This window comes from Microcaecilia unicolor, chromosome 1 (genome assembly GCF_901765095.1).
Source record: "Microcaecilia unicolor chromosome 1, aMicUni1.1, whole genome shotgun sequence".
NCBI lineage: Eukaryota > Metazoa > Chordata > Amphibia > Gymnophiona > Siphonopidae > Microcaecilia > Microcaecilia unicolor.
In genome coordinates, this window is record NC_044031.1 from 623,700,440 (window position 1) to 623,844,618 (window position 144,179).

At 46.5% G+C, this 144,179-nt stretch overlaps 2 protein-coding genes across 5 annotated transcripts in view; one reads left to right on the forward strand and one right to left on the reverse strand.

Annotated features, from left to right (window-relative positions):
- Positions 1-25,110: 25,110 nt before the first annotated feature.
- LOC115481363 (coiled-coil domain-containing protein 166-like) lies at positions 25,111-84,132 on the reverse strand. 4 transcript variants are annotated; one of them, XM_030220442.1, is made up of 2 exons: positions 83,459-83,533; positions 25,111-26,341 (listed from the first exon to the last, which is right to left on the reverse strand). In XM_030220442.1, the coding sequence occupies exon 2, from the start codon at positions 26,300-26,302 to the stop codon at positions 25,157-25,159; it is 1,146 nt and encodes a 381-aa protein (XP_030076302.1). In that variant the 5' UTR covers positions 26,303-26,341; positions 83,459-83,533; the 3' UTR covers positions 25,111-25,156. The 4 variants fall into 4 exon arrangements, 2 of the variants coding, with proteins under 2 accessions (XP_030076302.1, XP_030076310.1); XM_030220450.1 differs by lacking the exon at positions 83,459-83,533 and adding an exon at positions 38,412-38,445; XR_003943959.1 differs by lacking the exons at positions 25,111-26,341; positions 83,459-83,533 and adding exons at positions 76,089-77,698; positions 84,046-84,132.
- A 9,303-nt stretch (positions 84,133-93,435) lies between these two features.
- The window catches only part of MTO1 (mitochondrial tRNA translation optimization 1), an 89,368-nt gene continuing 38,624 nt past the window's right edge, over positions 93,436-144,179 (forward strand). The window contains exons 1-7 of the mRNA XM_030220430.1: positions 93,436-93,620; positions 100,178-100,377; positions 114,977-115,094; positions 115,312-115,601; positions 126,000-126,112; positions 140,833-141,023; positions 143,304-143,434. Coding sequence (XP_030076290.1) covers positions 100,183-100,377; positions 114,977-115,094; positions 115,312-115,601; positions 126,000-126,112; positions 140,833-141,023; positions 143,304-143,434 — 1,038 coding nt within the window. The 5' untranslated portion in view covers positions 93,436-93,620; positions 100,178-100,182. The remainder of the gene's footprint in view (positions 93,621-100,177; positions 100,378-114,976; positions 115,095-115,311; positions 115,602-125,999; positions 126,113-140,832; positions 141,024-143,303; positions 143,435-144,179) is intronic.

Genomic DNA, 144,179 nt, shown 5'->3' on the forward strand with positions numbered 1-144,179 from the left:
GCTGTATTGCAGTCTGCGGTGCACTCGCAGGTATCCCTACTACTTGTGGCATTAATCCTTGCTGCGTCTGCATTTGTACTTGGGGCATTCCTGCATTCTGATAACATTCTGAAGCATAGTGACCAAATTGATTACAGCCCCAACATTGTACATGCGTCCTTCTATTAGGTGATGGTCCTGATCCTTGCATCCCTCGACCTCTACCCCTTCCTCTAACCATGCCTCGTCCCCTTGGTTGGTATGGCCGGCTATATCCCGGTTGTACATAGTAAATGACCTGTGGAGGTACAATTGTTTCCTGTTTTTTGTTTCTATCCTGTTCCTTGCTTTCCAAATCTTTTAACTGCATAGTCATTAACTTAGAAGTTAATTTAGCCTGTTCTTTCTGTGGGGTCTCTATCATTTTACGATGCACATTACTAAAATGCATCAACGTCTCTCTCATTTCTGGCCACGGCCTTGAGGACAGGGCAACGACAGCGTCCAAATTCCCACGCATATTATCAGGCAGTGTGGACATGAATAGGTGTAAAAATACTGCTACACCATGGTCCACATCCGCATCTTGCCCTGTTTGAGCCCTATACAAATTCATACATTTTGTCAAATGTGCCGAAAAATCAGTTTTAGGGTCCCATTTATTTGCTGTTATGGCCGAAAAATCAATCGGGGTTGGATACATCACATGCAGAGCTGCAGAAAGAGCAGCCTTACTATTCCCTGCGTATACATCCCCATCCACAGTATGTGATGGCAGGCGCTGATATCCACACTGCACTGCCAGTTGAGACATACTAATACCCGACGCTGCACACAGGGCTTTAAAATCTCCAATAGTCAATTGAGACCCTGCAGTTGCCTGTTCTATCCCATCTAACCACATACGAGCTCCTTTCACTATACTGGGAATTTTTGCAACTAAAGTTGTAACATCTACGGGGGTGTATGGTTTGTAATGGCGTACTCGATTGCCAGCTGCGTCTAAGCGCGTCATAACTGGCATGTGTAAAGCACTACTATCTAAAGCGCCGCAAATCTCCTGTTTATATTCCTCTTCCACCTCTTCTTCAGCCTGTTTTATTTTGTAAAACCAATTGTCCCAGTACTCCAGCCCTGCTTTAATAAAGTCCAGGCTTCCCGCCTTGGGGCAATATTTATTTATTACTTTTGTCAAATTCTGTACGTCCTCATGTGAGGTAGGTCCTCCCTTGTCACAGGGGAAAAGGAGGTTTTTAACTTCCAACAGGTTCTTAGTAACTCCCCACCATTCTTCCCCATATTTAGTTTTATCCAATCTCACAAGTTCTGCAGCTACATGGGTTTCCCTAAAAATTGCCTTTGACGGTCTGGGTGTCAATTTGAACAGGATTACCTTTGGTTTTGTTGCGGTCTCGGGACTAACCCGTAACCGTCCCTCAGCCTCAAATTATGTTGACAAATCATATTGTTCAGAGGTTATTAGAGATTTTAAATCACCTCTTTCACCTATTAGCCCTACACACAAAACTAGCTAGGACTGTGACTAATTCAAACCAGATGATCTCTTAAAACTGCAGAAATCTCACTTAAAAAGAAAGTTGAATTGAAAAGATATTCTACATAGAGAAATAGAACCTATTAATTAAACAGAATAACACATATTTTAAAATAAGCAGAGATCAGAATTCCCTATAAGACAAAGAACTTATTTAATAAAACTAATCTAAACAATCTTTTAACACTGCTTGCTTGCTATCCAGTATACGACCTTCTAACCTGTAGCCTAGACACCCGAGAAATCAAAACCAGATGGCATTCCTCAACCCCCAGGCTGAACCAAAGGCTGCTTTTTATAATTCTCCTGTTCTTGCTGTATTTTTTCTACATCTGCATGAAAAAGATCTGCTGCTACAGAAAATAAATTCCAAATTGTAAGATGTTTCTCTAAACTTTTCTTATTTTTATTTTCTTGTATGTATTTCAGGAGAGATAATAATTTTGGACGATCAAACGATCCATACTGAGACCAGTTTGCATCATATTTGACCCATTTCTCATGTATTTTTTCAATCTGTTTTTTTTCTAATGGGAATAATTCTATGACATGCTGCAAAGGGGTGCATTTTTTTGAACTATCTAAATCTAAATACAAAGCATATACAGGAGGCTTTTCTTTCTTATCGGCCCCTTTCCCTTCCATTTTATTCTGACTATTACAATTTCTCCTATAGAGCCACAACCTACAAAAATATACTAATGCACTTAAACAAAGAAAATATACAAAAAAGAAAACTACAAAACTAAACAAATATACCACTAATAAGTCCACAATGTAAGCTTACTCACGCGTCTTCTTATTTCTCTTTAGCAAGCTCAGGAGTCGTCACCCGTATGTCCACTTCAGTAGGTTGATCACTCCTACCTCCGTGGTGCACAGAAATCAGGCTTAAACAACGCTTGCTCTCAAAATCCAATCCTGTAAAAAACTTCGTTAACAACAAACACTTAATTTGTCATTCGTCTCGCCTTCTCTTTTCCGTGTGCGGCATAAATCTTCTCTCCTGGCTGGCTCGCCACTTTGAAGAAAAGGCTAGACGAATTTCATATTCCATATAAAAAGTTTATTTACAATTGTACTGGATACCTTTAATGAGGTATTCAGGAAGCATGTTCAGACAAAGCAGTCAGAATGCTTACTACTTCTTTGTTCCACCCTCCTTATATACTGTTTTATGAATAATCTTCTCTTTACATTACGTGCAGCCTGTATGCAAGCTATACCATACCATAAATCCTTAATTTAAAGCAGAACATATGCTACATCTGTTTCCCATTATTGCTCTTTTTTCTTTTCTTACAGACAGTCAGGCACCTTGCCCATACTTCAGCACATTCTTTCTCTCTCAAAACATGGGGGAGGTTGCATTAATCACTGTCAGCACTTCCTGCTGCTGTGAACTTTTCAACTCGTTCCACTTTATATTTCTTACACAAGATATCATTTTTTCTTGCTTTTGAAGTTTCTCCACTTAAATCTTATCGCAAGCTGTGTTGCTCACCTTACAACATGCTTTAAGTACTAAACTTTTCATGGTAGCAGTTAGTATCTTTTTAAGTGTTATTTGAAATTGGGGTTGCTATAAGGTTGAAACTGCCAACCGTACAGTTACACACATCTTTATATGTATTTTTATACATATATATACAACCACTAGTGTGTGTCAGTCCATTATATAGGTTTTTAAAGCCGCCTTTCCAGCTTTGGGTCAAGCAGATTTTATCAAATAGATCATGCTACAGTTTGTTGTTAAACGGCAGCCTTTTAAGTACATTTTTTATCCAGTTGTATGGTATATTAATTATAGTTTATCGTATGGTTTTGGCTTTTTGAAAAATTCTGCTTTTGCTCTTCCACAAGTTGTGAAGTTAAAAGATTAGACCTTAAATGGTATGTTTGGCTTAATAATATTCCTTTTCATTTGGCACATGCACTTAACACATGCATTGCACACACCTATAAATACCTCTGCAAATACTCTGCTCTCTCCTTTTTGTATGTTTCATGTTTCACAGAAATTGATTTCAATTCTCCCCTTTAGCACATATTTGTACGTAATTTATATACAAATGTGCATATTTCTCTTTTTTACTATTTCTTCAATCATTTTTCCTCACCTACATGTTTAACTTCACCCCATATAAATCAATACATATTTAATACATACCAATGTTTTTATAACACATATGTTTCTCTTTCTTTTTTTCATTTTTTGTGGTGTTGCTAAGTTAATATATATCCTTTTATTGTGTTCTGTGTTCATTTTTGTTATAGACACCTGAAGAAGGTTTTATGCCGAAACTCGGTCTATGTAGGGTCATCTGGGTCATCTTTGCATCACCTTGTAGATTATTGCTTGTGAACTTTAGCAAATAAAATTCCTGGAAGCACTTACTCATGTTTGCCTGTGTCTTTTTGGAAGTATTTTTATCTTCCACTCTTGTTGGTTGCTTGTTCCTCTCCAAGTGTTCCTGCTTGGCTCAAGGCCCCAAGGCTGAGCCCAACCCCAAAGTTAATGTAATTAAAAAAAAAAATCCCTGAGCAGAGATGGAGAGTGCTGGCATCTCGAGAGTGAGGCAGCAGTAATGACGTCTGTAGCTAGTGCAGGCTTGCAGTCAATAGAAGAAGAGATGCAGAGAGTGGGAACCCACCGCTGTATGAGGACAACTTGTATTAGCATCAATGTGTCTGGGGCCGGAACAGTTTGCTGGCTGCTTGGCAGAATATATGAGTCCAGCAGGCAGCAGCCAGCATCTTAGCCTCCCACCTCCCGAAGGAGTCCCGATTGACAGCTCCTTCTCCCGCAGCTGCTCCAGACTGGCCCATGAAGAAGGAATGTGTAGTTTAGTTCTTGCTTGGGTCTGTATTTAATGGGAATTCCTGCATTGTTCCATGCATTATGGTGTAAGAGAGGAAAGAAGTGGGTGAATAGTGAGGCTTAGCTCCTCTGGGTTTATTTTTCTTGCAGAGGTGTTTTCTTCTTTTGGATAAGTTTTTCTTTTCTTGAACTGTCTCATTAAAAATAGATTTTAACAATTTATTGACAAGTATACTTCCCCTTTTGACTTTGCAATTTTTCTTTTGTTTCCCCTCCCCCCTTTTTAAGTAGAGAGGTGTGGTAGCCGTGTTAGTCCACTCTTAAAGGTTATCAATAGAAATCAAACAAAATAAAACATGGAAAAGAAAATAAGATGATACCTTTTTTATTGGACATAACTTAATACATTTCTTGATTAGCTTTCGAAGGTTGCCCTTCTTCATCAGATCGGAAATAAGCAAATGTAGTAGCAGATAGTATATATAAGAGAAACATCAAAGCATTACTTTGACAGTCTGACAGAGTGGGAGGGTGGGGGTATGCATGGGGACATCAAAGCATTTCATTGATATTCTAACAGGATGGGTGTTGGTAGGTGAGAGGAGGATGATAAACAGAGAAATAAACAGAGAAATACAACTTTATGGTTTATAATGGGCTAGAAAACCCAGATCCTTATTAAGTCCTGTCTGTTGGGTGTCAAAATATTCAATCATTCTTACTTCAAAGGTCTTACGTTCCTGTATTGTTTTAAAATTACCTTTCAGTATTCTTACTGTGAAATCACTGGTGCAGTGTACTGGTCTTGTAAAGTGTTGGCCCACAGGGGTGGGGGCCTGACTGGCACCGGCTATTTTCATGTGATGTCTGTGCAGATTGAATCTCGTCTTAAGCATCTGGTCTCATAGGCGCCCCATATAAGAGGCTTGGGGAGGCTAAGTCTCCCCAGCCCAGCTGTGTGACCTTCCCCGCCCATGGGCATTGCCCCCCCCGAAACGTAGCCACTTTCCCTCCAGGCCTGAGGCCCGCCTGCTCACCCAACACAGACCCAGACCTACCAAGTTGGGAGACTCCTGCTTTGGCGGGTCATCTCCGCCAAAGCGGGAAAGTCTCATCTTCTCCTCTTCAGCGCGAGTTGCGTGACAAAACAAAAAATGTAAAGAAGCAAGAGCGGTCCGTAGCAGCCTTCAAGCATGGGTTGTCTGTACTGCAGCCGCTCCTCTCTCTGCCCCTGGAGGAGCAGGAAGTTGACATCGACTTCCTGCTCTGCTCCGGGGACAGAGAGGAGCGGTTGCAGTGCAGACAGCCCATGCTTGAAGGAAAGCTGCTACTGAACAGCCCCGTGCTTGTTCCAGCTGTTGGTCTGTTGCAGTTCTCGTGTGCGGGCCGGCCCCTGTCAGGTGATTATCTCTCCTGTGCAGTTCCTGCCCAACGCTCCTGGGGGCTCCAATGCGGTTGCAGCTGCATGGTGTCTCCCAGCTGATTCCTGCTTTGGGGGCGTGTAACGCGTGTTACCTTTTTTTTTTTGTCGGGGCGCTGCTGCTGAAGAGGAGAAGCAGCAGTGGCCAACAAATTAATACCTGGTGGAAGGGGGAGCGGGAGGCACTAGGCAGGTATGATGGGGAGAGAAGGAGGGGACATGGAGAAGGGCTGGAGTCCTGGAGAAAGGGAAAAGCTGCTGAAAATGAGGAGAAAGTGGGGGGGGGGGTGAAAGAGAGAAGACGCTGGAAGGAAGGGTAGGGAGAGAAACTAACAGCAGGAGAAACATTGAAGGATGGGGGAGAGAGAGGGGGGGCATGATGAATGGAAAAGGGTAGAGAGAGAGACACTGGATGGAAGGAAGGGGATAGAGAGAGAGAGAGACACTGGATGGAAGGATCGGGAGAGCGGGGGTAGACGTTGGATGGCAGGATCGGGAGAGGGGGTAGACAAATGGAAGGATATGGAGAGAAAAAGGGAAGAGGAAGACAGAAGGGAGGGGAGATAAAGAGGGAAAATGGATGGAAGGATCGGGAGAGAGGGGGGTAGACATTGGAAGGCAGGATCGGGAGAGGGGGTAGATGAATGGAAGGATATGGAGAGAAAGAGGGAAGAGGAAGACAGAAGGATGGGGAGATAAAGAGGGAAAATGGATGGAAGGATGAGGAGAGAGGGGGGTAGACGGGACAGGGGAGAGAAGAGAAGAGAAATCACTGGACATGTAGGGGAGGGCAGGGGAGAGAGGAGAATTACTAGATATGGAAGGATGGAGGGATCAGGGGAGAGAGGAGATTTGCTAGATGGACGGATGGAAGGACCAGGGGAGAGAGGAGATTTGCTAGATATGGATGGAGGGCAGGGGAGGGAGGAGAGTTGCTGGACACGGATGGATGGATGAATGGAGGGGAGGGCAGGGGAGAGAGAAGAGTTGCTGGACATGGATGGATGAATGGAGGGGAGGGGAGTGAGGAGAAATGCTGAATATGGATGGAGGGGGAAACTGCTGAATTTAAGGACTGGATCGGAACGCTTTGAGGGCAGATGCTGCAACTGGAGGAAGGATAGGGACAGGGTGCCACAGATGCTAGACAGAACGCATAAGGACACAGGAGGATGGTGGACATGGTGAGTGAAAGAATATCAAATGGAAAGAAGACACTATAAAACAGAAGACACTGGGACCAAAGCGAATAGAAAAACTAAATGCTCAGAAAACAAAGGTAGAAAAAAGTATTTTATTCAGAATGTATTAATTGGAATATGTCAGCTTTTGGAAATGTGCATCTGTGATATTTTGCGCGTAAGTTTCAATTTCTCTAGTATTGCTGCATGCCGAGTCTGACTTCTTGAGGTAGTTTTCCAGTTCAATATTTTGCCTTCATATCTTTTGATTTCTAGTTCCTTTTGTCATATCTGTTGTCATGTGTTTTTCATGTGTGATCAAGGTGCAGAATTCTGCTAGTGTGTACTATTTGCAGCCTTTTTGGTTTTGATTTTTTCACTAGGTAGTGTATTGGTGTTTTAGAGCCTGGTGTAATTACAGTGCTGCCTTTCCATGCATAAGATTGTAGCTCGTCCTGTCCTTGGAATTAGTGCTGTTATGGTTTGGTAAGTTTCTGAGTGTGTTTTTGCACAAGTTTGTGTATAGTGTTTTGCAGAGGAGAGATTGTGTGTTGGCCATACTAAGGTGACATCAACACTTTAAATTAATTTTAGTTTGTTTGTCATAACATCAGACATGGTTTTATAATATTTTGGAGGATCTGATGTTGAATTGTTAAAGGTATTAATTGTGACTATTTTACTTTTATTTATTTATTTTTCCTGTGTGTTGCCAGACAATTATGGATGTAAGCCCCGACCCCGGCACCACCCATAACCCTGCCCCCTTTAGCCTCCCCAAACAGTTGGGCCACTGACCGCCTAAACGGGATTCCAATATGTATTTTGTTTCCTGCAGAATTTTCAACCTATTTGATTCAAGGCCTTCCTTAACATACAATGCTACCCCTCCACCAATTCAATCCACCTTATCACTATGCTTTAATTTGTACCCTGGTATGACAGTGTCCCACTGGTTATCCTCCTTCCACCAAGTCTCAGAGATGACTAATATATCTAATTTTTAATTTAGTGCAATATATTCTATCTCTCCCATCTTATTTCTTAGGCTTCTGGCCAGTTGCCTAGCTAGGGGTCCCAGGGGGTGCAGTCACTCCCCCAAAAAACGGCGCCTATGCACATGCTTTGTTGTCTTCCCGCTTGCTTGCACCTGGTGCCACAACAAACAGGATGCGCTGGATTAACTGAAGAAGTGAGCAGCCCGCTGCCCGAGCCACCTGCACACCCAATATTACCACCAGGAAAGAAGCTGACTGATCTGGAACTGGTCCTGGCGCTGCAAAGTGCGTGGACAATGACCTCTCTCTCAGAGAGCTCTCTCGATGTAGGTTCTCCACTTCTCCTTCAAGCAGTGCAGCACTGTGGGGGCAGGGCTGCCCCAGGGACCTCCTCAGTCATGGCCTGCCGCCCACGGTGTGGTGCAGGCTGCAGCCCAGCTGTTCGGCCCTCGGCCTCGGTGAGCTCTTCCTCTATGACTGCTGGGCTGGCTGTGATGGGTAAGGGTCAGGGACTGTTCCACGGCACGTGCTGTTTGCTCTGTGTGAACTGGCTGGTGTTTTATGGGCCGGGGATGGAATTGGAAGGGTTCTGCCCCCATGACACTGGCTGTTGGGGCTTTTAAAATATCTCATGGCTGGGGGAGGGGGTAACAGAAAGAATACGATTGATGGACAGTCTTTTTAGCCCGTGCAGCAGGAAAATGAGGGGGGGGGGGGGGTAGTCCAGGGGGGTAACAGAATGCAATCGATCATGGACAGTCTTCTTGGGTCCGAGGTGGGGAGGTAAAGAATGCAATTGATCGTGGACAGTCTTCTTAGCCGATGCAGTAGGAAAACAAGGGGGGGCCGGGTCCGGGTGGGGAGAGAGACACACACACATCCCTCTTCAGGCTATAAAATAAAATAAATAAAAAATGGAAGGGGTGGGGAGGCACACATACAGTCACAGCCTACTTTTGCAGCCCATAAAATAAAAAAGGGGAGGCAGTGGACTGGAGAGAGAAGCGCACACACTCACACTCACAGCCTTCTTTTTTCCAGCCCATAAATTAAAAATAAAAAGAAAGGGGAGAGAGGGGTTGGGGGACTAGGTAGTGGTACAGCCTTTTTTTCAGCCCATTAAAAAAAAAGGGGAGGGGGTACGGGAGGTACACACACAGCCTTTTTTTCAGCCCATAAAATAAAAAATAAAAAAAGAAAGGGATGGGGAGGGGGAGGCACTTTTTTCAGCCCAAAAAATAAATTTTAAAAAGGGGACATGCTGGAAATAAAATACGCTGTGTGGTTCGGGGGGGGGGGGGCGCAGAGCAAGATGGTCAAGAGGGGTCATCAAGGGAAGCAAGAGTGAGATTTCAGAGGGGGGAAGGGAAGAAGGGAGACCCAGAGAGGGTGGGGGGCAGGGAAACAAGGGACATGTCAGACAAGGAGGTTGAAGAAAACAGGAGATGGTAGAAACAGCAGTTATAATCTCTGTATTTTGTGCTCATTTTTCTATGCTGTTCTATACAATTCAGATGGTGATATTTCAATGAGAATATCCTGTTTCTTGGTCTTAATTATTCATCTTAACTGTTGCTGTAATCTGCCTTTAGGAAGCCTGGCTGGTGTTATAAAGATGGAACGTAGTGAAATTAAATGGAAATAAAATTAAACTCTAATTTCATTGGGGCACATGGAATCACATCTGCATCTGATGTCTGTTTTGGTAGCCCTTTACTAGGTGAAAACATCTTTGCACAAATACAGGGGGAGTCTCTATATCCAACCCCTCCAAATGACACAATGATTTAAAATGTAGAACAAATTAGTACTCTAAACCGATGAAACCAATACTTCCTCTGTGTACATCCGTATGCTACACAAGCCTGCATGAGATTAAATAAAAATGCTACCGACAATAAAGAACAACAAGGATGTAGCAGCTCATAGGTTTGCTTGCTTTGTTTTGAATGTAGTAGATGACGGCTGAGCGGGGAAGGGAAACATAGACCAACTTAATTGGTTTCAACTTTTTGACATCATCCCGTCTCCTGTTTTCTTCAATCTTCCTGATTTCGGACTTGATAGGATAGGAGGAGGCAAGGGAAACAAGGAGAAGATACCAGACCTTGGGGGGGGGGGGGGGGCAAGGGGAGGAATGAGGAGATGCCTGATCCAGGGGGGGGGGGGGGAATGAGGGAAATACTGGACACATGTTGAAACTGCACCACCTTTCAATGGTGCCAAGTGCCAACCACCTCAGCATTTCAGTGTCAGTCACAAAGGAAAGCAAGTTCTGCAGGATTCTCAGTGGACCTACCTATTTGAAACTGATATTCCTGCAGCATTCTTGTAGGGGTGAGGCATTCTGACCTAAAACAAACAAACAAACAAAAAACACCTGGGCTGATGAGAAGAATAACAGAGGAAAGTGGGTGTCGATAGGGGTGGAAAGTGCCACCCCCCAAAATGTCTTGATACACCCCTTTGCCACCCAGTTTCAGTACATTATATACTTTGGAAGTAGGGAGAAGCAAAACAAGGTGCATTATATTACTCCCTGTCCTGCTCCCCTCCACCCCGTGCCAGTATTTCTCCTTCTTTCCCCTGGCCCTCGAGGTCCAGTATCTCTCTCGGTCTTCCCTCCTCCCCCTCAGCGGTCCTCCACTGTTCCTGCAGCTGCCAGCTTAGCAAGAAAAGCAGGCCTGTCGATAGAGAGGTAGTTTGCTGAGGCAAGTGACTATAACACTGTGACTGATCATTTTTCCAGGATGAGGCCTAGGAACAAAAGACTTTGTTAAAGTTTTTTTTACCGCATCCATTATAGCACCCCAAAGTTATAGGCATAGCACAGAATAAAATGTAGCATTGAATCTTGAACAGTACTTGGTCTGTCCAAGGAGACCAAATATGACCACCAAGAAATGCTCCCTTATACCGTTATGCTATCAGTTTATCTGGTTGATCAGACTGGATGGCCTGTACAAGTCTTTATCTGTTGTCATCTACTATGTTACTATGTTAGGGCCTGTGTCAAGCCTCTTAAGACTTGTTAACTGTAAAGTCTCAATATCTTGAAGTATAACCTTGGCACACCAGCACACACCTGAAGTCTCTTTATTTTCTGAAGTTTCCTTTATTGAATAAACACAGATAATTTACTCACAGTCAGATGTTCAGAAGTGTTGCCCCAGGGCACAGAGACTCCGTAATTCTAAGAATTATATCAGTGGTTGGATAGAAATCTGAAGAGAGGCAGCTTTATTGAAGAGGTGAGAAAATAGTTGAACAGGTAGAAGTAGCTCAGAGCTGGATGACTGGATAATGCAATATCTCATTAGGAAGATATATTCAAGGTAAAAAACCAAGTTCATTCCAAGGAGTTTAGCAGGAATAGAAGTTGCTTACCTGTAACGGTAGTTCTCCTTGGACAGATGATCTTGCAGCCACACAAGTGAAGTGACTCTCCCGTGACATCACTGACCCGGACTCATAGAAAGCATAAAAACTATAAAGTCATTTACATATGTGCTTGTGCAGGCTCCCTCTCCCCGATACAGTATAAATACCTAGTGACACCGCCCCCTTAACAGTTCAATGTAATAGCTGGCGGCAACTTCAGGGAGGGTTGGGAGGGATTGTGTGGCTGCAAGATCATCTGTCCAAGGAGAACTACCGTTACAGGTAAGCAACTTCTATTTCTCCCTGGACAGATTATATCTTGCAGCCACACAAGTGAAGACTCCCAAGCTATACAGGTAACAGATAAAGCATAAATACATGTAATTGAAAGAAAACTGGTACCTTTGCCAGGAGGAGGTGGTAGTTGACGCCTCATAGAACAGAAGACAACACGGCCTGTCCAAAACTTGCTTCAGCAGAGGAACAAGTATCGATGCAGTAATGCTTGGTAAAAGTGTGCATCATTGACCATGTTGCTGCTCTGCAGATGTCCTGCAAGGAAGTTCTTTGTAAATTAGCCATTGTGGCCGCCATGGCCCTGAGATTGTGGGCTGTAACATGAGGGATGTCTGAAGGATGAGATGATTGTGCCAAGTGGTAGCACAAAGCAATACACTTTGCAATCCACTGCGCTAAAGTCCCCTTTGTCACCGGTTGTGGATGCAGAGTAGACCGAAGAGAAAGAAATAACTGAGACGGTCTATCTGTAAATTTGGTTCTTTGGAGATAGATGGTAAGAGCTCTTAGACAGTCTAGAGCAGGGGTAGGCAACTCCAGTCCTCGAGAGCCGAAGGCAGGTCAGGTTTTCAGGATATCCACAATGAATATGCAGGAGATAGATTTGCATACCATGGAGGCAGTGCTTGCAAATCTATCTCCTGCATATTCATTGTGGATATCCTGAAAACCTGACCTGCCTGCGGCTCTCGAGGACCGGAGTTGCCTACCCCTGGTTAGAGTATGTAATTTTTTGTGCTCTTCCAAATCATGCGGAGGAGGATGAAAAGTTGGTAGCATGATGACTTGGTTTAAGTGATAAGGTGAGACAATCTTAGGCAGAAACTTCGGGTGAGTGCGAAGGATGGCCTTATCATGGAGTAACTGTGTATAAGGAGGATAGTAGACTAGAGCCTGAATCTCACCAATACGTCGCACTTAAGTCAGCGTGATCAAAAACAAAGTCTTCCATGTAAGATATTTGAGATCCGTGTTGTGAAGTGGTTCAAATGGCGAATTCATAAGTGCATTAAGCACTAAATTTAGGTCCCATGCTGGTGCTGGCGGACGAATGGGAGGGTACAAATGCATGATGCTTTTAAGAAAACACTTTGACTCTCATGCAACATCCTCTGTCAAATTGTCCAGGGGATCATGGAAGACTGAGAGGGCTGCCAAATGAAGTCTGACTGACATATATGATAACCCAGATTTTGTCAGATGGAGAAGATAGTCAAAGACACGGGATATGGAGACAGTATCCAGGGAGAGAGCAGAATGAGAACACCAAGTGGAAAACCGACTCCATTTTGCTCCATAAGACTTCAAGGAGCTAGCATAACTTGTAGGACACCCTGGGAAAAAATCATGTCCGAGTTGGCCCCAGCAGCTAAGCCATGAGACGGAGAGATGCAAGGTCTGGATGAAGAAGGCTGCTCTGATGTTGCATGATCAGGTCCGGTTCTAGAGGTAGTGGAAGTGGAGGCCATCATGTTAGGTTTAGCAGAAACATGAACCATGCCTGCCTTGGCCAATGTGGAGCTATCAGCAAGAGAGACGCCCCCTCCAACTTGACCTTCTGAAGTACCTTGAAAATGAGTGGAATCGAGGGGAAGGCGTAAAGAAGGCCTTCTGTCCAAGGAATCTGAAATGCGTCTTCCGCTACTCTGTTCGGACTGGGAAACTCTGAACAGAATTTTGGATATTTGGTGTTGAGAGGGGACGTGAACAGGTCGATGAGAGCTTGACCCCACCTGCTGAATAGATCGCGCGTAACAGTGCTCTTGAGTGACCACTTGTGGGGCTGCAGTCTTCTGCTGAGGGAATCCGCCAAGACATTCTGCACGCCCGGCGGGTAGGATGCTGAGATTGTGGATTGGAAAGTTAGAACCAGATGCCAGATCTGAAGAGCTTCCCTGCATAACTGTCGGGAGCCTGTGCCCCCTTGCTTGTTGATGTAGTACATCATTACCTGATTGTCTGTGCGGACTTGGATATGTTGCTGATAGAGGTAATTGCAAAATGCTTGAAGAGCTAACCTGATAACATGTAGCTCTAGGAGGTTGATGCTGCACCTGGCCTCCGCAGGGGTCCAAAGTGTCTTGTAAGATCTCAAGTGAGCTCCCCAGCCCTGTTTGGATGCATCGGTAGTTATGTAAATTGAAGGCAGTGTTGGTCGAAACAGCATGCCCTGAAGAAGATGTGGGGTGTGGGTCCACCATCGTAGAGAAACCTTTAGATTCAGAGAAAGCTGTATCCATGCTGAGAGAGGGTGAAGAGCTTGAATCCATTGGTCCCTTAGATGCCACTGTAAGGTTCGCATGTGCAATCTGGCTAGGAATACTACCGGTATGGCAGCCGCCATATGTCCCAAGAGCACTAATAATGCCCGGGCTGTAGTGTGTGACCATGGGGTCAGTTGAGAGATGAGCAACCGAATTTGCAAGGCTCTGCTGAGAGGCAAGTACGCCAGCATTCAAGGCATATGTAATACTGCTCTGATGAACTGGATGTGTTGGACTGGACGAAATTGAGACTTTGTGGAATTGATGAGGAATCCCAGAAGTTTTAGCAGAGAAGTATTCCTCCGTAGTGCGTGGATAGCTTCTTGTGCCGTGGGGGAGGAGATAAGCCAATCGTCCAGATAAGGAAAGATCGCTATTCTCTGCTGACGGAGATATGATATGATTGTGATGACACATTTTGTGAAGACTCTCGGTGCTGAGGAGAGGCCAAAGGGTAGAACTCGAACTGGTAATGGTGGGAATCCACTTGGAAATGGAGATACCTTCTGAAGGAACTGTGAATAGGAATGTGCAAGTATGCGTCCTGAAGATCTAGAGATACCATCCAGGCATGTTGGTCTAGCAATGGGAGAATCATCTGGAGAGTTGTCATTCTGAACTTTTCTTTTTTGAGATATTTGTTTAGGGGTCTTAAATCCAGAATAGAGCGTAGACCTCCATTCTTCTTTGGAATAAGAAAACACCTGGAGTAAAACCCCGTGTTTAATTGAGCCTCCTGCACTGGTTCGATTGCCCTGATCTGTAAGAGATGGAAAATTTCCTCCTGAACAACCAGGTGGTGAGAGGGAGGAATGGGAGAGATGACAACATGTGTGTGCGGCGGATGAGTTGCAAAATGAAGACGGTAGCCATGCTGAACAATGGAGAGGACCCACTTATCGGACGTAACAAGGGACCACTGTGGGGCAAAATGCTGAAGCCGGCCCCCCACTGGAAAATCTTCTGGGGTCTGGTCAAAAGGAAGGTAGGGGTTTCGGTGCCATAGTGTTTGCTGGCTTAGAAGTTCTCCGCTCTCTGAAAGATCTTTTAGATTGCTGAGACCTATTCATCTTATTATTGTTTTTGTAGTTAGAACTGTACCTATTAAAGGAGTATGTTTTGCAAGAATTATATCTCCTCTTTGATGAATTAAATGATGAGCATTGGAAAGGAGATCTGGATTGATTGAGATTGTCATCCTCCAAAGTATCCAAGGTTGTGAAATCTTGTTTGATATTATCTATAATGTCCTTGACTTTATCACCAAAGAGATTGTCTCCTGTACAAGGGGCATCCACTACCCTGTTATGTACATCTTCTCGAAGACCAGAAGCCTTCAACCAAGCCAGCCGTCTCGCCGAAATGCCCACTGCTGCCCCTCTCACTGACGTGTCATAGGAATCATGAGCCACTCTTATTAGATTGGTTGCACACTCATCCAGATTGTGAAGGGCCGGTCGCAGCTGCGTTTGTGCCGCAGACGGCAGGGAATCCACTACCTTCGACAAAGCCTCTAGGATGGTGAACTGGTAGTCAGTGTAGTGAAAAATATGAAGTCCTATGCGGGCATTTAGCATCGCATTTTGATACATCCTCTTTCCCAATAGGTCCATGAGCTTCATATCCTTGTAGCGAAGCGCCTGAAGTTTCTTTGATCTGGGATCAGGTTGGGAAGTTGATTGAATATCTAAAGTTGATGCCAGCTTGAGAAGGAATTTGGGGTATGAGACATCCTCAGGTTGAGAGGACTTTGATGGCTGCGGAGGAGAGGGATCAGAAAGGAAACCCGGTGTGTCCGTACCCTGGTCAGAATGATAATCCAGAGAGGAAGGTCTGGATTGTGTCTGGGGATGCAGGGGAGAGGATTCATAATTTGAAAACATTTCTGCTGCCATGGATGCTGAGGTAGATACTGATGAAGAACGCTTGCTGTGAGCAGTGCGTGACAATGGAGCTGCCGCTTCGAGTGGCAGCTGAGAATCCAAGGGCTGCTGGCTTTGATTTTTTAATAAAAAAATCCCTAAGCAACTGGAGAATGTCTTGATTGGAGTGAGACACTTGAAAGGCATGAGAAGGATCATCTGGAGGCATATCAGGCAGCAAAACTGATGGGTACTTAGGAGAGCTGGCATGGTGCATTACCTCTGGCAATTCTTGTGGAGAGAGAGATGGAATCGCCTTTGGAACAGAGTGAGGCTGTGCAGGAGAAGTTAAAGCAGAAAAATGCTGAGAGGAGGAGGAGCTGGATCGGTTCCTATGAGAGTGGGAGGAGCCATGTCGATGATGATGATGATGAGAGTGGGAGGAGCCAGCTCTATGATGAGAATGGGAGGAGCTATGTCGGTACCGATGAAAGGGAGAAGAGCTCCTTCGGTGCTTTGAATGATGGTGCCGATGATGATGAGGTGAGAGTTCAGTGCCAATCCGTGGATCCATGAGTATCTTCGCTCTCTTAGGAGGAGATTTAGCCTGCCCTGATGATCCAGGGGGCGTATAAGGAAGCTGAGTCTCGGCACCGACAACTGCATCAGTGATCTGTGGTGGCAGAGACTGAGGAGAGATAAACAGCTGTGGTGCAGGCTGTTGATTTGGAAGAGAAAAGACACTCACTAAGTTTTTTCCCTCTTCGGAGTGTTTCCTTTTGCTGGCAGATTTCTTACCCAGCTGATGGGAGATCGAGGGCTGAGGTAAGTCAGGAACCGCTCTCATTTTTAGTTCTCTGATCTTTCAGGTGCGGGGTAGCATGCTGGCACAGCTCTCGCAGCTAATATTTAAGTGTGCCTTGCCCAAGCAAAGGACACACTGGTTGTGTGGATCGGAAATAGACATCTTCCCGTTTCAAGCCCCACAGCGTTTGAAACCCTGTTTCTTTGGTGGCATGACAGGGAAGAAAATCGCTGCTAAGTTGAATTCTGTAAGAATGATTGAAAATTATAAGTAAGGAAGGAAAATAAAAGTAATTTAGAGAAAAAACTGCACGAGTAGATATACGAGAAACGCGGGTCTTAACCGTCAAGCGGAAAGAAAAAAACTGTTAAGGGGGTGGTGTCACTAGGTATTTATACTGTATCGGGGAGCGGGAGCCTGCACAAGCACATATGTAAATGACTTTATAGTTTTTATGCTTTCTATGAGTCTGGGTCAGTGACGTCATGGGAGAGTTACGTCACTTGTGTGGCTGCAAGATATCTGTCCAGGGAGAACAAGTGCTGTCTGAAGCAAGATGGAGAATGCCTCATGGAGAGAGAGAGAGAGAGGCCAAGAAGGGCTCACACAGGCCCAGGGAGGAGGGGGTAAAGAGACCAATGGGGACAGAGCTTGCCATCAGGTGGCAAGGGTGGTCCTAGAGGACAGCCCTCGATTAGAGGCAAAGGTCATACCTGGCTGACCTCTCAGGACAGAGATAGTAAGAATGACCAGGAAATGATAGCAGGTAGGCAATGGAGTCAAGCTTGGCTGAGAAAGAGAGGAGGTCTGGGCAGCAGCACAAACTAATAGTAACAGTTTTTATACAGACAGGCAAGTGTGGCTGCATTGCCTGTGAACTACATTACACACAATGCATTGCTCACGTATCGCTGCAGTGAGAATTGCAGCAATGAAAATCCTTAGAAGTGAGAATAACAGTAAAAGCATTAAACACATTTTAGGGTCACATTATAAGCTAGTGCAAGGCTGTCAGAGGACAGAACTGCCTGATATTCAGAAAACAAGAAATACTCCCAAGGTTATATCATTATGCTATTAGTTTATCTGGTTGATCAGACTGGATGGACTGTACAAATCTTTATCTGCTATCATCTAGAATGTTACTATGAGGGTCTTTTACGTAGGCGCGCTGGTGTTTTTAGCGTGCATTAAAAATAGGCGCTCGCTAAATGCTAAAGATGCCATTGTATTCCTATGTGTTTAACTACTGTCCCAAACATCCAACATTTATGAGTTTACCAATCCAGAACTCACACAATCTTCATATCTTCCAATCGACTTCATACATTTTATAACATCTTATTTGAAGTGTTTTTTTATTTTTTGAAGACACCGGGGATCATCAGACTACTCAACAGCATTTCCCATTTGGGCACAGTGTCCCATAGAATTATGGCGCTGTGTACATCCACATAGATCTACCCGATTATTTTCAATTTTTTTTCCAAAACTATTTCTCATGCAATATCCAGCATTCATATTCCAAAATGCATCTAACTTATAGCTATTCTCAACTATAAGTAGTAGTACTTAACTTTGGCAGCAATTCTCGAGTCAAACCTCTGCCAACTGAATTTTATGGGGGTTTCTACTGCCTCATGGGTCCCCTCTGGTAGGCTGGTCTGGCACCCGCCTACCGGAGAGATTTTCTAGAAGGCTGATCATGACCATCTGACTCTGTATTAATGTGGGAAGATAAGAGCACTTTCTAATACCCATTCCAACCCAAGGGATTAGTTACACCTTCAGATATTATATAAGAAAGAGAGAAAAAATAGGTTGCAAAGATATATGTCTATTCTTACCAGAGCAATACAAGGCGATTAGGAACACAAACAGGAGTGGAGGTCCAACTGGCAGCATCTCTGCATGGCACCTGGGAGTTCTCCAACCCCACCCAAATTTGCTGTTACTTTTATACCCTTCTGGCTGCATTCAAATCAATGGGTTTCCATAGACTTCAATATTAAAGTTGTTTACTTCAAACTTGCCTGACCACAAGATGCTCACCGGAAAAAGCCTCCTCCTCTATCTCAACTGTTACTTCCCTATTTTCTTGCACCTGGTAATATCTCAGAAAAACAAGTTTTTTTCTAACTCAGATACAGAAATAAGGGAATCCATCTTATAGCTGACAGGTTCCATTTTGATTTCAGTTTCCTTGACTATTCAATTTTAGGTCATTTAGGCCTCAATCTGGGCTAAAAGCTATGTCCTGCTTTTCCAGCAAGCTTCCAGCCATACTAGCCATTACATTGTTCACTTGGCCAGGGTTTCTATGTGGCCTGAGCTCTAAGGCTTGGCCTTCTACCATTCCGGTGGGGGCCCCTGGTTGTACCATATTTCTACACAACATGGCCAGGCTTTGTGATTCTTCATCAGGGTAGAGGTTTGCAATTCAATCTGTGCTCTTGCAAATATACAAAATTTTGGATGTTTGGGACAGTAGTTAAACACAATTTGTAGTGAGTCCCCACACCAGTACTGTCAGGTCTTGTCAATTTGAATGTATTCCTATGGGCATCTTTAGCGTTTAGCACATGCCTATTTTTAACATGTGCTAAAAACGCCAGCGCGCGTAAGTAAAAGACCCCCTCTGTTAGAGCAATGCTCCTAAGTCAGTCTGTTAAATTTGTGCCCTATTTTCAACCATACTTAGGAGTATAACTTTTCAGCTGAAAATTCATCTTAATGAATGAGCTTGAAAGTTATGCTAATAAATTTAGGCCTACCATTTGTTTGCCTTGATCAGTGGTTCTCAAGAGGTGGGAGGGGTGTCGTCAAAATAATCTGGTGTAAAAAGCAAGCTTGTGTTTCCTTTACAACCATCAGTGTCTGCAAGCTGGGAAGACGAGCAATCTTCAGAGTCAGGTTCTTGAAATCCCCATAACTGGTCCCTATTTCTGCTTCCCCATTACCCTCCAATAATAACTGCTGCCTCCAGCCCCAACTGATAATGTTGCAGATCTGCTATCCATAGATTCCGTTTACTATATAGTTTGAGTAGCATTTTTGCAGGGTTTTGTGATGCTTCACAGTATCTGGCAGTGTAGGGATTTTGTGTTGCTGTTACCGAGGGAAAGGATATCCATGCATTCTATCACAATTGTACCAAGGATAGACTGGTGAAAAGAAAACTAGGCAAAAGGAAAAATGGGAGGGGAGAGCAAGGCAATTGAAATACCCAGAGATGGGCATAACTCTCCGTACAGAGCATAAATCCTTTGAATATTGAGCTCATAATTGGGGCTCATATTGAGCTTTATGCTGGGGTTTCTGCATTTATTCCAGTTCAACTTTGTTTATTCAACTTTGGTTTTTCTCTCTGTTTTAAGAGGCATAATACAAAACTTGTAAAGTAATTAAAGTGTCTTAAGTTACTTCAGTAAAAAGGTATCAGTGTATATATTTGCTTTGTATTTATTAACCTGTATTTCTGTGCATTCAGATTCAGTATTGTACCAGCACTGTTGTTAAATCCACCTTTGTTCACATAAAGTTTGTTGTTTTAATGACGTCACCAAAAGAAACTTCCGGTATGAAGCTTTAGTAGTCTATATAAGCTACAACAACACCTGTAAGAGGGGTCTCACAGTGTCTCCTTGTCACAGAAATCAAGAGCGAGTGAGAACAGCCTTAACCCTAGTCCCTGAAGAAAGCAGTTGAAACCCACGGAGTCGAGTGGTTTCAGGAGAAGGCGGTTGGATATTTACAGCTTTTACACTTATTCTCAGCAAGGCATTTCTAAGAAAGATAAGTGATTTGGGAATTGAATTACTTTGCCATTCTTGCAAGATAAGTGATTTGTCAATTGAACTACTTTACCATTCTTGCTTTACTTGATAACTTCAGGTGCAGGTTGAATCACTAAAACGTATCGTGGAAGATATCACACTAATAGCACTTGTGGGTTTTTTTTGAAAATTAAAAAATATTTAAAAAAAACCTTGAATGAGTAACCCTATGAAAGAAGTGCTATACCACCAGTTAGCAGTATTATGGTCTGCTTAAAAGAGTGGGTAATATCTGAGGGTACACTCTCTCTCTCTCTATATATATATATAAATAAACTATATATATGTTTATGAATGGCCATAATATTTGTGATACTGAAGTATTGTTTGGTATAAGTAGCAGCAGTCCTGGTTTTTGCAGTAATTAAATAAATCCACCTCAGCATTTTTCTAACTGCTGCCTATTGTATGACATTCCACTTCACAGTACCCAAATGCCAACATCTTGCCATGCTAATATAGGCTACAAGTGTAAAAAATATTTGTTCGGTCTATGTTTGTATTAGTGTTTGCACTTGGCTGACACTTGGCAGTACAGTGTAAAAGGTCAGAGAAGTTCCTGTTTGGTTGTTACCTTTATAGGAGAGTCAGAGCCTAGGTACATTCCCCTTGGAAGATGTGCTAATCCCAATGAGACTCCAAAGCAGCCACCAGTGTCCCCTAGGCTTGGGGTGCATTAGCAATGCCTTATCTTTTCCAAGAATGTCTAGTTGCACCTTCTCTGCTGTGGGATGCTATGGCCTGCCTACCCTTCTGGTGCCTATTTTACAAAAGTCTGCTCCCCCAGACGTCAAAACCTAGCCACGCCTCTGTTTCTGGCATTTGCATATAGACATTTCTGTTCTGGATTAGAAATTGGTTATTGGACAGAAAACAGAGGGTAGGGTTAAATGGCCATTTTTCTCAATGGAGCAGGGTGAATAGTGGAGTACCACAGGGATCTGTTCTGGGACCAGTGCTATTTAACATATTTATAAACGATCTGGAAATCGGAACAAGTGAGGTGATTAAATTTGCAGATGACACAAAACTATTTAAAGTTGTTAAAACACATACAGACTATGAAAAAATTGCAGGAAGACCTTAGGAAATTGGAAGACTGTGCATCCAAATGGCAGATTACATTTAATGCAGTGATGCACATTAGGAAGAATAATCCAAATCATAGTCACTGGACACCAGGGTCCACCTTTGGACTCAGCACTAGGTGTCATTGTAGACAATACCTTAAGTAGAGGAGTGTGGTAGCCATGTTAGTCCACTCAAGGTTATCAATAGAAATCAAACAAAATAAAACATGGAAAAGAAAATAAGATGATACCTTTTTTATTGGACACTAGTAAAAAAGGCCCGTTTCTGACACAAATGAAACGGGCGCTAGCAAGGTTTTCCTCGGAGTGTGTATGTTTGGGAGAGTGTATGTGAGAGTGACTGTTTGAGAGTCAGAGTGAAAGTGTGAGTGTGTGTGAGAGAGAGTGAGTCTGGGTGTGAGTATGTTTGTGAGAGAGTGTGTGTGTGAGAATGAGAGTGTGTGCAAGTGTGTATGTGAGAGACAGTGTGAGAGAGAGTGTGTGTGTGTGGGCGAGAGAGAGAGTGTGTGTGAGACACAGATTCTCTGTTTGAGTGAGTGTATGAGACCAAGCGAGTGTGTGAGTGACTGTGTGGCACATAGAGAGTGAATGTGATACAGTGTGAGACAGAGTGTGTGAGAGTGAGAGTCAGAAAGACATTGTATATCAGAGAGAGAGTGTGAGCCGTGCCCTCCCAATCCATGGCCATCTGTCCCCTGGTCCCTCCATTCATCCTTTTCCAGCAATTCCCCTCTCTCCCTGAGCCCTGCCCTCCCAATCAATGCCCATCCATGCTCCTCTGTCCCCTGCCCCCTCCATTCATCCCTTTCCAGCAATTCCCCTCTCTCCCTGAGCCCTGCCCTCCCAATCCATGGCCATCCATGTTTCTCTGTCACCTGCCCCCTCCATTCATCCCTATCCAGCATTTTCCCTCTCTGCCTGAGGCCTGCCCTGCAATCCATATCCATCCATGCCCATCTGTTCCCTCCATTCATCCCTATCCAGCATTTCCCCTCTCCCTGAGTCCTGCCCTTCCAATCTATGCCCATCCATGCTCCTTTGTCACCTGGCCCCTCCATTCATCCCTATCCAGCAATTGCCCTCTCTCCCTGAGGCCTGCCCTGCAATCCATATCCATCCATGCCCATCTGTCTCCTCTATTCATCCCTATCCAGCAATTTCCCTCTCTCCCTGAGTCCTGCCCTTCCAATCCATGCCCATCCATGCTCCTCTGTCCCCTGCCCCCTCCATTCATCCCTTTCCAGCAATTCCCCTCTCTCCCTGAGTCCTGCCCTCGCAATCCATGCCCATCCATGCTCCTCTGTCCCCTGCCGCCTCCATTCATCCTTTTCCAGCAAGTCCCCTCTCTCCCTTCCATGACCCCCCCCCTCGCATCCATGCTCCTCTCTATCCCATGTCCCAGCCTGGCCCGCCCTCTTCTCCTCCCCCCCTTCGCATCCATGCATCGTTTTGGGTTTTTTTTTCTTCTTTTTCAATTTACCTCCGTGGCGTTTCCGGCAGCGAAGCGTCATGGAAGGAGGCGGCGCTCCCGACGTGTAGCTTTCCCTTCGCTGTGTTCCCCCTTATTTTGAAGGCGGAACACAGCGAAGGGAAGGCTAGACGTCGGGAGCGCCGCCTCCTTCCCTGACGTTTCGCTTCCGGATTTGTTTGTTTTGTCGCGAGGGCGGGGCAGAGACGGCTGGCTGGCTGGCTTGAAGGGAGGCTTCACACCACGAATCCACGAACCCTACAGCTTCAGTGACGTCAGATGGCTTCAGGGCTTCAGGGCTTCACAGAACGTTGTCCTCATTAGAACGTTCACGGTGCGTTTTATTATATTAGATAACTTAATACATTTCTTGATTAGCTTTCGAAGGTCGCCCTTCTTCCTCAGATCGGAAATAAGCAAATGTGCTAGCTGACAGTGTATATAAGTGAAAACATTCAAGCATTACTATGACAGTCTGACAGGGTGGAAGGATGGGGGTAGGTAGGAGGTATGCATGGGGACATCAAAGCATATCATTGATATTCTAACAGGATGGGTGTGGATAGGTGAGGGGAGGGTGATCAACAGAGACATACAGCTTTATGGTTTATAATGGGCTAGGAACCCCAGATCCTTGTTAAGTCCTTTCTGCAGAAAGGACTTAACAAGGATCTGGGGTTCCTAGCCCATTATAAACCATAGTAACATAGTAACATAGTAGATGACGGCAGAAAAAGACCTGTGCGGTCCATCCAGTCTGCCCAACAAGATAAACTCACATGTGCTACTTTTTGTGTATACATTACCTTGATTTGTACCTGTCCTTTTCCGGGCACAGACCGTATAAGTCTGCCCAGTACTATCCCCGCCTCCCAACCACCAGCCCCGCCTCCCACCACCGGTTCTGGCACAGACCGTATAAGTCTGCCCAGCACCATCTCTGTCTCTCGCCACCGGCTTTGCCACCCAATCTCGTCTAAGCTCCTTAGGATCCATTCCTTCTGAGCAGAATTCCTTTATGTATGTCTCTGTTGATCACCCTCCCCTCACCTATCCACATCCATCCTGTTAGAATATCAATGATATGCTTTGATGTCCCCATGCATACCTCCTACCCACCCCCATCCTTCCACCCTGTCAGACTGTCATAGTAATGCTTGAATGTTTTCACTTATATACACTGTCAGCTAGCACATTTGCTTATTTCCGATCTGAGGAAGAAGGGCGACCTTCGAAAGCTAATCAAGAAATGTATTAAGTTATGTCCAATAAAAAAGGTATCATCTTATTTTCTTTTCCATGTTTTATTTTGTTTGATTTCTATTGATAGACAATACCTTGAAATCTTTTGCCCAGTATATGGTGGTGGCCAAAATTAGTAAACAGGATGCTAGGAACTATTAGGAAAGGGATGGTAAATATGCAAGTATATAAATCGCCAGAGGATGTGGTAACAGCGATTAGCATAACTGGGTTCGAAAAGGTTTGGACAAGTTCCTGGAGGAAAAGCCTATAGCCTTGTATTGAGATGACAGGGGAAGACAGTGCTTCTCTGGAATCAGTAGCATGGCATGTTGCTACTATCTGGGTTTTTGCCAGGTATTTGTGATCTGGTTTGGATACTTTTAGAAACAGGATACTGGGCTGGATGGATCATTGACTGACCCAGTATGGCTATTCTTATGCTAACTGGGCTGGATATTTATTATTATTGATCAAGGAATTCTTTCTTTCTGGATGCTTTCTTTGTTTTCCGATACAAAACATCTTCTTGCTTGTACTGCTAACTCAACAAGAATAATATAAAAGAAAGGATACCTGGTTGTAAGAATAAGTTTTCAGCCAATTGTAGGATCTCTCTGCATGCATATCCTAATAGATCAAGTATAAGCTTGAAAGCATTGTGGCAATCACTTAAGTATTTTATTATTGTGGTTCTAGATTATTTTTTCTTATTATGTTTCCATATTTTTCATTTTGTGATTGTCTATGACTGCTTCTGTAATTATTCTATTGGATTGTAAATCACTTTGAGTGTGCATGGAAAACCTTGAAATCAAGACTGAAAATTAAAACACACATGAGGGTGATGTCTCCTTTTAAAATTAAAATGTATTTAAATCTACAGCTACTTAACAAATTATCTCTAACAGGAAATCGTAAAAACAGAAGTCCTTTTGGCGATCTGCCCTTGAAATTCAGAGCGCAGACCTGCTGGAGTTTGCAGCTAATGCCAAGGATGCACTACAATCCTTCTTGTCATTCTGGTCTGGCATCATATTGATGTCATATGCTGTTGAGGATGACTTGTGTGGGGAAATATTGTCCAAGGATGTTTCAGTGATGAATGACTGCAGTAAGCTGGTTAGTATCTCATAATGTCGGTAGGGTTCAACTTGCCCTTCCCCTTTTGCTTTTTTGGCACGTTCTTCAAGAAGGAACTGCCAGAGCTTGGACAGATCTAGTCTGCGTTCCTTGCCCTGTTTTTCTATGTCTCGCTGGCCACGGGGTGGGCGTCGTATGCGAAGGATACGTACTAGATCCTGGTCATATTCCAACTCTTCTAGTAGTATGCGGTTTTGCTCCTGCAGCCGGAATCGGTGTACCTTAAGGATCTGTGCCTGACGAATGAGCCTCAGGATCTCACATCGAAGGCGGCAGTTCTCTTTCCTCACCTTCACAGTGTGCTTAGCTAAAGAGTAGCCAGCTTCCATAGCTGACTTCCTAGACAGTAGTTGGACCTTGTGGCGAGATTCCTTCTCATATGCAGCCTTGTCCTGCATGAACTTGCTCTTCACTTGCTGGACATTGTCTGCATGCATGACCCACATGGACAACACTTCCAGCTCCAGCTCCTTGATCCTGCTGTTTTGCTCAGCCTGCAACTCCTTGAAGGGCTGCAGCTCCTCCACCTCCTTGCTCATGGCAGAGAACTGCATCTGCTTTTCCAGAAGCTGACTCCTCAACTGATTCTCCTTCTCCTTGAACTTTGCCAGAAGCTCTGCCTTCTCGCTCCGGATCTCCTTTAACATGTGCCTGTTGTAGTCACTCAGCCTGATGATTGAGTCATCCATCTTCTGAGACCTTTTGGCCATGTAGGTGGCAAATATTTTGTTTTCTTCCTGTACCCTCTTGGCCTCCTGTTCCAGGAAATCATTATCTTGCTGGAAGTGCCTGACTCGTTTCCTCATCATGGCCAGGTGCTCAGTCAGGATCCTGTACTCATTTTCTAGGTACTCCTCTTTCTCAGTCACCTGGCTGCTCGCCTTCTTCTGGACTTTAGCTGTTGACTTTCTAGACCCTTTTTTGGGAACTTTGCCTCTTTTCGTTTTCTTCTGCGCCATTTTTCTTTGTGATCCACAAGTACGATTCCAGAATCAAAACTGTGCAAACATATAAAAAATAATACTTAAAAATAGGAGGCAAGGGGTAAATATAGAAGGATTAGTTTTCAAATGTTTTAGGTACTTAGCCCCAGTTGGTTTTGAAAGGGTCTTAGTACCTAAAATTTTTACTGTAAAGCTCTTAAGAACCTGGATAAATAAAGGCATACACTCAATTTAGGATCCTAAAAAGAAGGTAGCATTGTGCAGAATTAGGGGCAGGGATTAAAAGTTAAGCACTTAACAATGATTTTCAGCACTGGACACCTACATCTAAGCAAATGGAGACATTTTCAACTGAGTATCTATCTCCCTAAGCTTAGCCACTTAAGTGAATTGTTGATTTTTTTTTTTTTTTAAAGGACCACAAGAATCCTAAGGCAGTTGCAGGAAAGAAATGCCTTCCTACTTTCTCTGGGCCATATATCCTGTACATTTTTTTTCACAGACACAAATTTGGAGAAAAACATATAGTACATAGACTTCTAGTCCCCGAATCTAAGAGTCCTATTATTATGTTTCAGTTTGCTGTATTTATTGTACTTATGTTTATACTTGTTCATTTTACTGTTGTTATGCTGCTAACAAAATTGTAAGTTTGATGTTAAACTGTACCTACTGTACAGTGCCTTGGGTGAATCTCTTCTTAAAGGCGGTTAGTAAATCCAAATAAATAAAATAAATAAATCTTTATATTACACTACATTGGACTTATATACCGCTCTATACCAAAAGGATCTAAGCGGGTTTACAATAATTAAAAAAAAAAGTAAACTCTTGGGAATTTACGTAACTTCAAAGTTCATAAGCAATATTGCAATCCCCTACAGAAACTACCTTCATAAACTGTCTGAAAAACAAATATACATTAAAATGAATTAAGAAACATCCTAAACAGTAAAGTTTTCAGATTTTTTTTCCAAACAGTAAACCCCCCCCGCTAGCACTGCTTAGTAGACGGGGGGGGGGGGGGGGGTGTAAATAATTAATAAACTTGAGTAAAACTGGAAGATACCAGTTTCCAAATCTTAGTTGATTGTACAGTGAACAACTTACCATAGATAGAGAATCTTTTTATACCCTTTATAGAAGGAAGAGTAAAGTAAGAAAAATTGCAAACTCTTCATAGCTTGTTAAGGGGCCCTTTTACTATGCTGTGGTAAAAAGTGGCTTGCAATAGTGTAGGTGAGTATTTTTGGATGTATGCAGGGCCCACTTTCTATCGTGTCTAGAAAAAAGCCATTTTTTAATGGGCCAGAAAATAGCTGTGTGCTAGAATTAAAAGTAGCACGCGCCTATTTTTGGCCTGAGCCCTTACCGTATTACATACCATGTAAAATGAGTTTATCTTGTTGGGCAGACTGGATGGACCATTCAGGTCTTTACCTGCCATCATTTACTATGTTTGACTTAGTGGTAAGGGCTCAAGCGTTACCTATGTGGTAACTGGTCTGCTCGTGTCAATGGGGGCACGCTGCCAGTTACCTCCGGTAAGCCTCATGTGGTAAGATATATTTAATTATATCTTACCACCTGGTTTGGCGCACACCAAATCTGAGATTACTTCATGGGCCACTCACTACTCGGGTGGTAACCTGGATTTGTCGTGCACAACCCGCGCGTTAGCCCTTATGTGGCTTAGTAAAAGGGCCCATTAATGCACTAAATTCAGGAAGGAAAACCAGACATTCTGGACAGTCCCCCGATAGGATTTTAAACAACATACAACATAATTTGAAATGAATTCTAGCATCTATTGGCATCCAGCATAGCTTCAAATAATAGACTGAGATTCTATCAAATATCCCGAAGGAAAAACTTGATTCAAAAACTGCAAACTATTCAGAATACTGCAGTTAGACTAACTGCTTTGTGGCACCCAAGTAGATCAAATTACAGTAGTCTAAAAATCTAAATTGATCCAATTCAAAATATTTTCTAATTCTCTATAGTCTCCTCATCAACAAGAAAGAACTTTTAATTAAAGTGTTGACATGATGGTCTAGTGAGAGTGTCTGATCCAAATGAACTCCCAAAATTTTAATCGTAGAGCAAAGAAGGTATTTAGTTTGATTGATAAGAATATGATCTAAATTAGGAGCAGGACTATTTTCAAATAATATAAATTTAATTTTATCTGTATTAATAAAGAAAGATTGTTGGAGGCCCTTTTACTGAACTGTGGTAGGTTTTGAAGTTACTAGACATTAACATCAAAGATTAACGTGAGATAAAGTGCAAAGACTTTGCAGTAAATGTAGGGGGAGTGCCCTATATTTACCACTCATGGCACTGACTTACATGCCTGGGCCAATAATGCTGGGCTATGTTACGTGACTGGACTGTAACTGTCACAATGACAGCTGACAGGGGTGTACAACCTGTTCATTGAGTGGAACGGGTAGACGTGAAGCGTTTGTTTACTCTTTCCAAAAATACTAGGACTAGGGGGCATGCGATGAAGCTACAAAGTAGTAAATTTAAAACGAATTGGAGAAACCTTTCTTCACTTAACGTGTAATTGAACTGTGGAATTCGTTGCCAGAGAATGTGGTAAAGGTGGTTAGCTTAGTGGGGTTTAAAAAAAGGTTTGGGCGGCTTCCTAAAGGAAAAGTCCATAGACCATTGTTAAAATGACGGGGAAAATCCACTGCTTATTTCTGGGATAAGCAGCATAAAATGTAGTGAACTTTTTTGGGATCTTGCCAGGCATTTGTGACCTGGATTGGCCAGTGTTGGAAACAGGATGCTAGGCTTGATGGACCTTTGGTCTGTCCCATTGTGGCAATACTTATCAGGCAATGTCCTAATGTGGATTAAAAACTGGTTAAAAGATAGAAAACAGAGAGTAGGGTTAAATGGTCAGTATTCTCATTGGAGAAGGGTAGATAGTGGGGTTCCCTAGGGGTCTGTACTGAGATCGCTGCTTTTTAACATATTTATAAATGATCTAGAGATGGGAATAACTAGTGAGGTAAATTTGCTGATGACATAGAGTTATTCAAAGTTCTTAAAACACAAGAGGATTGTGAAAAATTGCAAGAGGACCTTACAAGACTGGGAGACTGGGCATCCAAATGGCAGATGACTTTTAATGTGAGCAAGTGCAATGTGATGCATGTGGGAAAGAGGAATCCAAACCATAGTTACATGATATAAGGTTCCACATTAGGAGTCACTGCCCAGGAAAAGGATCTGGGTGTCATAGTTGATGATACATTGAAACCCTCTGCTATCATTTATAAGGCTTCCTTCAAAGTAGAACTATTGTCTCAACTGAACTCTTCTGCTCTCAAGATTTTTGCTTGCAAATTAAGCGATCCTGCATTGCTGGAGCCCATATGCATTGTCCTCTTCTATCGCCCTCCAGGAAGATGGTCTGCCTCGGAAAGCTTATTTTACTGAATTACTCCCAAATATTTGTTGTAAATATGTTAATGTTTTTTTAGTATGTGAAGGGTGGAAGCTGGAGTTGTGGAGGTAGCTGCATTTGTCTGTGGGTTTCTTGTATATGGATGTTTGTATATATCCATCGCTGAATGAGACTGTGGTGTCCAAAAAATTGACTTTTTCTGGGGAGTAGTCAATTTTGAATCTGATTGTAGGATGGTATGTATTGAAGGAATTGTAAAATTGTTTCAGAGTTTCTTCCCCCTCAGTACAGCCACATCTAAAGAAACTCATACCAAACCAGCCTTCTGTGGGCACATTCTACATGCTACCCAAAATCCACAAACCTGGAAACCCTGGCAGACCAATCATATCGGGTATTGGCACACTCACGGAGGAAATATCTGGACTCATAGAGGGAATTCTGAAACCTCTCGTGCACAAAACAAACAGCTTCATACAAGACACCACAGACTTTCTGAATAAATTGAATAATATCAAGCAATTACCACCAAATACCCTTCTGGTCACTATGGATGTAGAATCACTATACAGCAACATTCCCCATGCGGATGGCATAGCTGCATGTGAGAAACTCCTAAAAACATCCACACTGGACCATCAATACTCACCAGAAACCATTACAAAGCTAATCAAATTTATTTGAACTCACAACTATTTCCGCTTTAACAATGATATCTATCTACAAATAATGGGCACTGCGATGGGCACCAGGACAGCACCCCAATATGCCAACCTCTTTATGGCTGAGCTGGAAGAGACATTTCTGAATACATACCAGACCAAACACCTAAAATACTACCGGTACATCAATGACATTTTTATGATTTGGACTGAGGGTGAAGAAACTCTGAAACAATTTTATTCTGCCTTCAATACATACCATCCTACAATCAGATTCAAAATTGACTACTCCCCAGAAAAAGTCAATTTTTTTGACACCACAGTCTCAATCAGCAATGGATATATACGAACATCCATATACAAGAAACCTACAGACAAATGCAGCTACCTCCACAACTCCAGCTTCCACCCTTCACATACAAAAAGATCCATTATTTATAGCCAAGCCACAAGATACCACAGTATCTGCTCTGAAACCCTGACTGCATCCTTTGAACAGAAAGGCTACAACCCCAAAATAATCTCCAAGAATATTGCCTCCTCCCTCAAAACACCCAGGGAAAATCTGCTACAGTACAAAGAAAACAAACCCACAGACAGAATCCCCCTTATAGTGACATACAAGCCAGAGCTGGAAAAATTAAGAAAAATCATAAATGATCTGCAGCCTCTACTCCCATCCCCACCAGTGCTGGCGTTCCGACAGCCACCCAACTTAAAACACAAGCTAATTAGAAGTAAGCTCCCAACACAGACTCAAAAAGAAAAGAATGGCACACATCCTTGCAATATATCCAGTTGCAAACTATGCCAAAACATTTCGCAGGATCCCACAGTCATTCACAAAGGAAAAATATTCAACATTAAGGAATCTTTCACGAGCTCATCTTCCAATGTGGTATATATCATTCAGTGTAAAAAATGCAATGAAGGCAGCTACATTGGAGAAATCAGTCAGATGCTAATGAAGAGATTTAATTTACATAGGCACCATAAGAAAAATGCCAGTACTAATAAAGATGTCACGCCTGTGGGGCAGCACTTTATAAAACCAGAACACTGTACCAGTGACTTCATAGTAAGAATCTTAAAAGGGAACAATATAGGAACGTAAGACCTTTGAAGTCAGAATGATTAAATATTTTGACACCCACCAGACAGGACTTAACAAAGACCTGGTTTTTCTAGCCCATTATAAACCATAAAATTGTATTGCTTTGAATATCGTACTGCTTTGTCACCCTCCTGTCTCCATGCATATCTCACCTGTCCCTCTTTTCCTGTCTCTCACCTATCCAACCCCATCCTGTTAGACTGTCACTGGAATGCTTTGATGTTTCACTTATATATACTGTCATCTACCAACATTTGCTTATTTCCGATCTGACGAAGAAGGGCAACCTTCGAAAGCTAATCAAGAAATATATTAAGTTATGTCCAATAAAAAAGGTATCATCTTATTTTCTTTTCCATGTTTTATTTTGTTTTATTTCTATTGATTATGGTTATTTGGAGAAAGACTGGGAAAACTAGAGATAGTAACATCAAATTGTGTGAGTTTTACCAGGGGAAAGATAGATCAAGAAAGGTTTTGGAGCAGAAAAGATACATTGATCCTCTCAGGAGAATTAGAGGAAGATAATTTGATTCATAGTCGCAGTACATTGAGTAAAAGTTTGTTGGGTGAGATTGCATCTTTGAATATAAAGACACTTAGAACAGGAGAATTAACTCAGTGGTTGGATGATAATTTGAGGTTGTTAAAATGAACAGCCAGAAAACTGGAGTGACATTGGAGAAAAAATCAGACAGATGACAATAAATAGACTTGGAGACAGGCAACTCAGAAATATAAATTTGCTATTACTAATAAAAGGAGGGAGTACTATTCAAAACTTATAGGCCGGGAACATGCTGACCCTAAACAGATCTTTAGGATTTTACACGATATATTGAATGTAGACTCAGTGGTTAAATCAGAGAATGTTATGTAACCTTTCTCCAATATCTTAATATTTTAATATCTTTCTCCAATATCTTAATATCTGCAATATTTTAAGGAGAACGTTTTATTACTGAGATCACAATTGTTGTTTTTAGAAATTCCAGATTTTATTCACGAGGTAGAGGGGTTGCAGAGGACAGGATTTGGAGTACTTTTAGAAGACTGAATATCTATTTATTATTAGGATTTATTTACAGCCTTTTTGAAGGAATTCACTCAAGGCGGCGTACAGTAATTAATATAGCCAAGTAAATGTTGACCCGATATGCTAAGTCCACTTACTTGTTGCTTAGATATTTGTCACTCTGGTTTGATGAAAATGGCTCTTCCAGAAGACGGAGGTGATATTGTGCTTACCCCCATTCCAAAGGATGTGAACGGGAACCCACAGAAAGTAACAAATTTTAGAAAAGTGGTCCATTCCACTGTTCACTAAGATTATGGAGGGTTGGGTTATGGAACAGTTGGAGGATTATTTGAATAAATTTAATATATTGCATCATTCACAATCAAGGTTTCATAAAATCTACAGTACTGAAACTATTTTGGGGGCATTGATAGCACAAAGTAGGCGATTGTTGAGTCAAGGGAAAAATCCTACTATATATAAATGAGAGGTGACTGACTCACTCACAAATGCGCAGTAGAGACGTCCCTCTCTGTCCCGCCCCCGCGTCAAGATGTGATGACATCAGAGGACGGAACAGAGAGGGAAAGGAACGCTGCGCTGGAGTCAACCTGATGAAAGGACTCACAGCAGGAGGTAACGAAAGCAGAGGAGTTGATGGACACCATACACATCCTTGCCTAGCAGGTTCAGGGTCCGGTTACAACCTGGTGCTTCGTGACCGTCCCAGACTTACTCTCCTGCGCATTCGCTGCATCAGGAGCGCTGCAGCAGGAGAAGGGGAGGAAGCCCGCTCCCGGCCAGAGCTCCCAGTGCCACCTCCTAGCGGCTCCCGCTCCCACAACAAATGAAGATAAAGCAGGGGATCAGACTCGACTGTCCCTGGTACTGTCCCCCCACCACCACCACAACCGAGCCCACAGCCACTGAACCCAGAAAACTGGAAGCCACCCCCAGCACCATCTGTTACACTATCTTCTTCCATCCTGCCACCCATCACAAGCCTGCCCATGGGAAGAGGAGGTGCATCTTCCAGTAACCATAGCAACAGACAGGGAAGCTGAAGCAGTCCAATCTAAGCAACACACACTAACCAACCACGATGGAAAAGACCGCAGATGAACTGTTAGAGAAAATGAAGTGAGGGTGTCAAGGGGCAGAAACCATCAGAGAAGCACTTCTATTAGCCAATTATTCTTTCTGTTAGGAGGGGAGTTGGAGGGTTGAGAAGTTTTCGATGGCTTAGTTTTGTGTACAACAATATGATGGGGGGAGAGGACGGTTGCTGGACATGGGGGGAGGGCAGGGAGAGAGGAGAGTTGCTGGGCATGAGTGGATGGAGGGGAGGGCAGGGGAAAGAGGACGGTTGCTGGACATGGGGGGAGGGTAGAGGAGAGAATATGGATGGAGGGGAGGGAAAGGAAGACAGGAAGGAGATGCACATGGATGGATGGGGAAGGGAGAGAGAAGAAATGCTGGACATCCAACTCTCACTTTTCTTCTTCGGCTGTTCCACTACATTGTTAAAAACAAAAATCTCGCCCGCTTTAATGGGCTTAACAGCTAGTTCAATAATAATCCAATTTGATTTATCCAGTGCTTTTGACTTAGTGGACCATACAGTTTTGTTATATCTGTTGGATAGTTTTGAACTTACAGGTGCAATACTTAATTGGTTTAAGGTTTTCTAAGAGATAGAACCTATAGAGTTAAGATGCAGGGCATTTTTTTGGATGTTTGGGTGCCAGAATGTGGGGTGCCGCAGGGCTGTCCCCTGTTGCTGCTACTGTTTAATGTTCTGTTACAGCCTTTGGGGAAAATACCTGAACAGTTGAAAGTATTTTGTTTATATTTATGTAGAGGATATCAGCATTTTGTTGCCGGCCTCTACAGATTATAAAGGCACTCAATATAGGATTCAAGAATGTTTTTGTGCCATTGACTGCTGGGCCATAGATTCTCAACTGATATTAAATCAAAGAAAAATTTAAATTTCTATGGTTGGGATCCCCTGGAGAAGTCCAGGGAAGGGAAACGTTTTCTATCACCAATATACAATTGTCTATTGCTTATGTCCAGATTGTACAATACCTTGGCTGTATTTCTTCCAAAAGGCAGTAAATACATTTAAAAAAAACCCAAAGATGTGCTTTTATTGCATGATTAGCAACATTTTCTGAGATTAGAATGGCTCCAGTTGGAAAGTGACTACTTTAGTATGAAGGTCACAGGTTTGAGGCTGACAGGTTTAATAATTTTTATGTTTGGAGAAACTTGTTCCAATTAGGGAATGCTTTCATTTGAAAGATTATTTTTTTTTGTGGAGGTGTGTCCTAGAGGTGTGAGCACCTGTCTTGACATCCAGAGATAGCCGGTTCAAATCCAACTGCTGCTCTTTGTGATCTTGGGCAAGTTACTAAACCCTCCATTGCCTCAGGTACAAAATTAGACTGTGAGCCCTCCAGGGACAGAGAAATACCCAGTGTACCTGAATGTAATCACCTTGAGCTACTACTGAAAAGGAGTAAGCAAAATCAAACTAAATAAATAATTGTTTTATTTCTTTGTGAATATTTATAATTGTAATCTTTGGATTATTATTCATTTATATGTTTAGAATACTGATTTGAATTTATGCTTTTTGTTTTTCAGGTTGACCTATTACCCCTGATACAGTCATTTGGGCAGAATATGACCATGTTGCATCTTTTAGTTTCAAGAATTTATTCTGTAATTCATTAAAGTTCCTCTTTTATATTTGTTGGTCTGCTCTTTTTTGTCTCTTGGATTATTACAGATCAGATACACCTATCATTAGTAAGCAGAAAGGCCTGGCCTAATCCTACTGTATTCTTGGGACTTGGTAATATGTACACAGGGGCAGTGGGATATGTCCTGGAGCTGCTGTACACTCAGTTTGGTCTAGGAATCTCTTGTGGTTATTGGTTATGTTTTATTTCAAAGTTAAATATACTGCCAATTCCAGAAGCAGGTCTGAGCAATTTACACAACAAAAATAAGAAAGAGAAAAGAGCTACAATAGAAACAGAAAAGCACCGTAACGTCCAAGGACATTATACAATAGGAAATAATCAAACATAGAAACATGATGGCAGATAAGATCCAAATGGCCCATACAGTCTGCCCTTCTTCAGCAACCACTAACTCCTCTTTTTCCTAAGAGATCCCAAGTGCCTGTCCCACGCTTTTTAAAATTCTGACACGGTCCTTGTCTCCATGACCTCCACCGGGAGGCCATTCCACGCATCCACTACCCTTTCCGACTAAACCTATTTCCTCTTAACTTTATCCTATGCCCTCTCATTCCAGAGTTTTCCTTCATTTGAAAAAGGCTCATCTCCTGTACATTAACACCATTGAGGTATTTAAATGTCTCTATCATACCCCTTCTCGCCCGCCTCTCCTCCAGAATATATATGTTGAGGTTCCTAAGCCTGTCCCTATATGTTTTATGACGGTTACCACTTACCAATTTTGTAGCCGCCCTCTGAATCAACTCCATCCTGTGTATATCTTTCCGCAGGTGCGATCTCCAGAATTGCACACAGTACTCTAAATGGGGCTTCAAACAGGCAACTGAACCCTAACCCCCAGAAGCAATCTGAAAAAGATGGGCTTTTAAACCAGCCCTGAACTTCTTATAGGATACTTCTGCCTATAGGTGAGGGGGCAACTTGTTCAAAAAGGTTGGCACCAACTCCCCCTCCCCCCCTCCAAATTGTCTCTTCACGATATACCGTATTTTTCGGACTATAAGACGCACTTTTTCCCCCCAAAATTTGGGAGGAAAATGGGGGGTGCGTCTTATAGTCCGAAGGTAGAGATTTGGCTGGCTGGCTGGCTGGCAGGCAGGCTGGCCGCCCGCCCTCCGAGTTCGGGATCGCCCTCCCCCCGGCCCTGTCACCACTTCTCCCCTTACTCACGCGATCTTCCCTGGTGGTCTAGTGACATCGGTGCAGGAAAGAGCCCCCTCTTTCCTGCCCAGCGCACTGCTCTCCATCCTCCTGTATGCAGCCTGACAGTCTCGGCGAGATTCAAAATGGCCGCCGAGACTTCAATTCTTGGCGGCCATTTTGAATCTCGCCGAGACCGTCAGGCAGCAATGCATACAGGAGGATGGAGAGCAGCGCACTGGGCAGGAAAGAGGGGGCTCTTTCCTGCCCCGACGTCACTAGACCACCAGAGAAGATCGCGTAAGGGGAGAGGTGGTGACAGGGCCGGGGGGGGGGGGGGGGAGGAGGTAACCCTGAGTTGAGGGCGATCCCGAACTTGGAGGGAGGGATTCGGACAAGACGCACCGGAGCACCTAGGTTTTAGAGGTGGGAAAAAGCAAATTTTTTTTTTCCTATTTCCCTCCTCTAAAACCTAGGTGCGTCTTATGGTCCGGTGTGTCTTATAGTCTGAAAAATACGGTACCTATTATTCACTCAGACTTCTAGGGGCAGTCAAAGATCTCAGTTGATTCCTGTTCATCATGTTCAAAATGATTCAGTCCTGGGTTTTACTTTCGATTGCCATAACAGAAAAAGACTACAAATATTTGGAGGTCGTGAGCTAAAAACCAGGTCTGAGCCTGTCTGTCCCCTAGTACCTGGAGGCACCCTCATAAACAGAGGGCATGATAGGAGACATGCCCTTTATCACTCAGACTCTTTAGTAGAAGGGTTCAGACCTGTCCTGGTGACTCCACAACTGGTCAGATTTTCAGGAAATAACAAAAGAGAGGGAACGAAGTACAAACTAAAGTCCAAACAAAAAAACAGCACCACGGGCCTTTAAAAATGGAACACAGTTCTTTAATGAATGAGCCTTGACAAAAAGACCCAACACGGGCCATGTTTCGGTGACTAGCACCGATCTACTTTGGCGGCAGCGCTACAGCTGGCTGGAACCATATTATCAAAAAAGATGGCCGGCCATCTTTTTTTTCGATAATACGGTTTAGCCCGGCCAAATGCCAGAGTTCGCCGGGTCTGAGATGGCCGGCCCTGTTTCTCAGCGATAATGGAAAAAAATGCCAGCCATCTCCAACCCGGCGACATCCAAGGCATTTGGTCATGGGAGGAGCCAGCATTTGTAGTGCACTGGTCCCCCTCACATGCCAGGACACCAACTGGGCACCCTAGGGGGCACTGCAGTGGACTTAAAAATAGCTCCCACATGCATAGCTCCCTTACTTTGGATGCTGAGCCCCCCAACCCCCCCCCCCCAAAACCCACTACCCACAAATGTACAACACTACCGTAGCTCTTAGGGGGTGAAGGGGGCAACTATTTGTGGGTACAGTGGGTTTTGGAGGGCTCCCATTTACCAGCACAAGTGTTACAGGTGGGGGGGGGGGATGGGCCTGGGTCCGCCTGCCTTAAGTGCACTGCGGTACCCACTAAAAGTGCTCCAGGGACCTGCATACACGCAGGCCTCTAGGACTTGTTGCTGCTGTATAACCTTGGCACACCAGTTGACACCTGAAGACTAATCTCTTTGAAAAAGTCCTTTATTTGAATAAGCACGTTTACTCACAGTTAACTGCAGATCAGAGGTTGTGCCCCACTGGCAAAGAGTCTCCCTGGTACTGAGATGAGCAGTAGGTCAGAGCTGGAAGAATGGTGTACAATGCCCTCTTTCAGCCACATTCAAGGTATTAACTAAGTTCTCTAACGTGGGTAACACATGAAAAGGATCTAAAACTGGCTTACAAAAATGGCCACTACCTCATGGACTACCGGAAACAAAACAGGGCACACCCTGACCCAGTTAGATGACCAGAAGCCAGAGAACCAAGAAAGAGGCAGGTTCAATACTTTGAACCCCCTAGCTAGCTTGGCTGCCTGGGATTGACTCAAGTGTGCGAGTCCTTTGGAGGACGACACCATACACCTTACCTGCCTAGTTGTGACCTCTGGAAGACTGAGATGTCTGGAACCATCCGCTTCCAATACAAGCAGAACTATATAACATCACATCATTGTGAGGCCACAATTATCTTTGCAGTGTTTGCATCATCCTGCATCTCCATGACAACCATGATTAGGGTGAGCGATGAAGAGAACACCATCCTGTGGCCCAATCAACCAATCCCAGAGCTGTATAGCACATAAGGATTTTAAATGAAAAACATGGAGGTGGATTGTTAAAGGTTTCACTGGCTATCTTTGGGGAGTTAGCTGGTTAAAGCTCTGCTTTTGAAACTTCCCCCATGCACCAGTAAAATATAACCACCTAAATAGAATTTCACCTTCCTTTGTTACTCCCTTTGCTTTTTTAGGGTGAAGGAGAAAGGGTAAACATCTTTCCTATCTTATGGGCTTGCGCAAGGGGGAGCGGGAGGATTCTCCAACTCCATGGCTCCCTGTCTCACATTCACAAAGCACTTATTCAAAAGCAACTGAGAAAATAGCCAGGTATTCAAAAGCAGTTTTTTAGGCAGCAGCACTTGCTATTTGGATAAGTGACACTGACCATCAATTTTTCAGCTGTATTATCCAGATATTGCCACTGAAACTCATTACAGTGCAATCTGTATCACACCTGGACAGTACAGGCCAGGGGTAACATCAAAACATAGAAGATGACCGCAGATAAACACCATATGGCTTATCCAGCCAGCCTGAAGGAGTGGAACGCCGGTACTACCTGAATACTACTGAGCAACAGGACAACCTCATGTTTTGTGCCTACTGATGGACTTTTACTTATGCACTCTACCTCTGCTTTTGGCTGTTTGGCCACACCTTATTACTGCACTGGACATTTGTGCCTTATCCAGTTTTACTGTTTACTAACAAGACAAGTTTGCCGTTTACTAATGTACAGACAGAATGCAGGGCTATTAGATATATAGCTTGTAACAGTAGTTTGCAAGGCCTATACAAGACCAGCTTGCACGTAGCAACGCCATCTGAATAGGCGACCTTGGAGGGTGCTGACACCCCCCTGCATTCCTGAGCCGCACCTTATCTCCTGTGCTAGAGAGGAGCATTGTGTGTGTACAGAATAAGCTGCTAAGTTTCGTTTTTCTTGCCAGTATCATTTCAGTGTTATGACGTGTGTACGTACTGGGACTACAATTTTGTACTGTAAGAACTACAAATGTTTACTGCGCATGACAGGTATGACGTGTAAGGGGCCAAATGCGCAGGCCCAGTAGGGAAGTATAAATGTAAGCGTCAGATGATTTATGACACACAGTGTCCCGAGGCTACTCGGTGCTGTTCACTTGCTAGCAATAAAGTTGCCTTGTTTGGAACCAAAATTTGCCTTTCGTCTCCTGATTTCCCACCTGTTTCATTGGCGACCCAGATGGGACAGAAGTAGAAAGGGGAATCGGATTATATTCTTCCCCTCCCCCACTGCGGTCGGATCGGGTCATCGACCCCCACCTGAGAAGGTGGTGAGTGGCCACCGCTGATTTCAGCGTCCATCTCCCGGAGGAGGGCCGATCCACTCCGCCTGACTGTAGAGGGGGTTGTGTGGTTCCGACAAGGCACCTTTTTCCATTTCAGAGAGAAGCGTACGACGGCGCAGCCTGCGACCCCGGCGGACAGGCGAGTATACTCTACGTAGTGACCGGCCCAGTAAGGACCGAAGAAGAGGCGTGATCACCCTCTTTTAGCCAGTGACTAATACGGACTATTGGTATCCGACTAGGTCCCGAAACTCACTAGGCTCCGACGACGAAACCGAGCGGCGAACGGGAGGGTTTCTTGTGGCGTATGAGAGTGTGTGAATGGGCTTGCAGTTCCAGGCCGGGCGACCGCGTCCTGGTCAGGCCGAGTGTTGACCCTTCTGTGTCTGGTGGAACGAGACCCCTTACTCCTCCACCTCCCCTTTCCCCCTTTTGTCCGTCACCTGTCCTTTGGCACTCAGGTTAGGATGGGCGGGGGTGGGTCCTCACCGTTAGATTTAATGACGGAACACTTTAGCGAAGTGTTCGACCTAGATAAATGTAGCAGGGCCGGGATGATACAGAGATGTCAATTTATGTGGCCAGGGCTAGGAATTGCTGGATGGCCCCCGGAAGGGTCATTCGAGTATGAAAAAGTGGCGGCGGTCATGAATATTGTTATAATTGAGGGAAACCCAGGCTGTCCCGAGGACATTCCATACATAGAAGCGTGGTTGGATGTAGTCCGGGATCCGCCGGCTTGGGCCCAACGGAAGGTAGAAAAGGCCGCCCTTATGGTGGTAAAGCAGAGAAAAGGCCGGAAAACCAAACTTAGAACCCTGCCGACCCATGCCTTCGCTCTCCAAAGCTCGGCAACCGCTGCCGTCCCGAAGGCCGCAGGGACCGCCCCCATACGGCCTACCGCCCCTTGCACTGAAGCCACTGAGACCACGCCCCCTGCTACCAGAGTCAAGGCAGGAACTACGCCCAGTACCACCAACACACTTTCTAGAAAAAAAACCCCAAAGAAAACCGCAGGGAAAGTTCAGGGTTCGGCCGAGAAGAAGCCTCCAAAAGCCCCGATACTTGCTACGGCGGAGGCATACGAAGACGACATTGCGCCGCCGCCCTATGCTCCTATGTACCCTGACCTTACGGGCCTAGCAGAAGGCCCCGCTGACGCCGAGACTTCCGGGTCAGAGTCGGATGCCGGGGAGACGTCCCGCCCAGCCTCACCTGAGTCACCTGGCCTCGCAACCACACGGAAGAGTAAACGGGTTGTGAAGAACATTACTCGGTTCCCCCAATCGAGTCCGCAACAGGCCCAGGCCCTTCCGTCCAACCGAAAAGGGGGAACCTCCCACTTATTCCCAGTTCGACAGTCCACCACCTATACCCCTAACCCGGCGGAAGGGGGGGGCCAGCCCATCGAATCAACAGTTTATAGCCACGTTCCCTTCTCAAGTGCCGATTTGTATAACTGGAAATTCCATGGGCCATCCTACGACCAGAAACCCGAGCAGCTGATAGAGCTGGTGGAAGGCATTATATACAGCTATAATCCAACTTGGGCAGACCTTAGGCAGTTGAGCGCCCACATCCTGACCTCTGAAGAACGCCGCCTTTTACAACAAAATATGGAGCAAGCCATCCGGGATGCGAATCCGGCCCATGCCAATTTACAGAACCTAATAGAAACGGAGGCGCCCATCGCTGCCCCTACGTGGGACTACCGAACCGCCGAAGGCCAAACCTTTATCCGCCGATACCAGCAGGCGTACCTGGCCGCCTTAAAGAAGGGGAAGCAGAAGGTTACCAACATGGGAAAAATCCACAGTGTAGTCCAACAAAAGGACGAGAGTCCAGGGGACTTCCTTGAACGACTTATGGAAGCATTCAGAAGGCACAGCCCGATAAATCCCGAAGACCCTAAGAACCTCCCAACCGTGGTTATGAGTTTTGTTAGCCAGTCAGCACCGGATATACGAAGAAAGCTACAGAGAACGGAGGGGTTCGAAGGGATGAGCCTAAGCCAACTGAAAGCTATAGCTGATCGCGTATTCGGATATCGTGACCAGGAGGAGAAGGTGGAGGCCCGGAAGGAATCGACCAGACGGATGCGGGAGAAGGCAGATGTGTTGGCCACGGTGCTGGAAGAACGAATGAGGTCTAGACCAAAGGGGAGGGGCAGGAGAACAAGAGGAACGCGGTCCCCCATAGGGCGTAACCAGTGTGCAAATTGCCGACAAGAAGGACACTGGTGGGCTGATTGTCCAGAGGAGATACGGGACAACCCGAGAGAAGAGGAATCATGGGACCGGCAGAGAGAGGAGGAGACCGGCGACCGCACGGGGGCCCCTAGGCGAGGCCGTGGAAGGGGCCGAAGAGAGAGAGGACGGGATGACCGGAGGGAATGGCAGATGGCTGTGGACGCTACCCGAGACAGCACAGCATGAAGAAACCGGGAGGGCAGAGTCCCCACTGACCCTCTGGTGGAAATTCGGGTGGGGACAGAATCTATGAAGGCCTTACTAGACACGGGGGCCCAGCGATCTGTTATCACCACTGCCATAGCCCCAGCCACGAAAGAAACTATACCAATTGTGGGAGCCTCCGGGAAATCCCTTGCGGCCCCCCTCCTCAAAGAGCGCCAAGTCCAGATCGGAGGGACGATGGTGTCCCATCAGTTCATACACATCCCTGGATGCCCGGTCCCCTTGATTGGTCGAGACCTACTCTGTAAGCTCCAGGCCACCTTGAAGTTCAAGACTACGGGTGAAGTGGAAGCTCGCTTTGAAGATCGGCCAGTGACACTTATCTGTCCAGTAAGAGAAGAATGGAGACTACACGTTCCCCCAACTGTAGGACCCGGCGACTGCCGTTACGACCAGAACACCCCTTTCGCCCAGCAGAGGCGAGCCATAATGGATGAAGTGCCTGATGTATGGGCAGAATTGAACCCCGGCGGACTGGCCGTTAACGCTATCCCCATCTGGATTGAGCTCAAACCAAATGCTCAAGTTGTCAACCAAGGACAATACCACATCCCCTATGCAGCCCGGCATAGTATGCATACACATCTACAGAAACTCCTTCAACAGGGAGTCCTTAAACCAATCAGATCCGCATGGAACACCCCATTGTTGCCCGTTAAGAAACCAGGAACATCCGAGTACAGACCCGTCCAGGACCTGAGGAAAGTCAACAACCAGGTAGCCGACATAGTTGCCCTCGTACCAAATCCATACTCCATCCTAGCCCAAGTGCCATCTCAGACCAAGTGGTACAGTGTCATTGATTTGAAGGACGCCTTCTTCTCCATCCCTCTTGCTGTCGACAGCCAAAAGTTGTTTGCCTTCACGTGGGAAGACTTGCAGACGGGAACCAAGCAGCAATATACATGGACCCGTCTTCCCCAGGGGTTCAAGAACTCGCCTACCCTCTTCGGCGACCAACTCGCCCAGGACCTGAAGACGTATCAGGACGAGTATGGGCCGGTCGTCCAATACGTGGATGACCTGTTGGTGGCCCGTGAAACGTACACCGAATGTGCTGAAGCTACACTCTACCTCTTGAAGACCCTGGAAGCCCAGGGGTACCGGGCCAGTCGCAAGAAGGCGCAGATATGCGAGATCGAAGTCGAGTATCTGGGGTTTCGCCTCCGAGAAGGAACCCGAAGGCTCGGTATCCCCCGAACCCAAGCTATTCGCGACCAACCCACTCCTGCAAACAAGAAGGAATTACGGGCACTCCTCGGAGCCGCTGGATATTGCCGCATTTGGATCATCAATTTTGCTATCCTGACCCACAGTTTGTATGCCAAGCTGAAGGGGCCTGAACTCGAGGGCCAAGATCTCCGGTGGGAGAAAAGCGAACTGAAAGCCCTTCAGGACCTTAAGGATGCCCTTGCGGCTCCACCAGCGCTCGGACTGCCAGATGTGACTAAGCCGTTCCACTTGTTCATCGACGAAAAGAAGGGATTGGCACTTGGAGTCCTCACCCAACTGGTCGGTACCTGGCAACGCCCTGTAGCATACCTCTCCAAGAGCATGGACAACGTGGCACGAGGATGGCCGGGCTGCCTACGAAGCATTGCGGCTGCTTGTCTCCTGATACACGAGGCCAATAAACTCACATTCGGCCAAACACTTTTTGTGACCACACCCCACACCATCCGCGGCCTACTCGAGAGCCACGGACCCAGATGGATGACCAACTCCCGATTGGTCAAATACCAAGCCCTCCTGTGCGAAAATCCGGAGGTGCGGATCCTGGACACGACCAACCTCAATCCTGCCACCCTCCTTCCGGCCCCTGAACCACCACTCCACGACTGTGAAGAGGTAATGGCCACTGTGCACTCGAGCAGACCTGACCTGAAGGATCAACCCTGGCAAGGGGGCATCACCCTTTTTACCGATGGAAGCAGCCAGGTGATAGAGGGAATTCGAAGAGCTGGCTATGCGGTGGTATCTGAGGACCATGTGATCGAGGCTATGGCTCTGACACCCGGAACATCAGCCCAGAAAGCGGAGCTAATCGCCCTCACCAGAGCCCTCCTGTGGGCTGAAGGAAAAGTTGTCAACATTTACACCGACTCCAAATACGCTTTCCTCACCCTCCAGGTGCACGGAGCCTTGTACAAGGAGAGGGGATTTCTGACAGCTGAAGGGAAAGGACTTGCAAATGCCGCTGAGATCTGCCAATTACTCGAGTCGGTATGGAAGCCGAAGAAGGTGGCTGTGATGCACTGCAGGGCCCACACTGGAAGAACGGACCCTATCGCCCGGGGAAATCAGCGGGCAGACGACGCTGCAAAAAGGGCAAGTCAGCTCCCCTACTCCTCTCACCCTCCTGACCCCGTACTCGTCGTCCAGCTCCCTACGGAGACCCCTATTTACACCCCCCAAGAAACGGAATGGGCCCAACAAGAGGGTCTACAGTCACGCAATGGCTGGTGGATACTACAGGATGGGCGCATATGGATACCCGAAGCCTTGGCCTGGACGGTGGCCAAGGAGGCTCACGATCGCACCCACCTGGGAAGGGACGCCCTGGGGCGCTTACTTGAGAAGACCTACTACATCAACAAACTATCCCTGTGGACCAAAAACGCTTCCAGCCGATGCGCGACTTGTGCCCGGAACAACCCTCGAACGGGGCCCGGGCCTATGCCAGGACACGTTCTCCGAGGCACCAGCCCTTTCCACGTGTGCCAGATTGACTTCACACACATGCCCCCGGCGCGCGGCTACAAAGCTATCCTCGTCGCCGTGTGTACCTACACCGGATGGATTGAAGCCCAGCCTACTAGAACGGAAATGGCTAAAGAAGTTACCTCCCTACTGCTTCATCAAATCCTACCCAGATACGGCCTCCCCAAGCAAATAAACTCTGACAACGGCCCCGCCTTCGCTAGTGAAGTAACACAACAACTCAGTACAAGGCTGGGTCTCGATTGGAAGTTGCATTGTGCCTGGAGACCCCAAAGCAGTGGAGTAGTGGAGAGGGCTAACCGATCCCTGAAGAACCAGCTAGCCAAGCTATGCCAAGAAGCAAAAGCCAAGTGGCCCGACCTGCTTCCACTGGCCTTGCTGCATCTTAGGTGTACCCCCAAGGCTACCGGCCTTACTCCCTACGAGATGATGTATGCTAGGCCACCACCACTACCCTCCTTTCCCGACTCCTTGCAGATACAGGGTGAGAGTTCCTTAGTGAAACAGATGAGAGCCTTACACCAGGTAGTGCAAGACATCCAGCAGTACACTGAAAGAGTAGCTCCCTTGGTCCTCACCAATCCTACGCACAGGTTCAGGGTGGGAGACGAGGTCTGGGTAAAAGAGTGGGATGAATCTGACTGCCTAAAGCCAAAATGGAAGGGGCCCTCCCTTGTTCTCCTAACGACCTCCACCGCTGTTAAAATTGCAGGAAGCCCAGTGTGGATACATTGGACCCGATTGAAGCCTGCTGCTCCCACTAGCAGCACCCTGAAGCGTTGGACTGCGCACCAACATCCTGACGCTCCATTACGGCTGACTCTAAGAAAGACGTGAACCACCAGATTCATGCCTGCCCAGCAACAGGAACTCAGTTTCTGGACCCACTGCGTTTTTGGCTCTCTCTTTATCGCAGCCTTCATCGTGGGCCTCATTATCTTCTTGCTGCAAAAGCTCGGATACCTCCCACCACATATATAATGCTGACCATCTTCCTTCTCCTGTGTGCAGTTCCGAGCTATCATCCTGCCACCCTGAGCCTGAATTGCTCTGAATGTTTGCGCCTCGTGCGCCACCGTATAGAGGGAGGATATCACCTAGTCACTACCCTCATTCACCAGACGCAGCCCCCGGAAGGCGATTGCCAGTTTCTCCCGACTTGTGCCCTCATCACTCCGAATGGCCTCCAACAGTTCCACAGATGCCTCCAAGGAAATCTCACTATCTGCCACAGCCCTACCAAACCAAGATACTACAATGTCACCCTCAGCGTAGGACTCCCTGCGTATGTGGCCGGACCTCCGGGAGTCGAGGGAGATGGCATTCTGTATTACATTAATTCTACTCGTATCCTTGTCGGTGGCATCCAAACTGTAGCAACCCTCACCTTCGACGTCTGTGCCGCCATGGACAAGCACCCTTGGTCTCGCAAGTGTGGTAGCCAGAGTTGGCGAGAGGCATACGTTAAGGACCACAAGTATGTCTGCCCCTTCAGTCCAGACATGAGATGCTGCTCCCCGTGGGTGTGGCTCCCATGCGCCGGCGACACTCGAGCCTCGGGCTGGGACCGAGTATGTGCTTATACGGGAGGAGGATATGCCGGATGCGCCGGCCTGGGCGAATTTCGTCGAGGTTCTGGTAACTATGTGTCCCTAGACTGGCCCATCCGAGGACACGACATGCCCTGGAGAGGAACGTGGGGCCTCGGCATTGACGGCGGAGGAATGGATCCGTTGACATATATTACCATATATCAGAGTCTCGAAACGAAGCCTCCTACGCACTACCAGACTACTGTTGTCGGCTACCAAGACGTATTTGATGAAATTGCTCGTGCTGAGCAGACCGAGACTAAATTCCCCATTTCCCCAGAAGCCCGAAATATGTTCCTCAATTTGGCTGAAAACATCGCCCTCTCCCTCGGAATTGCCAACTGTTTCGTCTGTGGAGGCACCGACATGGGTGAACAATGGCCCTGGGAAGCGAGAGAGATCCGACAACACACATGGGATGCACTCAACACCACTAACATTACCTTTCCCCAACGGCCGAAGCCGTACGAATGGGCCCTGAGAACAAACATCATAGGTACCCTCTGCGCTAGTCGAGCGCCATCGAAGCGTTACTCTGTACCAGTGGGAGACTCTGCTTGTACGGGGGTTCTTCAGTATAATGGCAGCCGGACGACCTGGTGGCAAACGGACAACCTGCCCGCCCCGGAGCCTATCTGGACAGAACCCACCTTGAACACGACATGGACATACGGAGGGAACGCCTCCCTCAAGTGGGTAGCCCCGGCGGGCTACTACTATATCTGCGGACGCCGGGCCTATGAACAACTCCCGACCCGCTGGTACGGTACCTGTCTCTTGGGCACGGTCCGACCTAGTTTTTTCCTTCTGCCCATACAAGTCGGCGAAACTTTGGGTATCCCCCTATACGTGGAAAAGGGGCCTGATAACCCTGCCCGACGAAAACGGTCTTTCCCAATCATCAAGCCCAAAGTCCAGATTGGAGACTGGAAGGACAACGAGTGGCCGCCTGAACGTATCATTCACTACTATGGACCGGCCACATGGGCTGAAGATGGTACATACGGGTACCGCACCCCTATCTACATGCTGAATCGCATTATTCGCCTACAGGCCGTACTCGAAATCCTTACTAACGATTCGGCCCTGGCCCTCAATATCCTAGCTCGACAGAACACTAAGCTCATTACCGCCGTCTACCAAAATCGCTTGGCTCTTGACTACCTCTTAGCCCAGGAGGGCGGGGTGTGTGGCAAGTTTAACCTCAGTAATTGCTGCTTACAGATTGATGACCAGAGCCATGTCATCAGGGAAATAACTGACCGGATGGTCAAACTAGCCCACGTCCCCGTCCAAACCTGGAACAGTGCGTGGGATTGGACTTCCTCCCTCACCAGCTGGCTCCCAACCTCCGGGAGCCTGCAAGGCCTCCTCGTCATGGGTGGCCTGTTCTTGCTGTCTTGCCTAATAATACCTTTGTCTCTCCCCTTAGTTTTCAGGTGTCTCCGCTCCACCATGGAAAGCATCGCTGACCGCCGTGCTGCTGCCCAACTTATGGCTCTCCAGATGTACTCCCCCATTCCCCAGTCTGATGAAGCTGACGATGAAGCACCTTGTGGCTGATGTGCACTTTGAACCCCCTGAGTCACTCAATGGGCCATCACCCTTGTGCCAGCAAAAGACCGGCTACAAAGGGGGGGGGATTCCACTAGGGGCCCTCCGTCTCAACCCCGGCGAAGCAACCAACGGCTGCGCAAGGGCTTAGGGCTCGCTTGTTGCCTCCCTCGCTAACTATCCTTGTCCTTTCTTTCCTTTTCAGGGTTCATGGAGGTGATACTCTCCACCAGAATGGATGTTCAAGTATCAAAAGGGGGGAATGAAGGAGTGGAACGCCGGTACTACCTGAATACTACTGAGCAACAGGACAACCTCATGTTTTGTGCCTACTGATGGACTTTTACTTATGCACTCTACCTCTGCTTTTGGCTGTTTGGCCACACCTTATTACTGCACTGGACATTTGTGCCTTATCCAGTTTTACTGTTTACTAACAAGACAAGTTTGCCGTTTACTAATGTACAGACAGAATGCAGGGCTATTAGATATATAGCTTGTAACAGTAGTTTGCAAGGCCTATACAAGACCAGCTTGCACGTAGCAACGCCATCTGAATAGGCGACCTTGGAGGGTGCTGACACCCCCCTGCATTCCTGAGCCGCACCTTATCTCCTGTGCTAGAGAGGAGCATTGTGTGTGTACAGAATAAGCTGCTAAGTTTCGTTTTTCTTGCCAGTATCATTTCAGTGTTATGACGTGTGTACGTACTGGGACTACAATTTTGTACTGTAAGAACTACAAATGTTTACTGCGCATGACAGGTATGACGTGTAAGGGGCCAAATGCGCAGGCCCAGTAGGGAAGTATAAATGTAAGCGTCAGATGATTTATGACACACAGTGTCCCGAGGCTACTCGGTGCTGTTCACTTGCTAGCAATAAAGTTGCCTTGTTTGGAACCAAAATTTGCCTTTCGTCTCCTGATTTCCCACCTGTTTCAAGCCCATCTATACCATCTGCTATCCCTTCCTCTCCCTTAGAGATCCTACATGCTTGTCCCGAGCTTTCTTGAATTCAAAAACAGTGGTTGGTTTCCACCTTGCGTCCCGCATTCTTTTAAAAAAATTTTCAATTTTATTAAATTTAATATATCATCACACTAAAAAAAACAGTGACAAAGGAAACTGAAAACTCTTTAGGGAAATATATAAATAAGAAAAGCTATATCAAAAGTATCAACCACAATATAGGTCAAGAAAAAGAAAATAAGAAAAATATCAATAAACAAGGGACACTAGCAGACAGACACTCAAGCCAGCATAATAGCTATTATGATGTGGGCAGTAGGAAGGGGTGAAGAGGATCCATAGACCTGTAGCTGTAAAGGGAAGAGAGAATGGGTGATGAAGACAGAGGTTGGGAGAAGAGCTAGGAAGAGAGAATTCTGCTGTGAAAAGCTGCAAGGGAAGAGACAAGCTAGGAGTGGAGCTGTGGGAGGGCAATAGCAGAGGGAGCTGCTCCCCCAAATGGACTTGGAATTAAACAGTGCCTATGCAGACCAACCTTTCAGTCTTGCACCGGTGCCTGTTTTCCAAAAGGTCTGATGCCAAAGCCTGGCTATGCTTCTGAGCAATAGAGGAGTCTGGGAAGAGGGGGAAGGGGAAGGGGGTACTGCAAGAACTTTACATGATGAGCAGAGCTGGTTGGGGGAAGGGTGCTCATTGAATGTACAGTTTGCAGCAGCACAACACCAGAACAGCCCATGTGTGTTTCTGTCTGAATGGTATGGGTGTGTGAGCATACAATTGAGTCTGAAGAACAGAAGTGCATGCTTGTGCATAAGTGTGCACTGAAGAGCCAAAAAGCACTTATTGCATGTGGTGTGGGCGTACATGTATCAGTCTGAAGAGCAAGAAGGACTGGTGAGTGCTTGAATGTATATTACTGTGATGGGGACAACGGCATATGTAACCCAAGTCTCACCCGTGTGCTAAATCCGGCCCCGGGCCACAAAGCAGATCTCAGTTCAGTTTCACATTCAGGGCCAATCTCCCCTCACTCATTAGTTCCAGCACTCACACACACAAGGATTGACTCGGGCTGCACATACTGCAGCGGGACATGTTTATCTACTCCTACCCTAGCTGAGATAATATTTAACCATCTCTCTGACCCACGTGCAACTTTCTTCAAATCAATCACCTTACTTTCTAATTCTTCCTACTTTCTTACTCATCTATATGTTACAACTTTGCCTTACCCTTCACTACCAATTATAATGTTCTAGTACATATTGTGTTGTCGTTGCAAGTAGTATACCATGCCACACTTTGTATTGTTGTACGAATATTTTTACTGCTCTAATTGCCTCCAGCTCATGTTTGATCTATTCTTACTGTACACCGCCTTGAGTGAATTCCTTCAAAAAGGCGGTAAATAAATCCTAATAAATAGATAAATGAAAAGTATTGTACTGTTCTGGGATCTTGACAGGTACTTGTGACCTGGATTGGCCACTGTTAGAAACAGGATGCTGGGCTTGATGGACCTTCGGTCTGTTCCAGTTTGGCAATGCTTATGTTATGCAGTCAAGCTTGGGAGTGGGTCAGTGGTCCAGAATAGAGATCTGGAGGAAACTCTTTTCCAGTTCTGGGTTCCACTCGGCTCTTCAATCCAGGAACCAGGTGACACTCCGAAGGGTTTAATAACAAAATTAACTTTTATTGCAAACTCTGCAAAAGGCAGACTTTAACTTTACAAACGCTATTACTAGAAATCCACTGAGCGAAAAATAACTCATATCAAAAGGAAGGAAAAAGTCTGAAAGAGCTTGAATCTAAGCAGATTAACAGAGCTGCAAAGATCTAAATGATCTCTTATTCTTTCATCATTGGCAAAAAATAAACCCCTTCCAATTTTTTGATATAAGTACTGCAAAATCTTCAAGTGCTCAAATGTTCAAGTTCATCTAATTTGTTTTTTTCTCATTAAGCTTGATCCTGGGATGAGCTCTCCCTAGCCCCGGTCCCCTGCTCCCGGGCTGGGCCTTCCTCTACCCACCCATAGCACACTCCACTCCTATGGTTGCCACCTTATGGAGCTGCAACTGGCTTCTTACAGCCAAAGGATCTGTCTGCTTTCTAGGAGTCCCCTTTCCCTCCTCCAGGTCAAGTTTTATTTATTTATTTTATTTATTGCATTTGTATCCCACATTTTCCCACCTCTTTGCAGGCTCAATGTGGCTTACAATACATCATGAGTAATGGAAATATATTAGAAAATAGACATTTAGAGGGGAATAATCGAACGTCGCCGGAGAAATAGGTCGCCAGCGATCTATTTTGGTGGCGGCGCAACAGCTGGCTGGAACCGTATTTTCAAAAAAGATGGCCGGCCATCTTTTTTTCGATAATACGGTGTGGGCCGGCGAAATGCCTTGGATTTCACCGGGTTTGAGATCGCCAGTTTTGTTTTTCCGCGATAATGGAAAAAACTGCCGGCGATCTCAAACCCGGCGAAATCCAAGGCATTTGGCCGTGGGAGGAGCCAGCATTTGTAGTGCAATGGCCCCCCTCACATGGCAGGACACCAACTGGGCACCCTAGGGGGCACTTCAAACATCTTTTATAAACAACCAAATTAGCTTCCAGGTGCATAGCACCCTTCCCTTGTGTGCTGAGTCCCCCAAATCCCCCCCAAATCCCACTGCCCACAAGTGTGCACCATTACCCTAGCCCTAAGGGCTGAAGGGGGGCACCTACATGTGGGTACAGTGGGTTTTGGGGAGTTTGGGAGGGCTCAACATTACCCACCACAAGTGGAACAGGTAGGGGGGGATGGGCCTGGCTCTGCCTTTCTGCAGTCCACTGCATAGTAACATAGTAACATAGTAGATGACGGCAGAAAAAGACCTGCACGGTCCATCCAGTCTGCCCAAGATAAACTCATGTGTATACCTTACCTTGATTTGTACCTGTCTTTCTCAGGGCACAGACCGTATAAGTCTGCCCAGCAGTTTTTCCTGCCTCCCAACCACCTGTCCCGCCTTCCATCACCGGCTGTGGCACAGACCGTATAAAAGTCTGCCCTCCCCTATCCTCGCCTCCCAACCACCAACCCCTCTTCCCCCCACCTGCTCTGCCACCCAATTGTAGCTAAGCTTCTGAGGATCCATTCCTTCTGCATAGGATTCCTTTATGCACATCCCATGCATGTTTGAATTCCGTTACTGTTTTCATCGCCACCACCTCCCGCGGGAGGGCATTCCAAGTTAGTTGCTGTTGAGACTTGGAAGGAGGAGGAAGTGCTGCCAGAGGCTCTGCAGGCTTCCAGGGGGAAGGGAGTGAGGCCTAGCTCCTTCCCCAGAAATGAGGAAGGTCCCTGGGGAGCGGTCCTCAGGAAAGCCCCAGGCCAGGGGGTCTCCTGGGGCCAGGGACTAGAAGGCCAGGAGAAGTAGTTCCCTCTCTGGCAGGGCTCCAGAGAGGAGGGAAAGGAGCCCTGTGGATCGAAGAGTGCAGGCTTCCACGGGAGGAACCCAGACCGGTACCCCCCTCACAGTGGCACGCCATCTAGCAGATGAGGGGGGGGAGAGAGCTGGGGGAGGCCCCAGAGAACAGCAGATCGGAGGAGAGAGAGGAGAGAGCAGAGGTAATGGAGATCTGCCGGGAGGCCCTACCGGTGTCAGAGGAGGAGGACAGTGACTCCTCAGAGGAGGAAGATTTCACAGACTATAGTCAGGATGAAACGGGTCCGAAAATCAGAAAACAAAAGACAAATTTGGTTCCAAAGGCAGGACAGCTTTATTGCTAGCAATTGAACAGTACTGAGTAATCTCAGGATACTGCTCCCTGAGCGTCACCTGACACTCGTTCTTATACACTCTTATCAGTAGTCATGCGCAGTTACAGACAGAGGATCTTACACAGAACCCAGGAAACGAAACTTATCTTTGGCTTTGCACACAACCCTCTATTTCCAACACTGGTCTCTAGTCTATTCACAGTTATTTGGCATTGCATATACCATATAAGGCAATATACTGATAAGCAGCACAAATTCCAGCTGGTTCTGCTATCTGGTTACAGCTTCTTTTAGCTAAGCACAATAAATTGTCCTTTACAGCAAAATAGTATAAACTGCAGCAAAACAGTAACTTATTTCAGTGTTCCAGCACATTTACACAATACAGCCTCTATGCATGGATCACGAGACTGGGCTGGCAGAGCCAGCTGCCCTAAATTGCTGACTACTACAATTTGTTATCTAGCTGCTGGTTAACAAATACATACTACTAGTAAAAGTCTAAACTGCACAGGTTTTGGTCTTAGTCTAGGCTCATTATATGTAAGGCACAAAAGGTCCAGTGCATTAATAAAGTATGGCTAAGAGGCCAAAAGCAGAGTTAGAGTCCATAAGTATAAGTCCATCAGTAGGCACAAAACATGAGGTCGTCCTGTTGTTCAGTAGTATTCGGGTGGTAATCGGCGTTCCACCCCTTCATTCCCCCCTTTTGATACTTGAACATCCATCTGGTGGAAAGTATCACTTCCATGAACCCTGAAAAAAGAAAGAAAGGACAAGGATAGTTAGCGAGGGAGGCAACAAGCGAGCCCTAAGCCCTTGCGCAGCCATTGGTTGCTTCGCCGGGGTTGAGACGGAGGGCCCCTAGTGGAATCCCCCCCCCTTTGTATCCGGTCTTATGCTGACACAAGGGTACTGGCCCATTAAGTGACTCAGGAGGTGAAAGGTGCACGTCAGCCACAAGGTGCTTCATCGTCAGCTTCATTAGACTGGGGAATGGGGGAGTACATCTGGAGAGCCATAAGTTGGGCAGCAGCACGGCGATCAGCGATGCTTTCCATGGTGGAGCGGAGACACCTGAAAACTAAGGGGAGAGACAAAGGTATTAATAAGCAGGACAGCAAAAACAGGCCACCCATGACGAGGATACTCTTGAGGCTCCCAGAGGTCGGTAGCCAGTTGGTTAAAGAGGGATCGGTTAGCTCTCTCCACTAGTCCACTGCTCTGGGGTCTCCATGCACAATGTAATTTCCAATCGAGACCCAGCCTTGTACTGAGTTGTTGTGTTACTTCGCTGGCGAATGCAGGACCGTTGTTGGAGTTTATCTGTCTGGGAAGGCCGTATCTCGGCAGGAGGTGATGGATCAATAAGGAAGTGACTTCTTTCGCCATTTCCGCTCTGGTAGGCTGGGCCTCAATCCATCCGGTGTAGGTACACACGGCGACGAGGATAGCTTTATATCCCCGTGCTGGGGGCATATGCGTGAAATCAATCTGGCAAACGTGGAATGGGCTAGTGCCCCGGAGAACATGGCTTGGCGTCGGGCCAGGTCCCGCCCTTGGATTGTTCCGAGCACAAGTTGCGCATTGGCTGGAAGCATTTTTGGTCCACAGGGACAGTTTGTTGATGTAGTAGGTCTTCTCGAGTAGGCGCCCCAGGGCGTCCCTGCCCAGGTGGGTGCGGTCGTGAGCCTCCTTGGCTACCGTCCAGGCCAGGGCTTCGGGTATCCATATGCGCCCATCCTGTAGTACCCACCAGCCATTGCGTGACTCCAGGCCCTCTTGCCGGGCCCACTCAGTCTCTTGTGGGGCATAGATGGGGGTCTCTGTGGGGAGGTGGACGACGAGTACGGGGTCAGAAGGGTGAGAGGAGTGGGGGAGCTGACTTGCCCTTTTTGCAGCGTCGTCTGCCCGCTGATTTCCCCGGGCGATAGGGTCCGTTCTCCCAGTGTGGGCCCTACAGTGCATCACAGCCACTTTCTTCGGTTTCCATACTGACTCGAGTAACTGGCAGATCTCAGCGGCATTGGCAAGTCCTTTCCCCTCAGCTGTCAGAAATCCCCTCTCCTTGTACAAGGCTCCATGCACCTGGAGGGTGAGGAAAGCGTATTTGGAGTCGGTGTAAATGTTAACAACTTTTCCTTCAGCCCACAGGAGGGCTTTGGTGAGGGCGATCAGCTCCGCTTTCTGGGCTGACGTTCCGGGCGGCAGGGCCATAGCCTCGATCACATGGTCCTCGGACACGACAGCATAGCCAGCTCTTCGAATTCCCCCTGTCACTTGGCTGCTTCCATCGGTAAAAAGGGTGATGCCCCCTTGCCAGGGTTGGTCCTTCAGGTCAGGTCTGCTCGAGTGCACAGTGGCCATTACCTCCTCACAGTCGTGGAGTGGTGATTCAGGGGCCGGAAGGAGGGTGGCAGGATTGAGGTTGGTCGTGTCCAGGATCCGCACCTCCGGATTTTCGCACAGGAGGGCCTGGTATTTAACCATCGGGAGTTGGTCATCCATCTAGGTCCGTGGCTCTCGAGTAGGCCGCGGATGGTGTGGGGTGTGGTCACAAAGAGTGTCTGGCCAAACGTGAGTTTATTGGCCTCGTGTATCAGCAGACAGGCCGCCGCAATGCTTCAAAGGCACCCCGGCCATCCTCGTGCTACGTTGTCCATTCCCTTGGAGAGATATGCTACAGGGCGTTGCCAGGTGCCGACCAGTTGGGTGAGGACTCCAAGTGCCAATCCCTTCTTTTCGTCGATGAACAAGTGGAACGGCTTAGTCACATCTGGCAGTCCGAGCGCTGGTGGGGCCGCAAGGGCATCCTTAAGGTCCTGAAGGGCTTTCAGTTCGTGTTTCTCCCACTGGAGATTTTGGCCCTCGAGTTCAGGTCCTTTTAGCTTGGCATACAGATCATGGGTCAGGACAGCGAAATTGATGATCCAAATGCGGCAATATCCAGCGGCTCCGAGGAGTGCCCGTAGTTCCTTCTTATTTGCAGGAGTGGGTTGGTTGCGGATAGCTTGGGTTCGGGGGATACCGAGCCTCCGGGTTCCTTCTCGGAGGCGGAAACCCAGGTATTCGACTTCGATCTCGCATATCTGGGCCTTTTTCTGGCTGGCTCGGTACCCCTGGGCTTCCAGGGTCTTCAAGAGGTAGAGGGTAGCTTCAGCACATTCGGTGAACGTTTCACGGGCCACCAACAGGTCGTCCACGTATTGAACGACCGGCCCATACTCGTCCTGATACGTCTTCAGGTCCTGAGCGAGTTGGTCGCCGAAGAGGGTGGGGGAGTTCTTGAATCCCTGGGGGAGTCGTGTCCAGGTAAACTGCTGCTTATTACCAGTCTGTAAGTCTTCCCACGTGAAGGCAAACAATTTCTGGCTGTCGGCGGCGAGGGGGATGGAGAAGAAGGCGTCCTTCAGATCAATGACACTGTACCACTTGGTCTGGGCTGGCACTTGGGCTAAAATGGAGTAAGGGTTCGGTACGAGAGCAACTATGTCGGCCACCTGGTTGTTGACCTTCCTTAAGTCTTGGACGGGCCTGTACTCGGGGGTTCCTGACTTCTGGTAAATTTCAAGACTCCCTGTTGGGGGAGTTTCTGTAAATGCGGGGGTTTCTTCAGGGAGATGGATGAGGAGTAGGTTCAGGAGGGTAGGGTTCTTGACAGGCTTTCTTGGCTGCCTCGTCCGCACGTCGGTTGCCCCGGGCTATGGAATCTGTCTTCCCTGTGTGGGCCCTACAGTGCATCACAGCGACTTTTCTTGGCTTCCACACAGCTTCAAGCAAGTGACAGATTTCAGGGGCCTTTGCAGCCCGCTGTCAAGAACCTTCAGGCGAACACTACACAATCAACAGGTCACCAACGTACTGGACAACCGGTCCATATTTGATCTGGCACATCATCAGATCTCTGGCGGGTTGCTATGTCGAGCTGCATAGGGTATACTGTGTGTGTGGGACTGGATGAACTTTAGGATCTTGTGTTTGCAACATGAGACAATATATGCGATCTTGAAACAATATCATACAGGAAACAATCAGTGGCTTCAGAGGCGTTAGTGATGATGCCTATACCAAGTAAGCAAAAAGAAATCATTACAATTGAGAATGTATAGCAATATTCCTATATGGACCACCAGTTCAAATGCTGGCCTAGAGTTTAGCAGTCTATCTAACAAAATGAGTTCAACCAAAATCCCCTTCCGGCATTGGTGCAACCTTAACAGAGTTGTTTTGGGATATAAAGGTTACAATTCTAGAAAGTTCATTGCAGTAATAGGCAACAACCCTGAGAACAGAGGAGAATGCGGTGGCCAGGTCTGTTTCAGGAATGGTGGACAGCAGGCCTTAACACAGACTGGTGCCATCAGTGATCACAGTCAAATGATGTCACGTCCTGCCTGCCCACTAAGGTGAGAGGACAATTTGATGAACCTGAAAAACAAGAAAGAGGACTCCAAACGATAAATCAATTAATCAGAACAGGGCCTCTATGTAGGCCTCAGGGCATAAATGATAATAATTCACTCAATATCTGGCCAAACCCTTAACAAAATGCCATTAGCTTAATTCTATACTCAAATTTCATGCTTCTTTTGATAGGTAATACAGAATAAAATGAATTGCTATTCTGTGGAAACACTCCCACATATATCCACTTCCACAACCCTTCTATCTAACTTGCAAGTGTACTTTCATAGCACATAATCATGTACTCCTGCCATGTGGTTATTCACACTATTCACACAACTTGCACATTGGCAGTATATCTTTTACAAGCTTCAAACATCTCAGTAACCTTTCAATGACTGGGACCTTGCTTCCATCTTCTTCACAATGTGATTCCCTATGATTTAAAACTTACATTTAGATCTTTATCATGGTACACCTCACCTCTCTGGACAACCTGGTTTAAGCGTCCAGCTAAAATCATGAGACATATGATTTATGGAGAAAAGTTAGAACAAGGATGATGTCAGCACGTAGGCAGGTGCCTAGAAATGTTCTATAGCAGCACAAAGCATTCTCATTCAAGGTACATTAACAACTTCTTAATCTGAACATTCAGCTAAATTCCTTTACCCTGGAGGGGGGCAAGATCTCTGGAGTCACAATTGCCCAAGGTAAAGTAACACAGATATATTTATCACAAGCATGATGAATTAAACACATTAAGTAGGTTAGTAGACAAACGGTTCCTTGCCTAAATCACATTATTAAAACAAAAGTCTGTAATTGTGAGTCTTATCTGTCTGCCCTAGTCTAGACCGCAAGCTCCTCTGGGCAGGGACTGTCTTCCTTTTTTTTTTTTTTTTTCTTTTTTCTTTCTTTCCCAAAGCAACTTGGGCATGTAATACACACAAAGATCAGCAGAGGGAGCAAGTCATCAATAAAAGAAAGAAGAGTGACGTCATAAGCAAACAACTGAACATTGAAACAACAAACACTGGAAATCCACATGAAACCTAAAACTTATCTCTCTGAAATCTCAATTACCTGGGGTACAGAACATACACGTGGGATATTTCACCAGACAAACATTTATTGTACAAATCCTACTGATGTAGGTACAGAGAATAGGCAAGAAATAGTCTGCAAGTCTCATGAATAACTTAGGAATTTGCATCCCTCCTTTGCAGTGGAGGAAAACAAATTTAGTGCAATACAATTAAGCAGCTGTGATTTGCACTGCCTACGAGACTCATAAGGTTTGCATAAAAGGCAACTGCTCATGGCTACAGGCAGCTGATATGTCCCTGAAGAAAAGCACAAACTGGACCCTTTTTTTTTTTTTTTCCCCGAATGCAGGGTTTGTTTAAACTGAATGTATCTGTGCAGAAGTGGGGAGGAAACAAGCTGCAACAAGCTCTCTCGGTAACTTTGACATAAGCTACAAATCTGAGTTTTAAAATCCAATGTTTTAGCTTTTGGGGTGTGGGATACCTTCTGTGGTTTTCTTTACATTCTTTAGGGACTATGGTCAGTAAATGAACACGATACCATAAATCTCACAGTAAATTACAACAGATGCACCGTGCTTTGAACCCAAGTGCAGCATGGAGCTGAAAATGCCATCATGCACCTTTCAGTAAATCACAAAGTTGAAAGTTAACATAGCGTGACAAAAACAGCTGGAGGAAAATCAAGGCTGCATTCCTGAAGGGAGGCCTTATATTTAACCTCCGTAATACTATACCCATAAGACTTAAAGAAAAGCATGAATTGTCATACCCTTTTTAACAACCAGATTCAAGAAAGATAAACAACATTATCCCCAGCAACGAAATCCTGGTGCTGCATATACAAAGCTTGCACCGTCTGCTATAGAATACATAGTTCTCCTGTTTCAGAGAAACAAAATCTTATCTCTCTATGAAAAAACAACACGTCAAAACGTCATGACGTCGAGGGCGGAGCTATAACACTCGAGGGCCGAAATACGAGGCAAACGCGAACCCCGAACAAGTAACGCGAGTAGCTCCGAGGGACGGAGGGAGGGGGCCCCTTGCTAGCGTCCGTTTCATTGCACTCAGAAACGGGCATTCTTTCCTAGTATCTTATAATAACTTCTAACATGATGCAACAGTTAAGTTCAAAGGCTCATATCACTCTGTTAACATGCACCCGGAGTAATTATTTCCTCGAGCCCACTCCCACCACCGGCTGTGGTCTTATGAGTGGGTCCCAAACCCCGGACTGCTTTTACTCTATAGCAGCCTAAGACAACAAAAAACCTGCACTCCTCAGCTGCTGAACAGTTCATCTGGTTCTCAAGCACGTTATCTAAACACATTCCATTCTACAGCTCATGCAGCTCGTGTACACAAGGTCATGGAATCTGCAGTTCAGAGAAGCCTGAGTCTACATTTTCATACGCCACAAGAAACCCTCCCGTTCGCTGCTCGGTTTCGTCGTCGGAGCCTAGTGAGTTTCGGGACCTAGTCTTATACCAATAGTCCGTATTAGTCACTGGCTAAAAGAGGGTGATCACGCCTCTTCTTCGGTCCTTACTGGGCCGGTCACTACGTAGAGTATACTCGCCTGTCCGCCGGGGTCGCAGGCCGCGCCGTCGTACGCTTCTCTCTGAAATAGAAAAAGGTGTCTTGCCGGAACCTCACAGCCCCACTTCCAGTCAGCCGGAATCAATCGGCCCTCCGCCGGGAGGTGAACGCTGAAGTCAGCGGTGGCCACTTATCACCTTCTCGGGAGGGGGTCGATGAGCCGACCCGGCTGCAGTGGGGAGGGGAAAGAATATAATCCATTTCCCTTTTGTTGTCCCATCTGGGTCGCCAATGAAACGGGTCCGAAAATCAGAAAACAAAAGACAAATTTGGTTCCAAAGGCAGGACAGCTTTTATTGCTAGCAATTGAACAGTACTGAGTAATCTCAGGATACTGCTCCCTGAGCGTCACCTGACACTCGTTCTTATACACTCTTATCAGTAGTCATGCGCAGTTACAGACAGAGGATCTTACACAGAACCCAGGAAACGAAACTTATCTTTGGCTTTGCACACAACCCTCTATTTCCAACACTGGTCTCTAGTCTATTCACAGTTATTTGGCATTGCATATACCATATAAGGCAATATACTGATAAGCAGCACAAGTTCCAGCTGGTTCTGCTATCTGGTTACAGCTTCTTTTAGCTAAGCACAATAAATTGTCCTTTACAGCAAAATAGTATAAACTGCAGCAAAACAGTAACTTATTTCAATGTTCCAGCACATTTACACAATACAGCCTCTATGCATGGATCACGAGACTGGGCTGGCAGAGCCAGCTGCCCTAAATTGCTGACTACTACAATTTGTTATCTAGCTGCTGGTTAACAAATACATACTACTAGTAAAAGTCTAAACTGCACAGGTTTTGGTCTTAGTCTAGGCTCATTATATGTAAGGCACAAAAGGTCCAGTGCATTAATAAAGTATGGCTAAGAGGCCAAAAGCAGAGTTAGAGTCCATAAGTATAAGTCCATCAGTAGGCACAAAACATGAGGTCGTCCTGTTGTTCAGTAGTATTCGGGTGGTAATCGGCGTTCCACCCCTTCAAGGATCCAGAGGACCCGACCAGTGGCCTGATTCAAATGGTGAGAAAGATAAAAAGCACAGAAAAAGAGGTGGTAGAGTTGGGGAAACGGGGTAAAATGGCAAAAGCCCTGTGCAAACTAGCCCCAGTGGAGCACCGCAAGACTTATACAAAGGAGGTAACCCGTTTACTCAAGCTTCTTCAAAAGAAAGAACATTTGCTGGGGGCATTGAAAAAGGGCCCTGGGAACCCTCTGAGAGAAGTTTACATCAACAGAGAAAGAATGGCCTTGGGGGGAAAAGCCCTGACAACCTTCAAACAGTCACAACAGCAAACAGAGAAGGAGAGTAGGAGCTCAGACCTTGGACCCCAGAACACCCAGGGGCCAGAGGAGCTTCCTGGGCCCAGTACCCAAAAGACATTACAGTATATGCAGTACCTTGCTAGTCAGTCTCTGGCAGCTTCTGGAGCAAGCAGGACTGGAGGTGGGGCTGGAGAGGCATCCTCGTTAAGGGAACCTGAGGTTGGAAAAACTGAACAGGAAAAAAGTTTTAAAACCCAGACTTTTCATCTGGTAGAAACAGGGGCTGGAAGTTCAGGAGAGAGACTCTTTTCTACACCAGTGATGGTGGAAGCAGAACTGAAAAACTTACTTGAGCAAGAAGCAAGAGGTCAGCAGAGGCAGTTGCAGCCACAGGTTTTGTGCCCATTGCCTGCAGCAGGAGTTGAGAGCAGCAAACAAACACTGACTCCATTGCAGCTGGGGAGGCCCCGCCCATGCAGCACTGAGGGGCTGGAGGTCACGGCCAGGCAGGCTGCAGCACTGCCAAAGACTGAGAATGCTGAGGTTTTAGCAGAGGAAAACCTGGTGACAGAGAGTGCTGCAGCTGGACAAACAGCAGGTGAAAAGGAGGGGTTCTCAATGAAGAAAGCACAGGAGGATCAGGAGTGTTTGCAACAAACCGGCCTGGCAGCAGAGGCTCCAGCCAATCGGGCTGTGGGAGCAGGAAAGACTGCAGAACAGCTACAAATGCTGGCAGGGGAAATAGCTGCAGCGCCAGAAGATTCCCAGTGTTGCCAGGTGGGCGGTTTTACCGCCCAATTGGGCGGTTTTCCGCGACCCGCCGCGGGAAATTTTTGCCCGCGGCGGGTTGCGGTTTTTTGGGCTGGTTTTTGTGCTTCGGGCGGTTTTTTTAGGTGGCTTTTTCGGCCGCGGTGGGCGGGGTTAGTGACGTTTTTGGGCGGGGTTAGTGACGTTTTTGGGCGGGGTTAGTGACGTGGGAGGCGGGGTTAGTGACGGGGAAGGCGGGGCCGATGACGGCGGGGGCGGGGTTGATGACGGCGGGGGCGGGGTGATGACGCGGGGGCGGGGGTGTCAGGGGCGGGGTTTGAGTTTGGGCGGGTTTTGGGCTGGATTTTGGGCTCCTTTAGGCTGGAAAAATATTTTCCACCTGGCAACCCTGAAGATTCCCCATGTGTGAGAGGGCAGGCACTTCTGGAGTGTGGGAAGCCTCATCCGCTTGGCGAAACAGCGGGGCTGGAGGATCCGACGGAGCAGAACGTTGGAGGAAAAAGGGACCCGGTCCAGAGAGCAGGTTTTGGGCGGGAGGGAGGGGGTACTTGCCTTGCCATGCGCACCAGAAGTAAACGTAACTGGTGGTACTGGGGATTCTGATTCCGGCCAGACAGCGGGGTGGTTGGTTCTGGGGGGAGGGGTTGATTTGACGGGAGGGGGGCAGGGGCACCGGGAGGGGACCGGTTATATAGGGGAACCTGCTCTCAAAGTTCATACGGACCAAATCGATGGGGAGACAGGCAGGGTTTCTGTTGCAGGAGGCATTGAACTGATGGACACTGTGACTGCAGGGGATACGAGTGCTCGGGGGGTGAGGGGTGCAGGGGACCAAGGTTTGCTGGTTGAAGGGGTACAAGGCATGTTGGGGGGAGGGATAGGGAGGGAGGCTGAGAAACGGGGAAGGCTAGAGAAGGAGGATATGATGCATCAGGAGCGGGGGGGCCCCCGCGCTGGAGAAGGGGGGGGACGGTGGGGGGGGTCCGTCCTTTGCGGCGGTGGTGGGTGGAGGAGGCGGGCGCAGGGGAACTAGGGGGGTAGGGGGCAGCGGGGAAGGATGGGGAGGGGGGTGGGGGGGGAGGCCAGGTTCCCAAAAGGAGGAATGTGGTACAATTGAAATGGGTGGGGGGGGGGGGGGATGCCAAGCAGGGATGCAGTCCTGAGATTGGTCCTTGGTCTAGGATTCCTCCCAGAGGACCTCTATGCCTGTATTCATCCGGTGAATATACCAGAATACGATATCAGCTTTCTAACCCAGCGAGGCATGGAGGTCTTCTGGGAGAGATACGAAGGGGTACGGGGGAGAGGGGACTGGAAGAACTACCGGGCCGTACCGATTAGCAGACCCGACCTGGTGCAGGTAACCCTTCTGGTTCGAAATGAGTCTCTATCAGGGGCGGACCTGGCCTTCTGGCTACAACGGTACGCAGAATTGCGTACCCCCTTGTCCAAACTCCCGGACCCCAGTAGGGTGTGGGCTGGAGGTTGGGGTGCGCAGGTTAGGCTGAGGCAGGCAGGGCATGTCACCCAGCACATTCCCTCCTCGGCGTTCATCGGCAGGGATCGGATTCTCTGCTTTTATAAGGGGCAGCCACGGCAGTGTCACAAGTGCGGGTCGTTTAGACATTTTAGTATGTCATGCCCGGTTGTGCAGTGTGGAAAGTGCGGGTCTAAGGAGCATCCCACGGAGTCCTGTATGTCTATTCGGTGCAACCTGTGTGGGGGTCTGGGGCATGCATTTCGAGCCTGCCCTTGGGCCTCCCATAATGGGGGTGAGGAGGAGATAGATAGGGATGGTTCAGGTCAGGGGGAGGGGGGAGGGGAAGCAGACCATGATCAGGTTCCCGGGGCGGGGGGGAAAGGGTCCAGGGAAGGACAGGGACAGGTAGAGGGGGGGGCTTGGGGGAGGGTCGGAAGCGGCAGGAAGGGGAGGATGAGGGCTGGACGCGGGTGTCCAAGAAACAGCGAAGAGGAAAGGGGGGAAGGGGGGTGGGAATGGGGATAGAAGTAGGGAATAGATTCAGGGGTTTGGAAGAGGAGGGAGGGGTTGAGGAACTGGCTGGTGAGGAGGTAGAGGATGGGGGTAGCCGGCAGGACGGGTTGGGAGGTAGGGGAGAAGGAGTGAGGGGAACAGCGGGTAAGAGGAAAGAGAAACGGGGGGGGAGGGTTTTGAGGGACAAAAAGGGGGGAAGGGTAGGGGGGGAGGTGGGTGGATCGGGGGAGGTGACAGCTGATGCAGGGAGGGCGGGAGAGGAAAGGAAGGTAAGAAAGGATGTAGTAATGCAGGCCCGTGAGGGGAGGGAGGAAGGGTCGGAGGCGGGATTGATGGGAAGGGTGGAAGAAGAGGAGGTAGTAGGGGTGGAAGAGGGAGGAGAGGAGGGGGGCAGGTCGGTTGATGATCCCCAGGGAGGGAGGGAGGTGGGTGAAGACAAAAAGAAGATAGGGAGGAAGAAAGCAAGGGTGGGGGAAGGGATGTTTAAGCTAGGGGTCCGGGATTGGGCGGAGGAGGAAGAAGAGGGTGGAGGGGAAGGGACCACGGATGATGGTGTGGAGAGAAGGGAAGGCAGCCAGGAAGGCGGGGGGTGTGGTAGCGAGGACTGATGGCGGGACTGCTATTGGTGTTCGCCACACTTAATGTGGCTAGTGTCGCCTCCCAGAGGGCAAGAAGCTTGGCATTTGATGGCCTCTCTGCTGTGGAGGCGGACTGTTTCCTCCTCCAGGAGACCCGGTTGCAGACGCTGGAGGACATCCGGCGGGCAAAGAGGGCCTGGAGATGGGGACCCTCTATCTGGGGTCTGGCCGGGGAGAGGTATGGGGGGATAGGCATCCTCTTTAAAACCAATAAAGTAGAGATTCAGAGGGTGGTGGAGCTGGGTATTGGTAGGTGTTTGGTGTTGGACGTAATATTGCGGGGGGTGGCCTTGCGGGTGATTAATGTGTATGGACCGCAAAGCAAACAGGGAAGGTCTGCATTGTTCAACAAAATTAAGCCTTACCTATACACTTCAAGGCAGTTGGTGTGGGGAGGAGACTTCAACACTATCTTACGGAAAGAGGATAGTGGGGGGCGGGCACCACAAGTACGTTATGATGGGGTTCGACTAGCGGGGATTATGAAAGGAGCAGGGCTGGTGGATGTACATATTGCACTTGGTGGTGGGAATCAGGGTTTCACCTTTTCACGGGGCACCTGTAGGAGCAGAATTGACCGGTTTATAGTTCGGGAAGGGGCATGTAGGCAGGCACCTAGGGTGGTGGAAGTAGATTTCTCTGACCACAGGATGGTGATGATAGAGTTGGGGGGAGGGGGGGCGTGCAAGCTAGGGAAAGGGTTGTGGAGATTGAATCTCAAATGGTTGAAGGAGGGGGTGTTGCACCAGGAGTACCTGGAATTCCTAGCAGACCAGGTGTCCATTCAGGGTGTCTTCCCTTCCCTCAGGGACTGGTGGGAAGTACTGAAACACCGCACCAGAGGGTTTTTTCTCCGTCAGGCAAGGCGGGAGGGAAGGGAGGCCACCCGGTTGGGGATCGCCCTGAGAAAGCGACGGGATAATCTAATTTCCCGGGGGGGGAGGAAGGAGGATATTGAGGTACTGCAGCAGGAGGTTGAAAGAGTACAGTACAACCGCTACTCTTCCCTCGTCTACGAGCGGGACTTCGGGAAGCTGCTTGGTCCGGACCCGTATGACTGCTGCAAGGAACGAAGGGAGAGGAGGGTGGTGGTGGGGTTTAGGGATGAGGGGGGGGGTGCTCCAAGAATCCAGGGAAGGTATTTTGCGGGTGGTGGGGACGCATTTTGGGCGGGTTTTCTCGGACCTACAGTTGGGGACAGAGGCCATGGGAAGACATATTGAGGGGACCCCGGGGGTGGGTAACTGGGGGCCCCATCTTCAGGTCTTAACGCAGCCGTGGACGCTGGGTGAGGTGGAGGAGGCCATTGGGGCCTTGCGGCGCAGAACAGCGCCGGGGCCGGATGGACTTCCGGCGGAGTTTTACCAACAGTTCAGGGACCAGCTGGCGCCGCTCTTGCTGGAACTCTGGGAGGAGGCGCGAACAGGAGGATCCTTGCCGGAGTCTATGGGAGGATCAGCATTGGTCCTCCTTAGCAAAGGCAAGGACCCTCAAGACGTGGCGAACTGGCGACCAATAGCACTATTGAACAGCGACCGGAAGATCTTCGCCCACATGCTTCATGCTCGCATGAGGAAGGTCTCCGGTGAAGTGCTAGCAGTCCCGCAGAGGTGTGGGGTCCCAGGAAGGGGGGTGCTGGAGGCAGTAGCCTGGGTGAGGGAGGGCTTGGAACATAGCCGGGTGGGAGATGGTAGGTTGGTCGTGGCCTTGGACCAGGACAAGGCTTTCGACCGAGTGCAGTGGGAGTTCTTGTGGAAGGTCCTGGATCACTATGGCTTCCCGGGGGAGTGGATTGCACAACTGCAACTGTTGTATGCTGGGGCGCGATTTTTTCCCCTGGTGAATGGATGGAGGGGGGCGGAGGTGGGGGTCACGGCAGGGGTACGGCAGGGGTGCCCATTGAGCCCCCTGCTGTACGCTTTTGCCATAGATCCCCTGGTGCGGAGGCTAGGAGGAGGGGGGGAGGGAGGGCTCAGAGGGGTAGAGGTTGGCAAAGGGAACGTATTGAGAGTCATCGCTTATGCAGACGATGTCACCGTTTGGGTGGCAGACCAGAGGGAGGGGAGGATGCTGCGGGAGACCCTTGAAGAATATTCCAAGGCATCGGGGTCACGGGTAAACCTGGGTAAGTGTACTAGCTTGTGGGTGGGTCCAGAGGAACGGCGATTTAACCTAGGGGGCGGGTTTCCTGCAGGGATTGAAAGAATGCGGGTGTTGGGAGTGTATTTTGGGGGGGGGGGATTACGGGCGGGAGAGTTGGGAGCAAAAGATATCGGAGGCAAGGGAAAAGGTGGATCGTTGGAAGGGGTGGCGGATGTCCATGGCAGACAGGGTCCGGTTGTTGAAGACCCAGATAGTCCCCATGTTTCTCTTCTTGAGTTACATCTGCCTTTTGCCGGAATGCTGTTTCACTTCATTGTACAGCGTGTTTTTTCAACTTTTGTGGGGCAACAGGATGAACCCGGTAAAACGCAATATTACTTACCGGTCGCGGGAGGAAGGGGGGGTGGGGATGGTAAACCCTGTCTTGCTATTCTCCTCCCTGTTCATCCAGTTTAACCTTGGGCGGGGGGGAGGGTCGGAGGCCCCAGGGTGGGCACAAAGTGTTGTGCAGTGGTGGGAGGGATTTTGGGGCCCTTGGTGGGGAGGGGGGAAGGTGGGGAGGTTGCGGAAGGGTTTCCCAGAGGGGGTAGGCTACTACAAATCCTTAGTAAAGCTGGTCCGGTTGTGGGACATTACATGGGAGGAAATAAGGGCGGGGCAGAGGGAGAGCTGGGTGGAGCGGGTTCGCTCCCAGCATTTCTCATCTCCCCTGACTCTTAGGGATGCTTCAGGGCCTGTGCTGAGGCAGGGCCTGGGCTTTATTTCATCTAGACGACTCCCGAACAAGTACAGGGACATTGCCTGGCTGTCCCTTCACGGTAAATTATATGTTAGGGCAAATATGCACCGAAGCATGCAGGACCGAAACTGCCCGAGGGGGGAGTGTGCTGGTCAGCTGGAGACGATGGACCACTTCCTTATGGAGTGTCCATTCTCCAGAGCAGTTTGTGGAAGAGTGGCCGCCTTGTTGGCCATCCCCAGCTTCACGTCCTACACCTATGCAGACTGGGTGTACGGGAGGCAGCAGGGGACGGGGCGGCTGGAGCCAGGTACCGCCTTCCTCATATCAGTGATTATCAGGTACTGCCTGTGGGTGGCCCGATGCGGGGTGTCTATGCGCCAGGAGTGCAGGTCGGCTGAGCAGGTTTCCTGGGACGTTGTCCGAGCCGTCCAGGAATTGGCACGCTGGGAAAAGGTGGAGGGGGGGTACTTAATTTTGGGGTTTGGTGGAAGCATGTACGCTTGAAGTTGATTTGAATGTATGGTGTGGGGGGGATTTGGGGGGGGGACGGGTTTTATCGGGTTTGTATTTTTTGTATAAAAGTGTAGTGGGGCTGGTTTTACAACGGCATGATGTAATGTCTTGAATATTGGTTTTTCCGTTTTATTTAATAAAGGAATTCTCCAAGCATCCACCACCCTTTCCAGGGACCTGCATACTGCTGTCAGGGTGCTGGGTATGACATTTGAGGCTGGCATACAGGCTGGCAAAAAAGGTTTCTATTTTAATAATTTTAGTGTGGGAGGGGGTTGGCGATCACTGGGGGAGTAAGGGGAGGTCATCCCCCATTCCCTCCGGTGGTCATCTGGTCAGTTGGGGCACCTTTTTGCGGCTTGGTCGTGAAAATAAAAGGACCAAGTAAACCCGGCGAAATACTGCTTATCGCCGGGTTTTATTTTTCCATTATCCGCGAAAGCCGGCCATCTGGTAGCCACGCCCAAGCCTGCCCATGTCCCGCCTTCGCTTCGCCGCCAACACGCCCCTTTGAACTTTCGCTGGCAAGGCAAAGGGAAAGCAGCGAAGCTATCACAAATGTAGCTTTCGATTATACGCTTTTCGCCGCTTTTGCGAAATCGCCGGCCATATCCCGATTTGTGTCGGGAAATAGCTGGCGATTACTTTCGATTATAAGCTGGTTAGTGTTACAGAAGAATCTTTGGTAACATGATAATGATAAGACATGATAGTAGTATTACAAGCAGATATTATAAGACAGTTCTGAATATGTGTGGAGGAGTTATGTATATTCACATTGGTTGATCTTTGTGGTAAGCCTTGTTAAAGAGATGGGTCTTCAGTAGTTTGCAGAAGTTCATTAGTTCGTAGATTATTTTTAAGTTGCGCGGCAGTGCGTTCCATAACTGTGTGCTTAAATAGGTAAAGGTTGACACGTGCATTAATTTGTATTTTAGACCTTTGCAGTTAAGGTAGTGCAGATCAAGGAATGTGCAGGATGATCTTTTGGCATTCCTGGGTGGTAAGTCTATAAGGTCTGACATGCAGGCTGGTGCATCTCTGTGAATGATTTTGTGAACTAGGGAGCAAATTTTGAACGTGATGCGTTCTTTAAGTGGGAGCCAGTGTAGTTTTTCTCGTAGGGGTTTAGCACTTTTGTATTTTGTTTTGCCGAATATGTCTAGCTGCGGTGTTCTGGGCTGTCTGAAGTTTCTTGATTATTTGCTCTTTGCAGCTGGCGTAGAGTGCGTTGCAGTAGTCTAGATGACTAAGCACCATTGATTGTACCAGGTTACGGAAAACGGTCCTTGGGAAGAACGGTCTTACTCTTTTTAATTTCCACATTGAGTGGAACATCTTCTTAGTTGTATTTTTCACGTGGCTTTCGAGTGTTAGGTGTCGATCAATGGTAACTCCAAGAATTTTCAGGGTGTCCGAAATTGGAAGGTTCAGATTTGGTGTGTTAATGGTTGTGAATTTGTTCTTATGTTGAGAGGTGAGTATTAGGCATTGAGGTTTTTCTGCATTAAGTTTCAGTCAAAAAGCATCCGCCCATGAATGCATAATATAGAGACTTTGGTTGATGTCGTTGGAAATTTCCTTTAGCTCTTGTTTAAATGGGATGTAGATCGTTATGTCGTCTGCATATATGTATGGGTTGACGTTTTGTTTTGATAATAGTTTGGCCAAGGGTATCATCATATAGTAGTAGTAGTAGGTTGAAGAGGGTCGGCGAGAGGGGGGATCCTTGTGGGACTCCACATTCAGGTATCCATGTGGCTGAAGTAGTTGAGTTAGATGTCACTTGGTATGATCGTGTGGTTAGGAATCCCTTGAACCAGTTGAGAACTTTACCTCCAATTCCGAAGTACTCAAGGATATGTAGTAGTATTCCATGATCAACCATGTCGAAAGCGCTTGACATGTCAAATTGTAGAAGTAGTATGTTCTTTCCTGTTGCAATCGTTTGTTTGAATTTAGTCATGAGGGTAACTAGTACTGTTTCAGTACTGTGGTTAGAGCGAAATCCTGACTGGGAGTCATGGAGTATTGAGAATCAAACATATAAATGGCAAGTGACCGTACTCACTTGCAAATGCGCACTTCAGTCCGAACGCTGAGAGTCCAAGCCACGCCTCCATGGGCGTGGAAATCGGAGGAGGAGGAAGCAGGGAGGGAAGGAGGGGGCGGAACTCAGGGAAACACCCACAGCCGCACAAGGATACCGTCGCTACCGCTCCCTCCCCCCGAGGTCCCCACTACCACTCCCCCCCGGAGTCGCCGCCCCCACTTCACCCGGCCCGGGACCTCTCTTCGCTATTGAACTTACAGCGCCGAAACCACAGCAGCTCAGCTCCCGTCTGCCTTCCTTTCCTGCCTGTGTCTCGCCCTCGCTGACGTTACATCACACGAAGGTGGGACACAGGCAGGGAAGGAAGGCCGACAGGAGCTGATCTGTGTGTTGCGGTTTCGGCGCTGTAAATTCTGTGGCGAAGAGAGGGCCCTGCTGGGTGGAGGGGGGGCAGCTGCGGCGACTCTGGGGGGGGGGGAGCGGTATCGGTGACCTCGGGGGGGGGGGGGAAGAGCAGGAGAAATGCTGGATATGGGAGGTCACAGAAGGAGGGCGGCCTTGGAGCTGGCTGGGAGGAAGGGTCGGAGGGGGGCAGTGGAGCTGGGAGGGAGGAGGAGGGGCCTTCGAACTGGGAGGGAGTGCGGGGGGGGGGGGTCCTTGGAGCTGGGAGGGAGGGACAGAGGGCCTTGCAGCTGGCAGGGAAGGAGGGAGGATTCTGGACATGGGAGGTCAGGAGGGGGGCCTGGGAGGGATGGACAGAAGGGGGCCTTTGAGCTGGATGGGAGGGAGGGATGGAATGGGGCCCTTGGAGCTGGGAGGGAATGGGGCCTTGGAACTGGGAGGGCAGGGGGCCTTGGAGCTGGGAGGGAGGGACGGAGGGGGGCCTTGCAGCTGGCAGGGAAGGAGGGAGGGCATGGGGCCTTGCAGCGGTGAGGGGAGGGGGGAGGAGGCCTTGGAAAAAACACATCCCAATACTCGCCCGTTTTGACGGGCTTAACAGCTAGTTTGTTTAAATAGTTTGTGAGTTGTTTGGTCACCAACCCTTCCGTTAGTTTGGTTATTAAGGGAATGGATGCTACTGGCCTGTAGTTGGTTAGTTCACTGGCACTTTTTTTTGCGTCTTTGGGTATGGGGGTGAGTAAAATGTTTCCTTTCTCCTTCGGGAAGAGTCCATTTTGTAGCATATAGTTTAAGTGTTTCATTATGTCTGTTATAAATTGTTGAGGAGCAGATGTCATAAGGTTGTTTGGACATATATCTAGTTTGCAATGAGATTTGGCAAATCTTTTGAGCGTTTGGGAGATGATATCCTCTGATAGTGTCTCGAAGTTGGTCCAGGTTCTGTCTGCTGGGTAAATATCAGGGTCTGGGTCTAGACAGTCAAGGAGTTAAGCATAGTCGGTGGTACTGACAGGTATCTTGAGTCGAAGTTGTACAATTTTCTTGTTGAAGTATCTTGCGAGATTGTCTGCTCCTGGTGCATCTTTACTGTTGGTTGTGATTGGTGTAATATCTGTTTGTTCACGAGTTGGAAGAGTTTGTGTGTGTCCTTGTAGTTTGGTCCAATTACCGTTTTGTAATATAATCTTTTAGTTTGTCTTATGGTATATCTGTATTTTCTTTGAAGTTGTTTCCAGGCATTAAGTGTGGGTTCATCTTTCTTTTTATTCCATGCTCATTCTAACCTTCTGACTTGTGTTTTAATGGCAGGACCCCCTCTAAAGGGCAAACACTTCTCCTTATCTCCTTCCAATCTCCTCCCCCTGCCACTCTTCAGTCCCAGGGAACTCTCTCTCTGCATTTTATTTCCAAACTATTCCCTTTGAGCTAGGCTTCCTCCCATGCAGGGACCTCCCAGTCACTGCCCAGGGAACTTACTCTTCTAGTAATCCCCAATCTAACAGGGAATTACACACACACACATATTTAAGATTTCCCTTTGAAAATTTGTGGCTGGAATGCAGAAATCCACTGTGTGAGCCAGGGGCATAGCCAGACTTCGGCGGGAGGGGGTTCCAGAGCCCTACCTCTGTACGTTGTACGTGCAGGACGTCAGAAACAGAAGGAAGACTTTTGCGGAAAGAAAAGGATCTCGGCTGGCGGGGGTTGGGGTCCCCCGCCAGCAAAGGCAGACGACGGCGACGGCAGGAGGAGGGTCGAGAGGGTCATCAGCGGGGGGTCCAGGGCCAAATCTACGGGGGCCCAGCCCCCCCAGGCCCCACGTAGCTATGCCACCGGTGTGAGCACTAACAAGGGGATGATCAAAATCAAACGCTGGCGCTAGAGGCTGTTAGCGCCATACTAGTACCAGCGTTTGCTACCTCCCAATGATGAGTCCCCGCGTAAAACAATGCGCTCGAGGGCTCTGAATGCAAAAGCAGGGCTAAACGTATTCATCCCCAATGATCAGCGACCAGCACGCCAAAGATTGGGTTGCTGGCCGCGGCAAACGCTATGCCAGCTCCGAGCTGGCGTTACGGTTTGCAGGTCATTGGGGAGGAATGGTGAGCCCTGTCCAGCATGTATTTGCATGCTAGCAGGCCCCCATTCCCCCCAACAAAGCAAACCTGAAGACCCCCCCAACGACAGGGGACTGTAGGTCCAGGGGACCTCCGGTCACCCCCCAGGTTCAGGGAGGGCTGGAGATCCAGTGGGTCTCCAGCTCCCCCTAACTCCGCTCAACATTTCCAAACAGTCCCTGGTGGCCCAGTGGGTGACCAACCCCAACCCCCCCCCCCCCCCGAGCGACAGGGGGCAGGTCCGCTGGTCCCCCCCAGGTTCAGGGAGGGCTGGAGATCCGGTGGGTCTCCAGCCCCCCTAACCCCCCCCCCCCCCAGCAAAGGCTCCCTGCTGGTCCAGTGATCAATCCGCCCCCTCCCTACCTACCCCCTACCTTGTGGGTTGGAGAAGGGATGTAGCCTGCCTCCCTCCTCTTCCTTCAATGCCACAAAATGGTGGCGCCCAGCCCTGCCCAGTGTATCCTGGGATGTGCTAGGTGGGGCTACACACCATATAAGGGAGCCTGGGGGGGACCGGAGGTCCAGCGGACCTCCAGCCCGTCACTGGGGGGGGGGGGGCTGGAGACCTACCGGATCTCCAGCCCTCCCTGAACCTGGGTGGGGGGGAGGACCGGAGGTCCGCCAGACCTCCAGCCCCCGTTGCTCGGGGCAGGGGTAGTTGGGGCCTGGTGGTCCCATGGACCTCCAGCCCCTGTGTTTGACAGGTTTGGGCTTTTGACAGACCTGTCAAACAAGTGTGGGAGGATTGTGCGCGTGCGCATGCTCAGGCACATGAACAGAGATAATTGCGTGCTTAAATTTGCATGCAATTATCTCTGATCATAGGTCTAATAACGCCCTGCGCTGTTCCAGTGCTATTTTTGGAGCGCTGTTTGGAACAGCGCAGGGTTTTGATCATCTGCTTGTAAGTGGAGGGAATTTTTCAGGCTGGGTAATTTACCTGCTAATTATTTAGCTACCTGAGCAAATTATCCTAATATTGACTTTTTCTCTGTCTATCCCCTTCCAGAGGCTTCACAGAAAACTAAATACTTTCTTTTAAGTTTGAAGCCTTTTGACACCAAAAACTTCTAAATTTAAGCCTTGGTTCCATCACTCTTGGAGCAGTCCATCCTTGATATGAATGGTTTGTACCAAAGACAATGGAGGATGTAAATGACTTGCTTATGTAACCTGGGTCTCACCTGTGCGCTAGCTCCGGCCGCGGGCCACAAAAAAAAAACATCCTTACACAAACTTCTCTCAGGCAGCTCTTACCACACACCTCATTTCCAGTCTACTTACAGTCATGCCAGGGTGGGTCAATGATCCGGAATAGTGATCCAGGGGTTTGGGAGATCCTTTTTCCAGTTCCAGGTTCCATTTCTTCAGTCCAGGAACCACACTGCATTCTGAAGGATTTACTAACAAACTCAACTTTATTGTAACTTCTGCAACAGGAAGTTTGCAACTACAATGATTCTTCACTTCAGTCACTATTATAAACTCTTATTTAAATCAATCTCATACTTCTGCCGTTCCAGGGGGAACACCTATACCACTTTCTTCTCAGGTATATGTACAGAGGATTCTTTTCTTTTGGTCAGGGTTATTCACACAGACCTGCCAAGTCTTCCGCCGAACAGCCTCCTTTTCCAGTGACAGCAGGAAATGCCTTCATCAAACATCATCTCCTGCTGCTGCTGGTCTCGTGGCAGCAGGAGATGATGTTTTATGAAGGCGTCTCCTGCTGTCGCTGGAAAGGGAGGCTACTTCTGGTGCTCCTGGTTGCAAATTGCATGGCAGCACGGACCTATGAGTGGTTCTGGGTGGAGTTATAGGTAGGCTGGGCCTAGCTATGGGCAGGTCCTAAATCTCCTGCTCAGAACGCTGACCCCCTTGGCACTTGGATTACACTAAGCATTCCTGGTTCTCAGCCCACTATTCTAACAACTAGGTCACTGCAGCTAAAGCATGGATTTGCACAAACTCCATGTTCTCTCCCAAAGTGCTACAAGGCCCTGCAGTTTAAACCACACTGCTTTTGTTAATACAAAATTCAAACAGATCCTTCTAGCAATTAAAAACAGTAAAAAAAAAAACTACTTTGGAAGAGGTAAAGAGTAATGGGATTTGACATCCTGCCTTTCTGTGGTATAACCAAAGCAGTTTACATGTATATTATATGCAGCTACTTTCTCTGTTTCTAGTGGGCTCACAATCTAAGTTTTTGTACCTGAGGCAACGGAGGGTTAAAGTGACTTGCCCAGAGTCACAAGGAGCAGCAGTGTGAATTACATTTAGATCCCTAGGATCTTGGGCCACTGTAGTAACCATTAGGCTATTGTGTGGTACATGAAGCCATGAAGGAAGATTGGGGGAGGGGGGATAAATGAGCTCAAAAGCTCCAGCTGAAGGTTATTTATATAAGTTATACTTAACGCTGCCAACTGGATCCAGATTTGCAGGACAGGGTTGATCCTGTCTTGGGTTTACTCCATTGAATGCAGGGACTTGTAGTTCTGACTTCCCCAGTGCATTCCCTAAGAGAAACAAGACTGCAAGTCCCAGCATGCACTCGGGGAAACCCAGGACAGGATCAACCCTGTCTTGCGATTCTGGATCCAGTTGGCAGCCTTTGATACAGGAGCAATTAAATTTATCTTCAAGAAATCCCACAACCCCACAATCTTTGCATTACTGCAATTCTTGTGCACAGTACATGACAGTTCTGAGGTTGACAGTATAACTATTTTTGGGGGTTTTCCCTAGACAACGGCATGAAACGACATTCACAGAAGGAAAACGTTGGTACCAGTAGTTGTCAGTTGCAGTATGTTTGTCTCTTTCTGAGGTGCATGGAAAATAATAAACCTTATTCATGAAAATGTTATTGTTTTTTATTTATTTTTTGACTATGTGCTGGATACACAAGCCTCAAGAGGTAGTGGTTGCTGATGAGGGTTGTGGTTTCATTCATGGTGTTCAGCATGTTTGTCTAGGGCAGGGATTTTCAACCCAGTTGCTCAGGGCACACCTAGAGGGCCATAATCGAATGGGGCGCCCATGTTTTCATGACAGCGTCCTCGCAGGATGGCCCCGCGAAGAGGTGGGGAAACCCGTATTATTGAAACAAGATGGAAGTCCATCTTTCATTTCGATAATACGGTCAGGGACGCCCAAATCTCAACATTTAGGTCGACCTTAGAGATGGTCATCCCCGGTTTTCAGCCATAATGGAAACCGAGGACCCCCATCTCAAAAACGACCAAATGCAAGCCCTTTGGTCGTGGGAGGAGCCAGAATTCATAGTGCACTGGTCCCCCTGACATGCCAGGACACAAACCAGCCACTGCAGTGGACTTCAGAAATTGCTCCCAGGTGCATAGCTCCCTTACCTTGGGTGCTGAGCCCCCCAAAACCCACTCCCCACAACTGTACACCACTACCATAGCCCTTAGGGATGAAGGGGGGCACCTAGATGTGGGTACAGTGGGTTTCGAGTGGGTTTTCGACTTCTGTACCCCATCCGCAGGCCCCCATTTGTAAACCAAGATGGATAAAAACAAGTGGCTCCCAATTCCTCCCCCCACTTAATATTACAGCATGAGAAGCAGAGATTCAACCTGTAGAATGTTAGAAAGAAAAAAAGAAAAACATACAGTGTTTAAAAAAAACCCCAGCCTCCGTCAAAAAGGTTGCAGTCGTAATACTGAGAGTCTCAAGAGTCATTGGGATATGCTTGGCCTCTCTCATTCCAACTGATCCTCAAGGCCTGGGCCGCATCATAATAATGGAAAGTGCTGTTATGATGCAACCGAAGCTTAGCCGGATACAACAAACTGAAACATACTTGCAACTGGTGTAAACGGCTACAAAGCGGGGAAAACTGTTTCCGCTGAAGAGAGACTTTGGAAGAATAATCCTGAAAACATAAGATCTTATGTCCTTCATAATCCAGGGTTTTACCACTTCAAAGAGCAGCCAATATCTCCATTTTATGATGATAATGAAGCAGTCTAATAATGACTGTCCTGGGGCGTTCCATAGTTGAGCGTTTGGGGCCCAGCCGATGTGCTCGTTCTATACGCAAAGGGCCAGCCGTTTTTGATGTTGCAAGGATCTCGGGAACCATGCTTCCAAGAAGCCACGCAATTCTATGTCAAGTTCAGACCTTCTCCTTTAATGATACAGTGGACTGGAGAGTTGCATAAAGATACAAGAGCACTTGTTCTACACCTCCCAGAACATGCCTGATGATCCACCTATGAAGAAGTATAAGTACTGGGCATTATGGTGTGTTAGAAAAGACAGTGAGCACAGTTTTGCCCTTTGTGCTATTTATTTACATTCCGAATGACTGCCTCAAAGGCAACTGGCATTGTCCACAGTCCAGTAACGTTTAACTGTACACCCTTCCATTTTCTTTAGTTTGGGTCAGGTTCCCCTTTTCGTGACCTTCCTGATCTCCTGAGATTTGAAGCTGGTTCAGATGGCAAAACACTGGTTGCTGAGATTGGGTTCACTACACCGGCTTGGGATTCTCCTTCCTGATGTATGGAGGCTGTTAATGTCTGCATTATGGTTGTGGTCTGGATCCTAAGTGCAGCGGTCTGTTCATTAATAGCCTCTGTTAATGTGGTAAAACCCTGGGCCACGGCCGCAGAAAGATTCTCCATTGCAAGGGTGTTTGCATCAACAGACTGCTGGAGATGCAACATTTGCTCCTGAAGACTCACTATGTCATTACGAGTTGTCTCCATATGTGATTGGAGCAGATGTTGCATCCCTATCTGCCTCTCAGCAACAGCTGGTCTCTGTCTTTCATGCGAGGCCACCACATCCTCCTCTGGCCCACTTTGTGGGTTCTTCAGGTTAGGGCATCGTTCAGTAGGTGAGGGATCTGGGACTTCATTTTCCATCTGTTCTCCTGGTGTTGCCTCGTCCTCTGTACTAGAGGTATCCTGCTTTGCTTTTGGTGGTGGTCTGTGAGCTGGTAGGATCCCAGATGTCTCTCAAGCGGGCATATTCTCCTGGCCGGGTCCTAAAGGTAAAATGACACACACCAGCTGACATGAGTTTCTGATCACATCTTTGTTGTTCAGACCTTAAGTACCATTCTTTTTCACAATGTATTGTATGTAAGTTAGGACAAATATATTTGATGTGGTCCTGGACATCACTGAAAATCTGCCAAGCATGCTCTCTATAGGGCCTTTGTATTCTGATCTCATTTGGTCATAACCTTTGATGCATAGGCTGAAGGACTTTGCTGCCCAGATTATCACTGTGAAGGAATCTGTGTTCCTTTCCCTCAGATGGTTTCTCAGTTCTTATATATAGCATCTGCTCTGTTGTTGATCCTCAGGCAAAGGGATACAAGAGGATGATACAGCAACACAGTATGTGGTTTAACATCTACTACTGTTTTCCATTAATAAGTTATAAAATAACACTCCTGGTCTTTTACTCTGCTCTCCCTTTAAACACTCCTGGCTTTGTTTCACTATTGTTGAAACCTCTGGATTGGGATTCTCTAAAGGTCCTGTTTAATAGTATCCTTCAAGAATACCAGTAACTCCACTTCAAACCATATGCTCTTATTATTATTATTAGCATTTGTATAGCGCTACCAGACGCACGCAGCGCTGAACACCCGACACAAAGAGACAGTCCCTACTCAAAAGAGCTTACAATCTAAATAATACAGATAGACAAGACAAATACGGGTGGTGAAAACTAATGGGTAATGAAGTAATAGGTGATGAAGAGTAAAGGGTGAGAAGGAAGGAAGGGACAAGGGGAGGGCAATTGAGTAGTAGCTAGGAGCCAAAAGCAGCAGTGAAAAGGTGGGTTTTCAGCACAGATTTGAAAACAGGTAGAGATGGAGCTAGACGTATAGGTTCAGGAAGTCTATTCCAGGCATAAGGTGCGGCTCTTGAGCAACTGTCTCCTCCCCACCCCAATTCCAGTTTTAAAAAGGAGATAGAGCAGCTTTTAATGTTAGCTCAGGCAGCCTGGTTCCATGCTGGTTAAGGTGGAGCTCATCCTTTTGGAATAGGCTTTCCCTTCCTCACAATGTTGCCCCAGTTCCTATCAAATCTAAATCCCTCCTCCCTGCACCATCATCTCAATCACACATTGACACTTTGGAGCTCTGCCTGCCTCTTTTGAGTCCTGCATGTGCAGTAGGGAGAATTTCCCAAACTTGATTTATTCCAGTTAATACTTTGCTGTCTGGACATTTTTGGTCCCATTACTTTCGTGTCTCTTCTGCTAACTCTTTCCAGTACGGATCTTTCCCTTTTAGGTCTTTCTTCCCTTTCTTACTTTTCTGCCTCAGTTTCCAAATCAAATTTCTCTCTCTTTCTCACCTCCAATCCTCTACTTTTTTTTTTTTTGGGGGGGGGGGGGGGGGGTTGTATTTTAATTGAATACTCTTCACACAAGTACATAAGTATTGCCGTACTGGGACATACCAAAGGTCCATCAAGCCCAGCATCCTGTTTCCAACAGTGGCTAATCCAGGTCAAAAATACTTGGCAAGATCCCAAAAAAGTACAAAACATTTTATGCTGCTTAGCCCAGAAATAAGCAGTGGATTTTCCCCAAGTCCATTTTAATAATGCTCTATGGACTTTTCCCTTAGGAAGCCGTCCAAACCTTTTTGTAAATCCCACTAAGCTAACTTCCTTTACCACATTCTCTGGCAATGAATTCCAGAGTTTAATTACACGTTGAGTGAACAAAAATATTCTCTGGTTCATTTTAAATTTACTACTTTGTAGCTTCATTGAATGCCCCCTAGTCCTAGTATTTTTGGAAAAATTAAACAGACGCTTCACGTCTACCCTTTCCACTCCACTCATTATTTTATATCTCTCTATCATATCTCCCCTCAGCCGTCTTTTCTCCAAGCTGAAGAGCCCTAGCCACTTTAGCCTTTCCTCATAGGGAAGTCGTCCTTCTCTGCACCTTTTCTAATTCCACTGTGGAACTCATTTTCAAAACAGAAAAATGTCCAAAAAGTGGCATAAATCTGCATTTGGACGTTTTTCTCACAAAAATGTCCCAACTGGTATTTTCAAAACCAATTTTTAGACATTTTTCTATGAAGTCCTTCAGAAGTGCGTTCAAATCACAAGGGGGCTTGTTAAAGGCGGGATGTGGGCACCTTATGCCTGGAATAAACTTCCTGAGCCTGTACATCTAGCTCCATCTCTACCTGTCTTCAAATCTATGCTGAAAACCCACCTTTTCACTGCTGCTTTTGCCTCCTAGCCACTACTCATTTGCCTCCCCCCCCCCCCCCGTTCCTTCTCACCCAGTACTTCCCTCGCCCTTAATTGTCTTGTCTGTCTGTATTATTTTTAGATTGTAAGCTCTTTTGAGCAGGGATTGTCTCTCTGTGTCAGGTGTTCAGCGCTGCATGCTTCTGGTAGCGCTATACAAATGCTAATAATAATAATCTGGGCGTTCCTAACACTCGGACGTTTTTCAGCCATAATGGAACAAAACAAAACCGTTCAGGACTAAAACTAAGATGTTGTGAGCTAGACCTGTTTTTATAGTGAAAAAGGCACAAAAGGGTGCCATAAATGACCAGATGGCCACTGCAGGGAATCATGGGTGACTTCCCAATACCCCCCCCCCAGTGGTCAATGACCCCTTACCACCCCCACAAATGTGAATACAAATATAATTTAGAAGCCGCTATGACAGCCTCAGATGTTAGAGCCAGGTCTATTAGAGCAGCATTCAGGTCCCTAGAGTAGTATAGTGGTCAGTGCAGTGCACCATGGAGTGGGGGACTCTGGTCCCTATCTCCCTCTACCTGTCCAATATGTGGTGGAAACTACGAGCCCTCCAAAACTCACCAGAAACCCACTGTACCCACATATAGGTGCTCCCTTCACCCATAAGGGCTATTGTGTACAGCTGTGGGCAGTGGGTTTTGGGAAGCTCAGCAGACAAGATGCAATGGTGAGATGTATACCTGTGAGCATGTTTTTGAAGTCCACTAGGGTGCCCCATTTATCTCCTGGGATGTCTGGGAGACCAGTCTAGTAAAAATGCTGGTCCTTCCTACAACCTAATGGCTTGATTTTCGATGTTTTTCACTTGGACATTTTTGTTCTGAAAATGGACCAAAAAACAAAATGTCCAAAGCACAAAACCTTATTTGAAACAGTATTTTTGAAAACAAAAGATAGACGTTTTCTTTTTGGAAAATAAACTTCTTTTTTATTCAGATTTTGGACATTTTTGCAAAACGTCTAAAGTCGGACTTAGATGTCATATCGAAAATGCCCCTCCACATCTTTTTTTGAGATGCAGTGACCAGAATTGAACACAATATTCGAGGTGTAGTCACACAATGGAGCGATACAAAGGCATTATAACGTCCTCATTTTTGTTTTCCGTCCCTTTCCTAATACCTAACATTCTATTTGCTTTCTTAGCCGCTGCAGCACACTGAGCAGAAAGTTTCAACGTATCATCAACGACGACACCTAGATTCCTTTCTCGGTCGGTGACTCCTTACGTGGAACCTTGCATTACGTAGCTATAATTCGGGTTCCTCTTTCCCACATGCATCACTTTGCACTTGCTCACATTAAACATCATCTGTCATTTAGATGCCCAGTCTCATAAGGTCCTCTTGTAACTTTTCACAATCCTCTTGCGATTAACAACTTTGAATAACTTTGTGTCGTCAATAAATTTAATTACCTCACTAATTACTCCCATTCTAGGTCATTTATAAATATGTTAAAAAGAACAGTCCCAGCACAGACCCCTGGGGAACCCCACTAACTACCCTTCTCCATTGAGAATACTGACCATTTAACTCTACTCTCTGTTTTCTATCTTTCAACCTGTTTTAAATCCACAATAGGACACTACCTCCTATCCCATGACTCTCCAATTTCCTCTGGAGTCTTTCATCAAACGCCTTTTGAAAATCCAGATACACAATATTAACCAGCTCACCTTTATCCACATGTTTGTTCACCCCTTCAAAGAAATGTAATAGATTGGTGAGGCACGATTTTCCTTCACTAAATCCATGTTGGCTTTGTCTCATTAATCCATGCTTTTGGATATGCTCTGATTTTGATCTTTATAATACTCTCTACCATTTTGCATGGCACCGACGTCAGGCTCACTGGTCTATAATTTCCCGGATCTCCTCTGGAACCTTTTTGAAAAATCGGCGTTACATTGGCCACCCTCCAATCTTCTGGTACCACACTCGATTTTAAAGATAAATTATATATTACTAACAATAGTTCTGCAAGTTCATTTTTCAATTCTATCAGTACTCTGGGATGGCTACCGTCCGGTCCAGGAGATTTGCTACTCTTCAATTTGTCAAATTGCCCCATTACATCTTCCAGGTTTATAGAGATTTCATTCAGTTTATCCGACTCGTCAGCTTTGAATACCATTTCTGGCACCAGTATCTCTCCCAAATCTTCCTTGGTGATGACCGAAGCAAAGAATTTATTTAATCTCTCCGCTATGGCTTTGTCTTCCCTGATTGCCCCTGTTACCCCTCGGGGTTCATTTAGCGGTCCACCCGATTCTTTAAGTGGGTGCTAAGGGGAGCCGGTGAGACTGTGCTAGTTATTATGTGGATTACCTGGACGCCATTTCCAGCTTGCCCTGGTGAGGGTTCTTCACCTTGGGCATACAAGTGCGTCCTTTCCATGGCACGTGCACATTGGTGTGTGCCTGAGGGAGAATGACCAAAGGGGTATGTTCTGCCCCTTTGGAGCCACTGAGGAGTGGGTCATTCTCCTCCTCTCTAGGGCAAAGCGATAGGGAATGAAAGACAAGCCGGGACCTATGGTTCAGCATGTTTGAGCAACAATGCCAGTTTTACTACCTTTACCAGTGAGCTTGCGTTCTTCACCTGACGCCTCCCTATCATCTGAGGTCCTATCCCACCCCCACAACCTGCTTCTTTTTGTGGGATGGAAGGCGCTTTAAAAGGACAGGATGCCATGGACTTTGCCACGGTGGGGAGTTCCACCTCCTAATTCTTAAATTCTGGGAAATGATACCTTAATTTGGGCAGTCTGATCAATCAAGTATTTTTTCATGGAGAGGGTGGTGGATGCTTGGAATGCCCTCCCGCGGGAGGTGGTGGAGATGAAACGGTAACGGAATTCAAACATGCGTGGGATATGCATAAAGGAATCCTGTGCAGCAGGAATGGATCCTCAGAAGCTTAGCCAAAATTGGGTGGCGGAGCAGGTGGGGGAAGAGAGGTTGGTGGTTGGGAGGCGAGGATAGTGGAGGGCAGACATACGGTCCATGCCAGAGCCGGTGATGGGAGGTGGGACTGGTGGTTGGGAGGCGGGAAATACTGCTGGGCAGACTTGTACGGTCTGTGCCCTGAAAAAGGCAAGTACAAATCAAGGTAAGGTGTACACATGAGTTTATCTTGTTGGGCAGACTGGATGGACCATGCAGGTCTTTTTCTGCCGTCATCTACTATGTTACTATGTTACTTTAACTGCTTCCTATTCTGTTTCTTCTACTATTTCCTCTTGTGGGGCCAATCAGCAGGAAGTTTTACTAAAAGACTTGGTTGTTAGCGATCACTAGAATGGAGAAAACTCTACCCTTGATTGTGCAGCATCTATCACTCTTTCTCTCTTCCCTCCAGGTCATGCATCTCCCTTTCCTCTCTCTTTCTCTCCCCTCCTTTCCTCTCTCTCCCTTCCCCCTCCCTCTGACATTGACTTGTTTTATTTCAGAATTTACTTTTTCGCCCTAATTCTTCCCGCCCTACCTTGTCGTGACCTGTAGAGGTCGCAAATAACAGCACCAACTACTACCGGTCCCGGTCCTGGAACGCATTTCGTTCCCTCGCCCCACCCCGGAAACAGGAAGTTACGTCAGAAGGAGGGGGAAGCGTCAGAGCTGCGTGCGCGCAAGCACTGACCATACCAACGCATGAACGCAGTGCGTGCTCGCGAGTTGTACACACACAGACTAGTCTAGTCTATGAGGTAGAGCAAGAGGGCAGAGAGGTGTAGGTGGTATATAGAGAGGGGAGCTGAGAGCGCTACACGTGTCTTCATTATCTCAGGCAACGTTTCGTCCTGCCTGACCGGCGCTCAGGAGAGGAAGGAGAGGAGACTGTTCGGTTGAGAGCCCTGAGTGCCTCACACACCAGAGCTGTGTCAGTGCCACCCAAGGAGGTTAGATAAAACTTACAGGAGACTTCAGGCATATTTTCAAAGCACCTTAGTCTTCCAAAGTTCCATAGATTTCTATGGAACTTTGGAAGGCTAAGTGCAGGGCCGGTCCAACCCAGTAAGCGAGGTAAGCATGGCAGGAGGGCACCGCCATGCCATGTTGACCCTCGCCGCTTACCTCATCTCCCGGACCCCGACAGCAGCCCTGCCTTCGGTTTCCTGCTCCGGTACCCGTGCCGCCCTAGGGCATTTAAATCTTGTATTTAAATTTACCACCGACGTCGCAGCAGCTGCGCAGCATCAGTGAAAGCGCTGCTGCCCGACATCTCTAGCTTTCCCTTCGCTCGTTCGTTCCCTTCTCAGTGTCCCACCCTCGCAAGGAAATGAAGTCGGAAGAAGGCGGGACACTGAGGGAACGAACGAGCAAAGGGAAGGCTGGGAGACGGCAGCAGCGTTTTCACTGATGCTGCGCAGCTGCTGCGACGTCGGAGGTGAATTTAAACACAAGATTTAAACCAGAGAAGAGGGCAGGCAGGTGGGACATGGGAGCAGGAGGGCAGGGGAGAGAGGAGCATTGATCGATGGACATGGATGGGAGGGCAGGACCCAGGGAGACAGGAGAAATTGCTGGACATGGAGGGGAGGGAGGAAAATTGCTGGATATGGATGGAGGAGGGAAGGGGAGAGAGGAGCATCCATGGATAGAAGGGCAGGGCCCAGGGAGAGACGAGAAATTGCTGGATATGGAGGGGGGGAGGAGGAGAATTGTTGGATATGGATGGATGGAGGAGGGAAGGTGAGAGACGAGCATCGGTGGACAAGGATGGACATGGATGGGAGGGCAGGGCCCAGGGAGAGACGAGAAATTGCTGGACATGGAGGGGAGGGCAGGGGAGAAAGAGGAGAATTATTGGATATGGATGGAAGGGCGGCAGCCGAGGAGAGAAGAATTGCTGGATATGGATGGATGGAGGGGAGGGCAGGGAGAGAATTGTTGGACATGGAGGGAAGGGAAGACAGGTGTAATATTTTCAATGATGCCATGGCAAGTAAAAGGGGTGTGACTACTGTAGGGGTGGAGCCATAGTGATCCCGCCCCTGGATGGGTAGGGGCGCCGACTAATAGGCTGCAGGAGGGCGCCAGAAACCCTAGGACCGGGCCTGGCTAAGTGCTTTGAAAATGAGCCCCTATAATGATTGGCAAGGTGAGCTTATCTAGTCTACTGTAAGCTGAAGCCAGTAGACAGAGCTTGCTGCGGTTTTTAGTACACCCCAAACAATAGCAAACACTTTTGAAAACAATAGCAAAAGATTATTAGAAATAAGGGACTGCCTATGTGTGGTCCATCTTTAACAAGTCTAAGCTGTTTCAGTTGGATAGGCAGTGCCTTAAACGGTGGAGGAGAAAAGATTTGTTTTTAACTTATTGTACAGCTTTTTAATTTATTTGAGAGCTTTCCATATAAATATCATGAAATACAAATTGAATATCACTAAAACAGCTTAAAAAATTATTGTAGCTGGTAGCAAAAGCAGTAATAAAGTGTTATGTGCTCATTTTTCTACACTGTTCTATACATACAGATGGCAAAAATTTCAGTGAGGATATTTCTTTCCTGATGGGTTCATCTTAAATGTAATCTGCCTTGGGAAGCATGGTGTTATAAAGATTGGAATATATTGAAATGTAAATGGAAGTAAAATTAAACTCTCATTGGGGCACGCAGAATCACATTTTCAACAGTTTTATAGAATTTGACATGTTAGATACACAAATGGATTTCTGTTTGAACATGTTTCAGGGGCAAGTGGGTTTTATAAGTCAAAATAAAAATATTTTGTTTCATGCAGATCTCTTTTGTTTAAACATAACTAATGGGCTATAAGCCCTAATGCAGTCCATTGGTTTTCTTTTATTTTGTTCTTGTGATAACTTATACTGTGCCAGAACTGAAACTTCTACTCTTTATGTGGTTGATAATAAAAGGAGCTCATTGTGAACATCCACCCTAAAAGGTTGTTTTTGTGGCAGTACATGAGGAATTGAGATCTGGAATAAATAATTGTATGTTGTGTCCCTAGTCATGCATCCAAAGTTTATATAATCCTTTCAAGAAAGCCAGTTAATGTTTAGCTTACTAGTGGAACGTAACTTATAGAGGCATGGTATGATCGCATTTAAGTAAGGTAATACTAGGGCCCCAGCTAAGGAACAGGTTTATTTGAGTTAGTCTTCACAGTACCAAACTTGATTTCTTGTGCCATCACCATCAAGCTGGATAGGCAGGGCCTTAAAAGTGTGGAGGTTAAAGGATTTTTTTCTTTACGTTTATATTGCACATTATCTCAAGCAAAGTCAGGTTCAATGTAGCTTACATTTTCAAGTTACAGTGAGACAGAATAATAGAATTCACGTTATATCATGGAGCAAATAGATGGATATGTCTAAAAAGTAACAAAGTTGAGATTAGCATATATAACCCAACTAGGCATTTAAAGTTTGTCCTTTAATTATGCCATATGTTCAGAAATCATAGCCACAACTATAGACAGTTATTCAAATATCACATGTATACACCAGAACAGGCATCCATACACATATTGCAAAAGTAAGCAACAATTTCTAGAGGACATCCAAAACATAGGGCCCTGTTTACTATGCAGCGCTAGGGGTGCGTGCTAAACGCAAATGACACCCATAGGAATATATGGGTGTCTATAGCATTTAGCGTGCACTAATTTTAGGTGTGCACTAAAAACGCTAGCGTGTCCTAGTAAACAGGGCCCTTAATTTTTATTTTCTTGTTTCTATCTTCCAAAATTCCGGACAGCAGATGTTACAGATCAGTAGGACCCAAAGCAGTCCAAAACAAGTAAAGTCAGAAACAACACAGTTTATACCTGATTGTTGTGCCACCCTTAGGATTCACCTTTGGGTTTAAAAAGCAATGTCATGTGCACATAAGGACTGGATAAGTGAATTAAACAAAGTTTAAAGCAAATGTCCTTAATATATGTAATACTTGGTAGCAGTATTGAAACAGTGATGGAATATTCACATAGAAGAAGCCTGAGCTAACAGATTTATTTAATTATCCAAAGATGAGTTTAGGTTAATGTGGCTTACATTTAACAGTTGTTAGAGATTACATTGATTCAGTTACATTTACAAGGTTGTATGATGTTGTGTTTTACAGTGGTTGGCAAAATAACTGTTAGTGCATATGGAATAGTCTTTGGGTTTCTTGAGAAAATGTGTCTTAGTTCATTTCTTAAATGAAAAGATGCATTAGAGTTGTGTTTTGTTGTCATAGAATTTCTTGAAGAGGTAGGTCTTTTTTTTTTTTTTTGTTACATTTGTACCCCGCGCTTTCCCACTCATGGCAGGCTCAATGCAGCTTACATGGGGCAATGGAGGGTTAAGTGACTTGCCCAGAGTCACAAGGAGCTGCCTAGTGGTTAGGGGGTAGATCTTTATGTCTTTTCTGAACTGGAGGTAGTTTGTGATGCCTCTTTATTTATTTATTTGTTTCATTTCTATCCCATATTTTCCCGCATATAGTAGGCTCAATGTGGCTTACAAAGTTCCAGTGAGTTGTGGACAATACATAGTAGTAGAATCATTGTAGCACAGAGTAGTAGTAAAATACATAGTAGTAGTTCAGTTAGATTTGTTGTGGAATGTTCCATTCATTTTGCAAGATTGGCTAATTTAGAAAGGGGTAGAGTGTTCACTGGTCCTTAGTTTAGACGTTGTGTTTTATTTTTTCATTGTTTATGTCGATTCTGCAGGGTATGCCTTTCTGAAGAGGTGGGTAATTAGGTTTTTTCAGAAGTTTAGATGAATGTTCATGGTTTTTAGGTCTTTGGTAGCGTATTCCAGAGCTGAGTTCATATGTAGGAAAAGCTGGATGCATATATTGATTTATATTTCAATCCCTTACACTTTGGGAAGTGAAGGTTTAGGTACGTTCTTGCTGATTCGATAGTGTTCCTTGTTGGTAAATCGATTAGTTCAGTCAAAGAGTCACAGCAAGCAAAGGTAGAGGCTGACCAAAGATGAATCATCACTGGGGATATGGTCCAACAGTCTTTATTGAAACAAATAAGGAAAGGACCCAGCATGGTCCATGTTTCGGCGCATATAAGCGCCTACATCAGAGGTCGAGTGGTAAACACTGGACGGAGGCGCAGGTGTTTCGCTCTGCGTTTATACAAAGAATGGAGTATCAATGCATTTAAGCACTGAACGCTAGTGAACCAACACTTGCAAAAACTGTAGAAACAAAACTCGCTTTCCTTATTTTCTTTAATTGGTAGCCAGTGCACTTTTTCGCGAAGAGGTTTCACACTTTCAAATCTTGTCTTTCCGAAGATAAGCCTGACTGCTGTATTCTGAGCGGTTTGAAGCTTTCTTAGGATTTGTTCTTTGAATCCTGCATATATACCGTTGCAATAATCGACGTAGGATAATACCATTGTTTGAATCATGTTACGGAAAGTTTCCCTTGGGAAGAATCGTTTTACCTGTTTTAGTTTCCACATTATGCGGAACATTTTCTTGGTAGTGGCAGAGGCTTTTGGTTCTCTAGTGTTAGGTTGCTGTCAATAGTGATGCTGAGGATCTTTAGGTTTTCTGAGATTGGGAAAGACAGGCTCATTTTCGAAAGAGAAGGACGCCCATCTTTCGACACAAATCGGAAGATGGGCGTCCTCACAGGGTCGCCCAACTCAGCCTAATCTAAAGCCGATTTTTGGGCATCCTCAACTGCTTTCCGTCGTGGGGATACCAAAGTTCACGGGGGCGTGTCGGAGGCGTAGCGAAGGCGGGACTTGGGCGTGCCTAACACCATGGGCGTCCTCGACCTATAATGGGGGAAAAAGGCGTCCTGACGAACACTTTGACGACTTTAACTGGTCCTTTTTTTCTTATGACCAAGCCACAAAAGGTGCCCGAACTGACTAGATGACCACCGTAGAGAATCGGGGATCACTTCCCCTTACTCCCCCAGTGGTCACTAACCCCCTCCCACCCTCAAAAAACATTTAAAAAAATATTTTGTGCCATCTCTATGCCAGCCTCAAATGTCATACTCAGGTCCATCACAGCAGTATGCAGGTCCCTGGAGCAGTTTTAGTGGGTGCAGTTAGGCGGACCCAGGCCCATCCCCCCTACCTGTTACACTTGTGGTGGTAAATGTGAGCCCTCTAAAACCCACCAGAAACCCACTGTACGCACATCTAGGTGCCCCCCTTCACCTGTAAGGTCTGTGGTAGTGGTGTACAGTTGTGGGTAGTGGATTTTGGGGGCTCAGGACACAAAGTAAGGGAGCTATGTACCTGGGAGCAATTTATGAAGTCCACTGCAGTGCCCCTAGGGTGCCTGGTTGGTGTCCTGGCATGTCAGGGGGACCAGTGCACTACGAATGCTGGCTCCTCTCATGACCAACGAGCTTGCATTTTGTCGTTTCTGAGATGGGCGTCCTCGGTTTCCATTATCGCTGAAAATCAGAAACGACCAAGTCTAGGGACGACCATCTCTAAGATTTAGGCATCCCCGACTGTATTATCGAAACGAAAGATGGACGTCCATCTTGTTTCAATAATACGGGTTTCCCTGCCCCTCCACGGGACGTTTTGCGAGGACGTCCTCAGCAAAACTTGGGCGTCCCTTTCGATTATGCCCCTCCACGGGAATTGAGCTCCACTATTTTGAACCCAGGTGGCTAAATCCCATCATGTAGGTGGACTTGTATGGGTTTTGCAGTTGGGCAGGTGAAGTAGTAGGTAACCTCTGGTCCTGGGTTTGCATTTCTTGGTGATAGTTTGATCATGTCCAGCATGTAATCCGGTGACATGCCAAACAGTATTTTGAAGGTGATTGTGCTGGTTTTGAAAAATAGTCTGGCCTTGATCAGGAGCCAATGTAGCATTATAAGTAGTGGGGTTGCTCTATCATTTTTCGACTTTTTGAATATCAATATCGCTGTGTTTTGGATGGTCTGCAACGATCGTAGTAGGTTTTATTTGTAGCCTACATATGCTGCACTATAGTAGTCTAGTTGGGACAATATCAATGTCTGTACTGTAAGATGGAGTGACGGGAGAAATAGTCTCTGATTCATCTCAGTTTCCATAGTGTTTAGAAGCTTTTTGATGTGATTGCAGCAACTTGGTCTTCAAGGGTCAGATGTTTGTCAAGAATGATTCGTAGTATTTTTATTTGTTTCGATTGTGTAAGAGTGTTGATCTAGTATGAGGTTTTGGTAAGTAGTGGGATTGTTCTGGCTGGATAAAACCAGGAGTTTGTTTTTTGTCTTGGTTCAGTTTAAGTTTGACAATTGATAGATATCATTGTTAAAGCGGAAATAGTTGTGAGTTAAAATAAATTTGATTAGTTTTGTAATGGTTTCTGGTGAGTATGGATGGTCCAGTTTGGATGTTTTTAGGAGTTTCTCACATGCAGCTATGCCATCCGCATGGGGAATGTTGCTGTATAGTGATTCTACATCCCTTCTGGTCACTATGGATGTAGAATCACTCTACAGGAACATTCCCCATGCGGATGGTCTAGTATTGATGGTCCAGTGTGGATGTTTTTAGGAGTTTCTCACGTGCAGCTATGCCATCCACATGGGGAATGTTGCTGTATAGTGATTCTATATCCCTTCTGGTGATAGTGATTCTACATCCCTTCTGGTCACTATGGATGTAGAATCACTATATAGCAACATTCCCCATGCGGATGGCATACCTGCATGTGAGAAACTCCTAAAAACATCCACACTGGACCATCAATACTAATTCTCAGAGTCTAGCTTGGAGCTCCTTGTTTACCGAGCATTGCTTCGGACTCATTTTGTTCCTTTGCAGAATGCTTCACTTAGGAACTTACAAGCAGTGTTCTTGGTCGCCAATTCTTCGGCATGCAGAGTTTTTGAATTTTTAGCACAGCTATGCCGAGCTGTTTTTTTCTGCAATTTGCAAAGTCTGGAGTGACCTTGCTTTCGGTTCCTTCTTTCTTTTCCTGCTGTGGTTTGGCTTTTCTTTTTCAGCCTCTCTTTCTTCCCTCCTTTCGGGAGGGGGATTTTCACGTGGAGTACACGGCAATTCTGGATATTCAGAGGGCTCTCCGGTATTTGCAGATGTTGCATATTTTTCAGCGTTCAGATCTTCTCTTTCTCTTTGTCGCTGGTTCTCGCTATGGGACGGCAGCCTCTGATCTGATTTTTTTTCTCGTTGGATTGCAGATAGTTTGTGGACTTTTTGGAAAGGTTGCGCCCCGTCGGTGGCATTCCAGGCTCATTTCATGAGTTTGCTATCTACTTCTGGGCGGAATGGGTGTGCTTTCACTATTCAGATGCTGCTTTTGCAGCAGTGGTTCTGTCTCGGGGAGCGGCGACTTGCCACCCTACTTAGGGATTGCTTTGGTACATCCCACCAGTTCTTGGAGTCATCTGCTGCATGCGCTAAGGAAGGTAAAATTATGCCTTACCTCCTGATAATTTTCTTTCCTTTAGTAGCAGCAGATGAATCCAGGATCCCACCCTTTGACAGTCGTGCTTGTTTTGCCTATCTGTTCTTGTCCTGGTCTTTAGTTTCCAAAAAAAAAAAAAAGGAGAAGAGGAAAGAGAACAGAAACTATTGAAGTGGACTCCATCACAGTCGTGGTTTCTCTTAAGTCAGACTAACAAGCTTCTGTTTTGTATGGTTGGTGAGGAAGGCTTCCTGGTTTCTTGTCTGATTCTGCTTGGTAATGAGACATGTACTGAGGTGAAGGAAAGAGCGTGCCGTTCTGGTATCACTGCCTTCAGCTTTGTAATCTCTATCTCCACCTGCTGGTAGATGGACACAATCACTAGTTCTGGATTCATCTGCTGCTACTAAAGGAAAGAAAATTATCAACAGGTAAGGCATAATTTTACCTTCTTCTGCTGGTTATAACCTTTCCTATGCAGCCTAGCATTCTTCTGCCCTTAGCCACCACCTTGTCACCTTGTTTCATTACCTTGAGATCCTCAGCACTATCATCCCAAGGTCCCTTTCCTGAGCTGTGCTTATCAATCTTTCTCCTCTTACCTGGTTCGTCTCCTTTGGATTTATGCACCCCAAGTGCATCACTCTGCACTTCTTGACATTGAATTTTTAACTGCTAGACCTTTGACCATTCTTCTGATTTTTGCAAATCTCTTCTCATGGTTTCTACCCTCTCCGGGTTATCCACTCTTGGCTAACTTTGTGTCATCCACAAAATGGCAAACATTTCCTTGTAACCCTTCAGCAGTAACTCTCACAAATATATTAAACAGAATTGGCCCCAGCACCGATCCCTGTGGTACTCCACAACTCACATTCCTTTCCTTCGAGCGGATTCCATTTACCACCACCCTTTGTCACCTGTCAGTCAAGCAGTTCCCAATCCAGTTCACCATTTTAGGTCCTAAGTTCAGTCTTCTCAGCTTATTCGAGAGTCTGTGAGGAACCCTATGAAAGGCTTTGCTGAAATCCAAGTAGATTACATCTAGCGCATGTCCTTTATTAATTTCTTTGGTCACGCAGTCAAAGAAGTCGATCAGATTCGTTTGGCAGGATTTTTCTTTGGTAAAACAATGTTGCCTTGGGTACTGCAACCTGTTGGATTCTAGAAAGTTGGCTATCTTTTCCTTTAGCAGCGACTCCACTATTTTTCCTACCACCGACATGAGGCTTACCGACCTGTAGTTTCCCACTTCTTCCTTGTCCCCCGCTTTTGTGAATGGGGACCACCTCGGCTTGTCTCCAATCCCATGGAACCTCTCTCCCATGTCTAATGCTTGGCACCAAACTGACCCACTGATACTATTTAACAGCTTTGGTACACTTCTTTGCCTTCTTTACTGCAGTTTGCAAAAGAAGATTTTTTTTTGCCTAACAGCTTGTTTGTGTTTGAAATAAGAGCCATTTAAGGCCCACTGTCTGTTTCTGGTATTTTTGAGGCTACAATTCCTCTGACTCCTGACGCAGGCAGCAATGCTCTGTGTCGAGTCTCTAAAAGTTTTTACCACAATAAACTATTTACCCATTCGACCCTAAGTCTCCTTGGCTTTGTGTTGGGAGTGCCATCAGATACCCTACTCCTTTGTTTATCCCCATAAAGAAAAGATGCCAATAACAAAACAGAATAATTGTTATGAGAAAGAAGAGAGCAAGAGGCTATTGAAAGAATGAAAGAATGACAAGTCTTACCCTTAAAAATGTAATTTTATCTAATAAAAGTGATGTTTTAAACTTGGTGCCGGGGATTGGGTTGAATGGATTTTAGGTAAGTGTCATGAATATGTGGGCCACATTGAGGCTTTTCTAGTGTATGTACTCCATTGAGAATATCTTTAATGATTTAATGGGTTAGAAATTACAGAAAATAAGAAAAAAATATATAAAAGAGAGAAAAAAGTAAAACCTCATTCAAACAAATCATGTCCAAATTCAGTTTTTTCCTTTATGTGTTCAAAATGTATTCATGTTGAGTAACTTTTCTTTTTCTTTTTCTTGTTAGATGTTTCGCTTAAGCTCCTTCTGTTGGCGATGCTTTACTTCTGGTCTTGGGAACCCTCTGGTCACGTACTACGCTTTGCAGCTTCCATGGTGATGGCATTCCACCAGACTATGATGTGATTGTCGTGGGTGGAGGACATGCAGGAACAGAGGCGGCGGCAGCTGCATCTCGGACCGGTGCACGGACTCTGCTCATCACTCACAAAATAGAAACCATAGGTAATGAACTGGGGATGAAGCCTAGTTTAAAACTGCCATGTCAGATCTCTGGTTTGTGTTCACATACAAACCTGAGTGGATGTAGTTTGGGTTAACGTAAGCTCTGAATTTACTAGCAGTGATATCCTCCGATTCTTAGGCAAGAACATCTTTTTTAATTTTTTTTAATTTGTATCAAGTCTTTATTAAACATTTGTCAGGACAACATCACAGAGTACTGCAAACCAGAACATGTATGCAATAAAATTGCTGGCCAACACTACCAAAACATCCAAGATTACAATACCCCAACAGTATAAAGCAATAGTAAGTCTTGATATACAAAAAGATAAATGTAACTTCAAATTACTTTAATAGTTTTCTTACACCCACCCCCCTAACCCATCCCCTCACCCCCTCCCTACCCTCTCCTTGTGTCTCATTTAACTCCGGAACCCCCCCCCCCCCCCACCCACTTACTACCACTACTACACAGGGTCCAAACACACCACAAACTAGCTCAGTAAGTACAATACTTAAGAAAAGGGTTCCAAATAGCCTCCCATTTAGCAAGAGTATGGCATTTAATTGCCCAAAGTCTCTCCATCTCACAAATATACCAAAGCTTATTTAGCCATTTAGTAATAGGGGGAACAGAAGGTTGTTTCCAGTGCGCTGCTAATGTCACACGGGCAGCAGACATCGCATGTCGCACCAGCAAGGATTGGGACTTGGTTAGGCCTGGTGGCTTTTTGCAGAACAGAAAGTAAAGTGGGGACCACCTGAGTAGTCTATCTAACTATCATTGTAACCTATACTGTATTCCCTTCCAGTAAGCCCAATGAAAAGGGAATTTATCCTGAAGCGATGTCAACAAATTTGGTGGAATGCCAACTGGCATAGCCTCCGATTTACCCATATTGAGTTTAAAATCGGAGACCATGGAGTATTCATTTAAAACTTGTAGCAGATTAGGGAACGAGATCAAGGGCTTGGTTAAAGAAAACAATATATTGTCCGCAAATAAAGACACTTTGTACTCATTTCCTCCCACTAAGATACCCATTACATTAAGATTGGAATGCAACTGCTCGGCTAAAGGTGTCATTACTAGAGCAAAAAGCATTGGCGAAAGAGGACAGCCCTGACGAGTCCCCTTCTGAGGGGAAACAGCGAGGAGTTACCTCCATTGATCCGCACACAAGCAGTCGGGGATGCATAAAGTGCCTGAATCCAACCCCTGAAGTGAGAGCCAAACCCGAATTTTTCCAATACTTTATCCATAAAGGGCTAATGGACTCTATCAAAGGCGTCAAGTCCTAGGAGGGAAAAGGAACAGTCTTCCTGGCGAGCAAGATGAATTAAGTTAAGCACCCGATGAATATTGTCCATAGCTTTTCGGCCTGGGACAAATCCGACCTGATCTGGATGAACCAGGACCGATAGCACCGAGGCCAATCTGTTTGCCAAAACCTTTGCCACGATTTTAGCATCAGAATTGAGAACCGAGATTGGACGATATGCTGCACAGTTGGTTTTGTCCTTACCTGGTTTTGGAATCACAGCTATCCATGCTTCCATCATAGATCTCGGGAGGGGGTTACCCTTCCGAACTTCATTAAGGATATCTAATAGGAGTGGAGATAATTCCCCTAGGAAAGTCTTATAAAACTCGTTCGGAAAACTGTCAAATCCAGGAGACTTACCCCCTGGAAGCTGTTTGATAACCTTATGAACCTCCTCTATTGTAATAGGGCACTCTAGTAAGGCTAATTGTTCAGGGGATAAAGTAGGCAGAGATCGAGCTGCTAAGTATTCATCAATATGAGCAGATGATAAAGACGTGTCAACTGAGTAAAGAGTGTGAAAGAAGTCCTGAAAACGATGGCGAATACGAGGAGATGTAGTGAGAGAGGATCCACAGCCATCATCTATTTTAAAGATTGTCCTGACGCAGCCGGAAAGCCAACTGACGCCTCGGTTTATTGCTATGGCCATACTGGGTCTGAGATGGCCGCTGGTTAATAAACTGAAGCTGCTCTGAGTAAATTCCATCCAAACGCAAGCGCATGGCCCTGAGAGCGTGGACAGAACCAGTTGTTTTATGTTGTTCTTCCAAATTGTGGAGTCGAGACAAGCATTCAGCTATTTCTGCTGTCCGTGAACGTGCCTTATGGCTCGCTTTTTGAAGAAAATATCCCCGAGTAACAGCCTTTAGCGCATCCCATACTACCCCTAAAGAGGAAACCGAGTAGCCAGCAACTATCTCAGGTTCCTGCAACAAAGTATTCAGAGTCCATCTTGTGTCTCTACCTTCATCATAAAAGGATGGAAAGGTCACCCAAACTGGGGCATAGTCAGATATTGTAATGGGCCCCATTCCTGTTTCAAGGCTCCCTTCAGCCAAACGAGTGTCCACTAAAATATAATCTATCCTAGAGTAAGATTCATGAGAGTGTGAATAGAAGGTATAGTCCCAAACATCTGGATGCCTTAGTTGCCAAGGATCACATACACCCAAGTCTCTTACCAACTCTGCAAAAGCACGCGAGATCTTATAGTGATTTGCCACAGGAGGTCCAGATCTATCCATAGCCGGGTGAATGGTAGAATTGAAATCTCCCACCACAATCAGGTGAGCTGCATGCATAACGGGAATCTTAGAGCAAATGTTTTGAAAAAAAAAACCTCTTGAGATTGATTTGGCGCATATATTGAGGTTAGCATCAATATGCACGGTCAAAAATAAAATTCTACCTGCGGGGTCTCGCCTTATGTGCTCCACCATCATCTGTAAGGAAGAGCGCAATAAAATTGCAACACCTCTTTTCTTTGAGCCATTGCTCGCCGAGGCACAATACACATGGGGATAACGAGGGTGAGCCGCCAACCTCTCGTGGTCTCTCCTGAAGTGGGTCTCCTGCAAAAACACAACCATGATGCAAAACTTTCTTAAGCGATTTTTTATGTTTCTGGGGAGAATTCAGCCCCTTAACATTGTATGAAAAAACCTTTAATTATGTCATTTACATAAAGGATAGGGTTGTAAACAGCTGCAAATCTCCAACTGTCAGAGGTGAGCTAATCCAAAATAGCCTAACGGACCCTGTGTCAACACCCGCTAATACTCTCCAAATCCCCCAAGACCCTCCCTGCCCCCAAATCCTCACGTAAATCACACATCTACTACTGTTGCTCCAGTCACTTCATCGAAGAAACCAATCAAGTCTGGCAAAACTTTCCTCTGTGAAACATCTATAGTTCTGTAGCCCACTGGTATCAAGATGTTGACACTCATCAGTATTAGCTATATTGAACTGTAGTGGATAAAGAGCTCCTTTTTGCAAAGCGATGCTACCGATTAGCTGCATGCGGAATGCAAAAAAGCCCATTCAATTCCCATAGGCTTCTCATTCAGTGCACTCTAATTGGTAGCACTACTTTGTAAAAGGAACCCAAAAATCTTAAGACTCACTCTAGTCTTAGCCCAATTTCATTCCTGCTGCAGTGCTACAGACCACAGATGATCCCTGACTTTCCCTCATTTCTTCCCAGCTACAAATGCACTCGATCTGCAGTTCCTCATTACTTCTCTACCCTCATCTCCTCTTACGTTCCTACCTGAAACCTCCGCTCACAGGACAAATCCCTCCTCTCAGCACCCTTCTCCACCACCGCCAACTCCAGGCTCCGCCCTTTCTGCCTCGCCTCACCCTATGCTTGGAATAAACTCCCTGAGCCCATACGCCAAGCCCCTCCCTGCCCATCTTCAAATCCTTGCTCAAAGCCCACCTCTTCAATGTCGCCTTCGGCACCTAACCATTATACCTCTATTCAGGACATCTAGACTGCCCACCTTGACATTTCATCCTTTAGATTGTAAGCTCCTTTGAGCAGGGACTGTCCTTCTTTGTTAAACTGTACAGCGCTGCATAACCCTGGTAGCGCTTTAGAAATGTTAAGTAGTAGTAGTTTATTCATTAAATCATGTGCCATACTAGTGTTTCACAGTCTTCATTTTTCCACCACTTGCTGTGCTTGGGTTTTCTGCACCAGACAACTTGTGATCACAACTCTGTCTTCTGCCTCTAATCTGGACTCGATCAACTGCTCTGACAGCACAGCTTAATGTTGGTTTTGTGTGCTGAAACTTAGGTTATTGCAGTGTTTGAAGTGTTTTCTTCCATGGCAGGAGCTACAGATGGTGGTGCAAGCTGTGGTTCTGATAGGAATGGATTATTGCAGCAGCCTGTATGTTGATCTTCCTGCCAGACTTGTTTGCTTGTTGCAGTTGGTACAAAATACAGACCCGGGCGGGGCTGGTGGTTGGGAGGCGGGGATAGAGCTGGGCAGATTTATACGGTCTGTGCCAGAGCCGGTGGTTGAGAGGCAGGGCTGGTGGTTGGGAGGTGAGGATAGTGCTAGGCAGATTTATACAGTCTGTGCCAGAGCCGGTGGTGGGCAGCAGGACTGGTGGTTGGGAGGCAGGGATAGTGCTGGACAGACTTGTACGGTCTGTGCCAGAGCCGGTGGTTGAGAGGCAGGGCTGGTGGTTGGGAGGTGAGGATAGTGCTAGGCAGACTTATACGGTCTGTGCCAGAGCCGGTGGTTGGGAGGTGGGGATAGTGCTGGGCAGACTTATACGGTCTGTGCCCTGAAGAGCATAGGTACAAATCAAAGTAGGGTATACACAAAAAGCAGCAAATATGAGTTATCTTGTTGGGCAGACTGGATGGACCGTGCAGGTCTTTTTCTGCCGTCATCTACTATGTTACTATGTTACTATTTAATGAACCTACACTGGTTTTCTGTGCAGTTCCACATTGCTTGAGCTGACATTGAGTCACTGAGCAGTTTGTGGAATGGGTTCTGTCTGTTTTCAGGATGTAATGGGACAGTTTGACAAATTGAAGAGTAGCAAATCTCCTAGACAAGATGGTATTCATCCCAGAGTACTGATAGATTTGAAACAGGAACTGGCGGAATTATTGTTAGTAATATGTAATTTATCTTTAAAATCAAGCGTGGTACCGGAAGATTGGAGGGTGGACCATTCCGCTGATATTTTTAAAAGGTTCCAGAGGGGATCCTGGAAATTATAGACCGGTGAGCCTGATGTCGGTGCCGGGCAAGACTATTAGAAAAAAACAAAATTACAGAGCATATTCAAAAGCATGTATTAATGAGACAAAGCCAACATGGATTTAGTGAAGGGAAATCTTGCCTCACCAATCTATTATATTTCTTTGAAGGGGTGAACAAACGTGTGGATAAAGGTGAGCTGGTTGATACTGTGTATCTGCATTTTCAAAAGGCGTTTGATGAAGTACCTCATGAAAGACTCCAGAATAAATTGGAGAGTCATGGGATAGGAGGTAGTGTCCTATTGTGGATTAAAAACTAGTTAAAAGAGAACAGAGAGTAGGGTTAAATGGTCAGTATTCTCAATGGAGAAGGGTAGATAGTGGGGTTCCTCAGGGGTCTGTGCTGGGATCGCTGCTTTTTAGCATATTTATAAATGATCTAGAGATGGGATTACCTAGTGAGGTAATTAAATTTGCTGATGACACAAAGTTATTCAAAGTTGTTAAATCACGAGAAGATTGTGAAAAAAAATTACAAGAGGACCTTAACGAGACTGGGTGTCTAAATGGCAGATGATGTTTAATGTGAGCAAGTGCAAAATGATGCATGTGGGAAAGAGGAACCCGAACTATAGCTACATAATTCAAGGTTCCATGTTAGGAGTCACCGACCAAGAAAGGGATCTCGGTGTAGTTGTTGATCATATGTTGAAACCCTCTATCCAGTGTGTTGCGGCGGCTAAGAAAGCAAATAGAATGGTAGGTATTATTAGGAAAGGAATGGAAAACAAAAGTCAGGACGTTATAATTCCTTTGTATCGGTCTATGGTGTGACAACACCTTGGATATTGTGTTCAATTCCAGTCGCCACATCTCAAAAAGATATAGTGGAATTAGAAAAGGTACAGAGAACGGCAACAAAAATGATAAAGGGGATGGGACAACTTCCCTATGAGGAAAGGCTGAAGCGTCTAGGGCTCTTCAGCTTGGAGAAAAGGCGGCCGAGGGGAGATATGATAGAGGTCTATAAAATAATGAGTGGAGCGGAACGGGTAACTGTGAATTGTTTGTTTACTCTTTACTGTGAGAAGTAGGTTATTTTCTAGGTAATCACACATTTACTTTATTATTTGTTTATAATTATTTGATATACCACTAATCGCACAATTTGCAGCAAAGCAGTTTACAAAAACAAAAAGCCCAAGGAAGACCAGGGTGGATTTGAAGAGAGAAAAAAAAAGGTGAGGAGTATTGCATATCTGGTTACCTATAATGAATCTACATTGCAACTGCTGAACGCTAGAGAGAGGGGAGTAGAGTTACTGCCCAGTCGCTTGCATGTCTTCCCCTTATTGAATATTAGTGAGCTGTAGCCCTGAACTGCCTACAAAAGAAATATCCGAGGCATTTAAACTCTCTTGTCTATAGCAGGATTTGGTATCAGTCTTGGGTATGGAGCTGGGAGTAAAGAGAGATCTGTTGTATTCTCTTTAGGACAGATGTCATGTAATCCATCATTTGGAGGCATTGGGAAAGGGCATTTGATGCGAGAAGTGGACGCCCTGGATGGACTGTGCGCTCGGATCTGTGATAAGTCTGGGATTCACTATAAGGTACTGAATCGGTGTAAAGGACCAGCAGTGTGGGGACTCCGAGCACAGATTGACCGGAAACTCTACAAAAAGGAAATGCAGGTGAGAAGTGCACAGAAGTTAGATGAGGAAGATGGGACAGTGGGAAGTGCTGGCTGGAGGAGGGGGATGTGGAATGCTTCCTCTCCCAACATCCCCAAGTGTCTAGGGCGTCATGGCCATTGCTTAAGGGTGACACTTTAGTGGCCAGTTTCAGGGCTCATGATTGCAGGTCTCCAGCAAGAATCCCATGACTCCAGCCTAGGACTATTACTGCTATGACTAAACTAAGAACAGTGGGGTTGGGATAGGGTTTGTTTATAAATTGAGGAAAAATCCCCTTGTGAATGATATGACACCAGATCCTGGCCCTGATTCCCATTGAACTAAAAGTTCAAAAACTGCTGGGTCAGAAAAATATGGGAGTGAAAAAGAAGGAAAAGGTAAGTTTAATATTTTTCTGCACCAGCCTTGCAGATTAAAGAGATACCAATGGAATCTTTATCTACAGTAAAAAGTAAATTAAAAAAAAAAGACGGGGAAGAGAATTAAAAGACAAAACAACAACAACAACAAAAATCAATGTTGCTCACCTGTAACAGGTCTGTACCCAGTATGGCAAAACCTATCTACTTAACAGCTAGGGAATTCTGGAGACGATTAGCCCGAGGTACCACATGGATCACTTTAAACTTCCTAATCCAGTATACAGTTGGAAATCAATGTAGTGGAAAATGACATCTGACCCATAATTATTCTCAATTTATCATCTTGTTCAGGTGGTATGTTTTGTAACATACGTACGCCTTGTAGCGCTATAGAAATGCTAAATAGTAGTAATAGTAGTAGTAGTAATATAATATCTTATTCCTTAGCATCCCTCTGCACCAGCCCAGAAAGATACTGATGGGTTGTGCACTCCATCCAGCAGGTAGAGACTGAGAATTCTGACTCTCTTGAGAGCCAATAAGAGCCCTGGCTAGCTATAGTAAGATCCAGTATTCTCAGTCTCCAGCAGGTGGAAGGTGGTGAGTCCTTCAGTCTTCTATTGTTGTTTAATATTTCACTATTTTCTTCCCTTTTTTCTGTTTTAAAGTATATATTTTTTTATTATTTAGTCTCTGTGTTCTTCTGTTCAATGTTTAAAAAAAAAAGGCAAGCTTTATTGAGAACGGAGGCTGAGGCCCATGGGGGTTCTCTTATAGCCTCGGGCATGGGGATTCTGTCATAGCCTCGGGGGTGTTAGACTCAGGTGGCCAGGTTCCTCCCCCCACAACTACCTCCTGACTTATGTACTTAATGCAATTTCCAAAACAAATTTATCTATTCAGCACTAACCTCAGCCACTTCGAGGGAAGGGTGTTCTGAGGACAGGGAGAGACAGCCGCATTGCTTCGCTGTGGTAAAAAAAAAAAAATTTCAAAAGGGCCAAAAGAGCAAAGCAGCTCAGTTTTCAGGCTTACTGTGTTTTCTATTGCATCAGTAATTAGTTCTCCTGCTCTTGCAGAGCTCTCTCTTCTTCTTTTTTTTTTTTTCTTTCCTTTCTTGGGTGTAAAAAAAAAAAGGCGCACTTAAAATAATGGTGATGAAGTTGTGGCGATGTGTAGTATGCCAGTGCAGGGGGCTTATAGCGTCTGGCATTTGCAAGTTTTGTACCGCCAAGGAGGTTCTGACTAATATTTCAGAGTCTGGAGCAGTATCGGGAGCCACGATTTCTCCTCTGGTACAAACAGCTGTTCAGTCTCTGGCTCCAGTTTTGGCGGGAAGTGCCGTCATTTCGCAGCCTCAGTCCTCGGCTCCACAACAACCGTTAGACTTGCCTTTGGTACAGGTGACAGACCTTCAAGGAGGTTTTCCTCCAGAATTTGTTTTGCAAATGTATAAAACATTTTTGATGCACAAATCTGATCCTTCTATAGCTCTCTCTTCTGAGGGGTCAGGAGAACTCTCATCTTCTCTCAAACCATCCTAGGGTTTCCTGAGCTGTAGATGAAGAAGCTAATATGGAGTTTGATCCTGAGATGTGTTTCCTAGAGGAAGATCTTGCAGTAGAAGACACAGGGTTATCTGAGGACGCTGCTTTTGCAGACCCAGTAACAGATTCTTTCATGCTTGTTGAAGATCCTTCTGTTGTAAGGATTTTTCTTAAGGAGGATTTACAAGAGCTTATAGCTTTGGTCATTTGTGCATTAAACTTTGATGAGGATTCAGAGGTAATTCAAGAGCACAAGGTGGATCTTTTACTCAAGGACATTAGGAAGGCTGGTAAAACTTTTCCAATGCACCAAGATATCAGGGACATCATTTAAGCATAGTGGGATATTCCGGATGCTCCTTTTCATCTGTCCATGTCCATGATTTGCTTATACCCAGTACCGGATCCAGACAAGGCTCTTAAGCCTCCTTTAATTGATGTCGTGGTTTATGCGGTTACTAAGCGCAATACTGTCCCTGTTGATGGAAGCACAGCTCTGAAAGATGTACAGGATTGGCATATGGCGTTTCTTTTAAAATCTTCCTTTGATACGTCCACGCTGGCAGTCCATACAGCTATCTGTGGTTCTTTGGTAGCTAGAGCTTGTTTTCGGTGGTCTGTGAGAATTTTAGATAGGTCTTCGGATGATTTCACCTTCGTAGTCACAGAGGTGGCTAAGATAAAGATGGCCTCTGCTTTCTTAGCGCATACCTTGTATGATTTGTGGAGGGCCTGTTCCAAATCTATGGCTTTGAGCATTGCAGCCCGTCGTTCATTTTGGCTTCGAGGTTGGTCAGCTGATGCGGCTTCTAAGTCTAAGCCTGCCAGGGTTTAGCGGCATCTAAGCCTACCATTTCAAGATGGCTGTACACATTAATTGATTTGATTTGCTTACTTTATTTTTTGTCTATTAGATTGTAAGCTCTTTGAGCAGGGACTGTCTTTCTTCTATGTCTGTGCAGCGCTGCGTACGCCTTGTAGCGCTATAGAAATGCTAAATAGTAGTAGTAGTAATGGCTAAAAGAAATGATTGCTTCCGTTTACCTTCTATCCGGAAAACCTATTCCAGAAGTGGTAAAAACTCACTCTACTAGAGGACAAGCGGCATTGTGGGCTGAGCGCTTCTTAATTCCGCCTGTGAACATATGAAAGACAGCAATGTAGTCTTCCTTGTATTCTTTATCAAAGCATTACAGATTAGATGTACAATGTCATCAGGATGCAGTTTTTGGAGCAAGGGTCCTTATGGCGGGATTACTAGGGTCCCGCCCTTAGGTGTACTGCTTTGTTACTTCCCATCTGTATCTTTCTGGGCCCGTCCAGAGGGACGCTAAGGAAGGAGAAATTGGATCTTACCTGCTAATTTGCTTTCCTTTAGTCCCTCCGGACTGGCCCAGAACTCTCCCTGTGCTGTGACTTCTTGTCCTTTTAATTTCTGTCTGATGCCTTAACAGTGATATAATTTAGTATTGTATATTAGTTTCGTGGGTATTGACCTAAGCCTGAAAGGCTTCACCTGTTGCCTCTTTGGCTTTACCAGCTGCACAGAAGTTACTTCTTTTCTTTCCTGCTTTATGTTAATACTGGAAATTATTATAGCTAGCCGGGGCTCTTATTGGCTCTCACGAGAGTCAGAATTCTCAGTCTTCATCTGCTGGAATGAATGCACAACCCATCTGTATCTTTCTGGGCCAGTCCGGTGGGACAAAAGGAAAGCAAATTAGCAGGTAAAATCTAATTTCTCCTATTCTGCTGTTGACCTCGTGGTTTTACGTGGATCACAATCAAGGAAACTGATCAATACAAGGAAATACAATAATCAATGAAAATAAACAGATACAGCAAAAGAAAAAAAATCTATAATAATTATAAACTAGATAAATACAACAAAGAGAAAAGCCTCTTAGGTCATCATTATAATCTATTTCCCTAATAGGAATTTTCTAAATAGATGTGTTTTAATCATATTTCCAAAATGCCTGTAATCCCTGGCAGATAGTAATATCTTTGTCTAATCTTGCGGCTTGAAAAGATAATACATTTTCCAATAATGTAATCCTTTTTTTTTTTTTTTTTTACCCTTTTAAGGGTGGAAAGGCAAACAGGCTTAATTCCTTAGTATAGTAGCAGAAGAATCCAGAAACTGGTGGGTTGTGTCCATCTACCCGCAGGTAGAGATAGAGATAACAGTACTGAACTACTACGACTACTACTTATCACTCTTATAGGACAGTCAGCTCCTCCATCAGTCAGTATATCTCTGTCTCCAGCAGGTGGTGGCCAGTTTCGCACCAGCTCCTGGTTTCTTCTTCTTTGGGAGCTCCTGAACTAGCTTGGCTAGCTCAGTTGAGCCTGGGGGTGTTTGGCTGAGCCGTGCCGTCATTTAGGGACATAACTGGTGGTCACAAAAACAAAGGCTCACTCCAATACTGATGCAAGAATAATTTATCTTTTTTTTGTATTATGTTTTTAAATAAGAGAGAAAAGCCTCAGAACCGTGTTAGAGACAAAATCATATCTTCTAACTAGATAGGGTAAGTCACGTCATTGGCTGAAAACCCCTCAGTCAAAGACTTTTAACTCATCAGGAAGCATTTAATGTCACATTCAGCAAACTGTGCAAAAATATATAAACTTAAGGTTTTACTCTTTATATATATATTTTTGCATGGTTTGTTGAATGTGACAAGTTAAATGCTTCCTGATGAATTATGATTTAGGGTTTTTAGCCAATGACGTAACTTTTGTCTCTAATGGGGTTCTGAGGCTCTTCCCTCTTATTTAAATATCCTATGTAATAAAACGCACCTCCAACGTTCTGAAGCCAAGAAAGTGAAGCCTTGAAGCATACGTGCTGTCTCTAAGGCTGTATCCATCTCCTGAATTGACGTCAACGTACTTCAGGGTACGTCCACGCAGCACTGACCAACCACAGATGGGAGGGCGGGCGCACGGCGGCGATTGGCTCTACCGTTCAGTGGGCGTGCACGCTGAGCTGTGCACGGCAGCAGAGAGCAGCAAGGAGAGTGCAGTGAAGTGAAACTGTCAGGAGCCATGAAATTATATGCCATAGAGGAAGTGCGAATTTAAAGGTAGAGAAACAAAAGTGGCAAGTGAGCAGTGCAAATGGGGACATTAAAATGTAAACAAGCAGCACAGGCAAAGCGGTGAAGTGGAAGAACGGTGTAGGAGAGGAACGTGGACAAATAAAAGCTGAAGTCGGGTGTGGATGTGAATGCGGAGAACAAAGTGATGTGCGAGAGGAACAGCTGAGAAATACAGCGTGTGAATGAAGAAACGGAAAAAGACGGGCGCGGTGTGAACACCGTGGCACTGTGAAAGAAGGGAAGAAATATCTATATAAAACTCACCCTCAACGTTCTATTTTCACTGACGTCACTGAAGCCAGGTTCGTAAGTTCGAAGCTCTGAAGCCACAGAAAAATCAGTCTCTGGGCCCCGCTCTCGCGTCAAACGTTATGACGTTGAGGGCGGAGCACATTCTCACCTCCAACGTTGTACTGCACTGTAGCTGTTCACCCTCACACCCCTCCCAACGACTTCCAAACTCCGCCCCCTCTGCGTACACCGTCCCACACAGCAAACAGCGACCCAGGCAGTACTCCTCCCCCTGCCCAACGACTTCCAAACTCCGCCCCCTCTGCGTATGCCGTCCCACACAGCAAACAGCGACCCAGGCAGTACTCCTCCCCCTGCCTATGAATCGCCCAAGACTGGCTGCCAAACTCCGCCTCCCTCCCTCTCCAAGTCCGGATTCGGACTGACGGAGAGGACGAAGAGGGAGGGCGCCGAGACGGCGTGGCGAGCGACCGGATGCGGCGACTGTCACATGAGGGCTCTGGGAACGACACCGTCAAAAACAAAACAATCAAAAGGCACTTACGTAAGCAAAAAAAAAAACCGAACATGCTAATCTCTATTTCCACTCCCTATGCAGCCGACATTGCTATACACTAAAAAAAAAAAACTAAGAAGTCTAACTTTTCACCTGCATAGACAAAAGGAGGGGGGAGACAGACAGACCCTGCAACTGGGAGGGAGGGGGAGGGGGGACCCTATGACACCGTCAAAAAGAAACCAAAAGGCACTGAACGTAATTAAAAAAACAAAAAAAAAAAGGAACATGCTAATCTCTGTTTCCACTCCCCTAGCAGCCGTCATTGCTATACACAAAAAAAAACCTAAGAAGTCTAAGAGGCAGATGCAGCAACCAAACGTAAAAAAATCGAAATCGTTAAAGTCCCTAACGATTAAAAAAAAAAAAAAAACGAAGAATGCACCAAAAAAAAAAGTTACACATGCTGAGATCGGTATTGAAACATACAATGTATCAAAGAATCACAATACACATCGGTAATCGGCCCCCAAATCATGCGCAGAGCAGCCAAGCGTTACGTTAGCTGCTCTGCGCATGCCACAAACAGTCAAAACACAAGCACATGGCTCCCAAATCAAAACAAAATAAAAAAAGGGTCGGGAGGGGGCAAAGGCGCTCGTCAGGAGCGTCCTGTATGGCCGTCCTTGCCCCCCCCCCCCCCCGCCCGAGGTCGCCGTTCCCCCCTCCCCCACTTCCCCCTGCATTCTAAATTAAAAAGCAAACATACCTTTAGCAGCCCCGGCCCCCTCCCTTCCTCACTACTCTGTCTCCCCTCAGCTCCGCCTCCCGACATCCTCCGCCCTGTGCCCCGCCCCCTCTTGGGGTCGTCGCCGCCATTCCCCTCCTCCATCGGGCCCCCCTCCCTCTTACCGGGCCCGTGCAGCGCCTCTGTCCGAAGGCGCTGCACGGGCAAGAAGAAAGCTGATGCCTGCCTTCGCCCACCTTCGGTCGCGCGTCTCTCTCCTCCTGGGCCCGTCCCTGTCTGACGTCAGTAACCTACGTAGCTGGGCGAAGGGAAAAAGCAATCATGAGTTCTTGATCCCTAAACACTGCATGCGACCGCATAACGTCCCAGTGCTTGTGGAGTGTGTGGGCCAGCACTTCACCACCTTCAATGTGCCGCATTACACATACCATCCTATGTTCCTCGTCGTCCACTGGCTTGGGTAGAAACAATAAATCGCGGTTTACCCTTGGAACACTAAAGACACACGGGACCCGGCTTCATCCACAGAGAAGCATGTTACTTTTCTAGCTACTGTATTCCCTGAATCATCCTCAAGTGGCAGTGACAACGGAAAAGATTTTTTTAGAGGAAAGACCATGCAGAAGAGGTCGAGGCCGAGGGGAACAGACACAGAGATACAGCAGAGGGAGGTTGACCAGATCTCGTCCATCCACCAGGTCTCAAGGCCCTCCGAATCGGTGGTAATTAATACATCATCGCAGAGACTATCAGATTCAGATGTTTCCTTATTGGCCAAAGGCTTTTCATGTGTCCCCACATCTTGTTTTGTATTAGATTCTGAAAATAATGAAGAATGGATTGACAACAAAATGGTTATAACATCGACATAACTGTAAAAACAGATGCCTTAATTTTCTAGTTCAAAGCAGAGTATGCATGTACAGTAAAAAAAAAAATTACAGGAGATAGAGGAGAGCCCTATGGGAAACCACAAGGAATATTCACAACTGTCTTAAAAAACAGTTTTACATCCTGATCCTATACGACCAATGTCTTAGAAAACCCTGAAACCACCTATGTACATGACCAGAAATACCTATACTGTCCAAGATTTGCATTATGGAATCCTGGGCCACAACATTCAAACTAAAACTCAATAGAGAGACAACACTGCCTCTGGTGCTAACATCACCTAGATGAGGTTGAATACCCAATAGTAGAAAACTTGAAAGTCCTGGGGGTAAATCTAGATCACACACTATCCTTTGAAAAACAGGCTGCAAAAGTCACAGTGAGAATGTTCCAAATAATGTGGAAGTTGAAGAGAATAAGAGATTATTTTTCTAGAGCGGTCTTCTGTATGCTAGTCCAAACAATGATTTTAGCACACATCGAATACTGTAACAGTGTTTCTCTGAGGACAAGCAGGCTGCTTGTTCTCACGACTGGGTTGACGTCCACAGCAGCCCCCACCAACCGGAATAAAACTTCGCGGGCGGTCCCGCACGCAGGGCACGCCCACCGCGCATGCGCGGCCGTCCTCCCGCCCGTGCGCGACCGTTCCCGCTCAGTCTTTTCTGCGCTGGAGAGAGCTGCGTTCGTCTCTGTCTCTCTGTCAGCCCCGGAAACCGGATCGCGTCTTAGCTGCGAGTTTTTCTTCTTCGTTGTTTTCTTTGTTCAGTTTTCTTTAAAAAAAAAAAAAAAAAAAAAACTTTGTTTGTCTCCCCTCATCATTTAGCGTGGGGCGCCTCGTTGCGGCCTTGTGGCTGCGCGGTCGATTTCTTTTTCGGGTGTGCTTTTTACCGCCACCATCGACGATTTTGACTTCGCCGACGTGATTTTTCCGTCGATGTCCTCGAAGGTCCCGAGTGGATTTAAGAAGTGTGGTCGATGCGGCCGGCATATCTCGCAGACCGACACTCACGCTTGGTGCCTCCAGTGCCTTGGGCCGGAGCATAATACCAAGACGTGCACCTTGTGTCTCGGTTTACGGAAATGGACACAGGTGGCGAGGCAAGTTCTGCGGGACTGTCTTTTTGGAACTTGCGCCGGCCCCTCGACATCGACTTCGACGGCATCGGTGTCGACGGCCGGATCTTCAGTACCGGTACCGATGTCGACGAAATCGGCACCGATGGCACCGACCCCAGGAGCACAGGTTCCGTTGGCCCGCCGGTCTTCCGGAGATGGCAGGGGTGAGCGACCGCGCGGGCAATCAGCCCCGGTCACTCCCTCTACCCAGGGCCATCGGGACCGAACCCTGTTGGACCCGATCCCTCGAGGCCGAGGGGGATCTACCTCCTTCTCTTCGGTACCGCCGAGCGCCGATGACGGGCACCGGAAGAAAGCTAAAAAGCACCGTCATCGGTCGCCCACGGCGCATGTGGCTACCAGCTCCGGCTCCAGAGATGACTCGATTCCGAAGAAGCGGCAGTGCCGGGAAGAGCGTTCCCCCTCGGTGGTAGAGGTATCGCTACATCAGGGCACGGGCACTTCGGTGCCGTCTCCTGGACCCGAGCAGATTCTGGCACCGGCACCTCCACCGGTCCACTCGCCTTTCCCGACAGCGGGCCTTGACGAGTGCCTCCGAGCCATCCTTCCGGGGATCCTGGAAGGGCTGATGCACCAGCCGGCGCCGTTGATGGAGGCGCCGGCGTGCTCTAGCCCGGTGCCGAGGCCTTCCCTCCGACCCCACTCCTTCACCGGAGAGGAAGCTCTCGCCACCTGAGAGCCTCTCCTTTGCCTCCTTTGTCAGGGATATGTCTATCTGCATTCCCTTTCCCGTGGTCTCTGTGGATGAGCCGAGGGCTGAGATGCTCGAGGTCCTCGACTATCCATCACCACCTAGAGAGTCCTCCATGGTACCGTTGCACAATGTCATCAAAGAGACACTGCTTCGGAACTGGTTGAGACCTTTATCTAATCCCACCATCCCCAAGAAAGCGGAGTCCCAATACAGGATCCACTCAGACCCAGAGTTAATGCGGCCTCAATTGCCTCATGACTCGGCGGTCGTGGACTCTGCTCTCAAGAGAGCACGGAGTTCGAGGGATACCGCTTCGGTGCCCCCGGGGCGGGAGTCTCGCATTCTGGACTCGTTTGGGAGGAAGGCCTACCAATCTTCAATGCTCGTGACCCGCATCCAATCCTACCAGCTCTACACGAGCATACACATGCGGAATAATGTGAAGCAACTGGCGGACCTGGTCGACAAGCTCCCCCCGGAGCAGTCCAGGCCTTTTCAGGAGGTGGTCAGGCAGCTGAAGGCGTGCAGAAAGTTCCTGTCCAGGGGTATCTATGACACCTGTGATGTGGCATCTCGAGCTGCGGCCCAAGGTATAGTGATGCGCAGACTCTCATGGCTGCGTGCCTCTGACCTGGACAACCGCACCCAGCAGCGGCTGGCTGATGTCCCTTGCCGGGGGGATAATATTTTCGGCGAGAAGGTCGAGCAGTTGGTGGACCAACTACATTAGTGGGAAACCGCTCTCGACAAGCTCTCCCACCGGGCGCCTTCAGCACCCACCTCTACAGGTGGACGTTTTTCCCAGGCTCGGCAGGCTGCACCCTACGCCTACAGCAAGTGTAGGTACACCCAGCCGGCCCGAAGGCCTCATCAGGCACAGGGACAGTCCCAGCGCGCTCGTTCCTGTCAACAGCGTGCGCCTAAGCAGCCCCCTGCACCTCCACAGCAAAAGCCGGGGACGGGCTTTTGACTGGATCCACGGGAACATAGCCGCCATCAAAGTGTCCGTACCGGACGGCCTACCGGTCGGGGGGAGGTTGAAAGTTTTTCACCAAAGGTGGCCTCTGATAACCTCCGACCAGTGGGTTCTCCAAATAGTGCGGTGCGGATACACCCTGAATTTGGCCTCCACTCCACCAAATTGCCCACCGGGAGCCCGATCCTTCAGCTCCCATCACAGGCAGGTACTTGCAGAGGAACTCTCCGCCCTTCTCAGCGCCAATGCGGTCGAGCCCGTGCCACCCGGGCAGGAAGGGCAGGGATTCTATTCCAGGTACTTCCTTGTGGAAAAGAAAACAGGGGGGATGCGCCCCATCCTAGACCTGAGAGGCTTGAACAAATACCTGGTCAAAGAGAAGTTCAGGATGCTTTCCTTGGGCACCCTTCTACCAATGATTCAGAAAGACGATTGGCTATGTTCCCTGGATTTAAAGGACGCATACACTCACAATCCCGATACTGCCAGCTCACAGACAGTATCTCAGATTCCGTTTGGGAACACGGCACTTTCAGTACTGTGTGCTGCCCTTTGGGCTCGCCTCTGCGCCACGAGTGTTCACGAAGTGCCTCGTGGTGGTGGTGGCGTACCTGCGCAAGCTGGGAGTGCATGTGTTTCCGTACCTCGACGATTGGCTGGTCAAGAACACCTCAGAGGCAGGAGCCCTTCGGTCCATACAGTGCACTATCCACCTTCTGGAGCTGCTGGGGTTTGTGCTAAATTACCCGAAGTCCCATCTCCAGCCGGTCCAATCTCTGGAATTCATAGGAGCGCTGCTGAATTCTCAGACGGCTCAGGCCTTTCTTCCCGAAGCAAGGGCGCAGAACCTTCTGTCCCTTGCTTCCCAGACCAGAGCGTCTCAGCAGGTCACGGCTCGGCACATGTTGAGACTCCTGGGTCACATGGCCTCCACAGTTCATGTGACTCCCATGGCTCGCCTTCACATGAGACCTGCTCAATGGACCCTAGCTTCCCAGTGGTGTCAAGCCACCGGGAATCTAGAAGATGTCATCCGCCTCTCCATCAGTTGCCGCAATTCACTGCACTGGTGGACCATTCGGACCAATTTGACCCTGGGACGTCCATTCCAAATTCTGCAGCCCACAAAAGTGCTGACGACGGATGCATCTCGCCTGGGGTGGGGGGCTCATGTCGATGGGCTCCACACTCAGGGATTGTGGTCCCTCCAGGAACAGGATCTTCAGATCAACCTCCTGGAGCTCCGAGCGGTCTGGAATGCGCTGAAGGCCTTCAGAGATCGGCTGTCCTACCAAATCATCCAAATTCGGACAGACAATCAGGTTGCAATGTATTACATCAACAAGCAGGGGGGCACCGGATCTCGCCCCCTGTGTCAGGAAGCCGTCGGGATGTGGCGTTGGGCTCGCCAATTCGGCATGCTTCTCCAAGCCACATACCTGGCCGGCGTAAACAACAGTCTGGCCGACAGACTGAGCAGAGTCATGCAACCGCACGAGTGGTCGCTCCATTCCAGAGTGGTACGCAAGATCTTCCGAGAGTGGGGCACTCCCTCGGTGGACCTTTTAGCCTCTCCGATCAACCACAAGCTGCCTCTGTTCTGTTCCAGACTACAGGCACGCGGCAGACTAGCGTCGGATGCCTTTCTCCTCCATTGGGGGACCGGTCTCCTGTATGCTTATCCTCCCATACCTTTGGTGGGGAAGACCTTACTGAAGCTCAAGCAAGACCACGGCACCATGATTCTGATAGCACCCTTTTGGCCCCGTCAGATCTGGTTCCCTGTACTTCTGGAGTTGTCCTCCGAAGAACCGTGGAGATTGGAGTGTTTTCCCACTCTCATTTCGCAGAACGACGGAGCGCTTCTGCACCCCAACCTTCTGTCTCTGGCTCTCACGGCCTGGATGTTGAGGGCGTAGACTTTGCTTCGTTGGGTCTGTCGGAGGGTGTCTCCCGCGTCTTGCTTGCCTCTAGAAAGGATTCCATTAAAAGAGTTACTTTTTCAAGTGGAGGAGGTTTGTCGTTTGGTGTGAGAGCAAGGCCCTAGAACCTCGTTCTTGTCCTGCACAGAACCTGCTTGAATACCTTCTGCACTTATCAGAGTCTGGCCTCAAGACCAACTCAGTAAGGAATCACCTTAGTGCGATTACTGCTTATCATCATCGTGTAGAGGGTAAAGCCATCTCTGGAGAGCCTTTAGTCGTCCGATTTATGAGAGGCTTGCTTTTGTCAAGGCCCCCTGTCAAGCCTCCTGCAGTGTCATGGGATCTCAACGTCGTCCTCACCCAGCTGATGAAACCTCCTTTTGAGCCACTGAATTCCTGCCATCTGAAGTACTTGACCTAGAAGGTCATTTTCTTGGTGACAGTTACTTCAGCTCGTAGAGTCAGTGAGCTTCAGGCCCTGGTAGCTCACGCTCCTTATACAAAATTTCATCATAATAGGGTAGTACTCCGCACTCACCCCAAGTTTCTGCCAAAGGTGGTGTCGGAGTTCCATCTTAACCAGTCAATTGTCTTGCCAACATTCTTTCCCAGACCGCATACCCGCCCTGCTGAACGTCAGTTGCACACATTGGACTGCAAGCGAGCTTTGGCCTTCTATCTGGAGCGGACACAGCCCCACAGACAGTCCGCCCAATTGTTTATTTCTTTCGACCCCAATAGGAAAGGGGTTGCTGTCGGGAAACGCACCATCTCCAATTGGCTAGCAGATTGCATTTCCTTCACTTACGCCCAGGCTGGGCTAACTCTTGAGGGTCATGTCACGGCTCATAGTGTTAGAGCCATGGCAGCATCGGTGGCCCACTTGAAGTCAGCCACTATTGAAGAGATTTGCAAAGCTGCGACGTGGTCATCTGTCCACACATTCACATCTCATTACTTCCTACAGCAGGATACCCGACGCGACAGTCGGTTCGGGCAGTCGGTGCTGCAGAATCTGTTTGGGGTTTGAATCCAACTCCACCCTCCAGGACCCGAATTTATTCTGCTCAGGCTGCACTCTCAGTTAGTTGTTCTTCGTAGGTCAATTTCTGTTATACCCTCGCCGTTGCGAGGTTCAATTGACCTGGGTTCTTGTTTTGAGTGAGCCTGAGAGCTAGGGATACCCCAGTCGTGAGAACAAGCAGCCTGCTTGTCCTCGGAGAAAGCGAATGCTACATACCTGTAGCAGGTGTTCTCCGAGGACAGCAGGCTGATTGTTCTCACCTACCCTCCCTCCTCCCCTTTGGAGTTGTGTTTTTACTCATTCCTTTGCTTGTCATTCAACTGAGCGGGAACGGTTGCGCACGGGCGGGAGGACGGCCACGCATGCGCGGTGGGTGTGCCCTGCGTGCGGGACCGCCCGCAAAGTTTTATTCCGGTTGGTGGGGGCTGCCGTGGACGTCAACCCAGTCGTGAGAACAATCAGCCTGCTGTCCTCGGAGAACACCTGCTACAGGTATGTATCATTCACTATATAGGTTGCAAGGAGCAAATCCTAAGAAATTTGTAAATGGCCTAAAACACAACTGCAAGATTGATCCATAGGAAGTCTTGTTATGAAAGAGCCATCCCATTATTACAAGAACTACACTGGCTCTCAATTAGAGCAAGAATAGTTTTTAAGGTATACATGCTGGTCTACAGGATTATTTTTGGTCTTGCTCCTGAATATATTGTAGGCCTAATTGACCTACCATTACTCAGTGCTGTTTTGGGAACGCAAAATTACCATGTCCTCCATTTTTCCAACTGCCAGGGTTTAATATACAAATCAGTGTACTTGTCAGGATTCACCTCCCTATATACAAAAAGCTGGAATTCTCTACCAAAACACATAAGAAATATGAACAACTGTCTCAATTTTTGTAAACACATAAAGCTTACAGTGAGACATCTTCTTAAAATAATTGGTCTCCTTTAGACCCATCAGCTGACTTTCCTCGTCTTCCTTTACCTGCAAGGGGTTAACCTTTTGAAATGGGTTTGGGGTCTTCGATGTCACCAGTTGTTTAGCCCAGTACCCTTCATTCTCATCAATAGTCTGTAGTATATAGGGCGAAACCTTCGAGTGTGCTCCTCCCCGGGTTTACTAATTTATCTTTCTTCCCTGAATAAAAATATGTTTGTAAATTCTTAGCTTCAAATCTGCTGTAGATGGATATCTGATAACTCAGCAGTTATAAGTAGGACAGGTAAAGAGAGCTGATTGCAAGACACTGGGCCAATATATGAGACTTTTTACAAAAGTCAGTGTGTCTTTCAGAACTGTCATGTTCTCTATCATTTGAAAGTGATTGGGAACTGGTAAGAGCAACATGTAGGGCTGTAGTTTGGTTATAATTTAGTTTGATTTTGTTCCATGTGGAGTGAATGAAGTGTGTACTTTTTTCCACAGAGAGAAATCCTGAGCACACCCAATCTTACGGTGCAGGAAGGATCTGTGGAAGATCTTCTCATAATGGAGCCAGATCAGCAGTATCCTGGAAAATGCAGAGTCACCGGAGTTGTTCTTGGTATGCTCTTTGGAATACTGTTAAAACTTGTACCTGAGTTTATTTCCTGCTTCTCATATTAATCAGTTATTATTAAAAAAAATGTAGTTATGGTTCTCGATGGAGAACTAGTGAGGAGCTGCAGAGTGAATGAATTTGTAGGTGAATAATAGAAGTTTAACTGTATCCCATACTCTCAAACTTCAGCCTTTATATATTGGTATCAATTTCTACATAGGGGATGGAAGCAAATTGCATGCTGGGAGTGTCGTTCTGACCAATGGCACATTTCTTCGGGGGATGGTTGGAATCGGACTGAAGTCAGTCCCAGCTGGACGCTTGGGAGATCAACCCTCTGTTGGACTTGCGCAGACCCTGGAAAATTTGGGGTTTGCTTTAGGCAGACTGAAAACTGGGACACCACCCCGAATTGCGAAAGATTCTGTGGATTTTAGTGTTCTGGAGAAGCACACTGCTGACATCCCACCTGTGCCATTCAGCTTTCTAACTGATTACGTCTGGATCCAGGTATAAATGAGTACTGATCGAATTGTTTTTTTCCTGGGAATGCCCAGCTTCTTTAAATTGTAAACTGCATAGAACTCATATGGGATCTTGTGGGATAGACATACTTATTGTATTGTATTGCGTTATAAATAACAGTCATATGAGGGGAAGGGAAAAAGGGGATTTTTTTAAATGTAGAGTGTGGAGGGAGGCTTATGATTCTCACAAAGCCCCAATGAGAATTGCTAAGACAATAACGTAGCCACCACAGTCCATTTTTGCAGTCCTCATATCCAGCGACCCCTACTGCTACTACGGGTAGAGAAAAGGCTCTACGAAGCTCTGCTGGGGTCGCATGTGCCTGCGTTGTCACACTGATGCGCATGTGCGTGTGTGCGTTCTTCATTGTGACCACACAGTCACATGTGATCCAGTGGAGCTTTGCGAGGCCTTTTCTCTACCTGCAGTAGCAGCAAAACCCCCAGATGGTGCACCTCTGTGCCAGCTCGGCCCCGAACGGTCGCATTCATCAGATGAGCAAACATTGATTTTTCTGTTTTGGAGAGTATGAAGTATTAAGCATGAAGATTTGAAAATGCAGTCATCAGCAAACATAAATGTGCTCCTGGGAGCACCTCCTATGAACATGATTAGAAGTTTTTATATTGTGATGGCCAACTTTCAGACAACATTTTACCCACATAATTCACTTTGAAAACAGTGAAGGACTGATTGACTTTCACCTCAGTCTGCTCTGCTGTACTAACCTCTAGTAGTTTTCTGTTACTGAGCACTCTGAGGAAACCCAGTGTAAATATGAGCTTACATTTGTAAGACTCCCCTCCTGGTATATTCTTTTCCTTTTATATCTAAAGGACTATTAAGGATAAAACTAATTTTTCCTTTAGGCTCATGTGAGATGGGCAGGATTGATATTAACAGAGTCCCATTTATGGTTTTTGTAACTGTTAACAAGCTAAAATAAAGTGATTTAAAAATATATCCTTGTAGCATCAGAATTAGTATTTAAAATTACATTTGTAAACCTAAAACCTCTTGGTGACCCCTGGAGCTTTCTTGAGTCCACTTTTCATCCCTTTACATGGAAATTGTTTGTATTTCATATAGTGTTATATGAAAATGTTACTCCTGCCCTGGAACAAGTGTATCTTTCTGCAGAAGTTTTCAGGCGTCAACTTCATAAAACACTTAGGCATATATGTTTTGTTTTTTAAAGAGAGGCTCTTCCAAAAAACCAAGGGAGACACCAGTACAAAAAGGTGATCTTTATTGGAACAGCACAAACGACTTGACACAGCTGCTGTGTTTCGTCATCAAAACGCCTTCTTCAGGACAGATATTTCACACGTGTCCAAATACTTTGGATCTACTTTATCCTTTTGAAGTTATGTGTGATGTTGGAAACATTGCTTACCTCTGTATAACAAACATCACAAGACTCCTGAAGCAGGGGTTTTGACACCAAAACACAGCAGCTGTGTCGAGTCGTTTGAGTTCCAATAAAGATCACCTTTTTATACTGGTGTCTCCCTTGGTTTTTTGGAAGAGCCTCTCTACCCTACTCCCTGAACTCTCTCTCACTGACATACATAGGGACTGATTGTTCCTCCGTTTTGGGTGGTTGTGTTTTTTAACATACCACACCAGAGAGATCCAGAAGATCTGGGAGCAATTGCATCAATACCTTGATATGCTCAACAAATGCAGCCTTGCTTATTTTCATCTTCTCAAACATCCTCAGTTCTGGGAAGAAATATACATTTGGGCTATCATATATTAGGTAGGTCAGTAGGTGCATTTACTGCCTCTCTCATTTATAATTGTAGACCTAATCCTCTTCCAGACCAGTCCAGAACAAATTCAGCATTCAGTCCTTAAAAGTTTCCAACCACATTTGCTGCACATCATAACCCTAGAGCTTGTTAATTTCCTGCTTTACCCCTTCCTGTCTTTCAGCATCTGTTACATAGGTGTCTGCTGTGCAAACTTATTGTTTTGTATTTTTTTCTACTGACAATGCTTCTGTATCTCCTGTATCACAAGACTGGCCAGGCCCTTCTCTACCAGGGGCACAGGGTCATGTCAGCCACTTCAAAAGGGTCCCATATTACCAGGGACCAGACCAGTCCAGAACAAATGGGTTATGTCCAACAGATGAGAGCCCCTATCCTATATAGGTCACAATGCAGCTTCAATCAGTATTTTCTTGTCTCCAACAGATGTTAGATGGGCATAGCAGTGCAATGTGTTCTGGCGCTGGTTGGAAGTGACATTGGGCCCGGCTGCTGTGCTGGTTCCTCAGTTGTTAGGAAGGTGGGAGGTAACCTAGGTCCTCTGCTTGGTCCCTTGGATGAATACTTGGAGGTGTCCAGGTCACTTCCTTCCCTCTCTCTCTTGATTTCTGATGCGCTTGGCTGCTGATGACACTGGGATGCGGCAGGGGGTCCTTGGAGACTTGAGGCTGTTAAGGTGCCAATGTGCAGGAAGAGAACAGCAGGTCAATATTTGCAGCCCTGAGTTGAGAGAGAGAGAGGCACACAGGTGGTGGGTTGGCATCGGCAGGATCTGCACTGCAAGCAACTTGAGTCATTAGTCCTGTCTGTGGTTGCAGTGGCATGGTATAGGAGCCTTAGTGAGTACATCAAATGTTGGTCTCACTGCAGTGACCTTCGAGGGAGTTGAGGGCAGCAGGCCATGCCTACACATGTGGACTTTTTGGAGAGAAAGAGGGGCTGAGCCTGAGGTGAGCAGCACTGTTTTAGCTTCTTGGGGAGCCAGTTCTCAGAGCAGTGTGGGAATTCCTGCCATTTTGCAGGGTGAAAGGTTGGGTGCCCTCCTGTATTCCCCTAGAACAAGCTCCAGATGGGGCAAAAGATGGGGTTGAAATTGCAGGAGCCAGGATTTTCCCCTCTGCTTGGGGGGGGGTGGAGGGGAAGCCCAAAATTTGTACTGCGTATCCGTCATGTTTTTTTTATTGCTGTGGCAGTCTCTGGGGTTCTATATGCTGTTCTCATTGAGGGGATGGAGTCTATCCACTGGGAATCCCAGACCCAGGATGCGACCACAGCTGAAACTGTCAGGGAACTGGGAGGCTCTCACTGCTGGTTTGCAGCCATATTAACATAGTAGATGACGGCAGTTAACTACCTGAATGGTCCATCCAGTTTGCCTAACAAGATAAACTCTTAGCATAAGGTGGTATGTGGTACTACATATGTATACTTGATGTTGATTTGCCTTTGCCATTTTCAGGGCACAGACCGTAGAAGTCTGCCCAGCACTGGTTTTGCCTCCCAATTATTGGTGTTACCATATAATCACCGCTAAGCTTGTTTGGCTCCATGCCTTCTATACAGGATTTCTTGTTGTTTATCCCATATATTTTTGAATTCCATAACCGTTTGCAACTCCACCACCTCCCGCAGGAGGGTAATCCAGTATCTACCACCCTCTCCATGAAGAAGTACTTCCTGTTATTATTTTTGAGTTAGTCCCCACTGCAATCTCAATTTGTCTTCTAGTTCTACCACCTTCTCGTCTCTAGAAAAGGTTTGTTTGTAAATTAATACCTTTCAAATATTTGAATGTCTATATCATATCTCCCTGTCTCTCCTTTCCTCCAGGGTTTACATGTTAAGGTCCTCATGTTTCTCCTCATACGTCTTGCAAGCGGGCCTCATACCATTTTGGTTGCTTTTTCTCTGAACTGCTTAATAGCCTTTTTACATCCTTAGCAAGATAAGGCCTCTAAATCTGAACACAACACTCCAAGTGATGCTTCACCAATGACTTGTACAGGGGTATTAACACCTCCTTTCTTCTGCTGGTTATATCCCTCTCTATGCAGTGTAGCATCCTTCTGGCTGTGGCCACTGCCATTTCGCATTCATCATCCTAAGGTCCCTCTCCTGAGCTGTGCTTGTCAATCTCTCCTGTCTGGTACATCTCCTTTGGTTAGCCCTTCAGGTCTTTGTGCGTTTCCCAGGAACGGCCTGGAGGATGGAGAGATTCCTATGCGAGACGGGAATGACCCATCAGTGGACCAGCTTTTCAAAAGAGGAGTTACCTACCACTGTTGACCAAGCTTTGGGTGCTTTTAGCATTGTGGAGGACCCAGCAGTAGGGAATCCAGTTCTAGAGGGTTGGAAAAGCCCTCCAGATTCTTTCTAGTTTATCAAGTGATGCAAGTCCTGATTTGGCAGAGTGGATTGCTCCAGTGGCTGGTTTCAGAGATGGCAGAGCTAATGGTAGTTAAGTAGTTTATAAAACTTGATATATCACATTTCTCTTAGAATCAAAGTGGTTTACAATAAATAAAAATTGAACGTCATAAAATGATAATAAAACTCACACATCCAGACCAGTCATACACTCATTCATTATCTTAATGGGGCAAAACACCCCAGATTAATTTTAAGCTTTCAGAAATGCTTTTTGGAAAATAAAAGCCTTTAGCTTCCCTTTGAATTGTTTCAAAGAAACCTCCATACATAACTCCACCGGCAAGCACTTCCACAACACTGGAGTCTGCTAAAAGAAAGCCCTTTCTCTAGTAGTCATCTACCATGTGCAAGAATTATTGGGAACTATAAACAAGTGTAGGGCAGCAGACCTGTATATAAGACCCTGGATGGGGTTTATAAGACTGTATACAAATAGAAGACTGCTCAGGAAATTTCACAGCAGCAAGCTAAGTAACCCTTAAGACTTTTATTTGAATTTGGCAAAAAGCCACACGGGGGAGGGCCACTTAACAGAGGTTTTTGAGCCTGTGATGAACGGGCAGTGCTCCCTAAAGTTGAATAACACAAGGATTATTTGCTCGGTATGAGGCTTTTCCTCTATACAAGAAGTATATCACATAAGATACTACATTGGAAATAGGGGTCACTTGTATTTGAGTGGTTAATCATTAACTAATGGACTGCCTATAAGCTCTGTTTGAGTATTGGTATACCTTTATACCTTTCAGGAAATCTAGACTGCCCCAATTTGACTGCCCCTATTTGACTGACTACATTTGTCCTTTAGATTGTAAGCTCCTTGAGCAGGGACTGTCCTTCTATGTTAAATTGTACAGTGCTGCGTAACCCTAATAGCGCTTTAGAAATGTCAAGTAGTAGTAGTAGTAGTTTGGGCAGAACCGTCAAACCAGCCCCAGACATAGACAGTGGCAACCCATTCCCAGCCAGAACTCCATTACCCACCCTTACCAACAAGTTCCCCAGCTCCCCCACAAAGCACTTATAAAACCTTGCCATAAACCCGTTCAACCCTGGAGCCTTACCATTTAGAGCCTTCTTATAACCCCTGTACCTCCCCAAATCTAATGGGCTCTCCCAGCTGCATACTCTCTGACTCATTAAGGCTTTTCAACGGAATACGATCCAAATAGTGAGCTATTGCTGCAGCCGACTCTCGGTCTGAGGCACTGTATAAATCCTGAAAATATTTCAGAAAGTATTTTACAATTTCAGAGTTGGCATACTGCCAGCTGCCCCTGCTGTCCCTCATCGTTGGAATAAGCGACCTCACTCTCTGAGCCCGAAGATAGCGAGCCAGCATAGCACTTGATTTATTGGCAAATTCAAAATATTGCTGCTTAAGCTTAGTTCTCATAAAATCTACTTCCACCATCTGAAGTTGCGCCAGTTCCCCTCTCACTTTTTTCAGTTCCTCCCAGATCTGCAATGTAGGATTCCGCTTATGTTGGTTTTCTAAGCGTAATAACCTTGTGCGCAAGCTGAGCGAAAGTTGCCCTCTTTCCCTTTTCTTTCGTGCCCCACACTTGATCAAGGTCCCTCTCACCACTGCTTTCAAAGAGTCCAATAGTACATCATCATTTACTTCTCCATTGTCATTAAATTGACAAAATTCCTGTACAGTTAGCCTAATCCCTTCCTGCACCCTCTCCTCCCCCAGCAGTGATTCATTAATTCTCCAAAAACCCCGCCCCCTAAAATGACCTATTCTGCTAAGCTTAATCCACACTGGAGCATGATCTGAGATTTGTTTTTCCAATATTAGCTTCCTTCACCATGTGCCATCCATTAAGGTGAACCCATAATCCATCTATACAAGTATAGGTTTGAGTAGCATGTGAGTAAAAAGTGTAATTACGTTGCATTCCATGTAGCAATCTTCAGCAGTCTACCACCTCTAAAGCCTGCAAAAAATGCAATAGTGCTGTACGACTGGGACCACTGTACTGCCCACCCCCAGTTGAACGATCTAGGTGTGCATCAGGGGCAACATTGAAATCGCCACCCACCACCACCTGTCCCCTAACAAATCCTTGAATCTCCCCTAACAGAGTTTGAAAAAATTTTTTCTGACCCACATTCGGGGCATAGAAATTAATCAGTGCAATGTTCCTCGCAGGGCTATACATCTTCCACTCGAGTCCCGAAACTCCTGCTGTATGGTGAACCCCCAACTTTGCCTAAGTAGGATAGCAACTCCCCCAGTCCATTTAACTCCTGTCCCCTGATGGACCACCACCTCCCTAAAGGGCGTACGATGTAGCATATGGACATCCCACGGTCTCAAATTTGTTTTTTGCAAGAATATCACTTCCCACTGCAATCTGCTCAAAGCCTTAAGAACCAAACTGCGTTTCCCCTGGTTATTAATCCCATTTACATTCCAAGTCCCCACCATTAGTGAATCCCCCTTACTCACCCCTGCTCTCCCACCATCTGTCCTAGATTGCTCCCAAAAGTACTTCCCTTATTAGCCCCTTTTTGTTGACATTGTCCTCCCTTTCTGCCCCCTTTCTCAAACCCCACCCCTTCTCCTCCCATCTGCTGATCTCTTCCCTGATCAGCCATCCCAAGAGGAATAAACTCACTCTCCTGGATGCTTGGACCCCCCCCCCAATCATATACCCCGCCATTACTCCCTCTCCACACACATCCTCCCCACCCTCAATCCATGCACTCAACCAAACATCACATCACCACTACCAGATCCTTATATAGAATTCCAATATTGTCCTAAAGTGATTAACATAGCTTCAACTCTCTCCCATAATATCGAAACATTTTCTGCCCTCCAAAACTCACCCCGCAGTCCCCCACCCCGACCCCCCAAACAACAACAAATCCATACACAAAAAAAACACACACACACACACGGGGTGAGGGGGAGGGAAAAATGGAGGGAGGCAAAGAGCAGCAACCTCTTGAAAACATCTTGTCCACACAGTATCCTCAATGTTCAGTAAGACCGTCAAATAATCCTTGATAAAGGAAACTCCTCAAGAGACATGTTTATATGATTTCTTCCCTTGGCCCACAACATGCTGCCATGCCGAATCCTCTCTGGGTTCCACAGATGACACCACGTGCTTTGTCTTCTCTGGGATCCCAGTACACCCCAAAGTCCGTAGTGCTGTCCATGCTTCATCTGGGGTCTTCACTTTAGACGATTTCCCTTCCACAGTGAGCCACACTGCAAACGGGAACAGCCACCTATACAGAATCCCCTGAGACCTCATGAACTCGGTGACCTCTGGAAAAGATCTGCATTTTTGAAGAGTAGACCATGCCAAGTCCTGGTACACCCCAATCTTACAATTTTTCCAGAGAATTTCCTTCTGTTGCCTTGCTTTAGCTAGGATCCGCTCCTTAGTGGGATAGTTTGCAAAGCATACCACAATGTCCCTCGGGGTAGAATCTCGTTGGGGGCCCATAGCCCAATGCGCTGTCTGAATATGGAGCTCCACTTGTTCTTCTCCAGCTGGATTTAACAAATAAGAGCAAAACTCTTGAATTATTGTTCCACAGTTACTGAAAATATCCGTTTCAGGAATTCCTTTAAATCTCAGATTATATCGTCGAGACCTGTTTTCCAGATCTTCCAACTGCTCTTTCAGCTGCTGTATTTCCATAGTATCTGTGGACACAGTTTTGTGAAGCTTTCCTATATCGTTTTTAAGAGTCCCGAGCCAATTCTCCACCTCACTGGAGTGCCCAGTTCTCCAATTTCAGCTTTTAATATCTTTCAAAGTGTTTTGTACATCCTTACGGACCCCCGCCAAGTCAGCTTTCAAATCCTGGAACCAGCCCACCACATCTGACTTAGTTATTTCTCCAGCGTCCCCTGAGCCTTCATTACAGTGTTCCTCCTCCGAGTCAGAGGGAATCGACGCCATCTTTTTTACATTCGATCCTGGCCCCGCTGGATCCGGCTTCTGTTCTTGCTTTGTTCCGCCAGATATTGAAACCTTTCCAAGCTCTTTTCGGTGACATGACTCTGGAACCTCTCCCCCAACAGTTACGACTCTGATAAGCTTAGCAATGTCTCGGGAATTGCTTTAATTTTCGATAGCCCCTGCGGAGCCGCGCGACTATGCTTCCATCCCGGACAGTGACGTCACTTCTCTCCCGTATTGACTGTTTTATTTGCATCTTTGCTTTCCTGACTACTCTACCAGCTTCTTTTAGGAGGTCTTTTACTAAGCCGCAGTAGCGTTTTTAGCTCGCGATAGAAATCAGCTGGCGGTTAAACACTGAGACACCCATAGAGAGTATAATGGGCATCTTGGCATTTCTGCCAGCTGATTTCTGCCATGAGCTAAAAAATGCTACCGCAGCTTAGTAAAAGACCACCTTGAGCTTTTCCAGATATTGTCACCTGTCTTCCTCTTTCTGTGATTTCTTGTAGTTTATAAAGGCTAACCTCTTTTTCTTTATCTTCCTCTGTACCTTTGGCTAGACACTGCCTATTCACTTTTTTGCAGAGCCCTAAAAACGTATTTTTTCCAAAGTGCTTTTGAGACTTGAGTACAGTTCGTTCCTGTGATGGGGAATTGCTTTTAGGTTTGAGTGGCGACTTATTGCTGTATTTATTTGATTAGTTAGGAATGTAGTAAGAATATTATATTGAGTGTAATTGCTCTGTATGATTGTTCTTTCCTGTTTTTAACATGGAGTTCCTTTTCTGTTTTCATAAAGATTTTTAATGAGTATGAACTGCCTCAATTTGCATGCAAGCAGGTGGTATATGAAATCAGTAAGCGATAAATGATACTACTTATGAGAACCAAAGCAGCCTCCTTTTCCTTTTACCTTTATTTACTTTCCTTACAAAAAGGTTTGTTGCCCTTAGCTCCTTTCAGTTTTGCTCACTGCTTTCCAACTTTTTGCAGATGTTCCCATCCAGACAGCAACTCATTGAGGCAATCCTCATCTGAATAAAGTTTTTTTTTTTTTTTGAAGTCTAGAACCTTCACTTTTGAATGAATCCTCTCTGTACCTATCTTAATATTAAATCACACCATTTGGTGATCAGTGGACGCCAGATGATCACCTACTATAACATCAGACATACTCTCCCCATTAGTAAACATTTATAACATACTAAATCTAGTATGGCCCCATTCTGCGTAGGTTCCCTTACAAACTGGTCTATCACCAAAATTAATTTGTAACTTATCCACACTCTCATCACCTTAGGTTATTGCAGATTGCTCCGCAAAGGAGTCCTACTAAACTATCTCTCCTCCCCTTTAATCTGTTCAAAATTCTTCTGCATAACTTATCTTCCACCAGTGTTGCTACACTTATGTCACCCCTCTCCTTAAGTCACTTTATTGGCCCCCTATTCGTTTCCATATACATTTCAAACTCCTGTTACTGACTCACAAGTGTGTTCATTCTGCTGCTTCTCAGCATATCTCCTCTCTTATCTCTCTCCGCACCCCTCCCTGGGAACTCAGTGAGTCACCCTTCTCTATACCATTCTCCTCCACCGCCAGCTTTAGAATCCATTCCGCTACACTATACACCTGAAATAGACTTCTTGTCTCTTTCCCTATTCAAATCCAGACTAAAAGCCCACCTTTTGAGGCTTCTTTTAACCTTTAACCCCATATTCCCCTGTTCAGTACTCTTGTTGTTTTAATCATTCCATTAATAAATGAAACTCTAATCTCTTGTTTGTCCTGTTTGTCTTGAATAGATTGTAAGCTCTGTTGAGCAGGGAGGTCCTTTTATGTGTGTGTGTCTAGTAGCACTATAGAGATCAGTACTGCAGAAACTGAAACCTTCAAGGAGAAGCCAAAGTGTCAGAACAAGAAGATGCAGAGAGAGAGAGAAAAAAGATTGTGAATGTAGGCAAGCTAATTTGAAACACAGCATATATTCCACAGGCCTAAGAGAGAGAGAGAAAGAAAGAAGGAAAGGGATAGGAGTTTATATTAATCGGTAGAAGTCTTTTGTGGCCTTCAGAATGCTGGGCTATTATTTTCTTAGTAATTGCTTTCCAACAATTCTGTAGTTTATCTCAGACTCTGAGTTAAAGCTTTGTCCTGAGATGAGTCTGTCTTGATGGTAGAAAACTGAAGATTTATGCTGCGGAAAGGTATTTAGTGCCAGTAACTCTCTTGCTTTTCAGCCAGAAGAACAGTTGCCATGCCATCTGACCTACACATCTCCGAAAGTTGAACAAATAGTCAGAGAAAATCTTCATCTCAACAATCACGTAAGAGAAACAACCCGGGGGCCCCGGTGAGTAATGAGTAAATAATTTTGGAAAAAGGGCTGCTCATATGATGGGGAGGAAACTGGGTGAGGCACTTAGATGTCCCCAGCAGGAAATGCATAAAGAGCTCTTGGTGGGGGTGGGGGGATGTTAATCCTCAGACATTGTAAACAAGGCTCCTACTGGCTAAGTCCGTGAAGCCTCCTCACCACCAGCACCGAGCTCTCTGTTTTCCTCTTTATGTGTTTCTTCTTCTTTCTTGGGCCTGTTTTTGGGATTTGCAACCCAGCCCCCTTTTCTTCAACAGCTCCTCGGCTGTTTTAAACCCAGTCCAATTACAGCCAGGCTTCTCTCAGCACAGTTCAATGGAGCTAGGCTGTTTCAAACACAGTCCAAGTACAGCCAGGCTTCTCTCAGCACAGCTCAATAAAGTCAGGCTGTTTCTAACACAGTCCAATTACAGCCAGGCTTCTCTCAGCACAGTTCAATGGAGCTAGGCTGTTTCAAACACAGTCCAAGTACAGCCGGGCTTCTCTCAGCACAGCTCCATAAAGTCAGGCTGTTTCTAACACAGTCCAATTACAGCCAGGCTTCTCTCAGCACAGTTCAATGGAGCTAGGCTGTTTCAAACACAGTCCAAGTACAGCCAGGCTTCTCTCAGCACAGCTCAATAAAGTCAGGCTGTTTCTAACACAGTCCAATTACAGCCAGGCTTCTCTCAGCACAGTTCAATGGAGCTAGGCTGTTTCAAACACAGTCCAAGTACAGCCGGGCTTCTCTCAGCACAGCTCCATAAAGTCAGGCTGTTTCTAACACAGTCCAATTACAGCCAGGCTTCTCTCAGCACAGTTCAATGGAGCTAGGCTGTTTCAAACACAGTCCAAGTACAGCCAGGCTTCTCTCAGCACAGCTCCATAAAGTCAGGCTGTTTCTAACACAGTCCAATTACAGCCAGGCTTCTCTCAGCACAGTTCAATGGAGCTAGGCTGTTTCAAACAAAGTCCAAGTACAGCCAGGCTTCTCTCAGCACAGCTCAATAAAGTCAGGCTGTTTCTAACACAGTCCAATTACAGCCAGGCTTCTCTCAGCACAGTTCAATAGAGCTAGGCTTTGCGCGGGCTCAAAGCCTTGGGTCCCACCCTCTGGGTCAGTCTCTATTCTCCTGACCTCCTCCCGCATTGACCCAGGCCTCTCCCCTATACCTCCAGTGCTGGCTGAGCCATAGCCAAGAGCTCCATGGGTTCGTCTAAGACCAGCTCAGCCTCCTCTTGCTCCATCGCCTCTGGTTCCATCTCTCCTCCTCCTTCAGTAGCCCAGTCCATTTTCTCCTCCCCCCACCCCTTTTCCAGCTGATTACACTTTTCTTCATTAACTCTGCTAGGCTGCTTTTCCTTCTCCTGCCACCGGTTCCACCACCTCCTCCACCAGGTGGGAGAATCAGCTTTTCCTTTTCCCTGGCGGCCCTCTTCTGGAGCTCCTTGGTTCTGCACCCTACTTCCCCTCCCCCGGAGCTCTCCTGTGGCCTTCTGGGAGTTGTAGTTTCCCATCTTTATGTCCCTTTTGGGCAAAACCTGAGCATCCCTAGGGTCTTCCCTCTTACCCTCCGGCTCTCTTTTCTCCGGTGGGTAGCTGGGGTCCCTCTTCCTTTCGGCATATTCCTTACAACATATATATAAATAGAGATATGTGAATATGTGTGCTTGTATGAACACACAGGCTTTCAAGTGTGTAACAATTATTGGGAACACACAATCAAGGAAAGTCATAGAAAATGAGAATGTGAAGATTTTGAGACTTGAAAAGTTAGACTATATAATTTGGAATATAATACATGAGATATAATAATAATAATATTAATAATAAAAGAAATATTTAGTGTAAGAGGTGTGAAATACAGTTGAGTTGTTGAAGAAAGGAAACCTTTTATCCAGAATAAGAAAAGAGGGGGGGGGGGGGGGGGAACCTATTACAACTTTTAGAAATAACTTAGCAAATCTTATATACTGTATCCAACCAGTAGCTCAGAACGGTTTACAATATTGATATCAACCTGAAAACAATAACATAATGATGAAAAATAACAATATAAAATAAGAGCTTACTAAACAAAATAACTCTATGAAAATTCTAAAATAATAGTGTAACAATCAGAAATTATAATCATAACCCAATTCAGACAATAACAAGTGAACAAAAGCATATGAGCAAATTGGTATAGACCAAGTAAAAAAATGTTTCCTGAATAGTATTTTTCGAAATCTTTAGTATTATACTCATTTCAGTTCAAATGGCAGTGAGTTCCAAAATGGAACTGCTGCAAAATTAAAAAAGTGTTTTATGTGAGGAATAAAGTCTGATAGTAGAAGGCAAAGAAATAGCTTATTGATAGGAGACAGTCATCTCACTTCATCTCACGTCCTCTGTCTTCCCTTCCCTCCATCCATGTCCAGCATTTCAACTCTCCCCTCTCTTCCATCCATGTCCCGAATTTCTCCTCTCCCCTAAATCCATGTGCATCTACTTCCTCTGTCTTCCCTCCCCTCCATCCATCCATCCATGTCCAGCATTTCTCCTCTCCCCCTCCCTTCTATCCATGTGCATCTACTTCCTCTGTCTTCCTTCCCCTCCATCCATGTTCAGCATTTTCCCTCTCTCCTTTCCCCTCCATTCGTGTGCATCTCCTTCCTCTGTCTTTCCTTCCCTCCATACAAAAAGAGAAGTCCAAATTTCCCGTGAAGACAAAACAAAACACAAAAAAAGGCGGAAGACAACCCAAAACATTTCTCCTCTCTCCCCTCCCCTCCATCCATGTATATCTCCTTCCTGTCTTCCCTCATCTCCATCCATGTCAAGCATTTCTCCTGCCCTCCCCTCCATCCCCTTGTCCAGCAATTCTCCTTTGCCCTCCCCTCCTATCCATGTCCAGCGATTCTCCTTTGCCCCCTGTCCTCCCCTCTCATCCACATCCAGTGATTCTCCTCTGTCCCCTGCCCTTTCCTCCCATCCATGTCCAGCGATTCTCTTCTGCCCTCCCCTCCATGTCCAGTGACTCGCCCCAGCCCCACCTGTGCCCTCAGTTTTCCACAGCCCTCCTTTCCTTCCAGGCGTCCTGCGTTTAAAAAGTCACAGTAGCGGCAGCGAAAAAACAGGCTCGCCTCTAGCCTTTAAGCCTTCCCTTCTCTCTCAGCATGTATTGTGCTGCCTTCCTCTGATGCAATTTCCTGTTTCCGTTTTCCGCGAAGGTGGCACAGTGCACGCTGAGAGAGAAGGAAAGGCTTACAGGCTAGAGGTGAACCTGCTTTTTCGCTGCCACTGCTGCGACTTTTTAAACGCAGGGCGGCTGGAATGAAAGCTGAGGATCGAATGGCAGGGAGTGGAAAGAAGCGCCGCGGGGCCCCTGGAGGTGCGAGGACCTGTACGACCACTCCTGTCGCCCATGCCTAAGACTGGCCCTGTCTCCACTTCTCCACCATTTCCCACCTCGTTCCAACCTCGTTGATAGGAAGTTCTTGTGGGAATTAACATGTATACTAATTCTGCATTAACCACATCATTGCTTAGTAAATAAGCCTCTTTCTGTCAGACATTGTCTTAGAGCAAAACCTTAGCTGACCCAGAAACATCTTGAAACAGTTGTTTGCCTTATACACTTAGGATTTCTTATTGTTCTTTAATTTTAAAATATTTGATGCTTAACATCTTCTCTGAGTTTGAGATGTGACTGATACGTACAGCTGTACGAAATAGCATATTTTACTATTCGGCTGAATACGAATAATGAGCATTGAGCTTTAACATAACAAATAATAAAAGAAGCTATGTGAAATCAGAGATCAATTGTTTTCTTTCAGTAGGATTTAGCAGAGTAGAGCCCCTGATAATGCGTGTTCAAATTTAAATCACTATTCGGCCGAATATGAATAATATATTTGGGGCCAATTTGAATTGAATATGAATATTTGGTAGAGCCCTACTGATACATAGTAACATAGTAGATGACGGCAGAAAAAGACCTGTACGGTCCATCCAGTCTGCCCAAGAAATGTGCCATTGTAGCAGTGTTTTGAACTTGGAGTGGAAGAGTAAAGCAGTGGACTAAAGACCAGGGAAGCCAGGGTTCAAATTCCACTGTGCCTCCTTGTGACTTTGGGCAAAACATTTAACTCTCTATTGGTTCAGGTACAAACTTAGGGCCCCCTTTACAAAGGCTCACTAGTGTTTTTAGCTGAGATGCCCATAGTGCTTAAAAACACTAACACGCCTTTGTAAAAGATCCTCTCAGATTGTGAGCTGTCTGTCGACAGGAAAATGCACCATTCTTCAAAGACAAGCAGACCAGTTGTGTTCTCACAGTTGGGTGACATCATCTGATGGAGCCCTGCGCAGACTAGCAAGATTATTATAGAACTTTCTAGCAGCTTCTCACCGCATGTACTGGTGTCTTCCCACTCGATGTGCAGGCGTGGGTACCTCAGTCTTCGTTTTTCTGTGGAGCAGGGGAGGATGTGTCATCGTTCTCTCTCTGTACAAAATTTTCTGTACTCTATAGTGCCTTGTTTTATTTTTCCTTACTCCTAATTTTATTCAGTTTTTTTATTTTTTTGTAGTGTTTTTATCTCTTAGTTTCCTTTCTTTTTTATGAGTTGCTAGGCCAGAGCACGATAGCACCAGTGCATTTTTTCTAGCAAAAATGGTGCCAGTACTCAAATGCTAGGTCACCCTTCAGGGGTGGGGTGATAGCTGAGGGACCCACCCCACAACAGCTAGGTCCCCTGCAACCAGTCACAGAATATGATAAGGCAGAATTGTTGTGTAGAGCCTGAGCTCTTTCATTAAAACTTGGGGACCATGGGTCAATTTTAGCAGACAATGGAAAAGGTGCTGGTACTCAGCACCCCCAAGTACCCTTTCAAAAAAAAGCCCTGGATAGCACTGATCTCAGTTTGAATGCTGCTCCTTTTTATTGTTCACAATTGAGGAATTTAATTTGGCTGTGATTCTTTTCTCAGTGTCCAAGAAGACTCCCAGTGACTTCAAAAGGTGCACCCAGTGTAATTGATTTCTATGGCAGACACACAATTGGTGCATCAGGTGCCTTGGCCCTGACCATGAGCCTGACTCTTATTTCTTAGCCTCTGCCACAGATGAATCCAGGAACTGGTGGGTTGTGTCCATCTACTAGCAGGTGGAGATACAGATAACGAATTGAAGGCAGTGATACCAGATGGCCAGCTCCTCCTTCATTCAGTATATCTCTATCTCCAGCCTCCAGCATGTGGTAGACGGCTCTTCAGCAGCTCCTGGATTCTTCTCGGGGCTTCTCCTGGGCCTGGTGGGCCAATTGAGTGTGGAGGTGTCTGGCTTGTGGTGCCGACTTTAGGGGCATACTCAGCATCTGGGTCCCTCCTTCACCCTGTCCCCTTGCCTCCTGGTCTTCTTTAGCTCTAGCCTTCCTCACCTTAAAAAAAAAAGGGAGAGTACAATTTTTAGAGCTCTTATGCCTTTTCTGTCTGTTTTTTTTTTTTTTTAATAAAGCAGGGAGAGATTGCTGACAGGACCGGGTGGTGCAAGGATTCCCTGTGCTTGTTGTGCTCTGCCTTTCATCCTGAGTGCCGGTTGGCTGCAGGCTGCTGTGTTTGAGAGGACTGTTTGGAAGAACCGGCTGTGTGGTGAATCCCCTCCTTTTTTCTGTTGGGCTCTTGGGGGCATGCTCAGCGATGGCGGCAGAATCGGTTAAAAGATGTTCCCGCTATGGGAGCAGACTCTCTGCAGTGGGAATCTGTATGGCTGCGTGCTCAGACGCTTTGGTGGGAAGTGGCGATGCTCCCCTTCCCAATCAACTGGTTTCTTACGCCGGTGTGGCGGGAATGTGCACCATTTTGCAGACACCAGCTGACGCTGTCTCTCCTCAGCTGATGACGGTTCCCGAGGCTTCCTGCCCTGCTCTGTTTCCAAGTGTGTCAGCAGGGGTTTCTGGTTACTCCCTTGGAGCTCCGTTGGACACTGCTGGCTCAGGGGAAATTTTCTCTCTGGATTTTGTGTTGTAAATGCATCAGGCGTATCTTCTTAAGAGGGCCTTGCCCCAGCAGCCTTTCTCAGGTATTCCTCTTCCCCAGGGGGCTTCTTCGCCAGACTTCGGCTTGATGGCCCAGGGGCCCGTGGAGGATCCGGTTTTGAAACGATGGCATCTGGGCACCGTTTGTGAGGTGGAGTTGTTCGGGCCCGTTTCGGTAGCTCAGTTGTGCCCATGCTTTCGGGGGAGTCCTTGCACTCTTCCCACATGGATGAGCTAGATGAGGGAGAGATAGAGCTTCCTTCACTCATCTCCAGCGCTCTGGTGGCCTTAAACATTGCTGACCCGGAAGTGCAAGCAGCTGCTGCAGTCATCCCCAAGATGCCAGCATGAAGAAACCATCTAAGTCTTTTCCCGTGCATGAGGCCATTCAGGAGCTCATTTCAGGCCAGTGGGCCGATCCTGATGGAGGATTGAAAGTGGCCAAGGCGATGTCTTGCCTGTATCCTGTGGCTACGGACTATGGGGACAAATTCCTCCTTCCGTAGGTGGATGCCTTGGTCACTGTGGTGACTAAAAAGACCACTCTCCCTGTGGAAAGAGGGGTGGCTCTTAAGGACATGCAGGATTGGCGCCTGGAGGTGTCTCTCAAGCACGCTTTTGAAGTTTTGGGACTAGCTCTCTAGGCCTCTAGCTGCAGCTCATATGCCTCCAGGGCCTGTCTTAGCTGGTTTCAGCAGGCCCATGAGCAGAACCCAGATTCGGGATCTGGTTTTAGGTGCTCTTTCTCCCAGATGGAGACAGGGCTTGCTTATTTGGTGGACTCCCTCTATGACTTGGTTTTGGACCTCAGCCAAACAGATGGCGTTGACGATTTCTTCCCGCTGTTTGTTGTGGCTTTGTCATTGGGCTGTGGATATGGCATCCAAGCAGCGTCTTACGCATCTGCTTTTCGAGGTAAGCTTTTCTTTGGGGAAGTCCTAGAGAAGGTAAGACTTGGGTGGCTCTAAGACTCGGAGAATCTTCGTCGAGAGGCAAAGCCTATTAGATCTCGCTTTTGGGAGGCTTGCCGATACCGGCCTGGCAGGGCAGCTGGCTCCTTCCAGCATCCTTGCTTTCAACAGCGCTCTTCCTTTCAGGGTGACAAGTTGTCCGCTGGATCTATGCCCAGACAGGGAACAGGCGGGTGCACAAACCAATGATAGGATGCCGGTCTGCTCTTTGGTGCCCAGCATAGGTGGTCGACTGACTCGCTTCTACGAAGAGTGGACCAAAATCATATCCGACCAGTGGGTCTTAGACATTGTCCAAGAAGGTTACAAGCTAGGATTCACCTCTCCTGTGTGCAAGGTGTTTCTGGAATACCGGTGCACCACAACCTGTAAACGAGCAGTGGTCCGGGACATGTTGTAGACACTGCTGGATCTGAGGGCGGTCATTCCTGTACCCTCTCCAGAGGTTCGCGCATGGAGATATTCGATTTACTTTGTTGTTCCTCGGAAAGGGGGTTCCTTTTATCCCATTCTCGACTTACTGAAAGTGAATTGGTGTCTTTCAGTGCGGCATTTTTGCATGGAGTCTCTCAAGTCCATCGTAGCAGCGGTTCAACTGGAAGAACTCCTTACGGCCCTGGACCTCAAGGAGGCCTACTTGCATATCTCTATTTGGCCATGTCATCAGGAATTTATCCGCTTTGCCATCCTGGGGCTTCATTTCCAGTTTTGGGCTTTGCCTTTTGGCCTGGCTACTGCCCCTGCACTTTTTCCATGGTGGTGGTGGCAGCGTTCCTTCGCAGGGAGGGCATCAGTGTTCACCCCTATCTTGACAACTGGCTGATCATGGTGGATTTGGAGTTTGAGAGTTGCCAGGCCACCGACGATTGTTAGCTCTGCTATGGTCCTTGGGCTGGGTGATGAATCTTCAAAAAAGTCACCTTGCCCCACCTTGGAATTCCTGGGAGTTCGATTCAACATGATTCAGGGCCATTTGTTTCTGCTGGACGGCAGGAGGGTCAAACTGCAGGCACAGGTTCGCAACCTCTTGCAGTTGTCGAGCCCACGAGCTTGGAATTACATTCAGGTGTTGGGATCGATGTTTGCCTCTTTGGAGGTGGTGCCGTGGGCGCATGTGTCCTTTGCAACACTCTTCTAAACAGGTGGCTGCCGGTGTCCCAGGAATATCAGTGGCACCTTCCGTGTTTGCTCCAGGTGCATCAGAGCATGAGCTGGTGGCTTCATGAGTGCATGAGTAGTTACGGATGCCAGCTTGTTGGGAATGGGGTGCCTATTGTCTTCATCTTCAGGCTCATGGGCTATGGTCTCCACAGGAGATTGTGTGGCCCATCAACCGCCTGGAGCTAAGGGCGGTGGTGAATGCTTTGCAGAAGTTTCAAGATTTCTTGATGGGCAAGGCAGTTCGTGTTCTTTTGGACAACACAACGGCAGTCACATCAGTCGACAGGATGGCACTCAGGTTCGAGGTCTAGCTGCCGAAGCGTGTCAGCTCATGAAGTGGGCTGAGGGTCGCATACTCGCTCTCTGTGGCTCATATTGTGGGTCAGGCAAACATGCAGGCGGATTTTCTCAGTATCTCCAGGATCCAGCGGAATGGGAGCTATCCTCGGAGTTGTTTTGCCTGATCTGCCAGAAATGGGGGATTGCCAGAGGTGGATCTGATGGCATCCTGCCTGAATGCCAAGGCACCCATCTTCTTCAGTCGATGGCTGGAATCCAGATCCGCAGGTCTGGACGCCCTGCTTCTGCCCTGGCCGGGGATGGCTCTGTTGTATGTTTTCCTCCTTGGCCTCTCATCAGCTGGGTGCTTCTCAGAATCAAGTGCCACAGGGACCGAGTCGTGCTAATTGCCCTGGACTGGCTGAGGCGCCCTTGGTATGCGGATCTCGTACGTCTGTTAGTGGAGCAGCCACTGTCTTCTGATCTCTCCCGGCCTCTTGCATCAGGATCCCGTTCAGATTTAGGATCCCCCCCGCTTTGGCCTTATGGCCTGGCTCTTGAGAGGTCGTGTTTGAAGAAGGGTTATTTGGACGAGGTGATAACCACCCTTCTTAGAGCGCATAAGTGATCCATGTTGACCGTATATGCTCGAGTTCGGTGAACCTTTGAGGGATGGTGTGCTTCTCGCACTTTGTTGCCCCTGCAGTTGTCGATTCCTCAGCTGTTAGCCTTTTTGTAGGACGGCCTGCGGAATGGTTAGGCCTATAATTCCCTGTGAGTTTAGGTCGCATCATTGGCCTGTTTTTGGGGGCGGATGTTGGGTGTTTCTCTGGCTGCGCAGCCGGATGTGGTGCAATTTTTGAGAGGCTTTTTACATTTTCACCCCCCCCCCCCCCCCCCCCCCCCCCCCCCCCCGCTTCACCGAGCTTATGCGCCCTGGAATCTTAATTTGGTTCTCAGAGCATTGCAGAAGTCTCCTTTTGTGCCATTGCATAGGGCTCCTGACAAAGATTTTACCCTCAAAGCGCGTAGGATTTTGGAGCTTCAGGCCCTCTCATGCCGTGATTCTTTCTTGCAATTTTTAGGGTCTGGGGTTACTTTGCAAATGGTTCCCTTGTTTTTGCCCAAGGTGGTTTCAGCCTTTTCATCTAATCAGCCTCTCTTTGTTCCTTCCTTTCGGGAGGAGGACTATCCCTCAGATTTTGGGATGCTGCGCCTTCTGGATATTAGACACATTCTCCGTTACTTGCAGATGTCTGAGTTCCGGTTGTTCAGATCGTCTTTTTGTGCTTCTGGCTGGGCCCTTGCAGGGAGATGCGTCGTCTAAGGCGATGATCTCTAGGTAGATTAAGGAGACAATTGCTTCTGCATACATGTTATGCAGTTGCGTTCCACTGGGAGAGTTAAGGGCTCATTCTATGAGGCTGCAAGAGACTTTGTGGGTGGAGATGGGAGTTCTGTCTCTTGATGAGATTTATTGGGCGGCTACGTGGGCATCGTTGCACACTCTTTCGAAGTATTATAGAGCAGATGCGGATGCTTCCTTTGGAGCGACGCTTCTGTCTCGGGGAGCGGTGGCGTTCCACCCTCTTTAGGAGATTGCTTGGGTACATCCCACCAGTTCCTGGATTCATCTGCCTCAGAGGCTAAGGAAGGTAAAATTATGCCTTACCTGCTGATAATTTTCTTTCCTTTAGTTGTAGCAGATGAATCCAGGATCCCTCCCATTATTCACCACACAATTTTTTGTCTGTGATTTCTCCTTGTCATGGTTAAGAAAACAAAGAAAACTCAGTGGCTTTCCTAGGGGGGCTGACACCTGGGGCAGATCGCTGATGCGCCCCGCCCCCTGGGTGCAGCGCCCCCCCCCCCCCCCCCCCCGGATGCAGCGCAACCCCCCCCCTCCCCCGGCGAAAGGACACCCCCCCCCGGGTGCACGCCACTGGGGGGTGCCGTGCGCGCCTGTCCTTCCTTCGTTCCATGCTCCCTCTGCCCTGGAACAGGAAGTAACCTGTTCCGGGGCAGAGGGAGCATGGAACGAAGGAAGGACAGGCGTGCGCGGCACCCCCCCCCAGCGGCGTGCACCCGGGGCCGACCACACCGCCCGCCCCCCCCCTAGGAACGCCACTGAGAAAACGTTCTAAAAAGAGGAAGTAATTTGGTACATATGTAGGTAACTTTTCATCGATTAAATTTGCATTGGATTTCTTGGTGAGGAAGGCTTCTGCGATTTGTTCCTTTTATTCCTGCTTTGTCAAGAGACATACTGAATGAAGGAGGAGCTGGCTGTCTGTTATCACTGCCTTCAATTCGTTATCTCTATCTCCATCTGCTGGTAGATGGACACAACCCACCAGTTCCTGGATTCATCTGCTGCAACTAAAGGAAAGACAATTATAAGCAGGTAAGGCATAATTTTACCTTCTCTCTGTTTGCAAATTCAGTTGAGGACACAGAGGGGGGTGCAGAAAGTTCAACAGGAGATACTTTTTGGCTCCTCAAAGGCCAGTGCATCAGTATCAGAAGCATCAACCTCAATGGCTGCTAAGACTTCAGCTACCACAGGGAGTTCATCGGCATTGAGAAGGCCTCCACCTCTCTCAACATCAGGCTCTGGGACCGGTCAACATTGGACCTGACATTGAGGGCATATACAGGTTCGACATCGTCTTTGTCACCATTGAAGGACCGCAGTGCTGTGCATCGGAGAAAGCCCAAGCAGCATAAGCATTGGTCCTCATCGATGGCACGGTACAGGAACTGCAAGGCATTGGCAGCGCCAGTACTGGGAGGAGCACCCCCCCCCCCCCTTCTTTGAAAGAGGTGCTGGTGTGCAAGTCTCTGGGCAACCAGGTCTCCATTTCCGGTTTGGCACCAACTCCTTCTCAGGCTGCCTTTTTCCTGGCTCCCCTGCTGTTACCGATGCTTACCTTCAATGAGCAGTTCTGAGCCATGCCCAGGGAGGAGCTGGCACAGATGCTGCAGTTGCAATCTGCTCAGGCATCGAGGGCACGTGCCAGCTGCAGATCAGCCCCACATTCTTCCTGAGGCTCCATCCATGCCTGTAGAGAGATCCTCGGCTCCTCGAAGGGTGTTGACATCAACACCGACACATGCAGTCCTGCTCTTGACTTCTGGGGAGGAAGCTTCCCCAGAGTCTGAGGGTAGGGCTGTACCTTGGCGCTCATCAGGGCGTGGACATAGTTCCACTGAGTCAAGGCAGCCACAGACTCGGTCAGTCCAGTCAGAGTACTGTGAGGAGTCTGAATAGGACCGCTCATGGGACTCGTAAGAAGACCCTCATTACTTCAAGATACTTAGTGGTGGAGAATGGGTAAACATAAATTGATTTTCTACTCTTTCAAAAAGTACAAAGATTAGGGGACACTTAAGGAAATTAAATGGTACTACTTTAAAAACAAACAGGAGGAAATATTTTTTCACTCAACAAATAGTTAAGCTCTGGAACTCATTGCCAGAGGATGTGGTATCAGTGGTTAGTGTATCTGGGTTTTAAAAGGTTTTGGACAAATTCCTGGAGGAAAAGTCCATAGTCTGCTATTGAGATAGACATGGGAAGAGCCACTGCTTGTCCCTAGGATCAGTAGCATGAATCTTGCTACTATTTGTGATTCTATCGGGTACTTGTGACCTGAATTGGCAACTGCTGGAAGCAGGATACTGGGCTAGATGGACCATTGGTCTGACACAGTATGACTGCTATTATGTCTTATGAGGTACTTTCTGATCCCTCCCCACCTCGAGAGACATAAATATCCACCTGACGGTGTCTCTTTCACTGGTTTCATTAAGGAGATGGCTTGTGCCATCCCATTTAAGTTAAAGATGGAGGAAAAGCCCAGGGCAGAGATGTTATCTGTTCTGGACTATGAGTCGTTTCCTAAGGAAGGGGTCACAGTACCATTGCACCTTATCCTTAAAGATGCACTGACAAAGAACTGGGAATCTCCCCTCTCAGTGCAGGTTGCAACGTCATATCCAGAAATCAGAACAAGGGATCCCTCACGGCTTGGATGCTGAGAACATAGAATTCGAATCCTTGGATTTGCTGGAGGGTGTCTCTCACATCTTGCTGGCTTCCAGGAAAGACTCCACTAAGAGGTGTTAATTGTTTATGTAGAAGAGGTTTGCCATCTGGTGTGAGGGCAAGACCTTGGATCCCCTCACTTGCCCTACAAAAAACTGCTTGAATACCTCCTGCACCTCTCTGAGTCTGATTTGAAAACCAACTCTGTAAGAGTTTATCTAAGTGCAGTTTAGTGCTTATCACTGTGTGGGAAGTAAGCCCATCTCTGTACAGCCTCTAGTTCGATTAATGAACGGTTTGCTATTGACAAAGCTCCCTATCAAGCCTCCAACTGTGTCATGGGATCTCAATATTGTCCTCACACAGCTGATGAAAGCTTCTTTCAAGCCACTTGATTCCTGACATCTGAAGTATTTGACCAGGAAAGTTGTGTTTTTGGTGGCAGTCACTTTAGCTTACAGAGTCAGTGAGCTTCAGGCCCAAGTAGCTGATTCACCTTACACTAAGTTTCACCACAATAGAGTAGCTGTCCGCACGCACCCTAAGTTCCTTCCTAAGGTAGTGTTTGAGTTCCATCTTAATCAGTCAAGTGTTCTGCCAACATTTTTCCCCAAAACACAAGCACATCCGTGCAAGAGTGTACAGTATACCTTAGATTGCATGTGAGCCTTAGCCTTCTATCTGGAGAGGACTAAAGCCCATAGACAGTCCACCCAGCTTTTTATTTCTGTTGACCCAATCCATCCATCGGCAAGTGCACAATTTCTAATTGGCTAGCAGATTGCATGTCTTTCACTTATGCCCAGGCTGGGCTGACTCTAGAGGGTCATGTCAAAGCTATAATGCCAGAGCCATGGCCATGTTGGTAGCCAACATGAGGTTAGCCTCCATAGAAGAGATTTGCAAAGTTGCAACGTGGTATTCTGTCCACACATTACTTCTTTGAGCAGGATATCCGAAGCAACAGCTGGTTCAGGCAGGCATTCCTGAAGAACTTGTTTGTTGTCTTGAAGCCAACTCCACCTCTCTAGGCCCAGTTTTCTTTAGTTCCACGCTGCACGTTCACAATATAGTATGTAAATAGTTTCAGGAATTGACTTTCAGGCCTCGACGTTTTGAGTCCCTATTATCCAGCGTTGTTTTTGGTGAGCCTGGTCCCAACTGTGAGAGTACAACTGGCCTGCTTGTCCTCGGAAAAAGCAAAGTTACTTACCTGTAGCAAGTATTCTTCGAGGACAGCAGGCCAAGTATTCTTACATACCCTTCCACCTCAACTTGGAGTTGTATACTTTAGCTACCTTATCTTGTAAACCGCTTTGATTTAAGCGGTCTATAAATGTGAAAATCAAGTAAATGAGTAAATAAATATGACTGAGGGACCCACGCTCACCCATTGGGCAGGAAGGCACCAGCGCGGTGGGATGCTGCTAGAAAGTTCTTTAATCTCGCTAGTCAGTGTCTGCACCAGGCACCGTCAGATGACATCACTCAACTGTGAGAATACTTGGCCTGCTCCCTCAGAGAACACCTGCTACTTTGCTTTTTTAGTAATAGCTCAAGATGGATTATGTTCAAGTACAGTAGGTGAGTTAAATCCAAATCCCTTCTTTTTTCCTGGTATTCTAAATAAATCAGATGGTTACAAAGTCTTAGCTATTAAAGACTGCAGAGTAAACCGAGTTGCAGTGAGACCTGGCGATAGAAGTGGGATTCCAGAAATGTAATACAGGGAATCCAAAGCACACCAGAACAAAGTAGCCAAAAAAGCACAAGGAGCCTTCAAGAATAGGGGGCATCAGATGAATACTTTATTGAACAGACCCGAAACAGTTTGTGTTTAGGCGAGACCACCTACATCAGAGGTCTTGTGCAGTGAACAAATGTATCATTCATCCACTAGAGAAATACAGTCTGGCTTTGTAGACAAAACCAGTCTTCAATAGTGGAGACGCCTTTGACCAATGCGGAACTAAAAGATGCTTTACAGAGCGCTCCCGCGTGGTGTAAACTTGCTTCTTTCAGCAAAATGACGCTATGGCAGAACCATAGCAGTGTGATTGTAATTTGTAAGTGGAATCTCCAGGTTTTCCAGCTTTCTGTACTAATTGCTCGCCAGCCCCAGCTCTACCATGTGTTTTGTTATGCATTGAGTTGGTGTGATTTTAGGTACTGGCATGATATTTGATTGTATCTCATGCGTATACTTTTCATGTGACCAATATTGGTTTTCAGGTACTGTCCCTCTATTGAGTCTAAAGTTCTTCGTTTTCCAAATCGCATTCACCAAGTGTGGTTGGAACCTGAAGGTTTGGATTCGGATATTATCTACCCTCAGGGTTTGTCTGTTACACTTCCAGCTGAGCTTCAAGATCAACTTATTAAACATATCCATGGGCTGGAAAAGGCCAAGATAATACAGCCAGGTAAGAGGAGCAGACACAACATCTGTTTATTGCCTGTGTGCTTAGTAAAATGCATTAAAAGCAAATGGAGAGCAGTGATTGTGAACAGAAGCATGCACCTCCTAACTCCTTCTGCCTGCAGGAGTGTCAAGTGACTGCACCTGCTGTTTGGTTTCTAATGAAAAAATATGTAAATGTTCTCAAAGAAATCTATTACCAGAGTCATTTCCACTTATAAAGTAAGGACCATCAGTCACTAATTATCAATGGTAAGGTGGCTACTGCAACACCATAAATCTGTTATCGGAGACATCATTTGGTCCGATAAATCCCCAACCATGTCTAAAACCAATGTATATATGCGTTCTTTTTTTTTTTTTTTTTTTAACTATTAATCCTGTGATGATCCAGTATTTTAAATATATCAAATTTATTACCAAAATGAAACCCACTGTGTTTGACACTTAACTGTATAAAGAAGAGCTCTTTGGTAGTTTATCTGATGCTGTAGCAAATTTTCAGCTTTATGGCGCTTAGTAGTTTAAATCTCAGCTGAGAGGGAATATGATAGAAGTTTATTAGCAACATATCCTACCCCCTAGACACTACGCTTAGGGTATTGGGTATATTAATTGACAGTCACCTTACGTTCAAGCCTCTAGCGTATAATCAGGTTTCCAAAGTAGTGAAAAAATCCTTCAGGTCTCTTTGGAAGCTGAGGAGAATCAGATTGTATTTCTTGCCTGATATCTTTAGACTGCTAGTTCAGTCCTTGGTTTTATCATCCATCTATGCTGGATGTAAGGAGGGTATCCTAAAATGGCTGCAAATGACCCAAAATACAGCAGCTAGGCTTGTCCTCAAGGTATTGTGCTTTGATAAAGCCACTCCATTAATATGCAAACTGCATTGGCTGCCTATTAAAGCCAGGGTTATTTTTAAATTGTGTTTTTGTCTTTCAAATATTACATGGCATGACACCAGATTACATGCAGCCGTTAGTAACTGTTCCCCTACGCAATATAACCTCTGGTTGTAGGGACTACCTTAGACTCCATCTTCCATATTGCAAGAGAGTGCGCTATAATTTGGTTCACTCCACAGACTATATATACCAAGGTGCTAAGTGGTGGAACTCACTGCCAGTGACAATCAAGGGTCAGTCTGATTACTTGGGTATTTTGCAAAAGACTAAAAACTTTCCTCTTTGAGAGGTTTCTACCCATTGATGGAGTGCGTTAGATTATAACTGGCCACCAATGGTTTATTATTTAGTTCTTATTTGTGCTACTCTTCTCTTACTTGATATTTTGTTTATGGTAGTGTAAACCTTGCCTGTCATTTTATTTATTGTAAGCCACATTGAATTTGAGTATGTTCAGGATAATGTGGGGTATAATGTCAAAATAATAAATAAATAATAAAATCAGAGAAGAATGGAATGGTTTAATAGGGAGTGATTGTTTAACCTGTCAAACAGAAAAATAAGAGGACACCCCATGAAACTAATATGCAGCAGATTGAAAACAAATCAGAGACTTTTTTTCACACAGCTTATAATTTGTAGAGTCTGTTGCCAGAGAATGTGGTCAAAGTGACTAACATAGTGGAGTTCAAAAGAAGTTTGGACAAATTATTGGAGGAAAAGGTTCATAAGAAAAATAGTATCCAGGTGGACTTGCTTGTCACTGGAAATGTACTATGAGAAACAGTATAGTTGTGGCTGGCCACTATTGGAGAAAGGATACTGAACTTTGATGGTGCTTGGTCTGACCACTATGGCTTTTCTTATGTCTGTCAAGTTTAGTAGGTATTTAATATACCACCCAATTGGAACACAAGCTAGACAGTTTACATACATCAGTAAAATTACATTTGTTATCACTTTGGCTTTAGTTACTACCTTAACACATTTCAGTAACTTAATATATTGGACATGATTGTCCACGGTCTCTCTTGATAGCTCATCCACTGTCATGTACTGTCCCCTTACACCCCAAATCCATAATTCTGCACTAATTTCCACTGAACCATAGCTACTCTGCACTTAACCACTTTCCCAGCTTTATTAAATCCAAATTTATTTTGTTTTCTCCGTCAGATCCCAGAATCCTTGAAACTGTGATGTATATTAAACTTTTTGTGACTCTGTGCGTGGTGTTGGCTGCGTCATAGAGAATACCATAATCAGCTGTTACCTTGGCAATCGCGGGCATAATTTGAGCTGATAGCTATGTTCTGGCTGCAGTGCTTTGGTTTTTCTGCTCTTCTCTGGGACACTTTTGTATGTTTTCATTGCAGGTTATGGAGTGCAATATGATTATTTGGATCCCCGTCAGATTAGCTCCTCCCTTGAGACACGCTTAGTACAAAGACTCTTCTTTGCAGGACAGATAAATGGGACGACGGGTTATGAAGAAGCAGCAGCTCAAGTGAGTAATAGAGGCAGAAATGTTAGAATGCTGAACCTGAAGCCACTGGGATATGCATTGAACATGCTACTTGTGTAGTAATGAAGAAAATGATGGAAGGAACCTTTATACTGGGAGGTGGGCAGTACTGGGTGTGCACAGCACTGGAGGAAGTCGATGCTGGTGGCAGGTGATGCTGGGATGGGTATGATGGAAACCGTAATGCTAGGGGCATGTAGCACTTGGATATATGCACTGCCGTGTGTACATAGTACTGATTAGCAACCTGTTCCGGGGCAGAGGGAGCATGGAACGAATGAAGGACAGGCACGCGCACCCCCCCCCCCCCCAAACGGCGTGCACCCGGGGGGAGGATGTCTTTCGCGGGGGGGGGGGGGGTGCAAATTGGCGATCCGCCCCGGGTGTCAGCCCCCCTAGGAACGCCACTGGCTCAAAATGAACCATTTGATGCCATCCTCAAGGCACTGAACATTGATGATGTGGCCACCTGCCTCAGGGTGAACTGCAGTCATTGGTAAGAATTTTAAATCAAATGCAATATTATATTAAACTATTACTGTATACCTTGTGTTGGTTGTCAGTTGAGTATGGAATGATGTTTAAAGTCTTGTGTATGGTACTTAAGGCCCTGCATTATAGTCTATTCAATACTGTTTCTCTGAAATAAAGCTCTCAAACTTATGAATATCAATACGCTCACTGAAGTACAAAAAAGGGGATAAAGCATCAGGAGTAGCCTAGTGGT

What these genes read in the sequence shown, in the direction of transcription:
- LOC115481363 (XM_030220442.1), bottom strand. Translation starts at nt 26,302, where the DNA reads ATGGCGCAGAAGAAAACGAAAAGAGGCAAAGTTCCCAAAAAAGGGTCT.